This window comes from Nerophis ophidion, linkage group LG08 (genome assembly GCF_033978795.1).
Source record: "Nerophis ophidion isolate RoL-2023_Sa linkage group LG08, RoL_Noph_v1.0, whole genome shotgun sequence".
NCBI classification, from domain to species: domain Eukaryota; kingdom Metazoa; phylum Chordata; class Actinopteri; order Syngnathiformes; family Syngnathidae; genus Nerophis; species Nerophis ophidion.
This window is the reverse complement of record NC_084618.1, coordinates 58,631,607-58,775,785: the sequence shown is the minus strand read 5'-3', so window position 1 is coordinate 58,775,785 and position 144,179 is coordinate 58,631,607. Positions and strand designations below refer to the sequence as shown.

Below are 144,179 nucleotides of genomic sequence, written 5' to 3'. Positions count from 1 at the left end.
GAGGCTTCACTTGAAAATAAACCCTAATACGACTTTAGATATTACTCTTCAAACTTTTGAAACTTTTATTAGTAGATTGCACAGTTCAGTACATATTCCGTACAATTGACCACTAAATGGTAACACCCAAATACGTTTTTCAACTTGTTTAAGTCGGGGTCCACGTAATTCAATTCATGGTAACCAAGTTTTGCGCAAATGACTGACATAAAATGTTTCAAAAAGTTAGTTTATGACATTCAGACAGTAAAATTGCATTCGTGTCAACTAAGGTTGTACGGTACAGCGGTACTAGTATAGTATCGCGGTGACAATCAAAAACGGTACTATACTCTGTTTGAAAAGTACCGGTTCCCCATCAATTTTTTTTTACGGGCATGACGGTGCGTCGTCACGTTATGATGTTGCTGGTTTTACGAGCAGAGAAGCATGTTCGGCAGCGCACAATCACAGCGCACTTACAAGCAGACAGTGTGGAGACAGAAAAGGGAGAACGGACGCATTTTGGCCTAAAATCTAACGATAAAGGTGAAGCTAAAACACTGAAACGCCTTCAGGAAGAGATGCTTTAAGACATGGCGAGCTAGCAAGCAGCTAGCATCCACTAGCAGTCGGCAGATTTTTAACTACTTCTAAATCCCTAATCCTTGCCTCCATGGGTAAAAAAAAGTAAGTTTCTTACAAGCATCATCCCTGCAGGATGAAGAATAGCTAAACATGCTTCACTGCACACCGTAGCTCAGTGGTTCTCAACCTTTTTTCATTGATGTACCCCATGTGAACATTGTTTTAATTCAAGTACCCCCTAATCAGAGCAAAGCATTTTTGGTTGAAAAAAAGAGATAAAGAAGTAAAATACAGCACTATGTCATCAGTTTCTGATTTAATAAATTGTATAACAGTGCAAAATATTGCTGATTTGTAGTGGTCTTTCTTGAACTATTTCGAAAAAAAGATATAAAAGTAACTAAAAACTTGTTGAAAAATAAACAAGTGATTCAATTATAAATAAAGATTTCTACACATAGAAGTAATCATCAACTTAAAGTGTTTTGGAGCAACATATGTTGTGATCCAAGCCACGTTATCGTGGATGCCCCTGCTTATTTCAGCAAGACAATACCAAGCCACGTGTTACAACAGCGTGGCTTCGTAGTAAAAGAGTGCGGGTACTTTCCTGGCCCGCCTGCAGTCCAGACCAATCTCCCATTGAAAATGTGTGGCGCATTATGAAGCATAAAATACGACAGCGGAGACCCCGACTATTGAACGACTGAAGGTCTACATAAAACAAGAATGGGAAAGAATTGTACTTTTAAAGCTTCAACAATTAGTTTCCTTAGTTCCCAAAAATGTATTGAGTGTTGTTAAAATAAAAGGTGATGTAACACAGTGGTGAACATGCCTTTTCCCAACTACTTTGGCACATGTTGCAGCCATGAAATTCCAAGTTAATTATTATTTGCAAAATAAAAATAAAGTTTATGAGTTTGAACATCAAATATCTTGTCTTTGTAGTGCATTCAACTGAATATGGGTTGAAAAGAATTTGCAAATCATTGTATTCCGTTTATATTTACATCTAACACAATTTCCCAACTCATATGGAAATGGGGTTTGTAATTCTAAAGATTTATTTACAAAAAAATAAATCTTTAACATGAATATTTATGGAACATCTCCACAAAAAATGTAGCTGTCAACACTGAATATTGCATTGTTGCATTTCTTTTCACAGTTTACGAACTTACATTTATATCTTGTTAAAGTATTATTCAATAAATGTATTTAGAAAGGATTTTTAATTGTTGCTATTTTTAGAACATTTTTTAAAAATCTCACGTACCCCATGGCATACCTTCAAGTACCCCCAGGGGTACGCGTACCCCCATTTGAGAACCACTGCTGTAGCTCACCGGTGTCACCGCTAATGATGCCGTTCCTGTATGTAAACAAATGCCATGGGTGGATGTACACCTGACATCCACTGTAATGATACCAAGTCCAGGAGCATATGTAGTCGATACTACTATGATTATATTAATCTTTTTAACGTCACAAAATATTTTTTCAAAATGTATATTATGTTTATAAAATCAGGAAAAATGTCCTTGGACACATGAGGACTTTGAATATGACCAATGTATGATCCCGTAACTACTTGGTATCGGATCGATACCTAAAATTGTGGTATCATTTAAAACTAATGTAAAGTATCAAACAACAGAAGAATAAGTGATTATTACATTTTAAGTGTAGCTAAAACATGTTGAAATGGAAAATAACCAGATATAAACAGTAAATGAACAAGTAGATTATTAATCAATTTTTACAGCTTGGTATAGCTATAGAACTTGAGGGTTCCAGGTTCGATCTTCGCTTCCGCCATCCTAGTCACTGCCGTTGTGTCCTTGGGCAAGACACTTTACCCACCTGCTCCCAGTGCCACCCACACTGGTTTAATTGTATTTTAGATATTGGGTTTCACTATGTAAAGCGCTTTGAGTCACTAGAGAAAAAGCGCTATATAAATATAATTCACTTCACTTCACTAATTTTGACAAAATAATAGAATGGAAAATGACACAATATGTTACTGCATATGTCCGCAGACAAATTAGACGCCTTTGTTTGTTTACTTACTTCTAAAAGACAAGTTGTTTTGTATGTTCACTATTTTATTTAAGGACAAAATTGTTCTTCGATTGCAATAAAAAACATACAGTATGAGTGAAATGTACCGTAAGATTTTTTGTTAAAATAAAACCAAGAATGCCATATTTTGTGGTACACTTTATTTAAGGAACTTGGGACTTCCGACTTCCCAGTACAAATGGAGCGCACCATAAAGCACAGCAACAGGGTTTTTGATTGATTGATTGAGACTTTTATTAGTAGATTGCACAGTACAGTACATATTCCGTACAAATGACCACTAAATGGTAACACCCAAATAGGTTTTTCAACTTGTTTAAGTCGGGGTCCACGTTGATCAATTCATGGTAAGCTAATGTTTGCGTTTGTGTTTGTTTTCTTACAAAGTTGTAGCATTAAGTGACAATATAGTATCAGCAGTGTAAAGGTACCTTGTGGTACCTAGCAGTGGAAACGGGGCATAAGGGTAAAAGAGGTAGCTGGGTTCCACGAAAAAACACATTTCTTTATAACAGTTTAATTCAAGCTGTTTTTACTATAATTGATGAATGAATATGATAATATGTGGACTCATTTGCGCCTCATTAGCCTCAGCATTCTACTCACGCGGGATGACCCCATAGGACGACTGACACTCACGGGAAAGTCATCAACCAATCAAAGGGTGACATTTGTCGCTAAGGGTGCTGGGGTGGGGGGTGGGGGGATATAATGATAAGTGTAATCCCGGGAATCACCCGGATAGCTCCTTTATTTCATTTAAAAGCCAAATTACGGCACTCGAATGCAGCGGACGCCGCGTGATTGAGTTGACGTGTCGCTGTGTTATTAAGCCAGGACTCTGCGTGCAATTAATGCAGCATCACAGCGCTGATCTCACTCACACACGCGCACGCACGTGGACACACACACAAACACACACACACACAAACACACACACACAGAATGAATGGCATAGACACAACAGAGAACTGCTCATTACTCCTCAGCAGGTCTGGTCTCCATGGTCGAGGAGGTGCGATGGGGGCTAAGGGAGCAGCTTTTCTCACACACACACATACACACACACACACACACACACACACGCACACACACACACGCGCACGCGCACACACATTCTTGTATTTCTTACCTTCTTGAGACCCCTGAAAAATGCCTAGCTCTTTAGGACCATCCTTTTTAGATATATAAAGATTTGTATTTACAACATTTACAATGTATACATACTATGCAAATATAAAAAAGTTTGTTGTGAAAAATGAGTTGGAATTTCACAAGAAAAAAGGTCGCAATTTCACAAGAAAAAGGCTCGATTTTAGCAGTATTATGAAAAAAATCGTAATTTTACTCAAGGCAAGTCAAAATTTTACAAGAAAAACGGAACATTTGTGCAATATTATGGTAAAAGTTGGAATTCTACTCAATAACAGTCGCCCTTTTACAAGAAAAACTTAAAATTTTGGCAATTTTACGAAAAGAGTCGTAATTCTACTCAACAAAAGTAAACGTCGCCGTTTTATAAGTAAACTTAAACATTTTAGCATTATTATAATAATAATCTAAATTTTTAGTTGGCAAAATGATGACAAAAGTCATAATTTTACTCAAAAATGTCGCTATTTCACAAGTACAAAAAAAAATTGGCAATATTGTGATAAGTCCGAATTTTATAAGACAAATGTCACCATTTTGCATTAAAAAGTAAAAATTCTACATAAAAAAGTAATAATTTTTACAAGAAAATATTGCAATATTATATAAGAAAGAAGTCGACACATTGTGAGAAAAACACAGCTTTTAGTTAATTTATTGTTTGTAATTGTTTTTTAATCTTCATTATTTACTTCAAGTTATCAAAATATGTATTTAAATATATATGTATTTATTTCTTTAAACACATTTTGGCCAAAGGAGGCGCATTTCAATTCCTTACACACACCTGTTATTTCATATGTTGGCCAGAGGGGGAGCACTTTTAAAACCGACACACAGTCGATCTGAACCAAAATTGATCCCCAGTAACTCTTCAAAGCATCAAACAGGTTGATATGTGGTTATAGTGTGTATATATATTTTCTCATTCCGTTTTAGGCACCAGCACCCACCGCGACCCCAAAGAGAATAAGCGGTAGGAAATGGATGGATGGATGGATGTTTCGCACACTCTTGGGAGTCAGCATGTGCACAGTCATGTACATAGTGTCATGTACATAATGTATATACCCCTCCCTCCACACATTTTTTTAATATATTGTTTTTCAAATCACCTGACATGTATACTGTGTATATGTACATAATATATCCATTTTTTTAACGTAATGTATCAAATGTGATGACTATTTAATGGACCACAATGGAAACAAGCCTTTTGGCTTTTTGTGCCATCCATTTGCCTTTTTAAAGCATTACAAGGAGTCAATTCTTTAAGATGTCAATACACTTCTCAATTAATCAATCAAATTCAATTTGAAAAATCTCTCCTTTTTGGGACCACCCTCATTTTGATAGATTTCACCACCAGGGGTACAAATGAGACATTCTCTATTAGATGCAATGGTTGTCCGTATTGGGACCATGATTTCGGTCCTAACTTGTTCACTAGGGATGATGTTCGTTAAGAAATTATCGATGTCGATGCCATTATCGAATCCTCTTATCGAACAGATTCCTTATCGAATCTCTTATGGAATCCAGATAGGTTGTAGTGTGTGCACCTTGTGTGTGCACTGAGTTCCAAAAGCCATAGATTTTATGTGACTGGGCCGGCATGCTGTTTATATGGAGAAAAAAGCGGAAGTGACTGAGGACAGCATGCAGACGTTAAAGGGTGAAGGTTTCAGGTGAGAGAGGACGCGAAAGGCACGCACCCGGTGAGCATATAGTGCTGCGTTGTAAATAGAAAAATTGCCGACAAACACATCACCAACATGGACGAGGTGCCACTCACTTTCCACATCCTGGTGAAGCACACTGGAGAAGAAAGAGACCAGCGCGGAAGCGTATCGTTACGCACAACGGGGCAAGAGAAGTCGGCTTTTACTGTTATGCTTGCTTGCTATGGTTTGATTGATTGATTGATTGATTGAAACTTTTATTATTAGATTGCACAGTACAGTACATATTCCGTACAATTGACCACTAAATGGTAACACCCCAATAAGCTTTTCAACTTGTTTAAGTCGGGGTCCACGTTAACCAATTCTTAGTAATGGACAACAAGACTGACTTTGAAAATGAGAAGAGGGAATCTGGCGTGTTTGATGGAAAACTTGCCAAGCTGTTTATTTTGGACACAGAAGAAGAGGACTTTGATGGACTTGTGGATGAGGATTGATCCAAAAATAATGTGAGTACATTGAAAAATACTTCAATAAAGTACAACCGACCTCAACTTTGCTCCTGCTGTCTTTTTAAAACAGCGTCATTGCATTCTAGCGTATGTTTGAAGCTAGCGTATGCTTAACCATGCCTGCGCCCAAAAATACGCTGCAACCTTATTCATGTATTAAATACAGAAATAGCACCCGTAAATGACACGGCGCCTTTTAATACGGTGCGCAAGGGCTTGGCGATATATCGATATATGCGATACATCACGGGTTTGTCTTTGTGCGATATAGAAAATGACTATATCGTGATATTCGAGTAGACGTTCTCACGCAGGTGCTTTTAGCTGCGGGCATTACACTACAGGCTTTTCCCACTCCTTCTTGTGTCTCCTTCTCACAGACAGTAAGCGCACAAACTTACACACGTCACATACTGTCACGTCATACGTCACATACGTATACGCCCTCGCGGAGCAGAGAAGTAGCAGTATAGGTAACATTAGCTGTGATGCTAGCGAAGCCGTGCGAGTGGTAAAACGAGAGAAAGAAGGTGCGAATGAAGGAAAAATTCCCAAGAAAAACAGCAGGGGGTCCATCGTCTGGGTGTGGTTCGGCTTTAAGCAGGAATAAGTCGAATAGACAACTTTAATTTGTCAGTTGTGGGGCACAAGCATCGCTACCAAAAGTAGCATTACTGCTAATATGTAGCATCATTTAAAAAGTCACCTGCTAATAATTGTTTAATAAATACAGTTTTGGTCAATTGACTTAGTTGTGATTTCCTTCTCTGCATGAAAGTTTAAAATGAGCATATATTAATGCAGTATGAACAAGAATGTTTTAATGTAGACACAAAGAATCATCATACTGCTGTGATTATATGTATCAAGTGTTCATTCAAGGCTAAGGCAAAATATCGAGATATATATTGTGTATCGCGATATGGCCTGAAAATATCGAGATATTAAAAAAAGTTCATATCGCCCAGCCCTAAATCATGATTTATCAAATACCTTATTTTCTGGACCATAGGGCACACCCGATTAGAATAGAATAGAACAGAATAGACTTTACTGTCATTATAGTTGCATATAACGAGATTAAAGACTCCAACTTAAGGTGCAGTTGTGAGAACAAATATGGGGTAAAATAAATAACACAAGAGGTAATACAGGAAAAACTAACAATTGAAATAAACAGACTACTATTCAATAAAAATAATAAGCAGTCCTGTACAATATACAAAACACTGTAGTAATACAAAATACTGTACAATATACAGAACAAGACAAAAGTACTGAAGTAATAAGATTATAAGGCGCCCTTCCGATTAATGGTCTATTTTATATATTTTTTCATATATTAGGTACACCGGACTGCGATGAGGTGGCGACTTGTCCAGGGTGTACCCCGCCTTCCGCCCGATTGTAGCTGAGATAGGCACCAGCGCCCCCCGCGACCCCAAAAAAGGGAATAAGCGGTAGAAAATGGATGGATGGATAGGTACACCGGAATACAGGGCGCATTAAAGGAGTCTTTTTTTTTTTTTTTTTCTAAATGGAAAACACTTCCTTGTGCTCTACATGAAATGTAATGGTGGTTCTCTGGTCAAAATGTATGGTTGCGAAACTACGGTATGGTGGCTTCGATAACGGGAACCGGTTCTCAAAAAGAATCGGTTCTTTTCTTACCGAAGCATCGGGAGAACCGGTTTTCGAACATCATCCGTATTGTCCTCATATGGACGGTACTTTTCCTTGTTGATGTCTCAAGAAGGGTGGAATTACAAGAGCACGCACGCACGCACGCACACGCACAGCACACACACACACACACACACACACACACACACACACACTGCTTCGACCACTATAAGGAAGCCTGATGAAAGACACCTCTGATTCACTGCCTTTTATCTCCTGCACAGACATACACATACACACAAGCTTGGGAATATCTTGATTAGGCGGCTTAGGTGGTCCTGGGGAAATACACTCATCTCTCCCCCACACCTACTCCTCCTCTCTCTGGCATGTGGCTATCTCCAGGGTCCAAATGGTTGGAGATATCTTCTCTCTCCCTCTCACACACACACACACACACACACACACACACACCTGATGGCAAACAACCTCAGTTGTCTCCCGTGCATGTCCTTTTCTTCTAACAGGCTGCTGCAGCCTTGACCAGACCCTGGTCCTGTTTACAAAGAGTCCTCCCCCTGACATGCTGTTCAGTCAAACGGCGAGATGCCCTTACTCGCCTTCAAATCGTTTTTCTGGAAAATTGGATTTCTCTCCATTTGTGTAAGCACATTTGCATTTTTTGTAAAGATAATGAATATTTCCCCCCTGACTTTTCTTTCTTCCTTTTCTGGTGGATGTTATATTTATGCACGGCGCCTGCGTGGGGATAAATAAATTAATTTATTTCAGCTCAATCAAAGACATCACTTAGAAACCGCACAAGACCGTCCTGCTGAGAAAAAAGTGACAAGCGGCTGAGTGATGACATACAGCGTGTTTGTCTAATGGCCCGGTGATATATGAGGTTTTTACAAGTCTGCAAACGGTAGAGGTGATTTAAAATCTTACACATCACAACCTATGACGAGCTGCTCTTTGTTTGAAGCCATCCTTTCTCCTCAGGTGTGGGGGGAGGAGACCACCACAATAGATTTTCATCAGTGAACAAAGGGCCTCCTATAGCCCGTATCTTTAATCAATTGAGGTTAAGAGATACAGCTCACATAGATGTTGCTGTAAAAGCAGAATAAAGCTTCAAATAAACAACACAAGTATAGCACAAAGTTAAATACTTGCATGAGGATCCAGGATGTGTCAAAGTACATCCAATGTTTAAATGACTTCTACTCTAATTGTGTGTTTCAGGAAAAAAAAACCTCATGAAGGAGAACTGCACTTATTTGGAATTGTGCCTGTAATTCACAATGCTTATGAGAGACAAGAACACATACGTCTTTTTTTTTAATGCAATGGGTGACAATGGGAGCCGTGACAACATTGCGTTTATTCCCACCATAAAACCCAATGACCATCCAAAAGCCAGCTCAGTGGGCTTGTGATTAGAGTGTCTGCCCTGAGATCGGTAGGTCGTGAGTTCAAACCCCGGCCGAGTCATACCGAAGACTATAAAAATGGGACCCATTACCTCCCTGCTCGGCACTCAGCATCAAGGGTTGGAATTGGGGGTTAATTGATTCCTGAGCACAGCCACCGCTGCTGCTCACTGCTCCCCTCACCTCCAGGGTGGTGGAACAAGGGGATGGGTCAAATGCAGAGGGTAATTTCACCACACCTATTGTGTGTGTGACTACCAGTGGTACTTTAAGTTAACTTTAAAAGCACCGAAAATACTCCATTTACATTTTGTGGACTGTGTTTAGTTAAAAAGTTAAAGTACCTATGATTGTCACACGCACACTAGGTGTGGCCAAATTCCATCCATCATCCATCCATCATCTTCCGCTTATCCGAGGCCGGGTCGCGGGGGCAACAGCCTAAGCAGGGAAACCCAGACTTCCCTCTCCCCAGCCACTTCGTCTAGCTCTTCCCAGGGGATCCCGAGGCGTTCCCAGGCCAGCCGGGAGACATAGTCTTCCCAACGTGTCCTGGGTCTTCCCCGTGGCCTCCTACCGGTTGGACGTGCCCTAAACACCTCCCTAGGGAGGCGTTCGGGTGGCATCCTGACCAGATGCCCGAACCACCTCATCTGGCTCCTCTCGATGTGGAGGAGCAGCGGCTTTACTTTGAGTCCCTCCCGGATGGCAGAGCTTCTCACCCTATCTCTAAGGGAGAGCCCCGCCACACGGCGGAGGAAACTCATTTCGGCCGCTTGTACCCGTGATCTTATCCTTTCGGTCATGACCCAAAGCTCATGACCATAGGTGAGGATGGGAACATAGATCGACCGGTAAATTGAGAGCTTTGCCTTCCGGCTCAGCTCCTTCTTCACTACAACGGATCGGTACAACGTCCGCATTACTGAAGACGCCGCACCGATCCGCCTGTCGATCTCACGATCCACTCTTCCCTCACTCGTGAACAAGACTCCTAGGTACTTGAACTCCTCCACTTGGGGCAGGGTCTCCTCCCCAACCCGGAGATGGCACTCCACCCTTTTCCGGGCGAGAACCATGGACTCGGACTTGGAGGTGCTGATTCTCATTCCGGCCGCTTCACACTCGGCTGCGAACCGATCCAGCGAGAGCTGAAGATCCCGGTCAGATGAAGCCATCAGGACCACATCATCTGCAAAAAGCAGAGACCTAATCCTGCGGTTACCAAACCGGAACCCCTCAACGCCTTGACTGCGCCTAGAAATTCTGTCCATAAAAGTTATGAACAGAATCGGTGACAAAGGACAGCCTTGGCGGAGTCCAGCCCTCACTGGAAATGTGTTCGACTTACTGCCGGCAATGCGAACCAAGCTCTGGCACTGATCGTACAGGGAACGGACCGCCACAATAAGACAGTCCGATACCCCATACTCTCTGAGCACTCCCCACAGGACTTCCCGAGGGACACGGTCGAATGCCTTCTCCAAGTCCACAAAGCACATGTAGACTGGTTGGGCAAACTCCCATGCACCCTCAAGAACCCTGCCGAGAGTATAGAGCTGGTCCACCGTTCCACGACCAGGACGAAAACCACACTGTTCCTCCTGAATCCGAGGTTCGACTATCCGACGTAGCCTCCTCTCCAGTACACCTGAATAAACCTTACCGGGAAGGCTGAGGAGTGTGATCCCACGATAGTTGGAACACACCCTCCGGTCCCCCTTCTTAAAGAGAGGAACCACCACCCTGGTCTGCCAATCCAGAGGTACCGCCCCCGATGTCCACGCGATGCTGCAAAGTCTTGTCAACCAAGACAGCCCCACAGCATCCAGAGCCTTAAGGAACTCCGGGCGGATCTCGTCCACCCCTGGGTCCTTGCCACCAAGGAGCTTTTTAACTACCTCAGCGACCTCAGCCCCAGAAATAGGAGAGTCCACCACAGATTCCCCAGGCACTGCTTCCTCATAGGAAGACGTGTTGGTGGGATTGAGGAGGTCTTCGAAGTATTCCTTCCACCTATCCACAACATCCGCAGTTGAGGTCAGCAGAACACCATCCGCACCATACACGGTGTTGATAGTGCACTGCTTCCCCTTCCTGAGGCGGCGGACGGTGGTTCAGAATCACTTCGAAGCCGTCCGGAAGTCGTTTTCCATGGCTTCCCCGAACTCTTCCCATGTCCGAGTTTTTGCCTCCGCGACCGCTGAAGCTGCACACCGCTTGGCCTGTCGGTACCTGTCCACTGCCTCCGGAGTCCTATGAGCCAAAAGGACCCGATAGGACTCCTTCTTCAGCTTGACGGCATCCCTCACCGCTGGTGTCCACCAAGGGGTTTTAGGATTGCCGCCCCGACAGGCACCAACTACCTTGCGGCCACAGCTCCGATCTGCCGCCTCGACAATAGAGGTGTGGAACATGGTCCACTCGGACTCAATGTCCAGCACCTCCCTAGTGACATGTTCAAAGTTCTTCGGGAGGTGGGAATTGAAACTTTGTCTGACAGGAGACTCTGCCAGACGTTCCCAGCAGACCCTCACAATGCGTTTGGGCCTCCCAGGTCTGTCCGGCATCCTCCCCCACCATCGCAGCCAACTCACCACCAGGTGGTGATCGGTAGAAAGCTCCGCCCCTCTCTTCACCCGAGTGTCCAAAACATGAGGCCGCAAATCCGATGACACAACTACAAAGTCGATCATGGAACTGCGGCCTAGGGTGTCCTGGTGCCAAGTGCACATATGGACACCCTTATGTTTGAACATGGTGCTTGTTATCGACAAACTGTGACGAGCACAAAAGTCCAATAACAAAACACCACTCGGGTTCAGATCCGGGCGGCCATTCTTCCCAATCACGCCTCTCCAGGTTTCACTGTCGTTGCCAACGTGAGCGTTGAAGTCTCCCAGTAGGACAAGGGAATCACCCGGGGGAGCACTTTCCAGTACTCCCTCGAGTGTTCCCAAAAAGGGTGGGTACTCTGAACTGCTGTTTGGTGCATAAGCACAAACAACAGTCAGGACCCGTCCCCCCACCCGACGGCGGAGGGAGGCTACCCTTTCGTCCACCGGGTTGAACTCCAACGTACAGGCTTTGAGCCGGGGGGAAACAAGAATTGCCACCCCAGCCCGTCGCCTCTCACTGCCGGCAACGCCAGAGTGGAAGAGGGTCCAATCCCTCTCGAGAGAAGTGGTTCCAGAGCCCTTTCTGTGCGTCGAAGTGAGTCCGACTATATCCAGCCGGAATTTCTCGACTTCGCGCACTAGCTCAGGCTCTTTCCCCCCAGTGACGTGACGTTCCACGTCCCAAGAGCTAGCTTCTGTAGCCGAGGATCGGACCGCCAAGTGCCCTGCCTTCGGCTGTCGCCCAGCTCACAATGCACCCGACCTCTATGGCCCCTGCTATGGGTGGTGAGCCCATTGGAGGGGTGACCCACGTTGCCTCTTCGGGCTGTGCCCGGCCGGGCCCCATGGGAACAGGCCCGGCCACCAGGCGCTCGCCATCGTGCCCCACCTCCGGGCCTGGCTCCAGAGGGGGGCCCCGGTGACCCGCGTCCGGGCGAGGGAAATCTGGGTCCGTGGTTTTTCATCTTCATAAAGGTCTTCGAGCTGCTCTTTGTCTGATCCCTCACCTAGAACCTGTTTGCCTTGGGAGACCCTACCAGGGGGCTTTAAGCCCCCGGACAACATAGCTCCTAGGATCATTGGGACACGCAAACTCCTCTACCACGATAAGGTTGCAGCTCAGAGAGGAGGTGTGGGCAAATTATTCTCTGCATTTGACTCATATCCCTTGATGACCTCCTGGGAGGTGAGGGGAGCAGTGAGCAGCAGCAGTGGCCACGCCCAGGAATAATTTTTGGTGATTTAACCCCCAATTCCAACCCTTAAAGGCCTAGTGAAACCCACTACTACCCACCACGCAGTCTAAAAGTTTATATATCAATGATGAAATATTAACATTGCAACACATGCCAATACGGCCTTTTTAGTTTACTAAATTGCAATTTTAAATTTCCCTGGAGTTTCGTCCTGGAAACGTCGTGTAATGATGACGTGTACGCAAGACGTCATGGGTTTTTAGGAAGTATTAGCGTTGCGCTCAAACACAGCTAAATGTCGTCTGCTTTAACGGCATAATTACACAGTATTTTGGAGATCATTGTTGCTGAATCTTTTGCAATTTGTTCAATTAATATTGGAGAAGTCACAGTAGAAAGATGGAGCTGGGAAGCTTTAGCCTTTAGCCACACAAACACACGGTGATTCCTTGTTTGAAATTCCTGGAGGTGAAACGTTACTATGGATCAGAGCGCGGTCAAGCGAGCATGAATCACGACGGAATGTCAACCAGCAGGTTTCGGTGAAAAAATTCTGGTTAAAAAGTTGTTTCTTACTGGAGAAAAGCTCAGCTTGTGCCGTCCATAGCTGCCATCGACTTCCCTGAGACATTGTGTGTCAAGACACCCATGGAGACACCCTTACGACTATCAGGTACTATTTAACTCACCAAAACACTAGCAACACAGTAGAAAGATAAGGGATTCCTCAGAATTATCCAATAAATGTGTCTAAAAACATCTGATACCGTCCCAATCGCGTTTTTTTTTTTTTTACTTTTTTTTTTCTAGTCCGTCGCTATCAATATCCTCAAACACGAATCTTTCATCCCCGCTCAAATTAATGGGGAAATTGTCGTTTTCTCGGTCCGAATAGCACTTTTTGTTGGAGGCTCCCATTGAAAACAATGTGAATATGTGAGGAGCCATCAAACATGTGACGTCATCGTCTGCGACTTCCAGTAGAGGCAGGGCTTTTGTCTTAGCACCGAAAGTTGTGAACTTTGTCGTGGATGTTCTCTACTAAATCCTTTCAGCAAAAATATGGCAATATCGCGAAATGATCAAGTATGACACATAGAATGGACCTGCTATCCCCGTTTAAATATGAAAATCTCATTTCAGTAGGCCTTTAATGGTGAGTGTCAAGCAGGGGGGTAATGTTTTTATAGTCTTTGGTATGCACTGTAAACACTGTATTGATTGACCAAGTATTAGCGATGTTGTTATTATAAGCGCTAACGTTAATGACCTGCATTTAGCGACGTATTGATCATAGAAAAGTAACTTCCCTATGCTGTATTGACATCATGAGTTGGTGAGCTGCTTTCTCGCTTCAGTGCTCGTGAAAGTTAATTCTAGATGATAAATCATGCCTCACACCTGGATAGTAAGATGATGAGGACATAAACTGGGATGTTGGTACACTTGGACAGTCACCTGAGACCCCGAGATGGTTAGAAAGACACTGGTTCGCACCCACACTATTTTTTTTAACCGTTTGCAAAGATTGTCAGTCATTCGTAATCTAAACACGAATACATCAAAATCCTAACATGTCGGCATGCCGGTGAGGGCAGACATTGTACAGTGCGTGATGTTTCATTATGTTTTTGTCTCACATGAAGTCTGCATGAGTTTTAGTCAGTATTGTTGTGATGTATCTATGAAATTAATGCGCCGCTGTATGCTCAAAATGATCGAAATACATAAATATGTTACCATAGTTTTGCCTGTTAGTACATTACATACTAACAAGGTCTATATAAAACTTTGATGGAAGTGTTTGGATGTTTTTTAGAGCGGTTTTTCAGGCAAAATAGAACAACCCTTAAACTCTATTGTGAGCTGACTTTTGGTCGCATTTATTTATTAGTTAGAATGCAATTCTTGCAGTAGAAACAAGATGATTGACATGAGTGTGCACAGGCACGTACACACTCTGATTTGGTTGAGTGGGCCCTGTTCAGCACATAATGACTGCACTATGTGCTTTTTATTTTTCTTAGTACCCTAATGTTGACTCATGCTCAGCTGCCTTGTGCGTGCGTGTGTGTGTGTGTGTGTGTGTGTGTGTGTGTGTGTGTGTGTGTGTGTGTGTGTGTGTGTGTGTGTGTGTGTGTGTGTGTGTGCGTGCGCATGTGTCGACACGCTAACAAAGTTATTTTTCTTATATTCACAATAACTGATGATGAGGTGCGATCAGTGACTGTAACCAAAAACTATTGCAGACATGTTTAAAAATGAGCCCGTGAAGAGGATGTTCAATTTTTCAACTGACTGGCCGTTGACAGCCTGAGCTGCTTGTGCAAATACACAATTGGCGTGTCTCTCGCTCACACGCACACACAAAGAGAGCCCTGCGGTGAAGGGAGTTACTGATTAAAATGTAGCGTAAAGACACGCTACCTCATCCTCAATCTGTGTTTAGCTAAACAAAGTAATTTTGTCAGTTTCATTTTAATGTACAAAAGCAGTGAGAGTGACTAGACACACACACGCACACACACACACACACACACACATACTCACATGCACGGTGGGTCAGCTGCATCCTATGGATTTGAGGCTTGTATGGTGCCAAGGCATTTCATAATTGAAAAACGGGCTTTCGTAATGTGCAAAAACGACAGGCCCGAAAGATGATGTGAAGTCAAACATTAACACAATTAAGTGTGCGAGCACTGGAGGATGTCGCAGCGTTACACGCCGTCTTAATAGTCCCTCAGCACAAAATCTGGGGGTCTCCGAGCATGACGCCGAGCATGACAAGCTGTATCACCAACGGCCAGAAGCAAAGCTATCTGAAGCACCAAAAGATTGCAAAACCAAAAGAATGCGGTTTTATTATTTGAGCTTACAACATCAGACGTTGACTGTCTGGGTTTTGTAGCCGTGATGCGGCCGTTTAAAGACTTTAAATTAAATGGTCCACTTGGGTCCTGGTGACTCCACGCCTTAGTAACCGCCTCCAGGTTGACAGATTGCAGCCATTTCTAACTGTTTTGATTACTGTACCATGAGATGACAGGGTGATCTCACGTTCATACCCACACACACACACACACACACACACACACACACACTTGGAGACGCTAATTTCATCTGCAGACAGGAAAACACGGAAAATAACAAGCGTTATGTTCTGCCGGCTAATTGGTAACTAGAGGGGGTAGAGAACATAACCAAGTGTGTTTTCACACCTTCAAGCTGACTCAATATACAGTGTAACCTCAATTTAAGATTACTAATTGTAAAAAATAAATACATAAAAAAAAAACGTTAAGAAAAGGAACCTTTTCCATTATGTACCACAAGCCAAATAAAAATATACTTTTATGTACAAACCTTAGTTTGCGAAGGTTGCGTCCAGTCATTGTGTGCCTTGCAGCGCAGTCATTGTTTGTCAGCTGAGCAGTTCTACTTTGTGGGCTTTTAAGGCGTTTTTTTTTCAACATTTATACAATACGTGTTTAGTTTTGCTCAATATGAGTCAAAAGGAATCAATGGACAAGTGATGTGTGCATGGTTTGAAGCATTCAGAAAGAATTCACAGCATTGTCGACACTTCCTCTTCACTACCTACCCCTCCCTTACGCTGGACCCCAAAAAGATTAATCTACAAGATGAAGTGGATTTGTTTTTTTATTTTGAATCATTGTCGCAACCTGGCTGTTAAACTTTAGGAGTTTTGTGATTTGAGTGCACAACACGGCTAGTGACAGTGTGTGCGTGTCAGCAGAGTGGCTGAACGAGGACAGTTCAGCTTGTTGTTGTTTTGATTTTGTTATTTAATACAGTGTTTCTTAACCTTTTTTTAGTGATGTACCCCCTGTGAACATTTTTTTAATTCAGGTACCCCCTAATCAGAGCAAAGCATTTTTGGTTGGAAAAAAAGAGATATTAAGGAGATATTATATTGCATAACAGTGCAAAATATTGCTCATTTGTAGTGGTCTTTCTTGAACTATATGGAGAAGAAAAACAACAACTAAAAACGTATTGAAACAAACCAGTAATTCCATTATAAATATATATCTACACATAGAAGTAATCATCAACTTAAAGTGCCCTCTTTGGGGATTGTAATAGAGATCCATCTGGATTCATCAACTTCATTTCAAACATTTCTTTACAAAAAAAGAAATCTTTAATATCAATATTTATGGAACATGTCCACAAAAAAATCTAGCTGTCAGCACTAAATATTGCATTGTTGCATTTATTTTCAAAGTTTATAAACTTACATTCATATTTTGTTGAAGTATTATTCAATAAATATATTTATAAAGTACCCCTTGGCATTCCTTCAAGTACTCCTAGGCGTACACGTACCCCCATTTGAGAACCACTGATTTAATAGACAATCAATTAATCTTTATAGTACTTTTCATGCACAGGGAAGTTGTAACACAAAGTGTTTTACACCGATTAAAAAAAACGTATACAAGCACGCATGCACATAAATCTAAAAAATACCGTTGTCATAAATAATAATCTGAAAATAAAAGAAAATATATTTTTAAATATAATTAAAAAGAAAAAGTAAATAAATCAATAAAAAACATAACATAGTGAGAAAAGAAATTAAAAGGAGAATAATATAAACTAAGAACCTAAAAATATTTGAAATTGATCAATAAAAAGCCTGAATAAATGGTTTGCCTTTACATTTTTTTTTTTTTTAGATGTGTCATTGGTCTCTGCAATCCTGAGGCTCCCTGGCAGGCTGTTCCACAGGGGGGGGCCATGGAGTTTACATGCTGCTTCACAGTAGGTCTTTGTTCTGGTATTTGGTAAAGATAAAACAGCAGGTGCCAGGGGACTTCAGGATGTGCAAGACTTGATATGGTAACAGTTATTTAGGTTGATATATAGTGGGTCCATCAACCCCTTGTTATGTTTCTTTGATATTTTTTAACTTAGATTTATATCGTGCTTTTCTAAACAGTCAAAGCGCTCACAGAGAAGTGGGACTCAACATTCATTCACACCTGGTGGTGGTAAGCCACATCAGTAGCCACAGCTGCCCTGGGATAGACTGACGGATATACAGTACTGTACAGTATAGCGCTTTATATTGTGTTCAAAGTGTACAAACGTTGATTAAAATATAGACTTTTGTCGAGGCTGGTACCTACTACAGTATTTGTTTTTATTGTTTCTTCAGGAGAAATTTGCTTCGATATACAAACTTTTCTGTTTACAAACCAACCCTGTTCAAGAACCAATTAAGTTTGTAAATCGGGGTTCCACTGTATAAGATTTTTTTTTTAAAGGTAAAGGACACAGCATTAATTTGTCCAGCACGAGCCTGTAAGCCCAAGTCCGTTCCACCCAAACAAAGGTGACATCTCAGCTTCTATTAGCATCAAACTGGAGGTGACATTCAATAATTCCTTCCGCGATCCCCGCCACCCCTCTCACCTGATTCCCCATTTGAATTAAAGAGAAAACTTCTCCCATACACAAAAGAAATAAGAGGTTGGTGATGAATGAGCAGTATTCATGCAAAAACAAAATATTCTCAGGATTCCTGGCCCCAGCTTTTGTTTATTTACTCGCTCCCTGCAACCTCCATTGCACAGCATCAGCAGCTCAGTTGATGCTGGATGAATGGCCAGAAATGCAGGGGGAGAATAAATAAGATTGCTCCAATACTAACGAGAACAGAGGAGGGTTTACAGTAAGGAAGAAGAGCAGAAGGGAGAAAAGGATGAGGCAAGCCGCAATGAAATATATTTCTTGAAAAATTATCATTATTTATTTATGTAAAAAATACAAATATATTTGAGTCATTACTTAAAGTAATAACGTAAAAAACCCAATTGTACAAATAAACGCCACGCCTAGTAAATTGCCCTCAAAGTAGATGCTTCTAACGCTCTGCAGTTGAGTCAATAAACAACTTTCACCTAAGGCCAAAGAAAAACTGCATTTAGGGGGAAATTTAGCCCATTATCTACAATCCTAATGCGAGACAAGAACACACATCTTTATATCTTTTCTCCTCATTCTAAAAAGTAAAAAACTGCTAGTAGGTGGCGGATAACAATGCACGCAATGAGAATACAATACTTTTTATATACAGTACATGGTGTGGCTCGGTTGTTAGAGCTGCCATGCATGCAGCTTGAGGGTTCCGGGTTCGATCCCCGCTTTCTGCCATTCTTGTCACAGCCGTTGTGTCCTTGGGCAAGACACTTGACCCGCCTGCTCCCAGTGGCTTAAAGGGTAACTTAGATATTGGGTTTCACCATGTAAAGTGCTTTAAATCACTAGAGAAAAGCGCTATATAAATATAATTCACTTCACATGTGGTAAGAATTTATGGAATGTAGTAACAGGCACATTTATGACAACATGTAATATTTACTGTATTTTGCTCATTTGAAGTATAACTGCAACTTATTTCGTGGCCGCATTGTTTTCACAGAACACATTGCAGCAAACGCAACCTCTGTCAACAAAAAAAGTGAAGTGAGTACTTTTTGTTTGCTATACCACATCGCAGACTTTGTGGGAGCCTTGGAGCGTTATCATGTAGCGTGATTCAAAAATACAGCAAAACGATAAGAATTATTTCGAATCATTGTAGCAACCTGGTGATGTGTCACGATGCTAGAAAAGTAGTTCCTCTGTGTTAGCTTTTACAATAACAAAGTCCCTATAGCTTGGAGATGAAGGTCAAAGCATTGCATAGTACATTGTTGGCGTTGTTTTAGAGTGATTTAAAGGCGCAACAGATGAATTCCATTACCTACATTGTACCGCCCTGTACTAGCAGTTTTTTACTGTTTAAAACGCACAGAAAATGGAAAGGGTTCTGTGGAGAGGCGGGGCCCACGGCGGGGCAGGGCTCGCTGCAGCCCTGTCCAAGATGGCGGCAAGGAGGCGGAGGATGTGGCGGAGCGGAGAGGCGGCGTGAGTCGGGTGCGACGTCGCCACAATCTAAATCAGGTGCGTGGCTCACGCACTGGCACACAATAAACTTATCTCCTCACGCTGTATAAAAGGGGAAAGGAGGAGAGGTCGCGGAAGGAGTTGGAGAGACTGCAGCAGAGATCAAGGAGTGGAAGCAAAAGAGCGCACGACGACGACGCGGCCGACTGAAGGAGAGCGAGGAGTGAGCAGGGGGGAAGGAGCTGAAAAGCGACCAGACCGAAAGATAAGCTTTATTTGAGAAATAAAAGAGTCAAACCTGCTCAAGAGAGATGTCCTTTGTGGGTCGTCCATGCAACCCACACGACGACGGCTTAACTCTGTCACATTTGCCGTCGTCGTGTGGGTTGCATGGACCACCCAGGAAGGACATCTCTCTTGAGCAGGTTTGACTCTTTTATTCCTCAAATAAAGCTTGTCTTTCGGTCTGGTCGCTTTTCAGCTCCTTCCCTCTTGCTCGCTCCTTGCTCTCCTTCAGTCGGCCGCGTCGTCGTCGTGCCCTCTTTTGTTACACTGCTCGATCTCTGCTGCAGTCTCTCCAACTCCTTCCGCGACCTCTCCTCCTTCTCCCCATTTATACAGCGTGAGGAGATTAGTTAATTGTGTGCCGGTGTGTGAGCCACGCACCTGATTTAGATTGCGGCGACGTCGCTCCCGACACTCCTCGCCTCTCTGCTCCGTCGCATCCTCCGCCTCCTTGCCGCCATCTTGGGCAGGGCTGCAGCGTGCCCTGCCCCGCCGTCGGCCCGTTGGCTCCGCCTCTCCACAGGTTCTTATCTAAGGATTGTAGATGATGGGCAAAATTCCCCAAAAATGCAATTTTCCTTCAAATATGCTCACGCAAATGCATTGGTGGCTTATGTTACATGTACATCATGGATGTGAGTGAGTCTCATGAACTCCGTTTAGCAACAAGTGACTGTGCTTATGTTGATCCACTCTTTGTTCCTATCAAACAAACAAAAACAATACAAAAAGTGCCCCTCCTTGCTGTTTCAGACTGTTTCTCAAACTGTTTTAGATGTATGTATCTTGTTTCTTTTTTCTTCATTAGTCTCCTGTTGTTTTTCTTTGAGTACTAAAAACACGCTGTATAAGTTTGATGTATTATTATTATCATCATGAATTACAAATATTAATGCATCTTTTTTTTAAAACATTTTCAATTTAATGCCTTTGTGCCCTGCTAAAGCAAGATTGTTTGTTCAAGCGATCTTGTGACAACTTTTATTATCTTAGTATTTATGTACAATTTTGAAAAAGTCAAAGCACATCCGGATGGTCAGACTTTTCTCAGCCCCAGTGGTGCTTTGTCCTTGTCTGCATGCTGATATTTATTTTTAACTTTATTACCTCTTTTTTGCATTAACAAGCCTGAAGTGGCATTTTGACATTTTCCATCCTGGAGACAGAAATGTTACAAGAAGCTGTGCGTTTAATAGATGAAGAGCACAGCTGTTTGCCTCCACAGTTTAAAGACGTGCACCATATCCACTCCGCTATTAATTTAATGTGTTGGCATGGTAACATCAATTGGGACTCAAACAAAGACTGACAAATATAAGTGTTGAAAGTCATAAAACCACATATTTGTAATTAAAATGACAAGATACAAAGAATTTTCTCAATTGAATGTGAATACATTTTCTAGCATTTCTAAAATATTGCTCACGTGCGTACTTCTTTATCATTATTGCTCCAAAGATAAACTTAAAAATTGTTTTTTATCTCTATGGTTACATTTGTAACATGTCGAAAAAGAAGCAGGAAGAAGCAGACCTTACTCCACTATTCTCCCTAACCTTAGCAATTACTGAAACCTTCTTCACTTCTTCATAAACTCAACTTGTCGTGTTTGGAGGAAAAAGAACACTGAGTTGCATCCCAAGAACACCATACCTACTGTGAAGCATGGGGTGGAAACATCATGCTTTGGGGCTGTTTTTCTGCTAAGGGGACAGGACGATTGATCCGTGTTAAGGAAAGAATGAATGGGGCCATGTATCGTGAGATTTTGAGCCAAAACCACCTCCAATCAGTGAAAGCTTTGAATGGTTGACCAAATACTTATTTTCCACCATAATTTACAAATAAATTCTTTAAAATCCCTACAGTGTGAATTCGTGGATTTTTTTTCACATTTTGTCTCCCACAGTTGAAGTGTACCTATGATGAAAATTACAGACCTCTGTCATTATTTTAAGTGGGAGAACTTGCACAATCGGTTGCTGACTAAATACTTTTTTGCCCCACTGTATATATCAGTGGTCCCCAACCTTTTTGTATCCGCGGACCGGTCAACGCTTGATAATTTGTCCCGTAAATAATATTTGTGTCACGAATAAGGGACGTTTTTGTCATGAAAAAGGGACGTTTTTGTGGTTGGTGCACTAATTGTACGTGTATATTGTGTTTTTTATGTTGATTTAATAAAAAATATATATATTTTTTTTAAATAAAAATGAATAAAAAATTCTTCTGCGGCCCGGTACCAATCGGGCCACGGCCAACCACTGGTCATATATACCAGTGGTTGGGGACCACTGGTATATATGACTCATTTAATGCGCCCTAAATTTTTATTTTTTATTTAGCCTTTATTTAACCCACATTTATTTAATCCCATTGAGATCAAAGATCTCTTTTCCAAGGGAGACCTGGCCAAGAGGGCAGCAGCAAGGTTACATTAAAAACAGTAAACAACACATAAACAATCCAATTTACAACATTAAAACTTGCTCACATGACACATGTGCATACAGACTAGGTAGACTGCAATCATTTTACAGAAGCTTTAAACTCATTCAATGTAACTAGGGTTTCAAGTTGAAGATTCGATTGGAGGTTTTTCCAAGCCGTCGGTGCTGAAAACCTAACTCCTTTCTTACCTATATTCCGGTGTGCCTAATACATGAAAAAAGATCAAAAATAGACCATCAATCGGGAGGGCGCCTTATAATCGGGTGCGCCCTATGGTCCAGAAAATAAGGTATTTGATAAATCATGATTTAGAGCTGGCCGATATGGCCTTTTTTTAATATGTTGATATTTTTAGGCCATATAGCGATACACAATATATATCTCTGTATTTTGCCTAGCCTTAAATTAACATTTGATGCATATAATCACAGCAGTATGATGATTCTATGTGTCTACATTAAAACAGACTTGTTCATACTGGATTAATATATGCTACTTTTAAACTTTCATGCAGAGAGGGAAATCACAACTAAGTCAATTGACCAAAATTGTATTTATTTAACAGTTATTAAGCAGAGGCACACACATTCATGTCATTTCCAAAACAGAAAGTGCAAGATTGTCAGAGACATTTTGAAACAAGCTATTAGTGTTGATCTGGAAATGTTTGCCTCGGTGTTGCACCGAATGGAGATGGTGACATGTGGAGTAATCGCTCTTCATTATTTAGCAGGTGACGTTTCAAATGATATAATGGTAAATGGGTTGTACTTGTATAGCGCTTTTCTACCTTCAAGGTACTCAAAGCCCTTTGTTACTACTTCCACATTCACACACACACATTCACACACTGATGGAGGGAGCTGCCATGCAAGGCGCTACCCAGCCCCCATCAGGAGCAAGGGTGAAGTGTCTTGCTCAGGACACAACGGACGTGACGAGGTTTGTACTAGGTGGGGATTGAACCAGGGACCCTCGGGTTGCCACTCCACCACTGTACCACGCCGTCCCCAAATGATGCTACATATTAGCAGTAATGCTACTTCTTGTAGCAACACTTTTGCTCCACACTTGACAAATTACGGTTGTCTCTTCGACATATTCCCACTTGAAACCAAACCACCGCCAGACGATGGACCCCCTGCTGTTTTTCTTGGGAATTAATTCTTCCTTCATTTGTTACCAGATTCACACCTGCTTTCTCTCATATTACCACTCGCACAGCTCCGCTAGCATCACAGCTAACGTTACCCATGCTGCTACCTCTCTGCTCCGTGAGGGCGTATACGTATGTGACGTTGCACACGTGACAGTATGTGACTTATGTAGTAGGTGCGCTTGCTGTCTGTGAGAAGGAGACACAAGAAGGAGTGATAATGGCATGTAGTCTAATGCCCGTAGCTAAAAGCAACTGCGTGAGAACGTATAATCGAATATCACGATATAGTCATTTTCTATATCGCACAGAGACAGACCCGCGATATATCGCGTATATTGATATATTGCCCAGCCCTATCATGACTGGATATGTCTTTTTAGTAGCACACTTTTCCTTACAGCAAAAGCAGTGAATTATACAGCAACTAAAATTTTCGACTTTAGAATAGGCCTATAAAAAAACGACTTATTGGATTCTTTTAAAAGCACACAACATCAATTGGAATATTGGAGGCATTTTGTTGGCGTGTCTTGAGATCACATGAGACATCAGGCATAGTGGACTCTCTTTTTTTCCAACTTTGGGAGAAACGTGATGTCATTCTTCTACTATTGGGTTTGACACAGGAGGAAGTTGGACTTCGTGAGTATAAAAATGCGAATGGCTACCTTGAAAAGTAAGTTTGTTTGTGTGTTGAGTGACACGGGGTCACTGTAGATCTGAAAGCTTGATTAAATTCCTGGTTCATGTTAAACTCTCCATTTGTGTTTAGTAGCAATGCTGAGCTTTGACATTCTCTTATGAAGGCAATGACTTGCTTTTGACCCCCCCCCCTCCCCCACCACACACACACACACACACACACACACACAAAAACCCCATTTAGTTTTCACTTGAATATTGTGTTTAGCCCGCTTTGGATTGGAATAGGACTCAGGTTATACAACCTTTTAGTAATGAATCGCAGAAAAATAATCTCTAATTCAGATGTGAATTGAACATTAATTGCATACAGGTTGCGCGAAATACGATATAAATCAGCGGTGTCCAAACTTTTCCCCTAAAGGTTTGCATATTAAAAAGTATTTAAAAATGCTAACAACAGATGTATATATTTAAATACAAAACTTTGTTTCAACTCTGTGTTACAGGTGACTAAGGATATTATCAATTATCAGTTAGAACATTTACCGTAATTTTCGGATTATAAATCACAGTTTTTTTCATTGTTTGGCCAGGGGTGCGACATATTCTCCGGACCGACTTATGTGTGAAATTATTAACAAATTACCGTAAAATATCAAATAAAATTATATATCTCATTCGCGGAAGAGACAAAGAAAATGTCAGCAATCGTTACACACACGTCAGGAATCGTCACACACACATCAGCCAATAAGAATTTGACAGGGGAAAGTCATGGCAGAAGTGCATTGTGGATCAAGGAATGTTAACTGCTACAGTATATGCTTTATGCTACTGCCGTAGCTATTAAAATGGATCATTTCATTATTGGGGGTAACTTATAAAAACTGAAAAGGGCTGAACAAAAATGGCATCGAAAAGAAAATCATGTACTGCAGATTACAAGCTGGACGTAGTGAAATATGCAGCAGAAAAGGACAAGAGGAAGCGGTGCATACCTTTGGAGTTGTCAGAGTTGCTTAGAAGCGACATCGAGGAAGAAGATTTCATCGGATTTATCAATTAAGAGTGACAGACTGTTTGGTAAAATATAGCATGTTCTATATGTTATAGTTATTTGAATAACTCTCACCATAATATGTTACGTTAACATACCAGGCACGTTCTCCGTAGGTTATTTATGCGTCATATAACGTACACTTATTCAGCCTGTTGTTCACTATTCTTTATTCATTTTAAATTGCTTATATTCTTGGTGTTGGATTTTATCAAATAAATTTTCCCCAAAAATGCGACTTATACTCCAGTGCGACGTACTGTATATATGTTTTTCCTTCTTTATCATGCATTTTCGGCCGGTGCGATTTATAATCTGAAAAATACGGTAAACTTTTTCTCATTACATTTCGATTTCTTAGCTTTTATTCCGTAAGTTTTTACTGTTGTTTTCCCCCTGTAAGAATATAATAACAATAATAACAAAAATAGTAATAATACGATGTAACTGCATAAACAAGTGTGTTAAAAATGCTCCCTTTTATGAACATTTTACACATTTAACAGTGTTCATTATTGTTGTTGATATATATACATATATAGGGTATACATATATACAGTATAATATATATATATATATATATACACATATATATATAAACATATATACACATATATATACACATAAATATACACACACACATATATATATATACACACATATATATATACACACACACATATATATATACACGCACACTCACACATACATATATATCTATATATATATATATACACACACACACACACACACACACACACTCCATATGAGTTGGGAAATTGTGTTAGATGTAAATATAAACGGAATACAATGATTTGCAAATCCTTTTCAACCCATATTCAGTTGAATGCACTACAAAGACAAGATATTTGATGTTCAAACTCATAAACTTTATTTTTTTTTGCAAATAATAATTAACTTTGAATTTCATGGTTGCAACATGTGCCAAAGTAGTTGGGAAAGGGAATGTTCACCACTGTGTTACATCACCTTTTCTTTTAACAACACTCAAACATTTGGGAACTGAGGAAACTAATTGTCGAAGGTTTGAAAGTGGATATTTTCCCCCATTTTTGTTTCATGTAGAGCTTCAGTTGTTCAACAGTCCAGGGTCTCCGCTGTCGTATTTTACATTTCATAATGTGCCACACATTTTCGATGGGAGACAAGTCTGGACTGCAGGCGGTCCAGGAAAGTACCCGCACTCTTTTTTTACGAAGCCATGCTATTGTAACACGTGCTGAATGTGGCTTGGCATTGTCTTGCTGAAATAAGCAGCGGCTTCCATGAAAAAGACGGCGCTTAGATGGCAGCATATGTTGTTCCAAAACCTGTATGTACCTTTCACCATTAACGGTGCCTTCACAGATGTGTAAGTTACCCATGCCTTGGGCACTAATGCACCCCCATACCCTCACAGATGCTGGCTTTTGAACTTTGCATCGATAACAGTCTGGATGGTTCGCTTCCCCTTTGGTCCGGATGACACGATGTCAAATATTTCCAAAAACAATTTGAAATGTGGACTCGTCAGACCACAGAACACTTTTCCACTTTGCATCAGTCCATCTTTTATGATCTCGGGCCCAGAGAAGCCGGCAGCGTTTCTGGATGTTGTTGATAAATGGCTTTCGCGTTGCATAGTAGAGCTTTAACTTGTACTTACAGATGTAGCGATGAACTGTATTTAGTGACAGTGGTTTTCTGAAGTGTTCCTGAGCCCATGTTGTGATATCCTTTCGATATTGATGTCGGTTTTTGATACAGTGCCGTCTGAGGGATCACTCAAAGTTGGTTTCCGGCCATGCCGCTTACGTGGAGTGATTTCTCCAGATTCTCTGAACCTTTTGATGATATTATGGACCATAGATGTTGAAATCTCTAAATTTCTTGCAATTGCACTTTGAGAAACGTTGTTCTTAAACTGTTTGACTATTTGCTCACACAGTTGTGAACAAAGGGGTGTACCTCGCCCCATCCTTTGTTGTGAAAGACTGAGCATTTTTTGGGAAGCTGTTTTTATACCCAATCATGGCACCCACCTGTTACCAGTTAGCCTGCACACCTGTGGGATGTTCCAAATAAGTGTTTGATGAGCATTCCTCAACTTTATCAGTATTTATTGCCACCTTTCCCAAATTCTTTGTCATGTGTTGCTGGCAAATACTAAAGTTAATTATTATTAGCAAAAGAAAAATGTTTATCAGTTTGAACATCAAATATGTTGTCTTTGTAGCATATTCAACTGAATATGGGTTGAAAATGATTTGCACATCATTGTATTCCGTTTATATTTACATCCAACACAATATTTATATTTACATCCAACGCACACTCCTTTGTCCCACACGCCATTAGACTGTACAACTCCTCTCTGGGGAGGGGGGGCGAGGGGTACAAGGATGACAGGGGATGCAAAACAATAACAGTGCAATTCATTTTCATAACATGGTCACTACTGCCTACTTTCTCTTGTTAAATTCTTATTTTACTGTTATATTTTAATTCCCATTCTTGCTTTTTATTTTTTATTCTTATTGTAATATTTCTCTATTCTGTTTCCATTTAAACCCCCATTATTTACTTTTTACTTTTTTTAAATTGAACTCAACCCTGTACACTGCTGCTGGAATTTAAATTTTCCTGAAGGAAATCTCCTGAAAGAATCAATAAAGTACTATCTATCTATCTATCTATTTCCCAACTCATATGGAAACGGGGTTTGTATATACATATGTATGTATATATACATACATATATATACACACATATGTACATAAATACAAAAATGTATATATACACACACACATATATACATATATGTATATATACATATAGTGTATATAAACACACATATACATGTGTGTGTGTGTATATATATATATATATATATATATATATATATATATATATATATATATAAGGGGTATGGGAAAAAATGGATTCGAATACATTGTGCGATTCAAATTTTTTTTTACATCGATTTTTTTATTTATTTTTTTATCAATCCAACAAACCACTACACAGCAATACCATAACAATGCAATCCAATTCCAAAACCAAACCTGACCCAGCAACACTCATATCGTTTTTGAATCGAGAATCGCGTTGAATCGAAAAAAATCGATATATTATCGAATCACGACCCCAAGAATCGTTATTGAATCTAACCGTGGGACACCCAAAGATTCACAGCCCTAATATATATATATATACATATATATATATATATATATATATATATATATATATATATATATATATATATATATATATATATACATTTTTTTTTTATGCTAAAAACAGATATTACATATTTTCAAAGACACAACTTTGTCTTAAATGTGAGGTGACCAAGTATATTATTGATTATCAGTTTGAATATTTCAACTATTTCTCATTACATTCCGATTATGTTGTCTTTTTTTATTCAATTTTTACAGTAGTTTTTTTTTCTGATAACATGCTGCTGGCCAACAAAATTCGAACTGCGGGCTGCAAATGGCCCCTGGGCCGTACTTTGGACACCACTAAACTAAATTGATCAAAGTTATTAAGAAATTAAACACCATGAAATGTTTTTGTCTGTGTGTAGTGATGACTTATTTGGGTCACAGTTTGTCTCCAAGGGGGTGATGTGGGTGGTGAGAACCACTGTTTTAAAACACACTCAGCAGATTTTAAGCACTTGAATGAACAAACTGTCCTTTCAAGAGTAACAATAAGCCAACCTAACAAATGAAGAGTAAGAGCAGTTAGAAATGGTAATGTGAACAAAAATAACTATTTATTTTTTGTTAAAAAGTAAGTTTTGACCCTCGGCACCATACAGTATGTAGGTTCCACATTCACTTGTATATAAACACACACGTGCGCACACATACACGCACACATTTGAGGTCTTATGGAGCCTGGGGCCTTGAGGGAGTAATGGTTAGCATCCTGAAAAATGTCCTCATCACAAAAGACCTCTGACAGTAATAAATGAAATAGCGCAGGCAAAGACATTAATCTATGCTGATGCTTCTTTGCGTGTGTGTGTGTGTGAGAGAGAGAGAGCTTTACGGGTGTGTGTGTGTGTGTGTGTGTGCGTGTGTGCCCATATATCCAGTATATACTGAATATGTTTCTGTGTGTGGATTACAGAGCAGTGTGATACAACATGTACAGTATAATATAGTATATTCATAAACATTTTCACAGTGAAATTCAAGCATTCTTATTATATACTTAAGATCATGTTAAGCTTTTCTAAGCTCCTGAACTACATAAGTATGATTACAAAACAATTTATAAATACGATTGTGTTAAAATAAACAGACAATGATCATTGGCACAATTATTGTGTTGGTGTATTGGTGCAAATCAGTGAACATGGGGAAATAAATAGTAAGAACTTCAATTCAATAAAATATAAGAAGCAACTACCAATATATTAAATATCATAAAAAAAAATCTAATATAAGGAATATTAAAATGATTAGTGTGAACTTTAAAAAATGAATAAAAAAATGTGATATTCAAAAACTACAATTGGGCACACTGTTACACATTTATTTGGGACTTTCTCAGATCCGCAGGGGGTTACATTTGTGTATGCAGGATTTAACAGTGGTACCTCTGTTTCTGTATACCCTACTTTTTGTACACTGCAAATTATATGCCACTTGCCAAGATTTAAAATTAGATTTCTCGAAACGTCCCTAGGTTTAAGAGGTATTTACTTATTTTTAATGGGGCTGTCACGGTTAACGTGATAAGGCATGTGATTAATAAAAATAAATTATCAGGTTATCATAAATGGATGAACATTGATCACACTGTTTATGATCGCGCGTAAACCCGGAAGTCTGCACACGGCCAGAGAGAAGATGAGTGATGAGTGTCTGAGCGGTGTGCCCGGGGAACAATTTCGCTTTAAAACACACTCCAACAAAACTTTAGATAAAACTAAGGTAATATCTTGGTATTGCAACGGCACACGAGTCTAAAATAGCATTTTAAAGCAAATACTTATTAAAGGATGGTACAATTAGCATAAATTCCATGTTTCTGCAAAATTGCGAGCCAGCACATGTCCGACCACCTGACATCAGTGAAGACAAAGTGCTGCGAGAAGGTGTCACAACAGCTGATCTGCCGTACAAACTGGAGGAGCAGTAGTCCAACATGGATACACCGACTGTACTACACAAACAAGAGCAACATGTCCAACTTCTGGCCGATACTAAATTTATTTTGCTTACTGCAGACCATTGGACATCTGGAAGTCGTTACAACTACCTGGGGTCGCGTTGTATCAAAAAAAGGGATGAGTACTTTCATATAAAAAAAGTAAATACGATTGATTGTGTAAACAACTGGTTAAAGGAGGTTGAAATGGTGCACAATGTTAAGTTGTTTATGTGTGTGTTCACTCTCTGTACCCTCCATCCATCCATTTCTACCGCTTGTCCCGTTCAGGGTAGCAGGGGGTCGCTGGAGCCTATCTCAGCTGCATTCTGGACAACTCACCACCTGTCTGTACTTTGATTGCTATATTATTCCAAACACTTTCAAGATGTGCACTTAAATCTCACTATACTGTCACCAAATTTTGAGCAAGTGGCCCCGTTTACACTGCACACCAAATCTGATTTTTTTCCCAGTCTAAACGGTCCAAAGTGCTTCAAAACTGATCTTCTGGCATCAGATTAAGGCCACATCAGGAGCGATTCCTGAATCCGATTGAAATCTGGTCCTTTAAAATGTGACTGCAGCCTAAACACAATGTGACTTGAATGTGATTTTATTTCATCAGCTTTGGGCAAGCTATGTCACTCCTGTGAAAGATGCAGTCACCAGCGGAAATGGATATTTCATCACAACATCCGGTTTAGGTTTATATTTAAGATGACCAAATTTTCGGTGCGTCACTTGTCAATAGTGCGCCAATAAAAGGTTTTATGTGATATGAATATACATTTTGATTCCGAAGAAATAGCGATTGTGGAAAGACAGGAATTGACTCTGTGGCGCATTTGCTTACATGTGAGTTGAAAAAAAAAAAGCTCCCGTAGATTCACGCTGATGTCTGTGATTCCTCTATTTAAAAGCCATAAAAAGATTACAACTTTCCCAAACATATTACACTTTATAGATCTATTCGTACATTATATTATTATCATTCACTTTCACTTAGAAAAACACACATTTTTAAGGTGTTGCGGCTTATTTTATTTTGTATTAGTAGCAACTTCCTCCCAGTTAATTTCCTTTGATGTCATTTTATTGAAGTGCGCATGCAAGAGATGTCGAGGCCACATTGGGGCTTGTGCCAGTTTACACTGGAGTCTGATAAAAATAACATTTTACTTGCAGTGTAAACAGTCAGGGGGAAAAAATCAGATCGCAAAAAAATATGATTTGGGCCACTTTGGCCTGCAGTGTAAACGTAGTCAATGACTTTCAGTAAGTAAAACATTTAAGAACGTTCCTGGAGGACACTCTGACAATACAATTGCACTTGTGTCCGAATATTGTGGTATTTTCTTAGGCAAATTTGAACTTTGTAAATAAGTAATAACCTTTAATTAATCATGGATATTCACAATTCAAGAGTGTGATTAATCCGATTAAGCCCTAAGTTTTAGTCGTTGACTAATCCGAATTCTAACATTAACAACAATTTTTTCTACTAAATTTTAAAATTTTGAAATAACTATTCCAAGAAGATATTTTGGTTTACCCCAACATAGAAAATCTCGTTTAAAGATTCTGCAACATCTCGAGGATTCTTAATTTAAGAATTACAAATTGAATATTGCTTGTTTTCAGAATAAAATACTCATTTGTATCTTAAAAATCCTGCTAATTTCTAGATATACACATCCTAATTTAGGATGTCTTATCAAGTAAAATGATTTGTCCATGCAGCAAGTTAGTAATTTTTGATAAAATCAAGTCTTTTTATTTTATATTCTGCCAGTACTTTTTTGCTGCGTAGGATTCTGTTTTCATATACTGTCTTATTGCGCTGAGCAAGGTAGTACCCTTGCCCTTGTTAACATGTCGCAAGTATGAGCACCCAAACAAAGAATCACCTGCGTTGGAGACTGAGTCTTTTTTTATTAAGTGCGACTACAAAATAAGCCACCAAGGGGCCACAAAAAGTGCAATTACTTTTGGTAAAAAACACTATTGAATTCAATAAAAAACTTGTAGCAAAATATGAAGGTGGCGTCCGTGTGGCTCTCCCTTTCCCTACCCCCTTTCAGCCTGTCGCCGTCTTTGCCAAAAAGAGTCTTCAATAATAATTTATGCATTATCATTATTTGTAAAATAATAATTATTCTCGGAAGAAAGAGAAAGAGAAAAAAATATTTTATTTGTGGCATGATTAGGCACAAACATCCAGTCACTGGTTTACTGGCAAACTAGTCATTACAATGAGGTTGGTTTAGTTTACATAAAAATAAAAAAATCCTCCTTTGGTCCAATTATTAATCCTTTGCTGAGCTCAAGTTTGATATTCCGGAAGAGAACAAGACAGGCTTGAATGTGAAAGTTTAAGCAATGAAGAATGTGTTAATGGAACATCACACAGGCCCCAACAAGGCAAATTGTTTTTATTGCGGCAGGGATTTTTTTGTATGGAATATTCCTGTAACTGCTCTTTCTTCTTATATCTCTTCTGCATTTTCTATATATTTGGGTCCGTCCAATGAAAGTTAGGTCATTATTAATTGGCTTGTAGCTTCTGGCAGGATTTCTACTGTGTGTGTATTTACTGTACCAGCAGAATGTTTTGCAAGTGCTCTGCATAAAGACAGCAAGCAGCGTCTAGGTGTGTGAGCGTTTTTGTGTCCGCAAAGTGCATTTGGCCGTGATGGATCATGAGGGACCTCCATTCTTAATGCACACTCACATAAGACCCCCATGAGAAATGAAGTATTGGGATGGGGGGGGGGGGGGGGGGGGGGTAAGCAGGGAGAGTCCGTGTTCCTCCTGAACTCATTAACCGTTATCCTCATCGCCCTCCCTCCTGCACTCTGACAATACCAAGAAGCGCCGTGCATCAATAACGCCGGTGACAGCAGCACGAGGGGGACGGGTCAAGACAAGCGGCCACCGATCTCCCTGGAAACCAATGCTATGGCCGCCATCGCCACGACAACAATCGCCCAGGACACGTAGGAGGGCATCCATCCCTTTTCCACCAACCTGCAAAAAGTCACAGCGCGGAACACCATGCCTGCTGACGCCGGATCAGACAGTGACCAAATCCGCAGCACAGACCTGGCGGGGGATGAGGCGAGAAACGGATGACTGATGTCGTCCTGAAGACAAATGACTGGACATTGCAGCTCTATTGAAGCATTAAGGAAACAAACAATCAGCTATCTTATATTCACCTATTTTTAGTAGGATATTGTGAAGGTTGTAGAACGTTTTTTTTTTTTTAACATGGCAAGTCCATTAATTATGAAAACTATCAAACCTAAGTACAGGCAATAATAATGTAGAATGATTAACATGAACAGATAGAATTGGAGTCAGAGTCTAGCCTGCTTGTCGTCAACCAGTCAGAGAAGGCGTTCCTCCAAGCCGCATCTGAGTAATCAACTCTGCAGTAAGAGCTTTCGATCATATATCAAGCGACATTTACCTCGCTGCAAGTTTTGAGGCCAGGTTGTAACAAAGTTGACTGATGAAGCTACTGTAGTGCTTCCAAAGTCACGTCATTAGAGTTGCATCTTTCATACTCCTTTCTGCAGAGCTAGTCGTTAAAAAAGAAGAAAAACAGCAGATGGTTGATGACCACTAAGAAAGAATAAGACAGCGTCGGTGCAGTGTCAGTACAGCCAGTGGGTGTGCCACACACACGCCATTTACCCATCAATACATGTTGTTGTTGGGTGATACTTGTGTAGCGCTTTTCTACCTTCAAGGTACTCAAAGCGCTTTGACACTATTACCACATTTCCATTCACACACACATTCACACACTGATAGCGGGAGCTGCCATGCAAGGCGCAAACCAAGACCCATCAGGAGCAAAGGTGATGTGTCTTGCGCATTGAACGTGACCCAAGTTGTGGCACAGTGGGTGTGACATGCATATATCTCTCTCTGACAAATTAAATCAATGTGATGCGTGCGCGGCGGGAAAGTAAAAGGAACTCAAGGTAACTTAATGTAGTCTGCAGCAACAATAACAGTCTCCAATAACCAAAGCCAATTACAGGGTCACGCCGTTATTTGTGAGTCATTATTTATTATTTGCATTGCCTCACACGATGAACACTACATATACAGTAATTATGTTTATTTCAAATGTTTGTTTTTGTTTCCATGACTAGGTTTATAACAACAACAGCACAATGTCATTTCTGTTTCTTTTTCCAGTAACAGAACGGCGGATAACATTCTGGGAGCAGTCGCCTTTTTGCACTCGATATCCCGGCACTTTGAACCGTCTATAAATGGCACCGTGGTGGTTGGTTGGTCGGTGTCAGTTTATTTGGACCATGCATACAATTACAATGTAATACATCACTTATTTCCAGTTCATGTCATTATGAAAAACATGAACATCGAGCGCAAAAACAAAGGTGACTGTTACCACGCTATTATCCACTGACCGCTAGGCTGCCGGAAATGGCTTGCATTGCAAAAATGACATGTTCCATGCATTTAGACGTTCTCCATGTGATCAGTGCGATTGGCTTGCGACCAGTCTGTACCCCCTCCTCTTGTCCTAAGTCAGCTGGGATAGGATCAAGCTTACCAGAAACCCTGATGAGGGTAAGGGGTTTACAAAAATGGATGGTTGGACATGCGATCGGTATCAGCCGATGTCAGTCAAGGATTATCGGAATCGGTATCATAACACCATGATTAGAACACAGCGAATACAAAAACGTCTCTAAAATATTTTTTTTTTTTTTCAAGTAACCCAAATTTTTCTTACTTTATCTACATAAATCTACTAAATGCTGGAGAGAACAGTCATGGGTCAAAGGTCGGGTCTCAATAGCTTTATTTATTGCTATTCATGAATGTTGCTGAGTCGGGTTTGGTTTTGGAATTGGATTGCATTATTATGGTATTGTTGTGTATTGTTTTGTTGCATTGATTAACAAAAAAAAAATAAAACAAATAAAAAAGGTCAAGTCTGTAGTTCCATAGAGGACAATCTCAATAGATTATTAAAACATTTAGTTAAAAAGACTATTCTTCGGTCACACATCATGTATTGATTGCACAAAGTGTACATACAGTAACTATAACGCTGTCATCGGCAAGTATACAGTAGTGGGGTTAAAATGATGAATAAGATAATTTAAAAAATTCTTTAAGGGTAACACACACAAATTTAAATAATCCAATGGATGTATGAATGAATGACTGGGTTTACTGTATAAATGAATGGCGTGAATGCGTGGGTTCCCTCCGGGTACTCCGGCTTCCTCCCACTTCCAAAGACATGCACCTGGGGATAGGTTGATTGGCAACACTAAATTGGCCCTAGTGTGTGAATGTGAGTGTGAATGTTGTCTGTCTATCTGTGTTGGCCCTGCGATGAGGTGGCGACTTGTCCAGGGTGTACCCTGCCTTCCGCCCGATTGTAGCTGAGATAGGCGCCAGCGACCCCGAAAGGGAATAAGCGGTAGAAAATGGATGGATGGATGGATGAATGGCTATTTGAATGAAAATGATGTGTGGATGGATGTGGAGATAAAGAACCCAAATAATGAAAATATACACCGGTATATACAATTAAATAATTTAATGAATGACTGAGTGAATGGACACATTGTTATTTGAATGAAAGTGTGAGTGGGTAGATGTCAAATGATTGAATGAAAGTAATAAATTAATTAATGTATAAATATAAGTTTTATAATTGAACTGACGAATAGCCAAAATGGTCAAATAACTGAATTGACGGATTAATGGATATAAAGTTTATTATCAGGATTGCTAAGTGAATTAATCGATAAGAGATGGACGTTTAGTTGAAAGTATTAACGATTGTATACTTGAATAATTGAATGGAATAATGTATAAATATATGATTAACAGGCTGGCTGAACAAATCCATCCATCCATTTCCTACCGATTGTCCTTTTCGGGGTTGCGGGGGGCACTGGAACTATAACGAATAAATGAATAAGTCCATTAATACATAGATAAATACATGAATCAATGACTTGATCTAATAATTGAGTGGAAGGATGGATTAATATAGATGATGACCAACAGAAAGGATGGATTGACGAATGAATCAACAAATGATCTAAAATGGTATGAACATATAATGCATGTATTATCAAACAATGGAGAAACGGACGGATTTAAAGTTACAGTATATGTATTAATGAACGGATGAAAGTGTGGATGATGTGTTTCGGGATGGTGGTGTAATTGATGATTGTGTTGTTACATGAATACATTAATCATTATGTATCGTTAAATGGAGGGACAGATGGCTAAACCATCCATCGGTGGGGCTGGCGAGTTAGTGAATGAATGAGTGAGTGGATTAAAGGGCGAGATGGATATAGCTGAAAGCATGACGGACAATGCATGATGGATGGAGGCGTGGTTATATGGGGTAATGGGTGAAAAGTTGATGCATGAATGTAGTAGCTATAAAGTCCAATTGGGTTACGTTAATCTTCCCTAATATAATTAGCTCATTAAAGGTTGGCTCTGCCACTGTGTGTATGCCATTCTGTCACATGGTCATTCAAATATTTCATAGTGCATAGGAAGAACAATATTATATTGGTTAAGGCTGGTGGTTTAAAGTAAGGTTATGAATAGAGCGAGGAGGACATGAATGGAAAAATAGTGTGTGAGAAAGAGAACCGACCGATACAACGAAACATTGGCGTCGTCGACGAAGAAAGAGGAATAGCCAAACCAGCTCCGGTACTCGAACACGTCGTCTTCGTGTTAAATATCAAGCAGTATTGTTGTTTTTCGTACTTTGTCGACGTAAAGAGTCTCGCTGTGACATGCTGGACATGTTTCCTGATAAATGTGCAGCCACCACGGCGGAGGAGACGAGTGAGCCCGAGAGGGATCGTTCCCTTCCTTGAGGATCGAAAACAAGGTGGGGAGGGGCTGTGTGTGGAAAGAGAGCCAATCAGATGGCGAACTAGGTTTCGAGTTTGTGTTCGTAGCCAATGAAAGCTCCGACTTTGGGTCTGACCCCACGTGGGTTCTGATTTTCCAAAGAACAATATAAAGCTTGGGACCAATCGCAGCCTAGCGAGGTGTTAATCTTAGCGCTGATTGGCTGGCCGTTGGTCTCACTCATCACGTTTAGCCCGTTGATATTAACTCTTTCCTGCCACCTAAGACAGAACTGACGATAAAACACAAGCTTGCGCTGTAACAGCCAAATGTGAATTAATGAATGATCCAACCAGAGGCAATTTGTTTTGTTAAAAAACTAGGCTGGTTTTGGAAATATTTAAAATAAGAAGAGCATGCAGTTTAAACACAAACCGTCCTGGTGATCAAATTAGTATGCATGAGAAGCAGTGAGATTAAAAGCATATGAGAAATGCAAGTTAAGCAGTGAGGGAAAACTCACATCCACGTATATGTATACGTGGGTTAGACAAACATGTAAACCACGGCAGACTTGTTTTTAATTGTACGGATTAAGATTTGATCATTTTTTTGCAGCTAAAAATTAAGCATTAAACATGTTATTTCCGCCAGCAACAGTAAGGAAACAAACATTAATCGTATTTCCCCTTTTGTGTTGTTGTAGAATAACGCACATCACTGCTTTAATAGAATGCTGACATCGCCACTTCGTGGTGGCTCTGAAAATTACATGTGCCATTTTTGTTTTGTTTTCAATGTTTATCAATCAATGTTTACTTATATAGCCCTAAATCACTAGTGTCTCAAAGGGCTGCACAAACCACCACGACATCCTCGGTAGGCCCACATAAGGGCAAGGAAAACTCACACCCAGTGGGACATCGGTGACAATAATGACCCAGATGCATAGACCTATTTTGTTTTGGTCCTGATTATTAATCAATTATATTTTATATGCTTCCAATTCAAAGGAGATCATTGACTTTGTCCTATAGTTTAGGGTGTCTAAACCTTTTTCCACTGAGGGTCTTCTAAAAAAATGCAGAAGTGATTCTGATAGTTTACATTTTGTAAGCAAACTAATGTAGATATGCTAATAACTTACACAAATTTAAAGAAAACTCTGCCTGCATTTTGCTGTGTGTTAGTTGACAATGAGTGAAACTAAAAAAAAATGTATATCACGCCAAGTTTTTTTTATTTCAGCAATTAGATGTAAAAAGTGAAACTAATATGACATAGGCTCATAACATTCAACTCATTATATTTCAAGCCTTCTTTTGATATAATTTTGATGATTATGGCTTACAGTTTAAGAAAACCTTCACTTGAAAACCTTGGAAAATTTGGGCTTTTCAAAAACCGTAAGCCATGAGCATCAAAATGGTATAAAAAAAATAAAATAAAATAAAAATAAATGCTTGACATATCTCACTTTGAATTAAATGAGTTAATATAACCAATTAGTTTTACATTTAAAGTTGAATTGCTGACATGAATGGACTTCTACATGATATTTTTTTTTTTCAGTTTTACCTGTAAATGCTATGTATTACTATTGTATTATTAGATGAGTTTGGTATGGAATTCCTTCATTAACCACCTTTGGATTGAACCACAACTGAGAATCTCTCTCTTGGATCCAACAACAGTGACCTCTGTCCTCACAAAAAAGAAGAAAGCACACGTCTGTCATTCAGTCCGCAATTTTTCCTTTCAAACTGAAGGCAAGAGCAAAGAATAGAGAGAGCCATTGGGTGCGTGGGTGTATGGGTGTGGGTGTGTGTAAGAAGTGCCTGTAGCATAACAGGACACTGTGGGGTGCAAGCCAGCGTCCCGCAGTCCCAAGTAATGGCAGAATAGAAGTTAATAGGGGAGAAAAAAGCTTTAGGCTGTTAACTCTGAAACGGTCATTTTGAATCCCCCCACATCTTTCATCCCTTCTTCCTGTGCAATTTCATGCCATCATTCCACAGTTCACCTTTCCTCCCTTCTCATCACTTCTTTCTGCCTATTCCTGCTCCTCTCTTTCCTGCTCTCCTCCTTCTCCCGGCTCGGTGTCTCCTTGGAGGTGTAATGATAGCTATTTGAGTGTCATCAGAGGGCCGACATAATGGCCTCTAAAGCACCATCACACGGTTGCCACGGCGAACCTGGCACAGCCGCCCCGCACAATAAAAGGCAGTGGAGAGAGAAAGAAAAAACAAAAAAAACAACATCTGGCTGGCTATCGACAGGCGTCGGTGTGCTGACAGCAGTGGGCTCGCTGGCACATCAGCAGACGATGACGCGGCCCCTAGTGGGCCACAGGGCCTGAACTAATGGTGCGTGAGATAGAACACATATGAGGAAGAATTACACTGCAAGTGATATAGTGATAGTAATGACAATAACGCTCCTGATGACAATAACATTACATGGCTTGTTTTGATTTGTGAGCAGTGTTGTTGCACAATCACACACACGCTTTGGCTTTTTTTAATGTGCATTTGTGAAAGTGCACATTTCAAGAATCAAATGCGTGCAAAAGTGTTTCTTCATCATTGCTGTTGCCATGCAAATGACGTTAGTACAGAGCAGCACATTTGACATCTTGAAAACAAGCCAGTCTTGATGAACTTCGCTGTAACCCATAAAATTATAGTAAATTGTACACAATAACACTTTATTTGCCGAAAAATAATTGATCTGACCTCACCTACTCAGTGGCCTAGTGGTTAGAGCGTCCGCCCTGAGATCGGTAGGTTGTGAGTTCCGGCCGGGTCATACCAAAGACTATAAAAATGGGACCCTTTGCCTCCCTGCTTGGCACTCAGCATCAAGGGTTGGAATTGGGGGTTAAATCACCATAAATGATTCCCGGGCGCGGCACCGCTGCTGCCCACTGCTCCCCTCACTTCCCAGGGGGTGATCAAGGGGATGGGTCAAATGCAGAGGACACATTTCACCACACCTAGAGTGTGTGTGACCATCATTGGCACTTTAACTTAACTTAATGGTTTGCTATAAGGTGATGTTTGCGTTTGATTTGAAGACGCTATGCCTTATATATATATATATATATATATATATATATATATATATATATATATATATATATAATATACATATATCCGCACACACATACATACATATACATATATACATACACCCATACACATACAAACCCCGTTTCCATATGAGTTGGGAAATAGTGTTAGATGTAAATGTAAACGGAATACAATGATTTGCAAATCCTTTTCAACCCATATTCAGTTGAATGCACTACAAAGACAAGATATTTGATGTTCAAACTCATAAACTTTATATTATTTTGCAAATAATAATTAACTTAGAATTTCATGGCTGCAACACGTGCCAAAGTAGTTGGGAAAGGGCATGTTCACCACTGTGTTACATCACATTTTCTTTTAACAACACTCAATAAACGTTGAGGAAACTGATTGCTGAAGCTTTGAAAGTGGAATTCTTTACCATTCTTGCTTTTATGTACAGCTTAAGTTGTTTACCAGTCCGGGTTATTGTTGTCGTATTTTACGCTTCATAATGCGCCACACATTTTCGATGGGAGACATGTCAGGACTGCAGGCGGGCCAGGAAAGTACCCGCACTATTTTACTACGAAGCCACTTTGTTGTAACACGTGGCTTGGCATTGTTTTGCTGAAATAAGCAGGGGAGTCCGTGATAACGTTGCTTGGATGACAACATATGTTGCTCCAAAACCTGTATGGACCATTCAGCATCAATGGTGCCTTCACAGATGTGTAAGTCACCCATGCCTTGGGCAATAATACACCCCCATACCATCACAGATGCTGGCTTTTGAACTTTGCGCCTATAACAATCCGGATGGTTATTTTCCTCTTTGTTCCGGAGGACACCACGTCCACATTTAAAATCTAATTTGAAATGTGGACTCGTCAGACCACAGAACACTTTTCCACCTTGCATCAGTCCATCTTAGATGAGTTCGGGCCCAGCGAAGCCAGCGGCGTTCCTTTGTGTTGTTGATAAATGGCCTTCGCTTTGCATAGTAGAGTTTTAACTTGCACTTACAGATGTAGCGACCAACTGTAGTTACTGACAGTGGTTTATGAAGTGTTCCTGAGCCCATGTAGTGATATCCTTTACACACTGATGTCGGTTTTTGATGCACTACCGCCTGAGGGATCAAAGGTCCGTAATATCATCGCTTACGTGCAGTGATTTCTCCAGATCCTCTGAACCTTTTGAAGATTTTACGGACCCTAGATGGTAAAACCCCTAAATTCCTTGCAATAGCTCGTTGAGAAAGGTTGTTCTAAAACTGTTCGACAATTTGCTTACAATTTGGTGACCGTCACCCCATCCTTGTTTGTGAATGACTTAACATTTCATGGAAGCTGTTTTTATAGCCAATCATGGCACCCACCTGTTCCCAAATAGCCTGCACACCTGTGGGATGTTCCAAATAAGTGTTTTATAAGTATTCCTCAACTTTATCAGTATTTATTGCCACCTTTCCCAACTTCTTTGTCACGTGTTGCTGGCATCAAATTCTATAGTTAATGATTATTTGCAAAAAAAAAATATGTGTATCAGTTTTAACATCAAATATGTTGTCTTTGTAGCATATTCAATTGAATATGGGCTGAAAATGATTTGCAAATCATTGTATTCCGTTTATATTTACATCTAACACTATTTCCCTACTCATAGGGAAACAGGGTTTGTATATACACATATACTGTATATACATATACATACATATATACACACACACACTGTACATACAGTATATACACACATATACACCAGGGGTCCCCAAACCACGGCCCGCGGGCCAAATCCGGACCGCCAGCGTTCGAGATCTGGCTCGCGGGAAGTCCCAAGTTAAAAAATTAATTAATTATTATAATTTTTATTTTTTTTAAATCTGTCCTTTCTAATCCATTTTCTACCGCTTGTTGCTTGTTACTCTCATAGTCTCCTAGCCACTCAGGGAAATATATATATGTATAAACACATACATATATATATATATATATATATATATATATATATATATATATATATATATATATATATATATATATATATATATATATACATATATATATATATATATATATATATATATATATATATATATATATATATATATATATATATAGGGCTTCACGGTGGCAGAGGAGTTAGTGTGTCTGCCTCACAATACGAAGTTCCTGCAGTCCTGGGTTCAAATCCAGGCTCGGGATCTTTCTGTGTGGAGTTTGCATGTTCTCCCCGTGAATGCGTGGGTTCCCTCCGGGTACTCCGGCTTCCTCCCACTTCCAAAGACATGCACCTGGGGATAGGTTGATCGGCAACACTAAATTGGCCCTAGTGTGTGAATGTGAGTGTGAATGTTGTCTGTCTATCTGTGTTGGCCCTGCGATGAGGTGGCGACTTGTCCAGGGTGTACCCTGCCTTCCGCCCGATTGTAGCTGAGATAGGCGCCAGCGCCCCCCGCGACCCCGAAAGGGAATAAGCGGTAGAAAATGGATGGGATGGATGGATATATATATATAATACATATATATAGATATACTGTATATACATATATATACACACATATATATATATATATATATATATATATATATATATATATATATATATATATATATATATATATATATATATATATCTCTCCTTTGAGTCACACATTAAAAGCGTTCCTAAAACGGCCTTCTTTCATCGCCGTAATATCGCTAAAATTCGCTCCATTCTGTCCACCAATGACGCTGAGATCATTATCCATGCGTTTGTTACGTCTCGCCTCGACTACTGTAACGTATTATTTTCGGGTCTCCCCATGTCTAGCATTAAAAGATTACAGTTGGTACAAAATGCGGCTGCTAGATTTTTGACAAGAACAAGAAAGTTTGATCACATTACGCCTGTACTGGCTCACCTGCACTGGCTTCCTGTGCACTTAAGATGTGACTTTAAGGTTTTACTACTTACGTATAAAATACTACACGGTCTAGCTCTATCCTATCTGGCCGATTGTATTGTACCATATGTCCCGGCAAGAAATCTGCGTTCAAAGGACTTCGGCTTATTAGTGATTCCCAAAGCCCAAAAAAAGTCTGCGGGCTATAGAGCGTTTTCATTTCGGCCTCCAGTATTCTGGAATGCAGTTCGAGATGCCACCTCAGTAGAAGCATTTAAGTCTCACCTTAAAACTCATTTGTATACTCTAGCCTTTAAATAGACTCCCTTTTTAGACCAGTTGATCTGCTTCTTTTCTTTTTCTCCTATGTCCCACTCTCCCTTGTGGAGGGGGTCCGGTCCGATCCGGTGGCCATGTACTGCTTGCCTGTGTATCGGCTGGGGACATCTCTGCGCTGCTGATCCGCCTCCGCTTGGGATGTTTTCCTGCTGGCTCCGCTGTGAACGGGACTCTCGCTGCTGTGTTGGATCCGCTTTGGACTGGACTCTCGCGACTGTGTTGTATCCATTATGGATTGAACTTTCACAGTATCATGTTAGACCCGCTCGACATCCATTGCTTTCGTCCTCTCCAAGGTTCTCATAGTCATCATTGTCACCGCCGTCCCACTGGGTGTGAGTTTTCCTTGCCCTTAGGTGGGCCTACCGAGGATGTCGTAGTGGTTTGTGTTGTGGTTTGTGCAGCCCTTTGAGACACTAGTGATTTAGGGCTATATAAGTAAACATTGATTGATTGATTGATAGTATATATATACATATAGATATACATATATACATATACACATATATACATACATATATATATATACATATACATATATACATATACATATATATATACATATACATATATATACACATATATATATATATACACATATATATATACATATATATATATATATACATATATATATACATACATATATATACACATATATATATGCATATATAAATATATATATATATATATATAAATATATATATATATATATATATATATATATATATATATACAAACAGCCCAGCCCCCGGCCAAATTATTTTAACCCAATGCGGCCCCCGGGTCAAAAAGTTAGGGGACCCCTGATATACACACACACACACACATAGATATATATATATATATACAAAACCCCAAACCAGTGAAGTTGGCACATTGTGTAAATCGTAAATAAAAAACAGAATAAATTGATTTGCAAATGCTTTTCAACTTATATTCAATTGAATAGACTGCAAAAACAAGATATTTATTGTTTATACTGAGAAAATTATTATTTATTTTTTTTACAAATAATCATTAACATAACTAATACAATTCAAAGGCAGCAACACATTGCAAAAAAGTTGGCACAGGGGAAGTTTTACCACTGTGTTAAATGACCTTTCCTTTTAACAACACTCATTAAACATTTGGGAACTGAGGAGACCAATTGTTGAAGCTTTTCAGGTGGATTTTTTTTCCCATTCTTGCTTGCTGTGCACCTTAAGTTGTTCAACAGTCCTGGGTTTCTGTTGTGGTATTTTAGGCTTCATATTGTGCCACACATTTTCAATGAGAGACAGGTCTTGACTACAGTCAGGCCAGTCTAGTACCCGCACTCTTTTACTATGAAGCCGGGCTGTTGTAACGCATGGCTTGGCATTGTCTTGCTGAAATAAGCAGGGGCGTCCATAATAACTTTGCTTGGATGGCAACATATGTTGCTCTCAAACCTGTATGTACCTTTCAGCATTAATGGTGCCTTCACAGATGTGTAAGTTACCCATGACTTGGGCACTAATATACCCCCATACCATCACAGATGCTGGCTTTTGAACTTTGCGCCTATAACAATCCAGATGGATCTTTTCCATTTTGTTCGGAGGACACAAGGTCCACAGTTTCCAAAAACAATTTGAAATGTGGATTCCTCAGACCACAGAACACTTTTCCACTTTGCATCAGGCCATCTTAGATGATTTAGTGCTAGCGGGGTGTATAATATAGCCAAGAGTCATGGATGCATGGCATTGTGGGTAATACTTATGTTGCGTTTATAATGTGGTACAGAGCCGATGTTCTCCCGAAATGTGTTTGGTGTGGGTTCACAGAGTGTGGCCATATTAGTAATTGTGTTAAAGTTGTTTTATATCACAACCATCAGAGTGATCTGTATGGCTGTGGAACAAGACCCCTGGTTTACACATAGTAAAAGCAAAAAAAACCTCCTCCGCCATTATATTTACATCTAACACAATTTCCCAACTCCCATAGAAACGGGGTTTGCATAAATGCTAATTAAAATGTATTTTTTCACATATTTATTTCTATAAATTACATATACTACTGATACGGGTCCCGATAAATGCCGTTATCAATAAGGAATAGTGATAAGAGTATCGCATCAATAAATCCTAACGATATACATCCCTTATTCATGGCTGGCAAGCAACTGACTACTTTGGAGTTCCATCCATCCATCCATCCATCATCTTCCGCTTATCCGAGGTCGGGTCGCGGGGGCAGCAGCCTAAGCAGGGAAGCCCAGACTTCCCTATCTCCAGCCACTTCGTCTAGCTCTTCCCGGGGGATCCCGAGGCGTTCCCAGGCCAGCCGGGAGACATAGTCTTTCCAACGTGTCCTGGGTCTTCCCCGTGGCCTCCTACCAGCTGGACGTGCCCTAAACACACTTTGGAGTTGTTGTTTTTTAACTTTACACTTATGTCTAATCAATGCTAATAACGGTTGATAAATATGAGAACAAAAGACAAAAATAAGATAATTCACTTTCAGTAAAAATTATTTAAGTTAAAGTTAAAGTAAAAGTACAAATGATTGTCACACACACACTAGGTGTGGTGAAATTTGTCCTCTGCATTTGACCCATTGCCTTGTTCATCAACTGGGACATGAGGGGAGCAGTGGGCAGCAGCGGTGTGACGCCCGGGAATAATTTTTGGTGATTTAACCCCCTATTCTAAACCTTGACGCTGAGTGCCAAGCAGCGAGATAATGGATCCCATTTTTATAGTCTTTAGTATGACTCAGCCGGGGTTTGAACTCACAACCTACCGATCTCAGGGCGGACATAATAGTTATTTTAGTATTATTTAAAAATATTTTTGATCAAATTAAATAATTATGGGTGCCTGATAATTATCAGGCCAATATTAGGAAATATGACATCACATCAATAATCCTATAAATTTGAAAAATAACTTTGAAAACAATTTTTTTTAACACTGCAATCAGGTGAGATTATCCATATTGTGCTGTACATGGGTTACGGTTAACAAATCAAGCGCTCCTACTTCTAAATTGCCCCTAAATTCACTTGAGCTCACAGTATAAAAAAACATGGCGTCGGTTGAGAAGGACTGCTTTGTTCCACAGTCCGCGAGGAAGGAAAAAAAACATCGCCTTCATCACATCAAAACTCACCAGCCACCTCGAAACGTAGCCAGCATTCATGCCTTGAAAGCCCATTTAGACACCTGCACCAGCAAAGAAGCTGCCCAAAGCCAGTCGCAAAGAAAATCCGTTGGCCATTCTTACCCCTGCTGCGTCCGGGACTTTTAAAAAGGCCGCTAGAGACGGCCCTAAGGCCAGAAAAATCTACCATTTCCTCATACTGGACGAAGCTAGCCTTGGTGTCAGTGTAGCAACTCGCCCGCTCAAAGGGAGCACAGAGGTGGAGACACGCAGCCAGTGCATCATTCTAGTTTCACAGCCAACATGCTGTGTGTATGTCCAAACAGCCTATGCTGTCAATCATGGACGGCACGTGACATAAATCACCCGTAAAAACTGCATTCATTCATCCAGCAGCAACACGCTACTGCATGCAGCCAAGAGATAAGACAATACAGCCGAATCAGTGATACACTTGACCACTGTAATATCTGAAATGCAGAAGTCCCCACACCCCGCCATCACTGATGACACTGGACCCCATCCGCCAGCAGACCCCTTAGAGCTACGGATTGTACTTCTGAACCGCCGCTATCTTTCAAATGCATGTTTGCTAGCAAAACATGACATGATTGTCTCACCTTCCCTTTATTTCAAAAATCCTCGAAAAAATTGTTGCGGAGCAGTTAAATGAACACTTAGCGTCTAACAATCTATGTGAAACCTTTCAATCCGGTTTCAGGGCAAATCACTCCACGGAGACAGCCCTCGCAAAAATGACTAATGATCTATTGCTAACAATGGATTCTGATGCGTCATCTATGTTGCTGCTCCTCGATCTTAGCGCTGCTTTCGATACCGTCGATCATAATATTTTATTAGAACGTATCAAAACACGAATTGGTATGTCAGACTTAGCCCTGTATTGGTTTAACTCTTATCTTACTGATAGGATGCAGTGTGTCTCCCATGACAATGTGACCTCGGACTACGTTAAGGTAACGTGTGGACTTCCCCAGGGTTCGGTCCTTCGCCCTGCACTCTTCAGCATCTACATGCTGCCGCTAGGTGACATCATACGCAAATACGGTATTAGCTTTCACTGTTATGCTGATGACACCCAACTCTACATGCCCCTAAAGCTGACCAACACGCCGGATTGTAGTCAGCTGGAGGCGTGTCTTAATGAAATTAAACAATGGATGTCCGCTAACTTTTTGCAACTCAACGCCAAAAAAACGGAAATGCTGATTATCGGTCCTGCTAGACACCGAACTCTATTTAATAATACAACTCTAACATTTGACAACCAAACAATTAAACAAGGCGACACGGTAAAGAATCTGGGTATTATCTTTGACCCAACTCTCTCCTTTGAAGCACACATTAAAAGCGTTACTAAAACGGCCTTCTTTCATCTCCGTAATATCGCTAAAATTCGCTCCATTCTGTCCACTAAAGACGCTGAGATCATTATCCATGCGTTTGTTACGTCTCGCCTCGGCTACTGTAACGTATTATTTTCGGGTCTCCCCATGTCTAGCATTAAAAGATTACAGTTGGTACAAAATGCGGCTGCTAGACTTTTGACAAGAACAAGAAAGTTTGATCACATTACGCCTGTACTGGCTCACCTGCACTGGCTTCCTGTGCACTTAAGATGTGACTTTAAGGTTTTACTACTTACGTATAAAATACTACACGGTCTAGCTCCATCCTATCTTGCCGATTGTATTGTACCATTTGTCCCGGCAAGAAATCTGCGTTCAAAGGACTCCGGCTTGTTAGTGATTCCCAAAGCCCAAAAAAAGTCTGCGGGCTATAGAGCGTTTTCCGTTCAGGCTCCAGTACTCTGGAATGCCCTCCCGGTAACAGTTCGAGATGCCACCTCAGTAGAAGCATTTAAGTCTCACCTTAAAACTCATTTGTATACTCTAGCCTTTAAATAGACTCCCTTTTTAGACCAGTTGATCTGCCGTTTCTTTTCTTTTTCTTCTATGTCCCACTCTCCCTTGTGGAGGGGGTCCGGTCCGATCCGGTGGCCATGTACTGCTTGCCTGTGTATCGGCTGGGGACATCTCTGCGATGCTGATCCGCCTCCGCTTGGGATGGTTTCCTGCTGGCTCCGCTGTGAACGGGACTCTCGCTGCTGTGTGGGATCCGCTTTGGACTGGACTCTCGCGACTGTGTTGGATCCATTGTGGATTGAACTTTCACAGTATCATGTTAGACCCGCTCGACATCCATTGCTTTCCTCCTCTCTAAGGTTCTCATAGTCATCATTCTCACCGACGTCCCACTGGGTCATTATTGTCACCGATGTCCCACTGGGTGTGAGTTTTCCTTGCCCTTATGTGGGCCTACCGAGGATGTCGTGGTGGTTTGTGCAGCCCTTTGAGACACTAGTGATTTAGGGCTATATAAGTAAACATTGATTGATTGATTGATGATTGCCACATTGCACACACTTATACAGTAGATGGACTTAAGATTCATTACTAATTTATGGGTGTGAGGTTAGCTCTCGCATAGTAGGGATGTCAAATCTACAGGTACAGTTTGTCAAATCCACCTTTGAGTCAAAGTCAATCAATCAATCAAAGTTTACTTATATAGCCCTTAATCACAAATGTCTCAAAAGGCTGCACAAGCCATAACGACATCCTCGGCTCAGATCCCACATCAGGGCAAGAAAAGAACTCAACCCAATGGGAACAACGAGAAACCTTGGAAAGTACGGCAGATGTGGGGATGGCTGCCTGGGCGACCGGTGCAATGGATGCCGAGAGGATACAGTTAATAATGGGAGAGTCCAGTCCATAGTGAGGCCAGCAGGAGATCCTCTTGCATGTAGACACGACAGACTCTTTCTTAGCTCGCGGAATGCACAAACTACAGTCAGATCTACAAAAAAAAAAAAAAACTTATTGGCTGTTTGTTTTGAGAAACATTGGTATAGGCTTGGGGAAAAAAAAATTGTGCATCCCTACAAAAAACATTTGTGGTTTTACCTTTGCAGTTTAGGTACATTGGGCAATTATTGTAAACGTTTACCTTTTGTTGAGTTTAGGTATATTATCTTCCATCTAGGTGGTCTGATTTATTCATTTAGTCAATCAACAGGGCCTAAAAATAGAGAAACCACTATATTGCACTTGACTTGTCGCTCACTTTAGCAGACACATTTGATCCTGGCGCTATTTTTTTGTATTTCAATGAGTCTTTATAAAAAAAAAAAAACTAAAAAAACGCTGGCACTGTCCTTTACCTTGCCATAGAAGGACGGCAGCGACAACCATGTGCCAGCTCACTAATGCCCCTGAATGGTGAACCAGAGTAATGGCACCGTGCTGTAAGATATTTCTCTGCATTTCATTGTCTAATTAGACAACATAGTGATGTCACACTTGCAATAAATACATAACACAGGCTGTAGAAAGTCATTGTGGAATGTTTCTACAAATATATTGGCGACATGCAGACAAACAGAAGCAGGCACGCAGGATCACAAATGTGTACCGTTTACATTTGAATCAATACGCTCCTAATAGTAAATAGGAATCAATACCAGTCCTCAACGGTACCAATTTTTGGTACTTTCGTGTGTGTTCATGTGTTAATGTTTTTTTTTATTTCACTGTAAGGGGATAATAACTGGGATGTCCAGTTGTTTTATTACAATTTCTTACAATTCTGAACCTCATTTGCAAGTATTATATAGTGAACTTTGAATGCAGTTACAATTCCAAGACATTAGATGACAGTAGTATATAGGCTACAGTGTGTTGCCTGGTCTTTGCCATTAAGTTGAATCTAGTCTTTTCTTGCACCCTAAAAATGTTTCTACTGCAGGTATTGTACTTATTACACACCAGCTGTTTGATTGTAATTTGCATCTTAGTTGTAGTTTTCATTACCTAATTTGGAGGTGATTAAATCTCTTAGTAAAATCGCTAATGTTGGCGTGTGTATGGCAAATCTGAAGTAAATTAACACTGAGCTAGAGCATTTTAAAAAAGTGGAGACTTGCTTAACATTCAAACGTTTTCTATCCGACATGCTGTACCTGCTCTGATGGTACTGAAAATAACATTACTAAAAGGCAGTCCACTCTGAGTGCTGCTTGAGTGCTTGTTTGCCTGCCAAGTGTTTGAGTCTGCACCCGGACGTGACGTCCTATGCGACAAAGGTATTGAAATATAGCACTGTTTGATTTTATGTGAATCGATACCTGGTGGTACCGACAGAATTCAGTCGGAGCCAGTAAAAGTGCAGAATTTGGTACTGATCGATCCAACTTCATGAAGTACTGCCGAGAGTATACACTTGGCTGCGCACTAGACGAGAGCATACTTGCCAACCTTGAGACCTCCGATTACGGGAGGTGGGGTGTGGGCGGGGTGAGGGGCATAGTCGGGGGTGAGGCGTGGGGCGTGGGTGGGGCGTATATTTCCCCCTAGATTCACCAAGTCAAGTATTTCATATATATATATATATATATATATATATATATATATATATATATATATATATATATATATATATATATATATATATATATATATATATATATATATCCATCCATTTTTTACCGCTTATTCCCTTTGGGGTCACGGGGGGCTCTGGTGCCTATCTCAGCTACAATCGGGCGGAAGGCGGGGTACACCCTGGACAAGTCGCCACCTCATCGCAGGGCCAACACGGATAGACAGACAACATTCACACTCACATTCACACACTAGGGCCAATTTAGTGTTGCCAATGAACCTATCCCCAAGTGCACGTCTTTGGAAGTGGGAGGAAGCCGGAGTACCCGGAGGGAACCCACGCAGTCACGGGGAAGATATGCAAACTCCACACAGAAAGATCCCGAGCTCGGGATTGAAGCTCCTGTCTACTCAGGAGCTTCGTATTGTGAGGCAGACGCACTAACCCCTCTGCCACCGTGAAGCCCTACATATATATATATATATATATATATATATATATATTTATATACATAAGAAATACTTGACTTTCAGTGAATTCTAGTTATATAAATATATATATATATATATATATATATATATATATATATATATATATATATATATTTATATATATATAAAAAGAAATACTTGAATTTCAGTGTTCATTTATTTATACATTTACACACACATACAACACTCATCTACTTATTGTTGAGTTAAGGGTTGAATTGTCCATCTTTGTTTTTCTAACCGTATGCATGTACAGTAGATGGCAGTATTGTCCTGTTTAAGAGTGTCACAAAATTGCTGTTTAGGCAGACAAACTTCTTTATGGTAGACGAAAACGGACTGTTGTTGTTTAGTGTTGTTTTACCGCGCTGGGAAGACGTTAATTAAACTGCCTAACAATAAACCCACATAAGAAACCAAGAACTCGCCCTCGATCATTCTACAGTTATAACGTCATTGGGCAGCCACACGCTCTTTATACACGTCACTCAGGTCCGCATGGAGCTGGAGGGGGCGTGGCCTCCAGCTCCGCCTGAATTTCGGGAGAAAATTTGTCCCGGGAGGTTTTCGGGAGAGGCGCTGAATTTCAGGAGTCTCCCGGGAGGGTTGGCAAGTATGGATGAGAGGCAGTCACAGCAGCCTTATTTCAGATTTTTTCCCACCCTTTGATCAACAAATTTGTAAATTCGGGGAACATCTGCAGCTGCACAGTAATACTATAGTAATAATAACGATGATAAATGTTCTCTGCTTCAGTGTTTTTAAAACACCTTGGCACCATTTATCATGTCCGCGTGTGCAGGTTCCTGCATAAAACATATTTATTTAATTTTGGATTAATGTACAGTGTGTGTAGCTGTAAAGATGAGCAGGGCACTATGCTAGATTAGCCAGGTTGAAATGATTGGGTTAAGGATTAGACCAATTTAGGAACAGACACGTCTGTTAACCCTGTAAAGACGTCTTATAATCGGCTGATTGGCAAGGCTGATTACCCGCACACACGCACTCCTACACACACAAAAGTCTGCCTCTCTCGGTCCTTTTAGAGTAAGCCCAGAGAGCGTGCAATCAGAGAAGGTGTGTAACCAAACCCTCAGTGTTGGCAGGTAAGAGGAGCTCAACTATCCCGTAGGCACAGGGGGTGCTCTTGTTACTCTCAGCCTCTGTATATATGTGTGTGTGTGTGTGTGTGTGTGTGTGTGTGTGTGTGTGTGTGTGTGTGTGTGTGTGTGTGTACTGTATTGTATTGTTTCAAAGAGCAGAGTTCAGAAAAAAAGCCCATAGAAAGGCAAGATCACACACATGCCAGCATGGAGAAAGGTAGAAAAGGTGAAAGGGAGACTTAAGATAACAAAAGGCAAGCATCCTTTTGTTGCCATAGGTTGCAATTGTTGCCTTATATTCAGGGGAAGGAGTGAGGATGTTCTTCTTCACTGATCAAACCTCAGGACTTCAAGGAGGCACAAGGTGTTAAGGCTATAAGAAACCTCAAGGCCAGAAAAGGAGCAGAATGAGAGGCCTATGCTGGGAAGTCGTTTCTTGGGATACCTACAACGATTGAGCCCTCAACAGGAGATCGAGGCTGGGCGTTCAACAGGCGGCAGAGGGAGGGCAGCCTAAAGAAAAAACATACTCAAAGATAGACGGACAGCAAGCTTAAGACTGAGGAGAGATCTAGGTTGCTGTTCCTAACCTGATTAGACAAGGCTGGGAGGGAAGAGCAGCCGAACGGAGAAAAGAAGGCAGGAATTACAACAGGTCACTTGGTGGAAGAAGCCTCTTAAATCTGGGGGAGCTGCAGAAACTGCTAGAGAGGAAGCCACAAAACCACAGTAAGTAAATTAGGACGGCGTAGCTGGAAAACTGTATAATGAAGCAATGGGTGGGGGAAATAATTTTTCGGTCTCTGGAGTGCTTTATGCGCTGTACCTTAATGAATTGATTTCCTGTCTTGGAGACGTTTGCATTTCATCACTCGCCATGACATCACCTCCACTCTTTTTGGTGCTCCTGTTGATTTAGCAAAGTGCTCCAAAGAAAGGAATAAATCTAAATTAACTGCTAATTCTGCCGCAACAGCGTGAATCATTGGTAATTTTGTCAAATCTAGAGAACCTTCCTTGTCAGCGCTGCAATTAACTGCACCAAATGTACCACTAATACATAAAAGGGCTACATTATTTCTTTCTCCACCATGGACTGAATTATTTTGCGGCAAATGTGTTAATTGGAATAAGCAACATTCAAGGCTGACTGTGGTTTTTCTTGGGTCGAAAAGCTGAACTTGAATGTAGAAAAAATCTACACAAAAGGTAATGTAAAAGATAATCCTCAATGTCAATAATCGACAATCGTACGTCACCGAAATTATGGAAAATTCTTTGCGGCAATTTTTTATGTGAACCGTTTTGAAGGGGAATGTCCTTTAATGTGGTCTTTGAGTGCCAGACCCTCTTGACCAACATCAGAGGCATTGGACCTCACCAATCCCATCATCTCTCACCACATGGCACTTTAAATATTGCGGCTTCATCAAATCGAGTCATTTGTTTTTTTTTTGTTTTTGTTTTCATTGTATTTCTTGAAAAATATTCTAAAACATTTTTGCTCTACATTAAGAATTGTGAAGCACAGTAATTGCTAAATGAACTAAGAATATAAATACCACACTCTGATTGGTCACTCCAGAAGCCAAACCATGCTGTTCAGTATCATGGCCACTGATTAGGTCAGCTTCAGGCAGCATTACTATATTGGATTAAAATATATGCCCCCTTAAACAGAAATCTACCTTTTAATTTGTGTTTATCTATGCACGAGTTGCTGGTACTAGCATTCTGCATACAATCAACTGATTATCAAAGTGATGAATAAAATGAGCTGAGATAACAAAAGCAATTTAAAACATTGTGAAGTTAAGTTTAACTCAATTTATGATATTTAAAAACAGGGATGGCCTTAATTAGTTTGAGCACTTCTGCCACCGAGTTTCAGGCTCACAGCCTCGCAAATAAATCGATTTGGTGAACAAATGGTGGTTTATGCTCTAGTCAAACAGCACTACATCTGTTGGGACAGAAATGACAGTAAGTAAGTGCAGAGCAACTGAAAATGCACAGACATAGACACGTGTTCTCACCAGTTACAGTTTGCTACAATCTGTCTGTTTGGGAACATGGCAGCGGAAAGGCGGCTCACTTCTCCTGACTTGAATGAGTCGTATGAATTCAGGCATTTTAGTGCCCTCTGTAGCTCGGCTTTGAGGACTTTGTGTTTGGCAGAAACGTCCAAAATTGTCTGCGTTGTTGCTGTGGAAACTGTAGTAATGTTGCTGACTGTTCTCATAAACTTGCTTATGGGTATTGCACTGCTAGCAACTGTGACTACAGTTTTTTTTTCCCCCCCTTCGAGTGGCTAGTGAGCGCTGCCTCGCCCATATTCAAAATGTCAAATGTTTAACAGCACTACCCCTAAGAAAACATGTTAGAGAAGCTGCAGTTTGCTGACATTTTTTCAGCATTGTCACTTCGCTAGCAGAATTAACTACAGTAGCTGGTAGACGTGACTGCCGTCAGTTGGTCTTTCGATGCTGCATGCCTAGACATACGATACTAAATAAATGTTTCACACCAGCAAAATATCATGGCAAGTCCATAGCCAGGTTACATTTCATTACGACACATCATTTTTGTTTTATATTCATGAAACTTTAGGTATATTTCCATGACCTTCCCAATATTTAAGAAAAAATATTTTCCATAACATTTTCATCCATCCATCCCAACCATTTTCTACCGCTCGTCCCTTTCGGGGACGCGGGGGGTGCTGGAGCCTATCTCAGCTGCATTTGGGCTGAAGGCGGTGTACACCCTGGACAAGTCGCCACCTCATCACAGGGCCAACACAGATGGATAGACAACATTCACACTCAAACTCACACTAGGGCCAATTTAGTGTTGCCAATTAACCTATCCCCAGATGCATGTCTTTGGAGGTGAGAGGAAGCTGTAGTACCCGGAGGGAACCCACGCAGTCACGTGGAGAACATGCAAACTCAACACAGAAAGATCCCGAGCCCAGGATCGAACCCAGGACCTCTGTATTCTGAGGCACACTCACTAACTCCTGTACCACCGTACATTTTCAGGGCCTAGAAATTTGCATTCTAAAATTCCATGACTTGTCCTGGTTTTTAATTACTGTACAAACCTTAATATGATTGACTGGACTCTAGTCTGTGGGCTTGTATTCCATCTTTTCGCATTTTTTCTCCCTAGATAAAGATGCCTTCCAATGGGAATAGGCCTTTAAAGCTTCAGTTTGGTCTGATCAACCATGATGGACGATACCTCACTGCTGAGACTTTTGGCTTCAAGGTACGACATGCAAACAACACGTTCACAATTATGAGCATGTATAGGACTACACAACTTCTTTGTTGTCTTTCAGGTCAACGCATCAGCTCTCAGCATGAAGAAGAAGCAGATCTGGACTCTAGAGCAGGACTCCCAGGACATGCAGGTGGTCTACCTGCGCAGCCACCTAAGACGCTATCTTGCCTCTGACAAGGACGGCAAAGTCACCTGCGAAGCAGACGGTCGTAACTCAGATTGCCGCTTCCTTATCGTGGCGCAGTCGGACGGCCGCTGGGCACTGCAATCCGAGCAGCACCTCCGTTTCTTTGGCGGCTCCCGGGACTTCCTGTCCTGTTTTGCACAGGTCATCACTGAAAACGAGCTATGGGCGGTGCACCTTGCTCTACACCCACAGGCCAACCTGCTGTCTGTGGCCCGCAAGCGCTACGCTCATCTTTCGGTGGAAGATGGCGAGATCGCAGTGGATAGGAATATTCCCTGGGGGGTCACAGCACTCCTGACCCTTGTCTTCCTGAATGGGAAGTACTGCCTTAAGACCTGCGACAGCCGCTTCCTCAGCAATGATGGGAAGCTCGTAGAGCAGAGCAGCCGATCCACGGCGTACACACTGGAGCTCAAGTGTGGGAAGTTGGCTTTTAAAGACTGTGAAGGCAAGTACTTGTCTCCCATGGGCCCTTCAGGAACCTTGAGGTCAGGACGATGCTCCAAGCCGGGCAAGGACGAATTGTTCGACCTAGAGGAAAGCCACCCACAGGTGGTTCTGTTGGCAGCCAATGGGAAGTATGTTTCCATGAGGCAAGGTAGGAAAATACAGCTTAAGATGGATTGATTATTGATTGATTCCCCGTGCAATAGTGGTCACATGATGCACCGGCCCACTTTATACAGAACACTAAGCTGTCACAATAATAATAAAGTAAATCCCCCACATTTCAGCAACCATGAAACAAAGATTTACAGCTTGTATATTAGTATACATTAAAGACTCAGCACACAGCCATTATTGTTGAAATATCTGGCAACACAAGTGAGAACCAAGACCTTTGTGGATTGCCTACAGTAAAGCACGGTCTTGGGCTGCATGAGTTCTGCCGTCACAGGGGATCTGTGGTCTATTGTGGGAACATTTACTGTGACATTCTAAAGCAGAGCATGACCCCATAAAAGAGTTGGATAGAAAATCCCCCTTTACATAATACATTTTTGCACATATGGTTTTGCATAAAAACTTCGCACTATAAACCAGGTGTGTGCAATCTACAGCCTCTGTATCATATAAGCCTCACAAGGGCCTATACAGCGTAACCTTGATTTACGAACCCCTCATTGTATAAATTTTAGATTTACAAACCACAGACATATTTTAATTCAAACGTATCATCCACCGGTTGGTTGTGTGTTCCGCACTGCAGCCATTTTGTGCCCGTTAGCACAGTAATTCTGGGCGGGCTGATCGACCTCTTCTTCTCATTCCATAAAAAGAACACAGTGCTGCTCTTAGCTACAAGGCTACTACTTTGTGTTCCTTTGTTGTTTGTTTCTTATGGAGTAAGTTGCATTAATATACAAATGTTTCTATGTACAAGCCCTGTTCAAGAAGATTCTACTGTAATGTGACCCAGCATGTAATTCTAAAAACATCCATCCATCCATTTCTACCGTGTGTCCCTTTCGGGGTGGCGGGGGGTGCCGGAGCCTATCTCAGCTGCATTCTGGCGGAAGGCATTGTACACCCTGGACAAGTCGCCACCTCATCGCAGGGCCAACACAGATAGACTCACATTCATACACTAGGGCCAATTTAGTGTTGCCAATAAACCTATCTCCAGGTGCATGTCTATGGAGATAGGAGGAAGCCGGAGTACCCAGAGGGAGTCCACGCAGTCACGGGGAGAACACGAAAACTCCCCACAGAGAGACCCCGGGTCCATTGTTTTGGCCCATCAGAGGACTTAACACAGAAGTACCTGACTTTCTGTATGAACCACTTTTTGTAGAATACGGTTTTCGACACAGATCTTTACTGAGGGTTTGCCCCGATTTTCTATACCTGTTTTGGTTATCGTACGACCAAACATTGCAGAATGTATAATTCCGTGGATTTAATTGCCCAAACAAAGAATCCCACGTCTTTGTGACTAAGACTGTTTTTTTCAAATTGAGTAGAACCACAAAATACAAAAGTACAAAACTAGCATGCGTCTGGCTAATGCCGTCATCACTAACAAACATCTTTACTAAAAGGTATGAGTGATGTTAAATTTTAATGTATCCGTTTTTTTCGTCATGTGTTTGTATGTTTGTATACAAAAAGTGAGGTATTATTTCACATTTCCCTTAATTGAAATCTCTGTATTAATGAAAGTCAGCTAGTTTTACAGAACTGTAAAGAGTACTATCAAAGGCCAACTTTGTTTTCTTAGCCTTTTACCACATAATCAATCATAAATGTCGTTTTCTCTCGCTGTCCTTGCTTTGCTGGCTAATGCTGTTAACACTCTTTGCTTTCCCCCTGTCGGGCTTACCGAAACAGCTGCTTGTAACATATATTGCGTGCAGCAGAATTGTGTTGATATTGCATTATGTATTTATGCTATGGTCTTTGGACGCTGGGCAGTAGAAGTGGGTTATTTGATCAGCACGCGGACATGGCACAGCAGAGAAATGCTGATGGATTACAGCTGCTCCACATGGGCTTCAAAGTTCACCCTTGTCCAAAAAAAAGCCCCACAATTCTTTGATCCGAGCAAAAAGAAGAAAAAAAACAATACAGAAGTTTGCAATTGTGAGGTTCGTTTTACAATGACCGAAAAGTGCGCTACAAGTGGTTTCTAAGTGTTCCGTCGCTGATGGTTGAAAGGCGTGTGCTTGTCTGATTGGTGATGGATTAGCATATTGTCAGCATGCATAGCCAGTGGCTACAGATTCTTGTCTGCAGGGTCGTGTTACACCGTCCAGGCTTGCTGAAACACAATCTGGCTCTGCTCATTGTTCCTGGTTAGCAGTGGGAGCTGCACGTAGGAACCAAATGACTGGGAGCGTATTAAATTGATTGGTTGAAGGGAAGGACTGAAATCCCCCAGAGAGCATGAAGCAGCTCTCTGCACATTAATTGTGCATTTCCATACTTGCATCACAGCTATGCTACATTTTCCTCTTGGCTTTCTTCTGCTTGTTTTTTCTTTCAGCATCACAATCGTCGCCCCCACACACACACTAACATAGCATCCCGCTGTGGTGAGCGGGGAGGTGAAGTGTGCTGAATTATTGATAGAGTCATTCCCCTGTTCCTGGAAGGTAAAGAGAGAGTGTGCTTTTAGAAACATAAGCTTCCCCTCGCCAAAAAAGCTTCTTCCCCTCTTGAGTCACCTAATCTAACCTAACCTACTGACCGCTGCCTCCATTGCTACGCTGCAGAAAATCAAGCAAGTTGGTAGACAATTGTAGGAAAATAATTCAATAGTGTATGTTATTGGATAGAAATTTATGCCAGCACGCAGCACCTCAAAAAATATAAGGCTCTCAAGTATATTCCCATAGGAAACAATGGGATTTGACATACAGTAAATTATCGAATTCAATTAAATTACCCTTCGGGTTCTATATAGTCGCTAAAGCACACAAACACCGGTGTCTAGGGCCAGCTGTGGCTGTAGGCAACCTCCTAATGTGGTATTACAGGTACCTCCAAGATGGCAGTTGCACTTTAAAATAATGGTTGTACTACTCAGCTATCAGTGTGAAACCCATGTGTATCAAACATCCCGTAATATTGTCTTTACTCATCAGCAGCAGCATTGAAGTGTAAGGGTTAGTGAAAATGTTGTGCCGAAGCCCCTGGAACAGGAAGGCCTGAGCTTTTGTAAAAAAAAACATTTTTTTGCCATTTACAGTATATGTCCTAAACTTTAATGTAAAATTGATATAGCTGTGAAAGTTCCATAATAAGATTGATCGAATCCAATTAAGAAGGTCTAAAACAAGGGACTCAAACATGCAGCCCGCGGGCCAATTGCGGCTCGCGAGACGTTATTATGCGGCCCACACTTTGATATGAGAATTTAATGTCATATCAAATGGTGTGGCCCGCGACTTTGAAATGAACGCCGCTTAACAGTGTCATACTTGCCCAAGTCCCCAATTTTCCCGGGAGACCCCTACATTTCAGGGCACCAATTCTCTCGAAGCCCCTGTCGATTTATACCGTATCAACAATATTCAGGGAGTGCCATAATGGCACTTTAGCGCCCCCTGCATCCTGAACTGGCAGCGTGCAAGCCCAGTTTAATGTTGCATCTGGCCATGCAAGACACACGTGTGTTATTGCAAGATATATTTGATCAACAGCTACACAGGTCACACTGAGGGTGGTCGTTAGAAAAACTTTAACACTGTTACAAATATGTGCCAGACTGTGAACCCACACCAAACAAGAATGACAAACACATTTCGGGAGAACATCCGCATCGTAACACAACATAAACACAACATAACAAATACCCAGAATCCCATGCAGCCCTGACTCTTCCGGGCTACAGTATACACACTACCGCTACCATTAACCCTCCACCCCCCACCCTCTCTACTTGCGTCGGTTGAGGTGTTGTATATTGTAGCCAGGGAGAGTCAGGGCTGCAAGGTGTTCTAGGTATTTGTTCTCTTGTGTTTAAGTTGTGTTAGGATGCGGAAATTCTCCCAAAAAGGGTTTGTCATTCTTGTTTGGTGTCGTTTCACAGTGTGCCGCATATTTGTAACAGTGTTAAAGTTGTTTATACGGCCTCAGTGTGACCCGTATGGCTGTTGAGTAAGTACGTCTTGCAGCCCCTGACGTAGTTCTACACAAGTCTCATACAACATGTTACAGAACCGGCACATTGGTTGTGTGATGTAGAAGCGTGCACGATGACATGTAGTAGAGCAGTAGTCCTCTTCTAGGGGATGCGCGAACCCCTGGAGGTATTTGAAGGTATGCGGAGGGGAAAGTGAGATTCATTATAAAATTATTATACAAAATAGCAGCAATTCATAAATCCTTTATAAATATATTATTGAATGATACTCCAATGAAATATGAATGTAAGTTCATAAACTGTGAAAAAATAATACAACAATCCAACATTCAGTGTTGACAGCTAGACTTTTTATGGACATGTTCCATAAATAATGATGTTAAAGATGTATTTTTTTGTGAAGAAATCTTTAGAATGAAGTTTATGAATCCAGATGGATCTCTATTACAATCAACAAAGAGGGCACTTTAAGTTGATGATTACTTCTATGTGTAGAAATCTTAATTTATAATTGAACCACTTGTTTATTTTTCAACAAGTTTTTAGTTATTTTTATATCTTTTTTTCCAAATAATTCAAGAAAGACAACTACAAATGAGGAATATTTTGCACTGTTATACAACTTAATAAATTAGAAACTGATGACATAGTGCTGTATTTTATTTCTTTATCTCTTTTTTTCCAACCAAAATGCTTTGCTCGGATTAGGGGGTACTTGAATGAAAAAAATGTTCACAGAGGGTACATCACTGAGAACCACTGTTGTAGAGGACTTTAAAGGCAGTGCAGTCACGGCAGACCTTAAGAATGTCGGCCGGGTGAAAATTGGGACGAATTGGGGAAAATGGTTGCAACGGTAGATTGTCGGGAGGTGCAATGAAATTCAGGAGTCTCCCGGGAAAATTGTGAGGGTTGGCAAGTATGTTACTAGGGCGGGAAAGCCATCAATAGAAGGTGAATTCATTGAAAAGTGCATGTTAGATTTTTTAAGAACTCTTTTCTTGCGGCCCAGCCTCACCCAGTTTCTGTATCCAGTGGCCCCCAGGTAAATTGAGTTTGAGACCCCTGGTCTAAGACTATACCTAAAGTACACCATCCCTCAAAATTATATGAATAGGTTCGTTCAAACCTGGATAGCAGCAAACCTAGCTTCAAACATTTCACTCAAGACAGATGTCAAAACACCATCAAAGCTCACCGTTAAGCATTCACACACAGCACCAGCATTTTGGAACAAGGAGAGATGATAAGATGATAAAAGAAAACACATATATATATATATATATATATATACAGTGGGGCAATAAAGTATTTAGTCAGCCACCAATTGTGCAAGTTCTCCCACTTAAAATGATGAGAGAGGTCTGTAAGTTTCACTATAGTTACACTTCAACTGTGAGAAACACAAAAAAAAAAATTCAGGAATTCACATCGTAGGAATTTTGAAGAATTTATTTGTAAATTATGATGGAAAATAAATATTTGGTCAACCATTCAAAGCTCTCACTGATGGAAGGAGGTTTTGGCTCAAAAACTCACGATACACAGCCCCATTTATTCTTTCCTTAACACGGATCAATCGTCCTGTCCCCTTAACAGAAAAACAGCCCCAAAGCATGATGTTTCCACCCCCATGCTTCACAGTAGTTATGGTGTTCTTGGGATGCAACGCAGTATTCTTCTTCCTCCAAACACGACAAGTTGAGTTTATACCAAAAAGTTATATTTTGATTTCATCTGACCACATGACATTCTCCCAATCCTCTGCTGTATCATCCATGTATCCATTTTGGTATATTATACATATATATATATATATATATATATATATATATATATATATATATATATATATATATATATATATATATATATATATATATATATATATATATATATACATACATATATATATATTAGGGCTGTGGATCCTTGGGTGTCCCACAATTCGATTCAATATCGATTCTTGGGGTCACTAGTCGATAATATATCGATTTTTTCGATTCGATTCGATTCTCGATTCAAAACGATTCTGTATTCATTCAATACATAGGATTTCAGCAGGATCTACCCCCGTCTAATGACATGCAAGCAGAGTAGTAGATTTTAAAAAAAAAAGCTTTTATAAATGTAAAGGACAAAGTTTTATCAACTGATTGCAATAATGTAAAATTGTTTTAACTATTAAACGAACCAAAAATGTGACTTATTTTATCTTTGCGAAAATATTGGACACAGTGTGTTGTCACGCTTATTAGATGTGATGCAAGTGTAAGCCACCGTGACACTATTGTTCTTTTTTTTATTTTTATAAGTGTCTAATGATAATGTCAATGAGGAATTTTTAATCACTGCTATGCTGAAATTATAACTAATATTGATACTGTTGTTGATAATATTCATTTTTGTTTCACTACTTGTGGTTTGTTCAGTGTCGTGTTTGTGTCTCCTCAATTGCTCTGTTTATTGTAGTTCTGAGTGTTGCTGTGTCAGGTTTGGTTTTGGAATTGGATTAGATTGTTATGGTATTGCTGAGTAGTGTTTGTTGGATTGATTAAAAAAATAAATAAATAAAAATGATTTTTTAAAAATGAGAATCGGTTCTGAATCCCACAACGTATTTGAATCGATTTTCCCCCACACCCCTATGTATATATATATAAATATATATATATTAGGGGTGTGGGGAAAAATCGATTTTCATTTTTAAAATATCGATTTTTTTTTGTGATTTTTTTAATCAATCCAACAAACCACTACACAGCAATACCATAACAATGCAATCCAATTCCAAAACCAAACCTGACACAGCAACACTCAGAACTGCAATAAACAGAGCAATTGAGAAGAGACACAAACACGACACAGACCAAACCAAAAGTAATGAAACAAAAATTAATATTATCAACAACAGTATCAATATGAATTATAATTTCAGCATAGCACTGATTAAAAATCCCTCACTGACATTATCATTAGACATTTATAAAAATAATAAAAAAGAACAATAGTGTCACAGTGGCTTACACTTGCATCGCATCTCATAAGCTTGACAACACACTGTGTTCAATGTTTTCACAAAGATAAAATAGGTCATATTTTTGGTTCGTTTAATAGTTAAAACAAATTTACATTATTGCAATCAGTTGATAAAATAATAAAAGCTTTTTTTTTTTAAATCTACTACTCTGCTAGCATGTCAGCAGACTGGGGTAGATCCTGCTGAAATCCTATGTATTGAATGAATACAGAATCGTTTTAAATCAGAAAAATGTCGTTTTTGAATCGAGAATCGAATCGAATAAATCGATATATTATCTAATCGTGACCCCAAGAATCGATATTGAATCGAATCGTGGGACACCCAAAGATTCACAGCCCTAATATATATATATATATATATATATATATATATATATATATATATATACACAAGAAAATAAGTATTTGAACAAGTTCTCTCACTTAGAAATCATGGAGGGGTCTGAAATTTTCACGGTAGGTGCATGTCCACTGTATGAGAGATAACCTAAAAGTAAAAATCCAGAAATCACGATCTATAATTTTTTAACAATTTATTTGTGTGATACAGTTGAAAATAAGTATTTAAACACCTGTCTATCAGCTAGAATTCTGACCCTCAAAGACCTGTTAGTCAGTCTTTAAAAGTCCTCCTCCACTCCACTGTATTATCCTGAATCAGATGCACCTGTGTGAGGTCGTTAGCTGCATAAAGACACCTGTCCACCCCATAAAATCAGTAAGACCCAAACATTCAGCACGGCTAAGAGCAAAGAGCTGTCCAAAGACACAAGAGACAAAATTGTACAACTCCACAAGGATGGAAAGGGCTCTGGAAAAATTGCCAAGCAGCTTGGTGAAAAAAGGTCCACTGTTGGAACAATTATTAGAAAATGGAAGAAGCTAAACATGACGGTCAATCTCAATCGGAGTGGAGCCCCTTGCAAGATATCACCTCGTGGGGTCTCAATGATGCTAAGAAAGGTGAGGAATCAGCCCAGGACTTGGTCAATGACCGGAAAAGAGCTGGGACAACTGTTTCCATGGTCACTGTTGGTTATACACTAAGACATCATGGTTTGAAATCATGCATGGCACGGAAGGCTCCCCTGCTTAAACCAGCACATGTCAAGGCCCGTCTTAAGTTTGCCAATGACCATTTGGATGATCCAGAAAAGTCATGGGAAAAAGTTTTGTGGACAGATGAGACCAAAATTTACCATTTTGGTCATAATTCCACTATGTGTGTTTTGAGGAAGAAGAATGATGCGTACCATCCCAAGAACACCATCCCTACTGTGAAGCATGGGGGTGGTAGCATCATGCTTTGGGGGTGTTTTTCTGCTCATGGGACAGGACGACTGTACTGTATTAAGGAGAGGATTACTGCAGCCATGTATTGTGAGATTTTGGCCAAAAACCTCCTTCCCTCAGTCAGATCATTGAAGATGAGTCGTGGCTGGATCTTCCAACATGACAAAGACCCAAAGCACACAGCCAGGAAAACCAAGAAGTGGTTTCGTAAGAACCATATCAAAGTCCGGAGTGGCCTAGCCAGTCTCCAGACCTATATCCAATTGAAAATCTTTGTAGGGATCTGAAATTCTGTGTTACTCAGCGACAGCCCGGAAACCTGACTGATCTAGAAAAGATCTGTGTGGAGGAGTGGGCCAAAATCCCTCCTGCAGTCTGTGCAAACCTTGTGAAGAACTACAGGAAACGTTTGACCTCTGTAATTGCAAACAAAGGCTACTCTACCAAATATTAATGTTGGTGTTCAAATACTTATTTTCAGCTGTATCACACAAATAAATTTAAAAAAAAATCATATATTTAGATTTCTGTATTTTTCTTTTTAGGTTATCTCTCATACCGTGGACATGCACCTACCGTGAAAATTTCAGACCCCTCCATGATTTTTAAGTGGGAGAACTTGCAAAATAGCAATGTGCTCAAATACTTATTTTCTTCACTGTGTGTATATATATATATATACAAACCCCATTTCAATATGAGTTGGGAAATTGTGTCAGATGTAAATATAAACGGAATACAATGATTTGCAAATCATTTTCAAACCATATTCAGTTGAATATGCTACAAAGACAACATATTTGATGTTCAAACTGATAAACATTTTTTTTGTGCAAATCATTAACTTTAGAATTTGATGCCAGCAACACGTGACAAAGAAGTTGGGAAAGGTGGTAATAAATACTGATAGGGCTGAGGAATGCTCATCAAACACTTATTTGGAACATCCCAAAGGTGTGCAGGCTAATTGGGAACAGGTGGGTGCCATGATTGGGTATAAAAACAGCTTCCCAAAAAATGCTCAGTCTTTCACAAGAAAGGATGGAGCGAGGTACACCCCTTTGTCCACAACTGCATGAGCAAATAGTCAAACAGTTCAACAACAACATTTCTCAAAGTGCAATTGCAAGAAATTTAGGGATTTCAACATCTACGGTCCATAATATCATCAATAGGTTCAGAGAATCTGGAGAAATCACTCCACGTAAGCGGCATGGCCGGAAACCAACATTGAATGACCGTGACCTTCTATCCCTCAGACGGAACTTTATCAAAAACCGACATCAATCCCTAAAGGTGTCACCACATGGAACACTTCAGAAAACCACTCTCACTGAATACAGTTTGTCGCTACATCTTTAAGTGCAAGATAAAGCTCTGCTATGCAAAGCAAAAGCCATTTATCAACAACATCCAGAAACGCCGCTGGCTTCTCTGGGCCCGAAATCCTCTACGATGGACTGATGCAAAGTGGAAAAGTGTTCTGTGGTCTGACGACTCCACATTTCAAATTGTTTTTGGAAATATTCTACATTGTGTCATCCGGACCAAAGGGGAAGCGAACCATCCAGACTGTTATGGACGCAAAGTTCAAAAGCCAGCATCTGTGATGGTATGGCGGTGCGATAGTGCCCAAGGCATGGGTAATTTACACATCTGTGAAGGCACCATTAAAGCTGAAAGGTACATGCAGGTTTTGGAACAACATATGATGCCATCTAAGCGCAGTCTTTTTCATGGACGCCCCTGCTTATCTCAGCAAGACAATGCCAAGACACATTAAGCACGTTTTACAACAGCGTGGCTTCGTAAAAAAAGAGTGCGGGTACTTTACTGGCCCGCCTGCAGTCCAGACCTGTCGCCCATCGAAAATGTGTGGCGCATTATGAAGGGTAAAATACGACAGCGGAGACCCCGGACTGTTGAACAGCTGAAGCTCTACATAAAACAAAAATGGGAAAGAATTCCGCTTTCAAAGCTTCAACAATTAGTTTCCTCAGTTCCCAAACGTTTATTGAGTGTTGTTTAAAGAAAAGGTGATGTAACGGTGGTAAACATGCCCTTTCCCAACTACTTTGGCCCGTGTTTCAGCCTTGAAAGTCCATCCATCCATCCATTTTCTACCGCTTATTCCCTTTCAGGGTCGCGGGGGGCGCTGGCGCCTATCTCAGCTACAATCGGGCGGAAGGCGGGGTACACCCTGGTCAAGTCGCCACATCATCGCAGGGCCAACACAGATAGACAGACAACATTCACACTCACATTCACACACTAGGGCCAATTTAGTGTTGCCAATCAACCTATCCCCAGGTGCATGTCTTTGGAAGTGGGAGGAAGCCGGAGTACCCGGAGGGAACCCACGCATTCACGGGGAGAACATGCAAACTCCACACAGAAAGATCCTCAGCCTGGAATTGAACCCAGGACTGCAGGACCTTCGTATTGTGAGGCAGACGCGCTAACCCCTCTCCCACCGTGAAATATCTTGTCTTTGTAGTGCATTCAATTGAATATGGGTTGAAAAGGATTTGCAAATCATTGTATTCTGTTTTTATTTACCTCTAACACAATTTCCCAACTCAAATGTAAACGGGGTTTGTATATATATATATATATATATTAAGGCTGCAAATTTTTGGGTGTCCCTCGATTCTTGGGGTCGCAATTAGAAAATATATCGATTTTTTCGATTCAACACGATTCTCGATTCAAAAACGATATTTTTACGATTCAAAATGATCCTGTATTCATTCAATACATAGGATTTCAGACGGATTTACCCCAGTCTGCTGACATGCTAGCAGAGTAGAATATTTTTTTTTAAAAGCTTTTATAATTATAAAGGACAATGTTTTATCAACATATTGCAATAATATAAATTTGTTTTAACTGTTAAACGAACCAAAAATATGACTCATTTTATCTTTGTGAAAGTATTGGACACAGTGTGTTGTCAAGCTTATAAGATGTGATGCAAGTGTAAGCCACTTTGACACTCTTGTTCTTTTTTTTTTTTTTTATAAATGTCTAATGATAATGTAAATGAGGGATTTTTAATCACTGCTATGCTGAAATTATAACTAATATTGATACTGTTGTTGATAAAATTAATTTTTGTTTCACTACTTTTGGTTTGTTCTGTGTCGTGTTTGTGTCTCCTCTCAATTGCTCTGTTTATTGCAGTTCTGAGTGTTGCTGGGTCAGGTTTGGTTTTGGAATTTGATTGCATTGTTATGGTATTGCTGTGTAGTGGTTTGTTGGATTGATAAAAAAAATAAATAAATACATTTAAAATATAGATTTTTTTTAAAATGAGAATCGATTCTGAAGCACACAACGGATTCGATTCGTATTCAAATCGATTTTTCCCACACCCCTAATATATATATGTGTGTGTATATATATACATATATATATATATATATATATATATATATATATATATACATATATATATATATATATATATATATATATATATATATATATATATATATAATAAATCTATCTGTGGCAGCACAGGAGAAAGTTATGTACAAGTTTCACTTTTGTATCATAACTATGGCATGTTTTAAGACCGCCTTTATTACAAACGTGTACTTCACGATACAAATCATTGCAGCACAAACTGTGTAGTGGTTTGTTGGATTGATAAAAAAATAAAAATAAATTAATTAATTTAAAATATCGATTTAAAAAAAAATGAGAATAGATTCTGAATCACACAACGGGTTCGATCCGTATTCAAATCGATTTTTTCCCACACCCCTAATATATATATATATATATATATATATATATACACACAGTATATAAATATATATAAATATATATATATATATATATATATATATATATAATACATCTATATGTGGCAGCACAGTAGAAAGTCATGTACAAGTTTCACATTTGTATCATAACTATGGCACATTTTAAGACCGCCTTTATTACAAACATGTGTATTTCAGGATACAAATCATTGCAACACAAACTTCCCTCCCTGCCTGCTTCACTGACTCGCTTGCTGCTCACATGGCTACTCAAACCAGTAACATCATTTTATTACATCACTATATCCGGTAAATTGCAAATGCAATGAATCGCTCAGCTCTATAATAAACTACTCTGTTTGAATCAGATGCCCAGACAAATAATCACACAAGTTAGTGACTCAGTCACAATGCTTTTTTGCTACAAAATAAGCCACCATGGGGTCAAAAAAAGTTGTGAGTGGCAGCACTCAGATAAAGGTGAAAAACTACTGAATTTTAGACAGAACATCCCCTCGATAAAGTGATGTTAAATGTTAATCCATTTCACTTGTCATTTATATGTATTTATCATTATTGTCTGCATGTAAAGCCACAATTATTCCATATGAATATTTTTGGTGTTAGTATTTTTGGGTGTTTGGAGCAGATTAATTGGAATTACGTATGATTTTCATGGAACAATTTTTTTTTTTAGTAAAACAACAACATATTGTTGTTTTTTTATCAGATTGTACTGGTTCACTTAACATTGTAGCAAGTATATATATTGTTCACAGTTAAATCGTTTTCTAGCATTCACAATATTAATAAGTACAGCATGCAGTAAATAGGCAGAATTGAAACTTATTTGTTTCCTTTTCCGCACAATTAACTGCCGAGTTAGCCGGGGGTGCGGCAACCCAGTGTACCGTCCTGCCATTTATCTCTGGGCTTGACATGACGATGAAAGGAGCTGGAGGTGAAATTGAAAGTGGAGAAGGGAGTAGACATGTGTAGTTGGAAGGGGGTGGGGGTGGAGGGGTCCTCAGAGGACTTTAAAACCCACAGTCACCTGAGCTCACTTAGTGATCCCTTACTCATTGTGGCTAATGGACTAAACTGGTGCGGTAATCAAAGCAGTAGATCTTGTTGTTAATTTTCTTATGGCGGATTTTTTCTGAAGAAATATCATCTCATGAGAATAAATGTGCCAATGAGCCAATCAGGTTATTTAGTATATGTGGATTGCTATGGTGTATTGTGATGTATTCTCCTAGGCAACATCATCAATGAGCTTGAATGCAATTACTGATGACGTCCAAGTTTAATGTCCATTCTGGTGCATCCCAGCGGTTTCTCTACTATGGTGTCCTTAAAGTGACAGAGAGGAAAGTTTCTTCTAATACACAAATTGTACAAAATGCATGCAGGCCTCAAAATAAAAATAAATAAAAAATTAAAGGAGTGACATAAAAAAGTAGAGAAAAAGCAGCCAGATTGGGAAAATAAAAAAGGGGGGCAGGGAAATAGTGGCATCAGCTAGCCATTAATAATGGATGCCAGAGCCATCCATGGCTGATGGATTAGTTGGGCCTGCTCCACTTTCAGACTGCAGGAAGGACAACACCAGAAAGTGGAGCTGGGTCTGCGGTAACATCATGCAAAGATCTTTCCTGAGTGTGTGCGTGCATGCGTGTGCATGTGTGTAAGAATGATGGGTACTGTACTTACATGCTTTAACCAGGATTGTGGCTGTGATGACAGGGCCTTCTTCTGCATGCTTGGCTGGGCCTTGTGATGGTCATCCCGGCAGTATTGATATCCTCAGATTGGTTCCTTAGATTTCACCGTATCCAATCTCTTTCTCTGTTCTTCTCCATTTCCTCCTCCCGTCCCATCTTGCGCGATAGCGACTGTGATGTCCAGCTGAGCCCTGACGGAGGATCATTTCTGGGTTGAATTAGTGTGAAATGGACACGTGGAATAGGTAGAGAAAGCATGACATTGACTCAAGATGGAAAAGACTGTACATATGAGGAGTACCTCTGGCCACGGCTGAGCAGTAAAAGGGCCGCCATGTCTGTTTCAAACACACTTATTAAAATCAACGATGAGTTACGCTTGTGTGAGACTCCCTGATGCCTGCTTTATCACGAGTTAATAAGATGTGCATTTCGGTGTCCGGGTAGCTCAGTGACCATGACATCTTTGTCACGTGGCACCATGCTTTCTCTTTTCCATTGAAAAATCAACAAATATAATCTGCTGAAGTAACAAAGCAGGCGAAGAGGTAGTATAATTATGTTCATTGGATTATTATAAACGTGCACACATCATTGCATACCTAAACTGGACAGTGAGTGTTATATATTACATTATTTTTTAACCCTTGTGCACCCCTGGGGCCCAAAAAAGCATTACATTTTGAAGGTTTAGCGGTCTGAAAATTTTGCCAGGGAGTTTTTCACGTTTGCTTAAATAAAATAATATTGTGTTTTTTATTGCAGTACTGTTAGAATAGGATGTATACAAAGTACACACATTTTCTCTCAAGAACTCTTATGGTCCAATTGACTCCCATTATAACTACTATTTTTAACAGACTGCCATCCTTGTATATTACTTTGCTTTTTCTATGAAAACCAAATATACTTCATTCTTGCCAACTAAAAAACAAAAAAATATTCTCTAGGTTTAAGTGTGCCTCTTAAATACTAAATGGCGCCAGAAAAGTATGAACACCATTCTCAGACCTTTGAAGAGCGTAAAAATGTGTTAAACTGCCATTAAAAACACTGAAATGCAATGAAAATTATCTTATATATAACAAGGCAGATATACAGTACATAAAAGACATGCGTAAACTCAATAAACTCAACAAAGTCTTGACTGCTTTCGCTTATGCTGGCTAAGTAGGTGCTTTAAAAATGTTTTGTCTACTGTATCTGTATCAAATTCATCATGATTTATTGACCTATTTAAGGCTGTAATTACCCAACCTCAAATATTGCACTGTGCAACTTATTTTTAGAAGTTATCCCGCAATTTTTTTTTTACAAAAAAGGCCATATAACATTTATTAAAGTATGATAAAAACTTTGTATCAATAGATAGAGCTAAAGTTTTGAAGATTTCAAGTGCTGAAAGTGAAAAAACCCAAATCCAGGGAAGTTGACATGTGTAATTTGTAAATAAAAACAGAATACAATGATTTGCAAATCATTTTCAACTTATATTCAATTAAATACACTGCAAAGACAAAATATTTAATGTTCGAACTAAGAAACATCTTTTTTTGTGTGCAAATAATGATAAATGCGCCACACATTTTCAATGGGAGACAGGTCTGGACTACAGGCAGGCCAGTTTAGTGTCTGTACTCTTACTATGAAGCCCTGTTGTTGTAACACATGGCTTGACATTGTCTTGCTGAATTAAGACTTGTACTTTGACTTCCTTTTTTTGTAATTCAAATTTGAACTTTACAGTACAGATAAGAACAACATTTTTGATGTTTTTACTCTATGATAGAAAAACAAGTATCCAAAATTTCAATTGTGCATTTATTAAAGATATAATGACAGCCCTCTTCTCCAGTGCCGTTACCTGACATGCAGCCCCATATAATAAATGACTGTGGACATTTGCAAGTTTTCTTCAGGCAGTCGTCTTTATAAATGTCACTGGGACAGCATCGAACAAAAGTTCCAGAGTCCTCACCTTGCCCAATGCAGATTCACGATTCATCACTAAATGTGACTTTCGTCCTGTCATTCACAGTCCAAAATTGCTTTCCTTTAGCCCAGGGGTGTCCAAACTTTTACCACAGAGAACCGCACACGGAAAAATTTAAGCATGCGGGGGCCATTTTGATATTTTTCATATTCAAACCATAACAAAATATATGGATTTGTTTTTTAATCCTTAGGGCTCCTGGGGAGCATAGAGTGTCTCAGTCACTAAAATGGAAAAAATAAGTCAAATTATTTTTATTTTTTATTTAATGCTTACAGTAAATCTCTATATCAACTTGAGGTTGATGTAAAGTAAAAAAATAAGTTTTTATGCCTTTTCTGTCAAAAACAACTTTGTTTTTTATAGTAAAACTGAAATATGCAGTATTTAGATGGATGGATGGATGGATAGATAGATGGATAGATAGATAGATAGATAGATAGATAGATAGATAGATAGATAGATAGATAGATAGATAGATAGATAGATAGATAGATAGATAGATAGATAGATAGATAGATAGATAGTACTTTATTGATTCCTTCAGGAGAGTTCCTTTATTCAGCAATTAAAGCCCTCAAATGTCAATAATGCAGGACACCATGGATTTTAATTATTTAATATTTTTGAGTAATCACAGTGAAAAGTTAAATAAAATCCTACTAAATATATTTGAGTTCTGAAAGGTTCCCCATTCATAAAGTTATGCATCTTTATTATTATTATTTTTTTTACTTTTAACACTTAAATTTCAAGATTAACTTCAGATATAACTGTCAATTTTAAGTTTGAACTATTATTTTATTTGTTTTATGCTCCTTTGTCAAAACGTTGATGTTTTTATATGGCAAGCACACAACATAAGCAATATTTTTTCCAAATAAAACATTTTAAAGTGAATATTTTTTTAGTAATAATTCATTATAACAGATATTTTTTGTCCTTTTTTTTTTGGAACAATCAATCAATAGATCAATCAATGTTTATTTATATAGCCCTAAATCACAAATGTCTCAAAGGACTGTACAAACCATTACGACTACGACATCCTCGGAAGAACCCACAAATGGAAAAAAAAGAAAATAAAGACAAAAGGAAAAACAAAACTGCCTGCATGGCCGCTTTGTGTCAACATAGCCACTTTCTCTCATTAGATTTCACCTCATTTTTTAAATGTTTTATTTTTTATTTTTTGCAATACCATCAATTTTGCAATTTTTGCAGAATGTGTGGCGGGCCGGTAAACGATTAGTTGTGGGCCGCAAATGGCCCCTTGGCCGCACTTTGGACACCCCTGCTTTAGCCCATTGAAACCTTTTTTATGTTTAGTTGTTAATGAAGACTTTCGTTTCGATTTTCTCTTTTAAATTCCCGTTTCTTTTAGGCGGTTTGTTACGGGCCAGTCATAGACGACGAGTCCTGTTTTTGCCAATTTGTTTTCCTGTCCATTTTCTATTTTCAAGCCATATTGCTCAAAGTTTTCTGTCTTAACGCTTTTGATGGTTTCTTTGGTCTTGTTGTGCTTGCCTTTTACAACCTTCCCATGTTGTTTGTACTTGGTCCAAATTTTAGACACAGTTCAGCTGGCAGAGAATAATCAACATATTTTGCAACATTGCTTGATGATTTACCTTCTTCAAGAGATTTGATGATCTCCTTTGTTTCAATTGACATCTCTCGTGTTGTAGCCATATCAATCCAATGGTGTCAACACTCCTTTTTAACTGCTAACTGATGAGCTGGTGTAAATTTACACGGTGATTCGAAAATGTTCTCTGAATTGAGTGATTCCATGATTTTTCTCTCTGCTTGATCTTTTAATTTTCCTGAAGGAACTCTCCTGAAGGAATCAATAAAGTACTATCTATCTATCTATCTATCTATCTATCTATCTATCTATCTAAAAATTAAACTGTTACTAACACAATTTATTTCCTTGATTTATTTTAGTAAATGGGTTACTATTTCCACATTCACCCATTCATACACACATTCACACACTGATTTTTTTGATTGATTGATTGATTGAAACTTTTATTAGTAGATTGCACAGTTCAGTACAAATTCCGTACAATTGACCACTAAATGGTAACACCTGAATAAGTTTTTCAACTTGTTTAAGTCGGGGTCCACGTTAATCAATTCATGCAAGGCCCTAACCACGACCCATTAGGAGCAAGTGTGAAGTGTCTTGCTCAAGGACACAATGGACATGACGAGGTTGGTAGTAGGTAGGGATTGAACCAGGAACCCTCAGGTTGCTGGCACGGCCACTCTCCCAACCACGCCACGCCGTCCCCAAGTGTTTTTTTAAGCCAGAAAGTTGACAGTTGAATCAACAAATACTTTGTGTTATGTCTTATCTGCTTATTTTCTATAAAATTAAACAACTAAATGAACATCCTTCAAGTCTAGTGATTCCGTAATTCTTTGCAGGGGTTATACTGTAATTCATCCACAGTAATATTGCCAAATTGGTGTCAAGTCCATTTTTGGAGTTACTTTTTGCATGAGTGTCTTAAATCATTCACACACTGGAACCCGTAAGAACATTATTCTCATTATTCCAGTCTTTACCTGTACTGTTGGCAAAACATATTGTTTATCCTGCTTTAAAATCGTACAAAAAATTACTTCCAAATCTTCTGCATGTTTGGATTTTAAAACAAACTACATGCACATTTTAAACTGTACTAATCCAGGGCATTATGCACAATATGTGTAGTTTTTATGTTCCTATTAATCAAAAACTATCCTGAATACATGCAATGAATCTATAATTAATTTCACATTTCAGGCTGCAGAAAAAAGCACTCTACTTACTGTTCTACATATTATTGCAAATGCACTTTCATTTTTGCAGTCTACATTTGATCATTGCCAGCTCTAGGCTTGAGTGGCGTTGGCAATTATCTGTACATCCTGCTAAGTGTGGACCCATAAATCCTGCCGTCTTCCTGTTTTTTTTGGGTTTTTTTGGCTTTATTCTTTTATTGAGTGGGTTGAAGGGTCGTACTCGAAAGCTGATTATATCCCAACCCAGCTGTGAAAGAGGGCAGACAGGCAGGCTCTGGAGGTGGGAGGGGGGAGGTTGTAGGTGGGGGGTCAAGGGTGAAGAGGAGGAGATTATTAGAGAAGGATGACTAGAAAGATGAGAGATAAGAAGGCCGTTGTTAAGGGATTAAGAAAATTCATTGGAGATATTCTGTACTGCATCTAATAGAGGGTTTGTAGGCAATCTGTCTGCTGGTCATGTGACAAGTCCCTTCGACAATTACAATATCACCATTCCCTACACATTCAGATATGGCATTGAAGTAAAAAAAACATGTTCATTTTCAATTTGTATTAAAAGTAGATGTGTCACAATAAACACTTTTATGCAGATTCATTAATTTCAGTCATTTATTAGAGTTATGTTTTTTTTTATCGTCTTAATGTCATTTTTAATCTTTAATGCAGTGATTCTCAAACTCTGACACGAGTACCACCAAAGGTACGCAAAATCCATCTAGTTGCATGCCAAAAGAATCACTTGAGTTGTGTTTTATTGTTCTATATTCAAACAGTGTTACTGTTCAAACTGTGTGTAATGTTACAGTGGCCAAAAATATTAAATATACCTGTTGAATAAACCTCTGCCTTGTTTTTAATGAATACTTCGGCCTACTACGCTACTGTATTTTAATGTCGGTCATTATGGTGGTACTCGGAGATACAAGTTTTTATGAGGTGGTACTTGGTAAAAAAAAATTGAGAACCACTGCTCTAATTTTACTGTCTCTGCATGCCTCTCTCTGTCAGGAAACTGATTAGCAGCTTTAAATAGTGGGGATAGGATGAATTATTTCCAACAAAAAGTGTAAACTATTCATAATAATCCTAAAGATGTATCAGAATCGTGTTTAAGGTTTGTATAAATTTGAATGTTGTCTTGTTTGTAGCGTAACTTTTTTTCTTTTGCGTATTAAGCTATGGAAAAATGGCCTCACTTCCAGGTGTGTTTTGTCCCACCTAACTATATTATTATAACATGTGCGCATCGATGTAGTGATATAATACATGTACTGTACTATGTAAATTATAATTAAAATCAGAGCACACTTACATGGAAGAGAGAGTTGTATTAGTAGCACGATTGCATGTGTGCCAGTGTACAAAACGAAACCAAAGTGTGTCAATAAATAAGTTATTTTAAATAAGGTTTAAAAAAATGAATACATTTGCACTATCATGTACGAGACATGTGTGATTAAGAGTCAGGAAAACCAATCAAAGCCAATATTTCCCCCATGATTTGTTTTTCCAAAGGTTAACATTTAATTTTGACAAATATAGATAATGGGTAAATATCTTCTCTCAAACCATTATTAGTAACATGCTAGCACAGTGATTGAAGGGTCTGTTTATTTATTTTTTATTATCTGAAGAGGAGGAAAAGCAACAAGTCAACATTTAATACTTATTGCTCAGAAAATGGTTCATACTTTTTTGATGGATCATGACTTCAGCACTTTACAGTATATAGACCTGATGTGTTATTGTACTAAGTAAAACAAGACTATCTGTTAAAAACAAATTACTTTATAAAGCCAATTTTTAGGCACAGTGACACGGTGGTTAGGGCTCGTGCCTCACAGCTTGAAGGTCATGGGTTCAATTCCAAGGCTCTGGGTCTTTCTGTGCAGAGCTTGCATGTTCTACCCGTTGACTGTGTGGGTTCCCTGCGGATACTCGGACTCCCTCCCTACCTCTAAAGACATGCACCTGTGGATAGGCTGATTGGCAACACTAAGTTGACCCTAGTGTGTGAATGTGAGTGGGAATGTTGTCTGTCTATCTGTGTTGGCCCTGTTAAGAGGTAGAGACTTGTCTAAGGTGTACAAGCGTTAAAAAATGGATAGATGGATGAAGCCACTTTGTTTCTTTAAAATAATGTAATGCATTTAAATGAAAACACCTCAAGTTGAGGGGTTTTCTCTGCATTTTTACATGAGATGCGAAAAAGAGATAAGTTACAGATCATAATTACTTAATCACTATTTTTTTTATCCGCTTGAAATCACCATTTGGATTTAAAATGATAACCCATCTGCAGGGCAAATTTACTCAAAATCCCTTAAGTTTTTGGCAACGCATTTCGGGCAGTTTATCTAAGTGGTGTCAGCCTCGCGCATGCACAAAAGAGCAGTTGATCCAGTAGTGACAGGCTGCAGATGCAAACTAGCAAACATGGATGACCATAAACAGCATGTTAGACCTCTCCTTAGGAAGTTCAAGCCAACGAAGTATTATGCAGGAAGGAGTTAAATTTTTACAATAGCAATTCCACCTTAACATACAAAAATAACAAAAAAGGAGTAAAAGGTCCACTATATTGTGGATGTTTGTTTTGAAAAACAGACAGATTTTAGGTAAAATGAATACGTTAAAGGTGTTTAACAAACATGTTAAGTGCATATATATTCCCTTCCCTAGAGCCTCTTACTCTCTTTACTTGTACAAAAAGAAACATGATTAATGCAGAATAGAAATGAATAATTGTGAGATACAAAATAAAATATTTATCAATCATGTGACTATGTATCCATCCATTAATTAAAAACTGTAAATTCCACAGCACTAACTATAATATAATTCACATGTGTCAAATTCAATGCCCGGGGTCCTGATCTTAGATATTGGATATTAGACAAACTTTATAGATCCACAAGGGAAATTGTTCCACACAGTAGCTCAGTTACAAAGGATGGAAAGGATAATGCACACAAGGGCACAATTGTACTATAGTAGCAATAAAAAATATAACACACATGTAATATTTACATATTATATATACAGTATATAATATATACTGATATATTATATTATATTCTATGTAATATATACAAAATCTAAAAAATCCCAATTACCATGTACAATATTACAGTATTTTTAACAACTGCAGCAAAAACAGGGCAGCATTTAAAAACATAATTTAATGTGGCCCACAAAAGCATTAAAATAGAATGCATCAATAAAGTACTTTATCTTTTCTTACTGAATTTATTATTTCCATTTTAACAGAATAACATACAAGTATTGCATGCAATTGCATATCTTTTCAAATTTAATAATAATGCAATAAATACGATACTATCATACATTTCAAACTTTTCAAAATTGAAATAAATATCTGTCTGAATTATGATTTCAAAGCAAGTTATCCATCAAATTGTACACTGTAGAAATTGCAATACATTTTACAGTAAAAAAAATATATAAATTTACAGTGATATGGCTGTGAAAACCACCGTAATTTTTAAGATACAATTGTGGCAATTAGGCTGCCAATTTTCTACAGCAAAATCTAAAGATTTCGTTTGACAGTGTATTTATAACTATATATATATCTCATGCATAGTCAACTATATAGTATGAGGTGAATCTCTATACATTTATATTAATACATTATCCAATGTTACAAGTGGCCCTCTGGAAGCAGCCATAACTGCAATGTGGCCCCTTAGTGAGTCGACTTTGACACCCCAAAACTTGATCATTAATGTGATTAGTTTTCTTACATTAGTGTATGTAATAAAGAACTATTTTATACATCACACATCTCATAAGTTACAATGTAAATTCTACCTTTTGCAGAGAAAATAATGCTAAGAATGCGTTTATTATTGTGGTTGCAGTTTACTTATATGAAAGTGTTTCAAATATTTTGCCCACCCTATTTAACATGCATGAGTGTCACGTTTTTGTATGGACTGCTGTAGCATTACCTCAGGATGCGGCGACATGGCAGCAATCACAGTCTATAGTGCTTTATTTAAGTCAGGGAAGGTTGGCACTGGCTTTTTAGTGCAGCAGTCGGACTCATTAAAGTACAAGTCACAAAGTCCAAAACAGGCTGGTCAACGGACAGAACCCTCCTGAAGGCAATCACAGACAAGTGAGCCTCCTGCGTGACAATCAGGAACAGGTGCGTAACAAGCGCTCAAAGACAAGGGTCAAGTGGCGCGCGGCCTACAGGAAGTTGGACTAACAAATTAAGAGCACTGAAAAAGAAAACAAGGAAACATATGTCTACTTTTCATAAGGAACATGACATATGAGAGGTACAAAACATAAAACAAACCTGATGCCGTGGAGTTCTTCTAAACCACATTTATGCAACTTTCCTGACAACAACCCCACTGTTAAAGGACAATTGGATCATCATTTAAATCACATTGATAACTACTTCCTGAATATATCTAAAGTTCAATTCATGCATTATTCATTGGTAAATTAAAGAAGGTTTCCAAAATATCCTGCAGCATTTACAAAAATTAAGTGGTTCTTCCTTGACCATTGCTCCCACTCTTCACAAGGTTGCAATGGAATGGATAATTATAAGTACTGAAAACATAACCTCTTAGCAGATGGTAATCAAAACGAGCGGCTTTGTCAAGGCAGAACTGTTGAGTTGGATCTCATTATGTAGCAGCTTGTATCAAAAAGTGTCAATGAGGATGGACTCTTCCTGTCTTAGGAGTGAGCCTCTCTGCCAACCAGGAAAATGAGACAGACATGGAGATGTTTCAAATGGAAATGGACAAGGAAAGCAGGGGGTGCATATTTCGCACCAGCCAGGGGAATTACTGGAGCCTAGTGGCCCACGGAGGCATCCAGACTACGGCTACAGAAGTGTGAGTGATCATTGTCTCATTCCTCCTGGTCCAGGGTGGTCATTATCTTAAATGTCAACCTCACATGTCTTCATTCAGTCGTGTCTTTCTATGTTGAGGCATTATTCTGTTCTGGTTATATTTTACAAGATTATTCGTAACATCTTGTCTTTTACATTTTATGTCCAAATGCAGTTCAGCAAACACAATGTTTGCAATGGAGTGGCTTGGTCACAAGATGGCGATAAAGGCCAACAATGGAAAATACATTTGCACCAAAAAGAATGGACAGTTATTAGCTGTCAGTGACTCCATAGGTGAGATGCTTTGTCACTTTGCTTCCCTTGCATCAAATGTATTTGTCTTTATAAAAGATGCTGTCATCTTTTGTCAGGTGAGGATGAACAGCTCAGTGTGAAACTGATCAACCGGCCCATGTTGATCCTGAGAGGAGAGAATGGTTTCATCTGCCACCACAAGAACTCCAACACTTTGGATGCAAACAGATCTGTTTATGACATTTTCAGCTTGCAATTCAGCAATGGTGCCTACCATATTAAAGGTCAGCACACCACACACCCTCTTAAAAAGGATGGATACTGTTTAATGCTTCCTTTTTAAGGACACAAATAAATCAAGCTCCAAAAAATATGCAATCTGCTTTCACCGCTCTTCCGAACTAGTAAAAACGGTGTAAAAGTAAACAATTATTGCTAAAAGTGTATGTTATGCAAATGCTTGTGTTTACGTTGTGCAAATTACAGCATCACATTTCACAGTGTTTCTACAGGTATAAGCAAATCTAATTTAATGCTTCTTTTTAATGCCACTTAAAAAGAATGTAATGTCATGTCCTAATGCAGATAGTTAATACATATTTTATATAGTCAAATACTTACAACTGTCTGTATTGACAAAATTTTAAGCATTTGACAATTATAACATTGAATAGTTTAACTGTTACTATCTTGTGCAGGGGTGTCAAACTAATTTTAGAACGGGGGCCACATGGGGAAAAATCTACTCCCAATTGGGCCGAACGGGTAAAATCCCGGCACAATAACTTAAAAATGAAGACAACTTCAGATTGTTTTCTTTGTTTAAAAATAGAACAAGCACATTCTGAAAATTTACAAATCACAATGTCGTTGGGTTTTTTTACACTTACATGCTGCGGTTTATAGTATTCAATCTTTAATTGTCGTTATTCATATTTTCTCAATAAGTGATGTGATTATGTTCAGTCAACTCATTAGTGTTAATCTTCATTCTATCAAGATAAAAAACTTATATTAAAATCAAATTACAGTATGCTATTTATGTAATTTGACCATTTTCCTCGACTGATGTACTATGACCGTGTGGTTTATTTTGTACATGTGTAGCATCATCTAAAAATAATTGCTATTGCAACATCCAGTGGACACATTTACAACTGCTGTTTCTTTCATTAAAAAATTTCAGGTTCATTTTTATACTTAGCAAACTCATCCCGTGGGCCGGTTGAAACAGGTTTGCGGGCCTGGTCCGGCGCTCGGGCTGTACGTTTGGCACCCCTGATCTAGTAAATTACAATTGGCTTACAAGACTGTTTCGTCTGAGAATTTATTTGTATTAAATACTTTTTTGCACTAGCAGCAGCTGACAGTTATGGCGCTGACAGCAGACTTTGCTTTGTTGGTTACGCCAAAATAAATTTGACATTGTTAACTGCTGCCTGCCTTAAATGAGAGACTTTTGATTAGCTAACAGCATGGGTGATTTCACCGCATTGATGCCCATTGAGCAAAGTTTGGATTCTTTTTGCAAACGCTGCGGAACGTCTCTTTGGGTTCACCATCGACTAGCTTCACCCAGGTTTTGAAGTTAGCCAGCCAGCCACTTTTGCTGAAAAAAAGTGCCCGTCTTATATTCATGTACAAACCCCGTTTCCATATGAGTTGGGAAATTGTGTTAGATGTAAATATAAACGGAATACAATGATTTGCAAATCATTTTCAACCCATATTCAGTTGAATAGATTAGAATACCGGTAGATTAGATAGTACTTTATTTATTCCTTCAGGAAAGTTCCTTCAGGAAAATTTAAATTATATGCTACAAAGACAACATATTTTTTGTTCAAAATGATAAACATTTTTTTTGTGCAAATAATCATTAACTTTAGAGTTTGATGCCAGCAACACGTGACAAAGAAGTTGGGAAAGGTGGCAATAAATACTGATAAAGTTGAGGAATGCTCATCAAACACTTATTTGGAACATCCCTCAGGTGTGCAGGCTAATTGGGAACAGGTGGGTGCCATGATACGGTATAAAAACAGCTTCCCAAAAAAATGCTCATCTTTCACAAAAAAGGATGTGGCGAGGTACACCCCTTTTTTCACAACTGCGTGAGCAAATAGTCAAACAGTTTAAGAACAACGTTTCTCAAAGTGCAATTTCAAGAAATGTATGGCTTTCAACATCTACGGTCCATAATATCATCAAAAGGTTCAGATAATCTGGAGAAATCACTCCACGTAAGCGGCATGGCCGGAAACCAACATTGAATGACCATTACCTTTGATCCCTCAGACGGCCCTGTATCAAAAACCAACATCAATCTCTAAAGGATATCACCACATGGGTTCGGGAACACTTCAGAAAACCACTGTCACTGAATACAGTTTGTCGCTACATCTGTAAGTGCAAGTTAAAGTTCTATGCAAAGCGAAAGCCATTTATCAACAACATCCAGAAACGCCGCCGACTTCTCTGGGCCCGAGATCATCCAGGATGGACTGATGCAAAGTGGAAAAGTGTTCTGTGGTCTGACGAGTCCACATTTCAAATTGTTTTTTTAAATATTCGACTTTGTGTCATCCAGACCAAAGGGGAAGCGAACAATCCAGATTGTAATCAATGCAAAATTCAAAAGCCAGCATCTGTGATGGTATGGGGTGCATTAGTGCCCAAGGCATGGGTAATTTACACATCTGTGAAGGCACTATTAATGCTGAAAGGTACATACAGGTTTTGGAACAGCATATGCTGCCATCTAAGCGCCGTCTTTTTCATGGACGCCCCTGCTTATTTCAGCAAGACAATGCCAAGCCACATTCAGCATGTGTTACAACAGCGTGGCTTCGTAAAAAAAAGAGTGCGGGTACTTTCCTGGCCCGCCTGCAGTCCAGACCTGTCTCCCATCGAAAATGTGTCGGATTATGAAGCGTAAAATACGACAGCGGAGGCCCCGGACTGTTGAACGACTGAAGCTCTACAAAAAACAAGAATGGGAAAGAATTCCACTTTCAAAGCTTAAACAATTACTTTCCTCAGATCCCAAATGTTTATTGAGTGTTGTTAAAAGAAAGGGTGATGTAACACAGTGGTGAACATGCCCTTTCCCAACTACTTTGGCATGTGTTGCAGCCATTAAAATTCTAAGTTCATTATGTTTTACAAAAAAAATAAAGTTTATGAGTTTGAACATGAAATATATTGTCTTTGTAGTGCATTCAATTGAATATGGGTTCAAAAGGATTTGCAAATCATTGTATTCCGTTTTTATTTACCTCTAACACAATTTCCCAACTCATATGGAAACAGGGTTTGTATGTATTCATTTTCAGTACTTTCACAGGAAGCAGTAAAAAATATAAATGGTATGTTTTGGGGGAATTATGCCTATCATTCACAATGTAAGACAAGAACAGTAGCAAAATCCCAACTATCCTACTGTAGTTCTAACAATGTCGTCAATAGGAGGGCCTCTATTCCACCAACAAAGCCCACCAAATAAGAATTATAATATCCCCAGAAGTTATTTTTTAAATATTTTCTCTTTGAAACATGCTGGAAAAATGCATATCCTCTGAAAATATGCCTTACAATAGCCACAAACTACAGGATACAGTTTTTAATCAGGATACAATGTATACATTTGTTAAAGGCTTCAAGGAATAAAATAAAAAAATAAACATCATACTAAGAATGCAAATGATGCATGTGTTCAGAAATGGATAACGAATTTAAACATTTTAGAAAAATACACATCATAGAATATTTGCATCCTTTAAATGCAGTAAAAATAGATGAGTCAATTAAATATCTTGAAGAGATTGTATTTTATCATCTATCAGTTGCTTAAAATGGGTACAGTAAATAACATTTTAAGTATATAGTGTCAGGCAGTGGAGGAAACTAATTAATTTACTGTGGGAATGTTAGAAAATAAAGAGGTATAGTCTTGTGAGAACTGCTTCATTGGCCACCGTAAGTCATGTGAGGTGCCTGCGTCACAATAGCTGCTAATGTTAGCCAAGTTAGCTCATCTGTGTTGAAGTAAAGACTGAAATAAAGTAGTCGTGTATGAAAGTTCAGGGCCCCAAGAACCCTTCCTTTTTTTTTTGCCCAATGGAGGCTTTTACGTTCTCCAACCGCTCTTACAAGACCTTTTGTATCCAGTTTGAAAGTCGCAGCCAGACAAAAAACACACAGACAAACGTGGCAATGTATCAGTAACGGTGAAGTTAATGACTTCATTTTCATTTACCATTCGAATGATTGACTTACTGACTACTGGCACAGTCCTACAATTGTATAAATATGTTTGAATGCCTCTGGACATTGTATTTAATGCGTTTTAATGCCATTTAAGGCGTTGATTTTGGTAAATCCACGTTATGACTTTAAATGCTTGTATATGCCCCACGGAAATTCTGTTTCAGTACCCTGTATTTAGGTACCTAAATGGTGGAGCTAGACGAACTGTAGCCTGTTGACTGGTCAACCGCCGGGATGGCCATACTAATACTAATGTCAATTTATGTATTTATGTCAGTGCGCAGCCATTTTCAGATCTCTCCAGAGATGTTCAATCAGATTCAAGTCTGGGGTCTGGCTAGGCATTCAAGGACATTTACAAAGTCCTAAAACCATTCCTCGTGGTAGGAGTGTTTTTTATCCAAGACGTCTCTGTATGTTGCTGCATTCGTCTCTCTCTTTATCATGAATAGTCTCCCCGTTGCTAAAAAAATATCCCCACAGCATGATGCAGCCACACCAGGTTTCTCTGTAGAGATGCCTGGAATTCATGCCAACAAGTTCAATCTTTGTCTCATCAGACAAGAGAATGTTTTTTTCTCATGGTCTGACAGTCTTTCAGGTGTATTTTGGAAAACTTTTACAATGGAATGGCTTCCATTTACCCACTTTAACATACAGGCCTGATTGGTGGATTGCTGCAGAGATAAAATAAATAAATAATAAATGGGTGGTACTTGTATAGCGCTTTTCTACCTTCAAGGTACTCAAAGCGCTTTGACACTACTTCCACATTCACCCATTCACACACACATTCACACACTGATGGAGGGAGCTGCCATGCAAGGCGCTAACCAGCACCCATCAGGAGAAAGGGTGAAGTGTCTTGCTCAAGGACACAACGGACGTGACGAGGTTGGTACTAGGTGCGGATTGAACCAGGGACCCTCAGGTTGCGCAGAGCCACTCTCCCACCGCGCCAAGCCGTCCTTGGTTGTCCTTCTGGAATGGTTCTCCTCTCTCCATGGAGGAATGCTATAGCTCTGACAGAGTGACTATCGGGTTCTTGGTCACCTCCCTGACGAGGGCCTTCTTCCCCGATTGCTCAGTTTAGACGGCCGCTCTAGGAAGATTCCTGGTGCTTCCAAACGATGGAGACCACTGTGCTCATTGGGACCTTCAAGGAAGCAGATATTTTTTTGTACCCTTCCCCAGATTTGCGCCTCGAGACAATCCTGTTTCAGAGGTCCACAGACAATTCTTTTGACTTCACCATTAGTTTGTGCTCTGGCATGCACTGTTAAGTGTGGGACCTTACATATAAAAAAGTAGAGTAGTGTGTGCCTTTCCACATCATATCCAACTAAGTGAATTTATCACAGGTGGACTTCAACTGAATGAAAGAACATCTCAAGGATGATCAGTTGAAACAGGATGCCCCTGAGCTCACTTTTGAGCTTATTGGCAATTGGTGTGAATACTTGTATATGTGATTTCTTAGTTTTTAATATAAAAAAAAAAAAAGTGTTTACACTATGTTATTATGGGGTATTGTTTGTAAAATTTTGAGGACTTAAATGAATAATTCCATTTTGGAATAAGGCTGTAACATAACAAAATGCAGGAAAAACATAAGCGCTGTGAATACTTTCCGGATGCACAGTATTTGATGTAATTTTTATAAAAAAATGTATTATATATTAATCCATCCATCCATTTGCTACCGCTTGTCCCTTTTGAGGTCGCTGGAGCCTATCTTAGCTGCATTTGGGCGATAGGGGGGTACACCCTGGACAAGTCGCCAACTCATCGCAGGGCCAACACGGATAGACAGACATCATTAACACACTAATATTTTTTTTTTAAAATAAATTGACCATTTTCTTTTTCCAATAGTTCTGAGGCCAAGGGATCATTTTGGCATGTTAACACATTCTTCAGATACACAATTACGTACAAATAAATGTAAAGAGTTGATGCTAACAAAACAAAAATGACATGAAGGCTTTCTTTTTCTTTAAATATAAATAACTTTTTAGCATATTGGAGTGGTCTAAAACATTTTTAAACTAAATTCTAAATATTGAAATGGCGCTTCACACAAAAATGTTTGAGCACCCCTGACATAACTGATCAAATTTAGTAAAATGCTAAGACAATCATTTTAATTTAATGTCATGTTTGTCCTCCAAAGATAACGGAGCAATGATTTTTCTCAATAAAAGCTACTCTATTTCTAGTCTTGGTTGAATGGATTGTGTCGCGCTATGCCGATGTCAGACTATGCTGACGTGGCTGTTTCTATGCCGCAAACACACCCGGCAGGGGAAACACGAGTCAGAACTATGTTTATTCTTCCACTTTGCTGCTTTTTTGTGGAAAAGTGGTTATAGTTCAGTAAAGGCAAAAATAATGTTTCATTTTCCATGCTATTCTATGTTTATAACTTTGTGGGAACAGCAACAGAAAATGCCCCTCCTCCTTCCACGGCTGGTTGGAGTGGAATAAGTTGCATGCATGGCCAACTACCTGCATACTACTACGTACGCACAAAATAAAAGATCCAATAAAATTATTTTGCATCTGCATTTACATGCAAACATTCTATAATATCATAACTGTCCAGCTAAAATACAAGCATGTACACAATTTGTGTAAGTGAAGTTTAGGGTCATTTGTACAATGTGTCACCGTGTGCATTTACCCCACAGGTGTGACAGGTCGCTTCTGGTACGTCAACAGTACCGGGCTGGTGTGTTCTGATGGTGATGTCCCAGAGGATTTCAGTCTGGAGCTCCTGGAACGAGGTCGTCTCGCCATCCGTGGCAAGAACGGACAATATCTGCGTGGAGACCAGGGAGGCACGCTTAAAGCGGACGGAATTAACCTGAGCAGCTCAGCTTTGTGGGAGTATTAATGCAACAACAACAAATATACCTGGGTCCTTGCTGCTGTCATGGAGGTGCTCTCTATCCCTATTGCAAACTTGGAGATGGAAGATCAGCAATGAAGGAAGCTTTAACTGCAATTAATTTGATTGTTATTCAAATGCTTGTCCTATTTAAGGCAGAGATCATTTATTTCTCCTTACCTTTCTTCTTGTAGTGAACAAAGTGGTGCTTTAGTAAATTACCTGCCATTGAAGGCAAGTAGTAGTGTCATTTGAGAAAGAAATTGTCACCTTTTAGACGTGGTCGCTCATTAGTGTAGTACAGGGAGTTTATTGGCTGATGAGATCATGTTTCTACCGACTGCATAGAAACACTAATAGACCGGAATATGTCCATTACATGTTCAGAATACAACCATAGCAACTCATTTTGCTTACTCCCATTTATTATTTTCTTCATTTATCATAAGACTGGTTTCAGTTTTGTCTGTTCCAATTGTGCGGACACATTCTGCGGGTAAAGTCCAGTCCACGAGCTGTAGTTTAGCAAGTGTTTTACATAAAAAAAATCTCACGGCACACCACCAAATATAATTGATTTGTTCTGCACATTAATGATGCACATTGTTATCATCAATAGATGAACAAAGACACAATGTTTTTACAATTCATATAAAATAATTTTTGGAGCAATTCAGTTCATTTGGATAATTAGGTGTGCCGCAGCACAGGGTTGGGAATCCCGGTTCGACTACTCTCATCAATATTATGAATTAACAGTGATCTTGCAAGAATTTAATTACAATAATCCTAATTCAAGAGCAAAAATGGTCTGCTTTTCTCTTTTAATGTGTGCAATGTACTTTGTGTAAAATCCTATATTTTCTACCACAATCAACATTAGCTGCATGAGGTCCAGTATTAAGAGTTTACTGCAGATTACAATAAATGTCATGTTTTTTTTACTGTTGTTCTAGTATTCCATCCAAATTCTGTCAAATGAACCATTGGTTGTAAAAGTGAATGTTTTGGATGGGATGAAAAGAGAAAGAAAATTGTTAATAAAAACATACAAAACTGTCCAACATGTTGTTGCTTAATAAATTGTTGATAAGATTTAGAGAAAATAACAGATAATCCCAGTGATGTTGCTGAATTGTCAGGCCAGGGACTTTGACTTTAAAGCAGGGGTGTCCAAAGAGCGGCCCGGGGGCCATTTGCGGCCCACAGCCAATCGTTTACCGGCCCGCCCCACATTCTGCAAAAATTGCAAAATTAATAGTATTGCAAAAATAAAAAAAAAACATTTTAAAAAAGTGGAATGAGGTGAAATCTAACGAGAAAAAGTGGCAATGTTGACACAAAGCTGCAATGCAAGCTTTTTTTTCCATTGCTAAAAAAAAAAGGACAAAAAAATCTATGTTATGATGAATTATTACTTAAAAACTATCACTTTAAAATGTTTTATGTGGAAAAAATATTGCATATGTTGTGTGGTTGCCATATAAAAACATCAAAGTTTTGACAAAAGAGCATAAAACAAACAAAATAATAGTTCAAACTTAAAATCGACAGATATATCGGAGGTTGATCTTGAAATTTATGTGTTAAAAGTAAAAAAAATAAATAAATAAAAATGTATCACTTTTTGAGTGGGGAACCTTTCAGATCTCAAATATATTTAGTAGGATTTTATTTAACTTTTCACTGTGATTACTCAAAAATATTAAATAGTTAAAATCAATGGTGTCCTGCATTATTGATCTTTGAGGGCTTTAATTGCTAAATAAAGGAACTCTCCTGAAGGAATCAATAAAGTACTATTTATTCATCTATCTATCTATCTATCTATCTATCTATCTAAATACTGCATATTTCAGTTTTACTATAAAAAACAAAGTTGTCTTTGACAGAAAAGGCATAAAACCTTATTTTTTTTACTTTATATCAACCTCAAGTTGATATAGAGATTTACTGTAAGCATTAAATAAATAATAATAATAATTTGACTTATTTTTAACATTCTAGTGACTGAGACCCTCTATGCTCCACAGGAGCCCTAAGGATAAAAAAAAAAATCCATATATTAAAAATATCAAAATGGCCCCCGCATGCTTAAATGTTTCCGTGTGCGTCCATCTGTGGAAAAAGTTTGGACACCCCTGCTTTAAAGTAATCCGCTGCCCTCTATTGGACAAACACACACAAAAAAAAAATCTGACTAAAAATACTTGTGCAGGTTCTTTGCTTACTTAACAGCTTTTACATGAATGAAATGGTTGTACTTGTATAGCGCTTTTCTACCCCTTTTTAAGGAGCCTAATGCGCTTTGACAGCATTTCCACATTCACCCATTCACACACTAATGGCGGGAGCTGCCATGCAAGGCGCTAACCAGGGCCCATCAGGAGCAAGGGTGAAGTGTCTTGCCCAAGGACACAACAGACGTGACTAGGATGGTAGAAGGTAGGGATTGAACCAGTGACCCTCAGATTGCTGGCACGGCCACTCTCCCAACTTCGCCACGCCGTCCCCACAAACAACAAATAATATGTATTACGTGCTTTTAAATTATAGTGAAATATAGTGTAGTTTTGTTAAAAAAATTTTACAAGAATCACAGGGTTGCTGCAGATTCATTTTGATTATTATTAATTTTTAATATACATAATTGTGTTAAAAATGTTATTTGTATACTAATGCATAATTAATCTACATCAACACAGTGATTTTGACAGTTGTAGTATAAATATAACTTGGTTTATATTTTTTCTTAATTCTAATAAAAATAGTCTCACTAATAATATTCTGTATACATACTTTGTGTACAAAGTCAACATAAAATGAAAAATAATAGGTGACATAATGAAGAAAAAGAAGTGTTATTTTCACGTCGCACGAAAAGTCATGCCTCACATTCTTGTACATGTAAAAGTTAGCTGTGCTTGCATGGATATCAAATAATAAATAGAGGATTGTCTCTGAGTTCTTGATAAACACTGAGAAGAGATGATGTCACCTGGGCTGTGGACACGCCCCCACTGAAGCTGCTCGAGATTCGACTTTGCTGGACCTGCTGCAACAGTGTCTGACATAAACAAAACAATAAATTACATTTAGAAAGCAACAACTGCTTCTTGTTAAATCATTTTTAGTGGATCATAAATATGAACTGCCACACAAGATGAACACTGACTGCTCTCAAGTCTATCCAAGTTTCATATCTATAACATTATTCCTTGAGAAGATATACTGTAAAAAAATAATGGTTGAGAGCAGTGCATTCACTAATGTGAGATATTGTATCAGTGCAAGTCTTACCTCCGCCCGCAGTAGTGCTTGTCTCACGCACAAACTCTGCATCTGGACAGTGGAAGACTTTTCAGGGGCTCTCTGCAACAAACTCTGCGTCAAAGCGCAAGCAGTGTTTAATTCCAGAAATATTTGCTAAGAAATATGTTTATTAATGTAGTTGTAGTATGCAGTGGAAGTAGATGGTGTTTGTAATATTTTTGGTTTTCTCATCGACTTCTATGAAAATATTACTATTAACTAACTTTAAATTATAATCAACAGTCAGCATGATTTGTCTAATTAGGCTGCTGCCCCGTGACCTGACCTCAGATAAGCGGAAGAAAATGGATGGATGGATGGATGGATGCTTGCGTTACATCATGTGAATTCTCCCCGGAAGTGAAAAACAGTGGTGGTCAACCGGCTGTTGTACAAGACTATCTTAGTATGCAAGGGGCCTAGTTCTTCCTACAAAAAACAGATAAGAGCAAAAAAATCTAACTATGAAATGGAAAAGATCTATTCTTAAATAAAAAAAAGATTTTTCGAGGTACATCAAGGATAATTCATCGGTGGCGTCCCAGACATATCAAACTATCTTGTGCTCTTAACGTCATTTTTCCCGACATAACAGATGAAAAACTAGAAAACCATGGAGGCCTACAACTTCTTTGTGTGTGGCTGGGTCAAGGAAATTTGAATCAAGACTCCCCCAGATAAATATGCATTGTTTTTGTTCGGGAAAGGTTGCATTTCATGATTCAACTTTGCATCTACAGTTGTTTGTTGCATGCGCTGTTTATGAGTACACATGTTTCCCCCGTCTTTATCAAAATATAACTCCAGATCTCAACGTTGTGTATGTGCTGAAAGCTTCATTTATGATTGGTGCCTTCAGTAAAAACTTAACTCTTTTGGATTTTTCTCACATTAGCTTTCTTTTATTTAGACTTGCAGATTGGTGCTTTACGAAAAACTTAAATGGGAAATACTGTCAAAAGTATAACAAACAAACCTTTAACAAAGGGATCACTGCAAACTTGTGCGTTCTTCGACAGTGTTCCCTTGGACTGGACTGCGTGCCACTTTTCTCGTTGTCTTTTTTAAAATCTTGCACTCTTTTGCCCTTCTTGATTACCTCAGGAAGAAAGTCTGAAGAATGGCTCGTACAGCCAACAAAAAACGCAAGCCTACGGCATTTTTGTTCGAGAAAGGCTAAATGGCGTCTAGTACCCATTGAGAACAGACGCTAGCTTGACCACCACCATGCATATTTAATGAGCCGTAGGGGTGACACCATGTAAATTCAAGCTAGTGTGGTTGTACAGTAGTAGGGCTGGGCGAAAGGACCAAAAAATATATCGCAATAAATAATCAGCCTCCTGCGATAACGATATACAGTATATCATGATATACAGTATTATTCAGTATGTAAATGATAATAGATCTATTTCAAAAAGGGTTACAAACTCCTGGGTTGGCTGCCAACTCATGCAGTAATTTATTGCTTCATTTACGGTTGTATTATTTTCTCAAAACTATTATGAATCAACTTACTAATTTTTTTGTCAAAAGCTGGTTACTCTGTGCTGTAACATGTTTGTGGGGGGTGAGATTAAAAGGTGCCTTAGTTTAAACGTGTGTGCAACGTGAACTCCAAAAACTTCCACAAGACTCTGATGCAAAGAAAATTAAACGTATTTTACGGAACTGTTTCTTCGAAACATAGGTAATCTAAATAAGTTTTTGTGCAAAGCAAAACACTACAGCATGGTTCCCAACTAACTAGTCAACAAGAGTAGCTGCACCTGAGGTGCTCAAGAGAAGCAGCCTCTTAAAGAAACAGCCTGTCATTAAATCTCATGTTCTAGCAACATAAACATAAAAAAAAATCATAACTTTTTTCCAATTATAACATTAATTACACTACTTAATTATTCTATCCACTTTTTTGCTTTTATAATCAATCAAACATAAATCTATACTTCTGTTAAAATGTAATGAGTACTTATTCTTCTTTTGATTGGATACTTTACACTGCTTTTGGGTAATACTACAAATATGGGTATTGATCTAGTACTAAGCAGATACGGGGGTTTTATCGGCCAAACTAAATGCTGATACTGTGACTTAAATTTTTTATTAACATTAAATGATTACATTTAATCAGACACAATCCCAGCAAGGCAGTGTAACAATATAAATTAAATATTTAAAATATTTGTTAGTATTGACTTTGATTTAAAGGTGTATTAATTTAATGTCAAGTCATCATTAAATGGCCCTGATATGTCAAAAGGCATTAATAAGTAATATTATTTTTCAATACCTTTAAAATTGATAACGGTAGTTCAGATGGAATATGCTCATTTCAAAATTAGATTTACAGCCCCGAAATGTTGTTATTGCTTTCATTTCGATGACCCACTCTCCACCATTTGACCAATTACAAAGTCAGTGAGTGTATCACATCCAGGTTGCCAGTTACGCACCACCCCCTTGGTCTAGCTACTGCCACTGGTAAAGTTACTAAATATATCAGACCTCAGTAAATCTAAAAGTCATCGTTACGATTTTCAAGTTATTCATGATAAAGCCAGGAACCAAACGAGGTTTTGTATCGGGGATGTCTTTATTGTTTAATAAAAATTTTTTGGAACTCTTGCAGATCTTAAATACAAAAAACTAGGTACCAATAGGTAAAAAAAAGTTTGTTTTGCATAATAGGTCCCCTTTAAAGTCCTTCTGTGTCCAGGGACTTATTTGTAAACAATACCAAAAATGACCAAAAATACTTTGTGATAATATAAAATATCAATCTAATCAGTGTAGTATTGATCATGTACTGATACTAGAGTATACTTGATATCGTTACTGTCAATATTTGTATTATTCATCCACCCTCATTTACATTCAAGAGCTTGAGTTCAGCGGTTGAATATTATTTTCTTTATCCTCCTAAAATACGTGGTGTAGCATGTTTAGCTATTCCTTCTTCTCTCGTCCTCAAGTGATAATATTACTTGTGAGAAACAGTTTTTTTGCCACCACGGATGCAAAGATTAGTGATTCACTGGATGGACATTAGCTGCTAGTTTGCCAGCGAGGAGGCTACAGTCCAGTGGGTTCAACACCTTTGTTCGCTTGTTGCTGTCAAATTTGCAAAACACCACTAGAATGTGTCATCAACATACAATATAATGATAGTATTAAAAGCTCTATTGTAGGCCAAATGAATATTATTTACTTCTTATGTCGTCTATGTCATGCAACCCTAATGCGCAGTACCTCAAAAAAAGGTTCTTTGGTCCATATTAAATAAGTTAGTTTTCGTTTGTCTACTGACCAAAACATAAGACAATGTGTGAGTGACAGGAAGAAAAGCTCAGACTGGGTAGAAGTCTTTTATCGCTCCCTTCTGGCTGAGTTTTAAAAAAAATCTCTCAACCTCCAACATAAGACAACCAGTCTTTATTAGGTATTTTTCTCTGAAAAATATATTTGAATATAAATGGTGTACATACTTACCTTACATGTTATGATAGTATTTAAAAACAAAAAAAGTGTCTAAAACGTATTTCCATACCTTTACAGTAATAAAAAGAAGCCACATAGGCATGTTTGGAAATGCGTTATTAGCATACAACAAAAGCGGGTTTGTACCTGTATTCTGTGCAGGACGGCATGATGCATTCCACACAAAGCTGCCATTGAGGAGCTCTCAACTCGAATCTCCACAATTGCCAGAGACTCCTCCTCTGTCCCCGCGCTCTCCTGTGTAAGAGAGCCATTACAGACACTGTCCCTTTGATAACAAAATAATAGCATTTACCTCTTTTGCTGTCAGTTTTATGATATGTCCATTTGGGGCTCGAGCACAGACCACAGAGTTGTTGAGGACCACCTTGTCTCCATGCACCTTTACCCCTTTGTGTCGTTCCCACAGGATCCATTGCAGCAGGGACAAACCCACATTTGAGGGTGGTCTCAGCATCAACGTGTCCCTTAGTAACTCTGATGACACCTTGATGCTTGCTGAGTGCTGCACGTTGCCCGCATCTCCTCCTCCTTCTTCACTTAGGCGTGATTTCAGAAAAGCTTGAATGGTGTCAATGTTGCAATGTTGAGACACAGTGTCTGCAGGACTCTTCACCTGCAAGGCGTGCAACCAATCCACAGTCAACGTGTTCAATGGTAAACTGATAAGACCGCCATCAGGCAGGCCTGACACTGCTTCTTCTCTGAGGAGAACCGAGAAGGGGAAGGTGAGCAAGCAAAAAAGGGTAATGGGGTAAGAGGACTCTCCTGCAGAAGCTAACGGCAGGGAAAAGTCCACTTTCCCCCTCGGTGGGAGAGTATGAAATGGGAATGAAAAGTGTGAGGAGCAGCCTTCGCCTCCTTGGGAACGACACAAAGGCGACACAGTGATGTTTAGAGTCCATCCTTGCTCAAGATCATAACAACTTCCATTTTCCAGGATGCACTTCAAGTTCAGGGAGTCTTTCTGAAGCATCGTACTCCAACTTGTGGTGGCGTGACAACGAATGGGTTTCTCCTGGCAATCTGCTCCGCCGTTCAATAAGAAGCTGATGTTGAGCACCTGATTCAGTTGCAGCATGGTTTGGTTCTTAGATTTGATTGCAGCTTTTAGCACTGATGATCTAAAAGTAAAAGAGTGATGGTCTGTTATTATTTAGTCAATGACACCATTTGTACAGGTTTGCTTTTAAATATGATGGTTTTCAAATTAAACAATTACGAAGTGGCTAAGGAGAGGGAAGCCTGGGCTTCCCTGCTTCGGCTGCTGCCCCCGCGAAACGACCTCGGATAAGCGGAAGAAGATGGATGGATGGATGGAATATTTTCTAATCAAATATAATCAGGGTTTAAATTGAAAACAGTGCCTCTGCTGGTGGCAGACAAGTAGTACACTCAATTGCTTCCAAACCTCATTTAACAACAATCCCTTCACGCAACATTTAATTTCCAATGATTGATTACGACTCGGGGTGTTTAAATATAATTTTTTCACTTCAGATACAATACTGATATTGGAACTTTTGAGTATCAGCATGAATCATGGTACATAGTTATATTATTTTGTAGTGTGGAATGTTAGAAAATATTTGATCAAATGAAATTACTAAGAGAACAATTGTAGGTATTAAAACACTAACCTTATGACAGACATTTTTTAAGTAAAGTGTTCATTTGTTTTTAGCAACATCCAGTGGCCACAATAATTCATTAAATTAAGCTAATGACAAAGTAATGATGCAGACACGATTGTTACTGAATACTTTCTAATAGGATTCTGCCTTGGAGACTTTGTATCTGTTATTAATTAGCAACTATAATTATTTGATACTTGTTTATATTCACAAATGTGGTGTTTTTAGACTGCAATATTGTTCAATTAAGGACACTTATTATGTATGTCTAGCTTGTTTGCTATGGTGTGCTTAATTGTTGTGTAGCTGCTGGCCCCTAGTAGCCTATAGCATACCATGTTTACCTTTTGTAAATGACTTTACTAAAATAAAAGAAAATACCAACCTTATGTGCCAATCGGAACACTGTTAGATGTTAACTGGCTGTCCAGATGTGCACAGGTGAAGACACTGCAGGACTTCTTGTATCTGCACAGTATATCGGAGATTTTAGATGCAAGTTAATATTATTTGATACTATTTGCTGATATCGGACCGATATTAATATTGGATCGGGTCACCCCTAAATAAGACCGAGCAGTCCAAACTTTTTCCCCCTAAAGGTTGCATACATAGATCAAAGGATATGTATTCTTTATTTTAATATTTCATTTTTTTCTCTAAACATTGTGCCCTTTTTCTTTATTTTTTTGTTTATTCTTATTTCTACAATAGGCCAAAAAAAGACGAGCCCGGAGGTGCACTTTGGACCACCCATAATTTCAGTGACTCATATGTACATTTCTACTTATTACTAGTAAACTTTAAAACAATGTATTTAATATAACTGTAAAAAGGTAAAGCACCTTGCAAGTTACTATATTGTCCACCATAACAATAACAGTGCAATACGTTTTCATAACATGGTCACTACTGCCTACTTTCTCTTGTTATATTCTTATTTTACTGTTATATTTTTATTCCCATTGTTGCTTTTTATTTTTTATTCTTATTGTAATATTTTTCTATTTTGTTTCCATTTGAACCCCCAGTATTTACTTTTTACTTTTTTTTAAATTGATCTCAACTCTGTACACTCCTGCTGGAATTTTAATTTTCCTGAAGGAACTCTCCTGAAGGAATCAATAAAGTACTATCTATCCATCCATCTATCTATCTATCTATCCATCTATCTATAATTGGTAACACACTTGGTGCTGTTGGAGGATAATACTGTACAGTATTTAGCAGTCAACTTTTATTAATGGCTTTAGTATGTGGTATGGGTGAATATGGCTTGCTTTTAACTGAGTTTTTACCTCATTGGTCGTGAACTTTGACCTTGTTATCCGGGTACACCTTTCCTGCTCAGATGTAAAACAGCACAGCAGAGCAGAAATACCTTTCATAAATGTCTCCTATAGCCGCCAGGACATCTCTGATGCTGCGGCCAACATGTAGTGAAGGAAGATTGGACGATGCTGCGCCCTGTGCCCTCACAGGTAAACTAATCCTCTGGAGCTGTCCCCTAAACGACAGCCCCAGCAGCTGAGCTTTGTCTAGCAGGTGAAGAACAGGATCCTCAGTTAAGACACATACACAAACCTATACATACTTAAAATAGATATTCAACATTGCCTTACACATAATTACTACTAGTTATAAACAAATAGTAATATAGATGGAGTTATTTTACCTGCATTGTCGCTTTCATGTTGCACCAAGGTGCTGACCCGACACACATTTAAACTGGTGGGGTTCTGAAGGGAACCAACTTGATTATTACTGGATCTCGCCTCCCCTTTGAATGGCTTTGATCCTTCAGTGGATCCCAGTGGTAAATCCAGCACCAGCATGTCTGACCCAGTGCTGTAGTAAAGGGACTGTCCATCCAAGCAGGCACACACCACAGGCCCAGGGACACACACTTGAGTAAAAGCAGCTCTAAAGCCTCCTTCTTCTGGTCGTCCTTGCTGGGATGTGATCAGCACCACTCTGCCTTGCTCCCCCACAGCCACCAGACATTCTGCAGACACCCCGACAAACACAACCGGCTGCTCCAGGCTGTGCAGGACTCTGAGCTGACATCCAGGGACTCGCTGAGGTATGAAACACAGACGGCCATCTGGCAGACCACAAAAGATAACCGGAGACTTAGTGAGGGCTGCGTCGATCCCAAATAGGAGTTTAAAGAGGACCACTTCAAGGTAGACGTGACCGCTCGATAGACCACTTGATGGTGCAGCGGTGTTAGCAGAGTGGACACAAAGCAAAAATGGGCGTCTGCACTCTTCTGTGCTGTGATGTACCGTATTAAATACCACAGGAACTTTGAATGATGCAAACATCTCATAGCTGCTGAATATTGACTCCTCTGATATTTTGTACAGTGTCAACTGCCAGGATGGGTCTTTCCGGGTAACGTTCAAGAGCGCAGAGTTGACCAAAAGTAGGGCTGATACTCCTTCCTCTCTGATAACGAAATGCTCACCAGATACTTTAACATGAGATGGACATGAGGATGCTTCAGAGCTTTGAACCCTAAGGGAGGGAAGGATATGTCATTATCAACTTAAAAAATTAGACGTTAACAAAGCACAAAATTAAAAAGGTATAGATATTTGTAAATGAATGTAAAACATATGGATTTATATTTGTATGCAAAAGGTTTCTTCAGTTTTAAATTTTGGGGCTGGGAGTTCACCTAATATACAGTCCATCTGGAAACCATTCACAGTGTTTAACATTTTACACATTTTGTTATGTTGATCAAATATGGAAATATTAGATTTTTGTCATCAAAATTCAACACACAATACCCCATAATGATATTGTAAAAAACTTTATTTTTAAATTTTTGAAAGTGTACATAAGTATTCACAGCCTTTGCCATTAAGCTCAAAAGTAAGCTCAGGTTGGTGCATACTTTTTCAACTGATCATCCTTGAGATGTTGCTACACCTTAATTGGAGTCCAACTGTGGTAAAATCAGTTGGTTGGACATGTTTTGGAAAGGTACACACCTGTCTGTATGTAAAGTCCCACACTTAACAGCACGGCAGAGCACAAACTAAGAATGAAAGCGAATGAATTGTCTATAGACCTCTGAGACAGGATTGTCTTGAGGCATTAATCCAAGGAAGGGTGCAGAAAAAAATCTGCTGCCTTTAAGGTCCCAATAAGCACAGTGGCCTCAAATCATCCATAAATGGAAGAAGTTTAGAACCACCAGGACTCTTCCTACTGCTGGCCGGCCCTCTAAACTGAGCGATCAGGGGAGAAGGGCCTCAGGGAGGTGACCAAGAACCCGATGGTCATTCTGTAAAAGCTACAGTATTCCAATTTGGAGAGACAACAACTTTCTAGAAGGACAACCATCTCTGTAGCAATCCAGCAAACAGGCCTTTATGTCGCAGTGGCCAGACGGAAGCCATTTCTTCGTTAAAAGTTTTTCAAACTGCATCTGAAAGACTTTCAGACCATGAGAAACAACATTCTGTGGTCTGATGAGACAAAGATTGAACTTTTTGGCGTGAATGCCAGGCATCATGTTTGGAGGAAACCAGGCACCAATCATCACCAGGCCAATACCATCTCTACAATGAAGCATTGCGTTGGCAGCATCATGCTGTGGGATGTTTTTCAGGGGCAGGACCTGGGAGACTAGTCAGGATAGAGATAAAGATGCATGCAGCAATGTACAGAGACATCCTGGATGAAAACCTGCACCTGAGTGCTCTTGAAATCTTGAAATCATCTTTCACCCTAACCACAGGGCTAAGATCTCAAAAGAATGGCTTCAGGACAACTCTGTAAATATCCTTCAGTGGCCCAGCCAAAGCCAAGACTTGAACCTGATTGAACATATTTGGAGATATCTGAAAATAGCTGCTCAACAACACTTCCCATCCAACCTGATGGAGCTTGAGAGGTAAAGCAGAGAGGAATTGGCAAATAGAAATAGGTAAAACTGCCTAATTTTAGGTATGCCAAGCTTGTAACATTTTATTCAAAAAGACTTAGGGCTGTAATAGCTGCCAAAGTTGCATCAAAAAAGTATTAAGCAAAGGCTGTGAATACTTACGTACATGCGATTTCTTAGTCTTTATTTTTGATACATTTCAAAAGGCGCTTAAAAATGTATTAATTTGTCATTATGGGTGTACTGTGGGTAAAATTTTGAGGACAAAAATGAATTTATTTACTAATGATTTCCAATAATGCAAAAATGTGTAGAATATAAATTTAAATACAACATTTCTGTAAACAATGATTTGCCTCAGCCTTTGATAGTATGCTAATATAACTAATATAGACACATCATGTGTTGTCTTAATTATAAAACTTAATGTTTAACATATTTTTTGGTCCATATGGCTCTTTTAACATTTTGGGTTGCCGACCACTGCTGAGGATGAAGAGGAAATGCCTCCAGTCAATTCAACAATTGTGTATTATCTAATGCAGTGGTTCTCAAATGGGGGTACGCGTAACCCTGGGGGTACTTGAAGGTATGCCAAGGGGTACGTGGGATTTTTTTTTTTATATTCTAAAACTAGCAACAATTCAAAATTTGTTTATAAATATATTTATTGAATACCACTTCAACAAAATATGAATGTAAGTTCATAAACTGTGAAAAGAAATGCAACAATGCAATATTCAATGTTGACAGTTACATTTTTTGTGGACATGTTCCATAAATATTGATGTTAAAGATTTATTTTTTTGTGAATAAATGTTTAGAATTAAGTTCATGAATCCAGATGGATCTCTATAACAATCCCCAAAGAGGGCACTTTAAGTTGATGATTACTTTTATGTGGAGAAATCTTAATTTATAATTGAATCACTTGTTTATTTTTTAACAAGTTTTTAGTTATTTTTATATCTTTCTTTCCAAATAGTTCAAGAAAGACCACTACAAATGAGCAATATTTTGCACTGTTATACAATTTAATACAACAGAAACTGATGACATAATGCTGTATTGTACTTCTTTATCTCTTTTTTTCAACCAAAAATGCTTTGCTCTGATTAGGGGTACTTGAATTAAAAAAATGTTCACAGGGGGTACACCACTGAAAAAAGGTTGAGAACCACTGATCTAATGTTATGATCTATTTTGAGATAAGCTGTAACATGAATGGTATATAATTTATGAAAAAGTTGTAACCTGCACAGCAAAGGTGATAAACAGACACCATACACTCCCTTCCAGCAGGCCACATAGAGGATCTGCTTGTCATCATCCACAGTCAAGTCACTTACAGGAGCCGGAAAGTGGACGATTGCCTGTAGAATGCAAAAATAAATCAATCAATTCGAGACAGTTATTCACAAAAACTATGGGAGAGTTCCACCTTTTACCCTTTTTTGAATGGATATTCAATGCATAATAACTAACAATTTAACAAATCATCTAATACTCGCCTTGAGATTTCTGTCCTGGGAGTTAAAGACATACACTTCGTCGTGTCCGGTACTGAGAAACACATTATTCCGTAATAAGGACCCTGCTTTCAGAATACACGACTGTGATAAATAACCAAACTCTGCCAGCGTCTCCACCTCACACCTTCCTTCCATGTTTATTTACACCGGAAGAGAGACGACCACTGTTTCCCGCGCCTCAAATTCTGACCAATAGCAGTTTACACTTAGCGGAAGTTGCGTCAAGTTCCGCCTATCGAGTCTTTATTTTGTCCCTTAGTGTGGTGTTGTCTGTTATGCCTTTATTTTGATATTGCATGTCCGCGACCGGATGTTATGTTATCACGCTTGTTGTTGCAACACATTGAATCCTATGCTACACTGAGAGCTGGTCGGATTAAACACTTTGCCGTCTGATCATTACAACCCATTCTGCGACACTTAGTAGATTAAAGAAAGTGCGTATTATGGAATTTTAGTTTGAGTTATTTTTTTTAAAATACTTCACTGTTAAACTATTGTATTGTTGTTACTTCAATGATTACACGAATCAAACACTTGATGGCGTATGCTGCACAAGCGCTTGTGTTGCCAGACTACTAAACGGGAGTAGCGTTCATTAGGAGTTCCCATCATACAATTATTAATATTGTCTCTCAGTATGTAAAAGAAACTGAATGTCGACGAATTGTAGTTTGATTTATTGCATCAAATGTTAGTTATGAGTATATAGTATTTGGATTTATTTTTCTTCAACAGTTGGGCAAGACAACCACAAGATGGCGTAGGCTGCACAAGCACTTGTGCGGCTCAACCACGAAGAAGAAAACTATCCAATCAAAACATTTTCAGGAAAACTGTCGGCTATTTGAAATCGCTTTGCTTGTGTGTTGTTGTTTTTTTGCCATTTTTACAACTTTTATCCGCAAATGGAGCTTTTTAACGAAAGTGATACATTTAAGATGTACTTTTGCGAGAATAGGTTAAAAACTTTTGAAGGGTGGCCATTTGACGAAGACTGCGCCTGCACACCGGAAAACGTGAGTTTTGAGTCCAAATTGAAAATGAGGCAGTTTTAATTGTAAACACTGGACATAAAATTACACGACACATGTAGCAGCTTTTTCTTTATAGCATTCCTTTGTTGCAAAGTAGTGTTGTTGAAGCAAGTGTTTAACTCGAGATGTGTGAATGTGAGTGTGAATGTTGTCTATCTGCCCTGCGATTAGGTGGCGACATGTCCAGGGTGTACCCTGCCTTCCGCCCGATTGTAGCTGACTTATGCACCCCGCAACCTCTAAGGGGAATAAGCGGTAAAAAAGGATGGATGGATGGAGTTTACTACAACAAAGCAGATATTTTTAGCGTTTTAAAATTGAAACAGGTCTGTACAAAGTGTGGCACAGGGGCCTCTTTTGACCTGCAGCTAAATGTTTTAGGCCCCTCAATATGTTCTAAAAATGTAAATGAGTAATTATCAATGACGCATATAACAGGGCTCGAATTTAACCGCGGCGATTGCCGTGACCGCAATGCCCTAAAAAATTGACCGTTTGCGGCAAGGTGACCGCCCTGAAATTTTTACTTGTCAATGGACAAGGAATTTATTGGTCAACTCCATCCATCCATCCATTTTCTACCGCTTATTCCCTTTTGGGGTCGCAGGGGCGCTGGCGCATATCTCAGCTACAATCGCACGGAAGGCGGTGTACACCCTGGACAAGTCGCCACCTCATCGCAGGGCCAACACAGATAGACAGACAACATTCACACACTAGGGCCAATTTAGTGTTGCCAATCAACCTATCCCCAGGTGCATGTCTTTGGAGGTGGGAGGAAGCCGGAGTATCCGGAGGGAACCCACACATTCACGGGGAGAACATGCAAACTCCACACAGAAAGATCCCGAGCCTGGGATTGAACCCAGGACTGCAGGACCTTCGTATTGTGAGGCAGACGCACTAACCCCTCTGCCACCATGAAGCCCTATTGGTCAACTGCATAATGATGATTAGCGGGTATACCATCTCTTTTATAAAATACAGAAAATCCAAAATTTATTGATGTATTTTCGGCAACACAAAGTCAGACACATACACGCTATTGTTGTTTGTGTTAATCATGGTGTTCTAACAACAGTGGTATCCCCTCGGAGTATATTTAATCAACAGACATACATGTCACACTGACAGTGGCTGTGTAAACAATGCCAACACTGTCATAAACCTGTGCCATATAGTGAGACCATACTAAATAACAATGACAAACACATTTCGAGAGAATATTCGCACCGCATCACAACATAACACATTCCCAGAATTCCTTGCAGCACTAACTCTTCCAGGACTCTACAGTCATTTTCCCTCGCTTCCCGCCATGTGTTAAAGAGCGCACTGCTGTGTTCAGATGGTGACAAGTGTGGACAATATTGGAGCCATTTGTCGCCACACTAAAAGTATACAGTGAAGGAGATAAACTGTATGATGTTGCTTTCATTTTGACAATACAGCATCCATCAGCTGCTGTGACAAGAGTTAATGAGGTGTGAGGAAACATGCTGTCACTCCTGGTTTTTGTTGTTGTTGGCCAAACTGTTGTACTAAACCACAAGGGGGCGTTAGAGAAGAACACATCTTCATTAGCCAAACTGCTGTTTTATTTTGATATCAAAAACTAAACACCATGTTTTTTTTTCATGTCACAAAAGTATTACATTAAAAACCATTTGACACATCATTTTGTTAATGTTTTATTGTGTGTAGTCAATTCCTATACGACATATTTCTGCTCAAACTTTAAATGGATCCGTCCCGATACAGCATCTACATGTACAAAACTTAAAAAATAAATAATAATAATAAAAATACTTCCCTCTATCAAAAGGTAAAAATATAGATAAGGGCATCATTAAATGGCAAAACGCTGACAAGTTTATATTAATAATTAATTAAAATACTTTATGTGTGTGTATGCATGCATGCTTTGGAGCTGCTGCCTGGAAAAAAATAATGTTTGCCTTGGTGCCCTAAAATATGAGCCCTCCTTTAAGGCAACACTTGCCTTGACCTAAAACAGTTAAATTTTGAGGCCTCATATTAGATATAACACTATTTGCTTTGTCACTTATGAAACAAAAGCTGTGTTTTTTAAATAGCTTAGCATATATACAAATGTATATTGAATTGGTTTTAGCATCTTTAATGAACAAAATATATCAAGATGGCCCCCGCTCAAAGATCATTTAAGTGCCTTGACTTTGGTTTTGTGAAAACAACATTCCATTTATTGAGTGTATTATTTTCTGCCGGATCTACTCTCTCTATTTTATGCTGCCCTTTTGTTGCTGCCGATGTTACATAGACTGTAATATTGTACATGGTAATTGGGATTTGTTGTATATTGTATATATGATATACAAATATAATTAATACATCAGTGTATATATAATATGTAAATATTACACGTTATATTTTATATTGCTACTATGGTACATTTTTAGTCTACTTTATACCTATAGTCTACTTTCCATCCTTTGTAACTTAGCTACTGTGTGGAACAATTTCCCTTGTGGATCAAAAAAGTTTGTCTAAGTTTGTGGAAAAAAAGAGCTCAAAATACTGTTAATTGTTAATGTTTTTCAGATGGCAAAGGCTGGCTTCCTTTACACGCCTGTCGACAACAGCCCAGATGCTGCCACGTGTTTCTTCTGCCTCAAGGAGTTGGAGGGCTGGGAGCCGGACGATGACCCACAGTAAGATCAATATTTCACAACTTTGAATTATGATAATGCTTTGTTTCATAGTATATTGTATTATTCCACACAAAATCTGTCCGGCTGCAGTTTACAGCTGTTTTAAGACGTAAATGTGTTGCATTCAGTCCACTCTGTGTTTAAAATCAAAAGTATATACCACATTTTAATACTTTTCCTCCAATACAATGCACGGATGTGCACTTGCTAATGGTTTTCCCCATTTGGTTGACAGGAAAGAGCACAAATCGCATTCACCCTCGTGTCACTTCTTGGCCCTGAAGAAGAAAGTAGAGGAGCTGCCTTTGAACGAGTTCTTGAAGCTCCACCAGGCGAGGCACAAGCGCCTCATCGTATGTTGTTTTGCTCCATCCTTTCCCATAGCAGCAATAATTACATGACACGTGATGGCATCTGATGCACTCATTTCCTCCAAATGCAGAGCAAAAACTGTAACGAGGCCGTCGACAAGTTTGAGGTGGCTGCAAGATTGGTGAAATCGGAAATTCTCAAGATGGAAATGGGCAAATAAGACATTGGGTGTGTATGTAAATATGTACAGCATTTGTTTTGTGTTAGCTATACTTTGCCGTTTTTATTCGTAAATTGTGGACGGTATTTTTTATTTTACTTATACATTGTACCTTTCAGTTTAAGGTTTACTTAGTGCGGTCTCAGTGCATGTTTTTTTTACCATATTTGATTACCCATATAAGTTTTCATGTAGGGACGGCGTGGCGCAGTGGAAGAGTGGCCGTGCACAACCCGAGGGTCCCTGGTTCAATTCCCACCTAGTACCAACTTCGTCACGTCCGTTGTGTCCTGAGCAAGACACTTCACCCTTGCTCCTGATGGGTCCTGGTTGGCGCCTTGCATGGCAGCTCCCTCCATCAGTGTGTGAATGTGTGTGTGAATGGGTATGTGGAAGTAGTGTCAAAGCGCTTTGAGTACCTTGAAGGTAGAAAAGCGCTATACAAGTACAACCCATTTATCATTTATTTATTTAAAAAAAACAAATGTGTAGGTTTTAGATTGAAGTGTTTTAAGAGCATATGAAATAAGAGCATTTGTATGCTGCATAGATGGTTTAAAATACTTTAAATGCATGATGTTAATCAAAACAGCCAACCTACTAAAAATCACCTACCACAGGAGTGTCTGCAACATCGATTTTATTGTTTATAGTTAAAAATGTTGAATATATCAAGGTGAATAAACACTGTAAAGATCTGTTGACTTTGCCATAATTCATGGAACATTTTCCCATACTAATCATATTCTGCAGTTATAGCCAAGTGATTTAATGCATTATTTTATGAATGCACATTTTTCAATAAATAAATCTAGCACATAATAGTATTTGTCCAGATGTGCACCAAAATGTATGGTTTCATTCCGCAGCTAATTTTTATTGCCCTCTGAATGCTTTCATATTACTGCAATTATCAGTAATATGTTTGAAATTACACACACTTGCTTTATCACTTATAACGCAAAGCTACATTGTGGATGTTTTGTTCAGATAATTAAGCAAGTAACATGGTTTTAGCATCTTTGGCTCTCATAATAAACTGTGAATGAGTTTTGTCATTCTTGTACTAACCTTTTAATTTGGTGGACATTTTAAAGATTTTCCAGCCATAACTTCATTGATCATAACCTTAACTATATTTTATGTAAACACTGTTATATATGAATAACTTTAGATGTAGCTCTTGAGATAAGCTTTGTTGTAAATTAATGCTGAAAGAATAGAACAAAGGTGTCGGTGGCGCCATTAACCGTGCCATTTTGTGGTGTGTTTGTCAGTAAAAAATAACAGCTGTACAGGAAGCAGTTGGGGGTACATTCATCCAACCATTTACTACCACTTGTCCCTTTTGATGTTGTGGCAATTTGTGTGTAGTGACAGTTGGCTTACACTGGGGGTGCTGTTTATATTGGCCTGCGGCACATAGAAATCAAATTAAACAAAAATAATGTAGCTAAAAGCATTGTCCATTTATCTTCTTCCGCTTATCAGAGGTCTGGTCGCGGGGGCAGCAGCCTAAGCAGTGAAGCCCAGACTTCCCTTTCCCCAGCCACTTCGTCCAGCTCTTCCCGGGGGATCCCGAGGTGTTCCCAGGCCAGCCGGGAGACATAGTCTACCCAACGTGTCTTGGGTCTTCCCAGTGGCCTGCTACCGGTCGGATGTGCCCGTGGCGTTCGGGTGGCATCCTGACCAGATGCCCGAACCACCTCATCTGGCTCCTCTCGATGTGAAGGAGTAGCAACTTTACTTTGAGCTCCCCCCGGATGGCAGAGCCTCTCACCCTATCTCTAAGGGAGAGCCCGCCACCCGGCAGAGGAAACTCATATAGGCCGCTTGTACCCGTGATTTTGTCCTTTCGGTCATAAAAGCATTGTAAAGAAGAAATTAAATATTGATATCAATAAACTTTTCCTTGAAACATGTCAAAAGACATCATACATAGCAGTATTAGTTTTTAGCCTTTTTGCAAAATTGTATAATGTATATATAAAAGGGCTATGAATCTTTGCACCACACGATTCGATTTGGTTCTTGGGGGAAATGATTCCTTTCAGAATTGATCTGGAGTCAAAATCAATACTTTTTAATAACACTAGATGCCAGGTTGGCTTCACGGTGGAAGAGGGGTTAGTGCGTCTGCCTCACAATACGAAGTTCCTGCAGTCCTGGGTTCAAATCCAGGCTCGGGATCTTTCTGTGTGGAGTTTGCATGTTCTCCCCGTGAATGCGTGGGTTCCCTCCGGGTACTCCGGCTTCCTCCCACTTCCAAAGACATGCACCTGGGGATAGGTTGATTGGCAACACTAAATTGGCCCCAGTGTTTGAATGTGAGTGTGAATGTTGTCTGTCTATCTGTATTGGCCCTGCGATGAGGTAGCGACTTGTCCAGGGTGTACCCCGCCTTCCGCCCGATTGTAGCTGAGATAGGCGCCAGCGCCCCCCCGCGACCCCAAAAGGGAATAAGCGGTAGAAAATGGATGGATGGATAGATGCCAGGTCTTTGATTACTAAATTCCTCCATAAAATAGATAAAAGCTCTGATCAATCTGACTTAAAAGAAAACTGGTTGTTAAAAAAAAAAAACATGCTTACAAAACGTTTAATAAAGTCAAATACAAATAAGGCATATAGAGAAGTATCAAAATTCTCTTTTCTAAAGTAAATCTTACAGCAAATAAGTCTACATCAACAAAATGATGTTTACTGAGTGGTTGGTCAGGACAGATTGAGAAAAAAATATATATATAATTTAAAATTGATTATTTTTTTAAAATTGATTAAGAATCACAATTAATTTGAAAATCGATTTTTTTTTACACTCCTAATATATATGCCTGCCTGTATTATTAGGATTTTCTTTGTGGACCAACAAACCACGTACACGTGTTGAGAAGAAACATGTAGTGTACTTTGCTCTTGTGCATCTTAATTCCACATTGCAACAGCAGACTTGTCTTTTGCCTCACTTTGTATGTTGTCATAATCGGTGTAACAAATGCAAACAAAGCAGGGACACGTCCTTCCTTTCACGTCTGCACAAACAAAGCACAGGAAAGCAAATAAATGAGCAGATGAAGATAAATCCTGCCTCCACGTGTACTCGCTTCAGTCCAGAATATTATATCCAATTTTCTAGCGCTGAGGTCCACTTAGAGGAAAAATGAAGGATGTGGAAGCAACTTTTATATTCACTATTTTTTAACCTGTTAGAACCAATGCAATGCAGGTAAAAATATGCTAAGGGTGTCCAATCGTTTTCAACAAGGGACATCATAGTACAGTAAAAAAAAATAATTAAGAATTAGGAGGCCATTTTGTTTAGAAAGGTTTTTTTTTTAAAAAAACTAAAGCTACCTCATGTCAATATGCTAAGACATTGTATATCTTTTAGGGGGAAAAGTGCAGGGGTGTCCAAACTTTTTCCACTAAGGACCACAGTGAAAAATCAATGCATGCAAGGGCTAGTTTGATATTTTTGATTTTCAAAACCATTACAATATATACATTTTTTTAACATTTAGGGCTCCCCTTAAGTTTGGTCCCGGGGACCCGGAAAGGTCTCAGTCATAAAATGTTCAAATTAACTTGTATATAATTAAAAAAGGAAAAAATTGTATTCAATACTTAAATATCTCTAGACCAACCCCAAGTCTGTCCATATAAAGTTTTTTTTAAGCCCTTTTTGTCAAAACTCAGATTTTTATGGCAAAACCATAAAATATGCAATATATACTTTTATTCCACTTAAATTTTTTTAAAATAGTATTTTCAGAATGTGCCGCAGGCCAATAAAAAAATCTGCAGGCCGCCAATGGCCCTCTGGGCCAGATTTTGGACACCCTGCACTAGTGCTTCAGCTTTGCATGTACAGTCGTCCCTCGCCACATCGAGTTTCGAATATTGCGGCATCACAACATAGATTTTTTAAAGAATATTCTACAACATATTTGGCCGAAATTACAACTTTTAAAGCATAAAAATGTCAAAAAATAAATAAATCTCAAAACTACATAGTATTGGCCAATAATGGAGACTAAACTACTCAGAGCACGCTGTTCAGTACAATGGTCACTAATTGGCTCAGACAGCGATACTGTATTGGATTAAACAAACGTAAAAGGTGTCTGGAGGGCTCTCATAATGTTGAAAATTTGTTTTAGAAGGTCACATATTTTTTCTTATGCTCTAACTATGGAAATGTTTGATTTATATATACTGATTTCTATTTCGCAGAAATTAATTTATCGGTGTCATATCCGCAACCAATTAACAACAATAACCAAGGGATGACTCTATAATATTGGTGTTAATTGTAATAATTTTTCAACTTTTCTCCTTTTTGTTAGGCCTTTTTACATTTTTTATGTATTTTGTTTTGACGGGACGGTGCATGTGAAGTTGGATTAGCAACAATCAGGAATTGTAAACATATAAGCTTCAAACCAAAGGCTCTGTAAAGAGATACAATACATTAAAGGCCTACTGAAACCCACTACTACAGACCATGCAGTCTGATAGTTTATATATATATAAATGATGAAATATTAACATTGCAACACATGCCGATACGGCCGGTTTAGTTTACTAAATTGCAATTTTAAATTTCCCGCAGTTTCTTGTTGAAAACGTCTCAGAATGATTACGCGTGCGCGTGACGTCACGGACTGTCTGGAAATATTAGCGCAGCACCATTTACAGCTAAATGTCGTCTTTTTTCATCGCGCAATTAAACAGTATTCTGGACATCTGTGTTGCTGAATCTTTTGCAATGTGTTCAATAAATAATGGAGAAGTCAAAGTAGAAAGATGGAAATGGGAAGCTTTAGCCTTTAGCCACACAAACACACGGTGATTCCTTGTTTAAAATTCCCAGAGGTGAAGCTTTACTATGGATCAGAGCGGTCAGGCGAACATGGTTCCCGACCACTTGTCAACCGGCAGGTTTCGGTGAGAAAATTGTGGTAAATAGTCACCTCTTACCGGAGATCAGCTGAGCTTGCGCCGTCCATGCAGCTGACGTCGACTTCCCTCAATGACTGGCCTCAAGACACCGGTAGACACACCCCTCCGACTATCAGATACTATTTAATCTCACTAAAACACTAGCAACACAATAGAAAGATAAGGGATTTCCCAGAATTATCCTAGCAAATGTGTCTAAAAACATCTGAATCCATCCCAATGCAATCGCCTTTTTTTTTTAACTTTATTTATTTATTTTTTCTAGTCATTCGCTATCAATATCATCATCCTCAAATGTTTTCATCCTTGCTCAAATTAATGGGGAAATTGTCCTTTTCTCTGTCCGAATAGCTCTTGCTGCTGGAGGCTCCCGTTATAAACAATGTGAGGACGTGAGGAGCCCTCACCCTTGTGACGTCATCGTCTGCGACTTCCGGTAAAGGCAAGGCTTTTTTATCAGCACCAAAAGTTGCGAACTTTATCGTCGATGTTCTCTACTAAATCCTTTCAGCAAAAATATGGCAATATCAGAATCAGAATCATTTTTATTTGTCCGTTCCAAAATGTACGACACATCAGAACTGAAATTATATTTTCGGCTCAGTCCCGCTGACGAGACCGCCGACGGATCAGCCGGTTACAGCGCTCGCGAAACGATCAAGTATGACACATAGACTGGACCTGCTATCCCCGTTTAAATAAGTAAATCTCATTTCAGTAGGCCTTTAAAATGAATATGCATTGTACATTTATGTACAACAATACCTAAAACAGAATAGAACAATCATCATAAAAAATAAATTAGCTTTCTTGTTTATTTGTAGTTGTCGAAATGTGTTGTGGGCCATAAAAAAAAACAAGTTGAGACCACAAATGGCCTAATAGCCTAATGAATGTATTTCACGGGGGTTTAAGGAGCAATGCTTGGCATGAACCTTCTGCCACAGGATCTTTCGCTTGGAAATCATATTAATATCACATTTCGATGACGTTACCATGGCAACCCTAAAGGGGTTGCAGATACGACCAACACATACACACAGCAGTTGTTTTTGAATGTAAGATAACTGCAGGATTAAAGCATCAGGGTTCAATCAATAACATAGTGCGTATTAAAATGAGAAACTAAAGTCCATAAATTTTAGGCTGGACAGTTGAGACATTTGAAATATATTAGACCCTTTTCATTACAAAATGCGAATAAATATGAAAACAAAGTGACATTTCTTTGAAGGACTATGTTACAGATTGTATTGTTGGTCAGGCCGTGACCTCCATCGTCCATCTGGGCTTTGCAATTAGTTTGAGTTAAGAGGGGGAGAAAGGTTATCGTCATTCCTCCTTAAGATAACTAAGAATGCACCACGGCTCCGCTGAAAGTCTTGGCTTCCATGTATTTCCATCACTTTCTTTAAAATCCCAGTTTGTGTGCGTGCACTAACCAAACACATGGACGGATGGGACTCCTGCTCCCCTCTTTTGCCTCGTCTTCCGGCTTCCGGATGACAAAAGAGTTCCAGCGAGGAGAGCAGATGTCAGCCAGGTAAGCACACTTTTCCGGCGAAGAGCAGGCCCACGATGGTGAAAAAGATGGACAGCACAAAGAGCACATAGGAGGAGCCCACGCCGGTATTGTTGGGCAGCTTGTACGGCTGTCCTCCCACCTCACTGACGTAGAAGCCGATCGGGAAAATGAGAGCGGCCATACAGAAGAGGACCACTAGAGCAGGGTGATATTGGAAAAATGAAGACATTACCACACTGTACTGAACTAATAGATGTCAAGCATGGTGGTGGTAGCAGCTTAATCTGAGGCTGCATGAGTGCTCCCAACACTAAGGAGCTGCGGTTCTGATTTATTGGAGCTTTTTGTGTGTTATTTTGCAGTCTGGCTATGTTGTGACATCAGAGCGTACTTATTTAGACATAAGCCAAGCCCTCAGCCAGACATCTTAAAGAGCAACAGCACTTTTTTGGGAGTTGTGCCTATAGTTCGCACTCATTAATGCATTCCAACTTGTAAATAAAAATGGAAGCCTCTTTATTTCGCCCAGAACCAAAGTCTTTAACCATGGCCGTGCAAAGAATTGGTACAGTTTTGATGGCTCATGTCTACTGTACGGTTACAGTCAAAATAAACACACAAAAACAACGGAGAGGCATTCAGGTGTATAACGTACAGTCCTAAGTTCTATTGAGTGTCCTTATGGACATGTTTTTGTTTGTGAACCTTATAGACTTGGCTGGCAGTGATCTGTAGCACCTACCAGAGGGTTTAAGCGTGAACAGCAGATGTAGCGGACGTGTGGGGTCAGAGGTGATATTATGGGGCTCTTTGAGTGATGCTGTGATTATACAGTGTGTATGGAAGGGAAGAGTTGACCTGAGATACCACTGGAATTATCCATGATGCGCCGTAGATTTTAGCGTGAATGTTTAATCCAAATAACCGAACCAAATAATTATTGTGAAGGTGAGTATGATTTGGATAATAGAGGTGTAGAACTGTCGGGGGAGGTTAGATTTGACTTTGAATGTTTTGAGCTAGAGAATAAAAAATAGCCTTTGATTTTTTTTTTAGATGTGATCTAAAAGGAGTTTTCATTTAAGGGATCAAAAAACGCCAACAATACTCCATTTACATTACGTGACTTGAATATTAACCAAGTAATAGTGATATTATTATAAGCGCTAACGTAGACAAACTATTTATATGTGATAACTGTGATAACTTCCGTGTGTCCCTATGTTTACATCGTTTAGTGCAGTGTTTTTCAACCTTCTTTGACCCAAGGCGCATTTTTTTCATTGAAAACATAAACACGCAGAAAACATCAAAAAATGCAGCCGATTTTGACAGTAAAAAGTCGTTCTCGCAATTGTTGGATATGAATTGAAACCATAACCAACCATGCCCATGCATCACTATAGCTCTTGTCTCCAAGTCCTGTTTTGGGGGTTTTCATGTGTATAGTGATTTAGTTCTTGTCTTGTGCTCCTATTTTGGTGGCATTTCCTTTTTGTTGGTATTTTCCTGTAGCAGTTTCATGTCTTCCTTTGAGCGCTATTCCCCACACCTGCTTTATTTTAGCAAAAAAGTTGTGCGGACGCTATCCTTCTTTGTGGGGATATTGTTGATTGTAATTGTCATGTTCAGATGTACTTCGTAGATGCCGTCTGCGCTCCACACACTGTAAGTCTTTGCTGTCCAGCATTTTGTTTTTGTTTACTTTGCAGCCAGATCAGTTTTAGTTTCGTTTTGCACAGGCTTCCCTGAGCTTCAATGCCTTTTTTAGCGGCTATCGCCTTGGGTTTATTTGTGGTTTAAGCTATTGTCTGCATATTGTGATCACGACAAACCATGTTCCTGACAAAGAATATATCATGGTGACTCTACTGAGCTCCAAACAACACCGACACTCAACAACTGTACATTATTTAACTACTGATTTGCACAAAATATTTTTAGCCCAAATGGGTGAAATTACATAATTTCCCACAGCACACCGGACAATATCTCACGGAAAACAGTGTGCAGCGGCACAATGGTTGAAAAAAAAATACTGGTCTATTGGTCTGCTGCTTCCTCACTCCCTGTAAGTTTATTCTAGATCATAACTCATGCATCACACTTAGAATAAGTCTGAGTAGGTAGTCCAACAAGCTGCTACACCTTGACAGCCATTTAGGACCCAAAATTGGCCAGGATGTTTGATGGTTTTTATTGGGTTTTATGGGCGGAATAAAGGACCTTCGTTGGCTTATTTAAGAGTTGGAATGCGATAAAAAAAATATATACGTTTTTCATCATGCCTTTCATAATAATTATAAACAATAGACAAAATTGGGGAAAAAGTGCAGTTCCCCTTTAAAAATGTTTGTTTATTCTTGCGCTCTAACTGTGGGAAAAAAAATTGGTGGAAAATTGAAAAGGTGTCCAAACAAACCCAGACGTATTTACAAAAATAAACAGTACTTAATTTACTGTGTAATGTTGAATGTCTATTACCTTCCTTGTAGTAGTGTACAAAATGCCAAACAGATTCTCTCCAGCTCCCAACAACCACTCTCTCCAACCCAACACTCCCTGAATGCCGGCAAAGGCCTCTTTTATATTCTAGGCTCCTCCCCGTGGCATTTAAACACACAATTATGGAATTTATGAAAACAAATATATAGCAAAACTAAATGTATAATGAACATTGACAAAACGTCATCCTGTAAAATAGTATTCTAAAGAAAAAAAAAGTTTCCAGTAAGTGACTCCATCACAATATCCAATGCATATATTCCAACCACAAGGAAGTGTTTTAAATGTATATTATAATCCTCATAGGTCCCCTTTAGACATAATGGAAATTACCTTAGCAGGTCTGAAAAATATGTTTTTCTTTATTTTACTCACACTGCCTACCTCACACTTGTACTGATAACACCCTTAAAAGAATATCTCATCAGTATAAAAAATCTAGACTGATTTCTACATTCGTGATGAGGGCCAGCCTAAATTGGGACCCTAAGCAGAATCTTGCCCACAATACAAAAAATGTTCAGACTTTTTATTTATGTCAAACGTTTTTTATACATATGTTATGCAAGTTTTGTACTTAAACAAATTAATAACAAAAAAAGTTCAATAGTTTATGGTTTTAGTGCAAAAAATTACCCAATTTACGTATTAAAAGCATAAAGTTACACATGTTTCTGGCATAACCCCAAACAGGATTTAATCTTTGTTGGTCAAGCTACCAGCTCAGCACTAACTGTGCGCCACAAGAGACAATAAGACTGTATGAAGAAAAGTGTGTGAATGTTGTCTGTCTATCTGTGTTGGTCCTGTGAGGAGGTGGCGACTTGTCCAGGGTGTACACCACCTTACACCTGATTGTTGCTGAGATAGGCTCCAGCGCACCCGAAGGGAATAAGCGGTAGGAAATGGATGGTTGGACGGATGGATGGAAGAAATGTGTCATCATATTTTTATCAGCGACAGAGCAGGAAGGGGTTGGGAATACATTTGTGGTAAATTTTCATAGGACGCATCCTGTCATTCAATACATGACATTTTACATGTGTTTATTCTTGCAAATAGGGCCCCTATGGATCGTGGGGCCCTATGCACAGCAAATGTTTTACTTATAAGAAGGGGCAGCCCTGTTCATGATATATTCGTCCTAGATATGTATTGAAAGAGCAAGGAAGACACTTACATCCGGTAAAAGCGATCCAGCGGGCGTATCGGATCACATCGCGGCGCCAGTGGGACATGACCAGCAGACAGCAGGTGACCGTCAGCGAGAGGACACCCAGGATGATGAAGAAGAGAGTAGTGACCCACTCTGGGGGCATGTGAGGGGGGATGCAGGTCCGATCTCGGCCATGAATGGTCTGGCACTGTCGGACCAGACCTACAGTCAGGGAGCCTGGACAGAGAAGAAGTGTCGTCTTGAATAGACAAATAAGGACGTGACCAAACACCTCCACGCATGTGACTTTTTATAAAAGAGGAGTAAAGAGGTGCTGCTGGTATAGGGGTATCAGATAAGATTCACATACTTTTGACTTGGGATTGATTATTGACCTATTTCTTTTTTTTAAAGGATTCAGCTGAGATGGGCTCCAGCGACCCCAAAAGGGACAAGTTGTAGAAAATGGATGGATGACTAATTGTTCTGCCCTCACTGAATGTGTTGAGGTTATAAAGCTTGGCAGACAGCTAACAACCAATCCAGGACATTCTAATAAAGTTCCAAAGCAGATGAATCCATTTCAGCTCTTTATTGTTGTTGATCTTGCTTTGTCTTGCACTGGATTTGTATTATTATTATTATTCTTGTAAAACTGAAATACACACAATGACAATGTATAAGCTGTATGATTCAATTAACAAACTGAAATGTAATACACAATATGTAAACATTAGCTTTACACAAATATACAGCATTATTACCAAACAAATACTGCTGAGTGTTGAAACTATTTCGATGGCGGAAATATGGGAACGGCAGCCATTTTGAATCCTCAAACATTCATTAAAATAGTGCACAAAAATCGTTTTTCAATACACATCTTACTATCAAATTTAGCCACTTTCCACCTTAGTATTGAGTTACATAAACAAGTTAAACAGTTTACTTAAGGACTTATCTTTTCCAAGGCTTGTAAGAGTTAACACAACTCGTCTACTTCTCTTTTTTTTTTTTAACTGAACTAACATTGTAAACCGGAAGTGTCCAAACTAAACCGGAAGGGCCAAACTATTGACGTGCAGCATTTCCCATCGCCACAAGGTGTCAGTAATAGTCCACAATCAAACGGGCATAACACTGCCCGCTTGGTATAATGTTTTATACCACTATACAGTCTCTTTACGAAGGAGGAACACGACCTCTGAAACAGGTCTAGTGTAGATTCTTGGAGTACCTTGTCGGATGATCTTGACGTGTACTTTTCTTACTTTGTTGTCATGGCTGTTGATAGACTTGACGATGAGTCCAGTGGGCCATTCATTTCTTCTCACCTGGCCGTCTGTCAGTGGTACTAGGTCTCCAACTTGCAGGTTAGGCCTTTCTGCATACCATTTTCTCCTAGGTTGTATGGTTGACAGGTGTTCTTGTTTCCATCGCTTCCAGAATCTATCAGAGAGAAGTTGGACTTTCCGCCATTGTTTTGAGTGGATGTATTTCACGTTGAAGTCTCCTGGCAGTGCAGATATGATGTCTCTCTTCTGTGTGTGATAAAAGGATGAAAAACGCTTTGATGCTTGCTCCCGTTTGTTTGAGAGGTGGCGACGAGGTGATCGAAAAGGTAACGGGGCAACCCAAGTGTTTGACTCATCTTTGCATACTTCTCTGTTCATAATGTCAAGGAACGTTTGATCATCAGGAGACAAACCTGGTTTATTAGCTTTTTGAAAAACCTGGCTGCCGAGGTTGTGCGTCTCCTCCAGATGTTTGGGGGTTTGCAGACCATGGCACGGATTAGGCCTGCTGAACTTTTCAGTGACACGGATGGTGTTAGAACATGGACTTAGAAATGTTTCTCGTCCATTGTGTAGCAGATTAGTCCTGAAGACGTTAATGTTTGCTGGCTTATGAGCTCCTCCAAGACAAACTTCCCTGACTATGACCCACCCTAGGTCAAGACGTTGTGCATAAGGTGCCTCGTCAGGTCCATTGTACTGCTCCCTTACTTTATGCACTTGGAGGATATCTCTTCCGAGTAAAATCGAAATCTCTGCATTGGGGTCAACTGCTGGTATCTTTCCTTCCAGTGGAGCTAGATGAGAATGATGCTGAATGATCTCTGGTGATGGGATCTCCGATCTGTCATATCATGTCGCATTCTATAAGTGTGGGGAGGGGTACTGTGGTTTGCATGTCCAATGACTCTATAATGAAGTTGCATGCATGTCTTCCTGCTTTCTCCATTACTCCAGAACATGTCCTCAGTGTGTATGGTGCTGAATGTGATTTGATGCCGAAGAGATTGAAGAAATCTGTTTTAGCAAGGGATCGGTTACTTTGCTCATCCAGGACTGCATACATTTTGACAGCTTTCTCTCTTTGGCCAGCAGGGTATGCTCTGACTAAACACATTTTGGAACAGGATCTTGAAGTCACTGAATTGTCACAGATCTCAGTAAACGTTGACGTCACTGATGGGATGAGATCTTCAATGTTCTCCCCGCTTTGATCTTCCTTCACTGGGGAGTTTTCTGTTATTGGTGGTGGACCAGGGTGAAGCGCTGTGATGTGCTTAGTGCTGTCACACTCTTTACATTGCACGGCTTTTTTACAATCCTTTGCCATGTGTCTCGTAGATGCGCAACATCGATAACAGATGCGTTGCTCTTTCAGATAAACCTTTCTTTCTTCGAGTGTTTTGTTTCGGAAGCCATGGCATTTACTTAGAGGGTGAGGCTTATTGTGGATGGGACATATTTTATCTGGGTCTTCAGATTTATTTTCTTGGAAGTTGTACTTAGCTTCAGGTACTGTCACCACTTCTGTTTTCTTTACAGACACTTGTGTCCTGTAATTTGGTTGAAGTCGTTCTTGTCTAGCATTAGATACGTTACCACTGGTGACACATGTAAAGCTGGGGTCATTGCGGATCCTAGCTTCTTCCATAATGAAGTTCACAAAGAAGTGAAATGGTGGATAAGCCACCTTTTTGTCCCTTTTGTATGCTGAGCCTGCACTAACCCATTTTTCTTGGAGACGATATGGTAGCTTGATCAGGATGGGACTAATGCCATGAGCTGTGTCCAGATAAAGAAGACCGGGTAAGAGTTCATTTGACTTTGCTGCCTCCAACTCAAGAAGAAGGTCCCCGAACTCTCTGTCTTTGGTTGTCTGTGTTTGAGATATTTGGGAAGTTCTCAAGTTTCTTAAGTAAAGCATGCTCCACTACTTCAGGTGCTCCGTAAGACTCCTCTAGCCATACCATTTCTACCCCAGCTTCTGCATTATGTATGTACACGGCTCTTAATCTCTTAGCTTGTTCTGCTGATTGAGGTCCAAGCCATTTAGCCAGCATGTCCAATTCCTCGCGTGCACTGAGATATAGGTCTCTTGTGGAACCAATGAATGATGCTTTCCAGGCCCAGTAATTTTGTGGTTGGTCGTCAAACTTGAGAAGACCAGAGGTAACCATCTCTTTACGCATTAGGTATTTAGCCAGGTCTGATGCACCACTATTGTCGAAGGAAGTTGCTCTTTGTGCGGAAAAGTGATGAGGCTGGGTATGATGGAATGATCTTTGATATGAAGAATCTATCCTTTGAGTTGCACCTTTCCTTGTGAAGGTGTATTTTGATGGACTTGCAGTAACACGAAGCGGTGGAGTCCCCACGTCTCCCGGATGTGGTTGTTTGTGGTGCTTGACAGGTAGGTAATTGAGCACATGGTACTTTACATCATCCATGTCTTGTTTATTAGCCGTTGTGTTGACCTTAACATCTTCATAATTGTCCATTGTCTGCTGGCGCGCTGAGGAAGAGGTCAGTATTGGCTGATTTAAAGAATGGAGTGAGTGTTGGCCATGAGGTGCCTCTGACAGTTGCTCCACAAACTCTTTATTGCGTTCTACTGGGCTTAGTACTGGCATAATAAAATCAAATTGGCTTCTTTGGATATCAATTTCTTCTTGAGCTGATATGTCTAAAACATGTGCTTCAGCAGCTTTTGCTGATTTTAGCAGGAGCAGATTAGCTTGTAATTCTGCTTGCTGTTTTAACATTTCTGCTTCTTTTTGTGCAAAGGAAAGTTTAACACGTGCACTTTCTGCTTTAGCACGTGCTTTTGCAGCAGCAACGCTCACTGACGTCATCCGACTTGAGTGAGATGAATGTGACGATGTTGAACTTCTTTCATGTTCGCTTACGTCTTCTTTTGAAAGCTCCATGGTGTGTTGTTTACCACTGGATGTTGAAGAGAATGCTGCGTTATGTCTCTGTGAAGCCCGCTTTGCTTTCAGTCTTTTTACTGTTCTGCCCTCACTGAATGTGTTGAGGTTATAAAGCTTGGCAGACAGCTAACAACCAATCCAGGACATTCTAATAAAATTCCAAAGCAGATGAATCCATTTAGGCTCTTTATTGTTGTTGATCTTGCTTTGTCTTGCACTGGATTATTAGTTTTTATTATTATTATTCTTGTAAAACTGAAATACACACAATGACAATGTATAAGCTGTATGATTCAATTAACAAACTGAAATGTAATACACAATATGTAAAAATTAGCTTTACACAAATATACAGCATTATTACCAAACAAATACTGCTGAGTGTTGAAACTATTTCGATGGCGGAAATATGGGAACGGCAGCCATTTTGAATCCTCAAACATTCATTAAAATAGTGCACAAAAATCGTTTTTCAATACACATCTTACTATCAAATTTAGCCACTTTCCATCTTAGTATTGAGTTACATAAACAAGTTAAACAGTTTACTTACAGACTTATCTTTTCCAAGGCTTGTAAGAATTAACACAACTCGTCTACTTCTCATTTTTTTATGAACTGAACTAACATCGTAAACCGGAAGTGTCCAAACTAAAACGGAAGTGCCACAACGTGTCAGTAATAGTCCACAATCAAACGGGCATAACACTAATTTTAAAAAGATGTCCCGCCCAATGAATGCACGTGGTGGTCAAGGTAACTGGCCCTGCGAGGAGGTGGCAACTTGTCCAGGGTGTACCCCCCGCCTACCGCCCTTAATGCAGCTGAGATAGGCTCCAGCGACCCCAAAAGGGACAAGCGGTAGAAAATGGATGGTCAAGGTAGCTTTGTTTTCAGTGAGTACTAGGTGCCATTTAGCCTCTCTTAACGAAACAATGCCCTATGATTGTGTCGTTTTCGGCTGTATGAATCGTTCAAATTGCAAAAAGGATAAACGTTTCCTCAGAGTTCCTCGAGAGGTAATTAAAAAGGGTAGAAGAGTACATGATTTTTACGAAACGACGAGAACAGGATGTAGCACACACTCGAGTCTGAGGGAGCAGAGTCGAAGAATGCATGAGTTTGCAGTGATCACTTTCGGGAAGATTTCACGTGTTGGAAAACCAGCTATTAGCACAAGATTCTCACTACGATGATGGTCCATTTTCACTGACAAGTACACTTTTTTATTTTTTAAATATACAAAATAAAATGTGTATATTGATTAAATATAGTTTTATTTAATATTATTTACAAACAATACAAATACAAAAACTTAAAATAATATTTTGAAATTGTGCGCATGATTATCAAATAAATTAACTAGAAAAATATTAACAAAAAAAAAGATGAATAAGTATATTTTAAAAATATTTTGTAACACTACAACCATGTCTTACGAGATGATACACGATATTGGCTTCACAAGATGATATTTTTCACAGTTACCAAACAAATATATGACTGGACAAGGAGTGTGTTTCGGCAACAATCGTTGCCGGAACCGTCAGGTATATGGATGTAAACACACAGGTCTGGCTATATGAATAACAAATTGCATAATTTTTTGAAGACCTACAGAACCTTTTTGAATTAACACAGGTATACTTTAAAGTGTCATGATGTCACATGACTCTTACTCTTTTTTGTATTGTTTCCTGTCCAACACTTACTTTTGTTTCCACTTCCTGTTTGCCTCTACTTCTTATGTCTGAGCGCCGGCTCGCTCGTATGTCCCTGATTGCCAATCAGGGTGCGTCTTATGCCAGCCCTGTTTTCCTGTGCCTGTGTTGCCTTTTGTGCACCATTTTTGTTTTGTCTTCCCTAATAAAAGTCATTTTTACTTGCATCGTAGGATACGGACCGACGTGAAACGAAACATCAAGTCTTTCATAACTTTGCATGCATGAGCTTTTAACTGTTGAACTTGTTTCCACAAATGCAAAACTCAAAAGAAATATCCATCCATCCATCCATCCATTTTCTGCCGCTTATTCCCGTTCGGGGTCGCGGGGGGGCGCTGGCGCCTATCTCAGCTACAATCGGGCGGAAGGCGGGGTACACCCTGGACAAGTCGCCACCTCATCGCAGGGCCAACACAGATATACAGACAACATTCACACTCACGTTCACACACTAGGGCCAATTTAGTGTTGCCAATCAACCTATCCCCAGGTGCATGTCTTTGGAAGTGGGAGGAAGCCGGAGTACCCGGAGGGAACCCACGCATTCACGGGGAGAACATGCAAACTCCACACAGAAAGATCCCGAGCCTGGATTTGAACCCAGGACTGCAGGACCTTCGTATTGTGGGGCAGACGCACTAACCCCTCTGCCACCGTGAAGAAATATAAAGTTCAAAATAAAGTAAATATAATTAAATATGTATTTGAGGAGATTAGCAGGGTATTCCTAATGTGGAAACAATTGTGGAATCACCTGACTTGGACGATGTTTATTCATTGTTTTTGGGGTTTTTTTGTTTTGTAGAGAAAAAGCAGATATCAGACGTGACACAAAACTATGATTATTTCAAATAGAAACTTTCTGGCTTTAAGAAACAATAAGATCATATTTTATAACTAGTTTAACTCTTCTGAAGGAATCAATAACGTAGTATCTAAGATAAATCAAGAAAATATTTATAGTAGTCGGTAAAAGTTTAATTATTAGATAAAGCAGAGTGAAAAAAATTATGGAATCAGGAAAAAAAAAAAAAAACATCACTGGTACTTTGTTGGCTTTTATAACATCTTACAGTGTCTTAGGCATGGACTTAAAATGTGACAAACAGTACTTTTCATCAATCTCGATCTAACTTTCTCTGATTGCTCTTGTCGGATCAGCTTTGTAAGTTGGAGTCTTGTCATGGAACATTTTTGCCACAGATTTTCAATTGGATTGAGTTTCTTACTATTTGCAGGACATGCCATTCAATCAATCGATCAAAGTTTATTAATATAACTCTTAATAACAAGTGCCTCAAATGGCTGCACAAACCCCTGACATCCCCTGATTTGTAACCATTGATTGACATTTTGTATTATTCTTCAAGTAAAGATTTTTACAGTTTTTGCTATATGGCACAATGCATTACCATTTTGAAATATATGTCATCATCCCCAAACATCTTTTCCATTGATAGAAAAAAAAGTGCCCAAAATGTCAATGTAAACTTATTAAACATGTAATGAGCCCTAGTGTGTGAATGTCTATAAATCTGTGTTGGCCCTGCGATGAGGTGGCAACTTGTCCGGGGTGTACACCGCCTTCCGCCTAAGGGCAGCTGGGATAGGCTCCAGCCACCCCTGCAACTTTGAGAGGGACAAGTGGTAGAAATGGATGGATGGTAATGACAGCCCTCTCCTCATTGCCATTACCTGACATGCAGACCAAATATGACTGTACATTTACATGTTTTCTTCAGACAGTCGTCTTTATAAATGTCATTGGAACAGCACGAAACAAAAGTTGCAGCATCATCAGCAGACTGCAGATCACATAACATCCTGTCCCATATACCGCCATCTTAATGAGGATTGTGGTCTGGCAGCTGTGGACGAGAGCTTGGTCAGTTGGCTGTTAAACACTTGCCCAGCTGTATAGTGGTTACACCTCTAATTAACATCTTTATCCAAAGTAAGAAGAAGATCACCTTGCCCAATGCAGATTCACGATTCATCACTGAGTCCAGTCATCCACAGTCCACGATTGCTTTTCCTTAAAACATTAGCACCGTATTTGTTTCTGTTTAGATTTTACTGATGGTTTTTGTTTAGCGTTTCTGTATTAAAATCCTGTTCTAAAGATCTGTCACAGAAGGTCCTGTTTCCGCCTCTTTGTTTTGCTGTGAATTTTCTGGGGTTTTTTTTAGCTTTCATTGCTTGAAGTTTTCTGTCTCGCTTGCCTTTTACAACCTTCCCATATTTGTAGTCAGTCCAGATTTTAGAGACAGCTGACTGTGAACAATCAACATCTTTTGCAACATTTCTTGAGGATTTACCTTACTGAAGGAGATTACCCTTTGTGTGAATTGTCATCTCTTGCCTCGGAGCTATGATTGTCGATCCACCTGGTGCAACAGCTCTCTAAGGTACGAACACTCGTTTTAACTGCAGACTAATAAACAGATATAATGTCGTGCAGATGTTAGTTTTGGAGATTAAAATTAACAAGATGATTACCTATTTTTTCCTCAGAATTGAGTGATTCCAAAATTTGGTCACTCTGCTTGATCTAAAAATGAAACTATAACTGACTACCACAATTCATTTTCATGATTTATAGACTTAAGACTTTCCTTTATTGTCAGTCCAATTTGAACTTTACAGTACAGGATAAGAACGCAATTTTGTTGCACTTGCTCGTTGTAGTGCAGGATAAAAGAGCAATAAGGTGCAGTGTGTTTGCATTTACAAAGTAAGGTGCAGATATAGACTACTGTACAGATAAATATATTTACACTTTTGCTTTTGCATCCACATTTATGGATGTATATTATATTGTCTTTACAGTCCAGCGAGTTAATTAGTTTTTTGGGTGAATTGAGGGGATTATTATGATGCATTCAATATTCTCAAAGCAGAAATTGCCATTTGAAATAATGATAGTTTTATGTCGTGTCTGTTTCCTGCTTTCGCTCTACAAAATTAAACAACTGAATGAACATCCTATAAATCATATGATTGCTTCATATTTTTCAGGGTTTGTTTAGCAATTCAGTGTGTCTGGGCTGCTTTTATTGTTCCTTATTGGTGTCCATGATTGACTTTTAAACCTGCTCGGACACACACACACACACACACACACACACACACAACACATTGGTTGTGAAACTCACATAAAAGGAGAGTGGCCACGCGTCTCCCACGCCATGCCCGCTAGTTTGCCAACTCACGGTTTGTAGTGCACGCAGAGCACTTAATGTGCAGTTTAAACCTCATGTGTGGCCAGATATGCCTCTGCCTATTCAAGAAAAACGACCACCCTCCCAACAGGCGTGGCACGGTTGGGAGAGTGGCCGTGCCCGCAATCTGAGGGGTTCCTGGTTCAATCCCCACCTTCTACCAACGTAGTCATGTCCGTTGTGTCCTTGAGCAAGACATTTCACCCTTGCTCCTGATGGGCCGTGGTTAGGGCCTTGCATGGCAGCTCCCGCCATCAGTGTGTCAATGTGTATGTGAAGGGGTGAATGTGGAAATAGTGTCAAAGCGCTTTGGAGTACCTTGAAGGTTTACCATTATTTGGGCTGGGAGACAGCTTTTCTCTAAAACAAGAAATATTGTTTTAATATGTAGAATAAAATACAGTATAATACTACACATCACATTAATGATTAACTTTGCAATACATTTTTATTCACGCAGTAAATCCAACAAGAGATTTGTATAGTGTGCATACACACACACACACACAAATATCTATGAATTGTTTTAATCTACATTTATTTCAATGGTGTGTTATTGTGAAATATTTTTTTCAAGCTCACTGAATATCTGCGTCACAATTGTATTGTTCCGTAAAAGGTACTACTGGATGTACATGAAGCACTGGTGGCCAACGTAAATGACATCATTGACAATCACAAGGGGCTTAATCCTCCAGGTGAAAGGCCTCCTCCTCCCAGGAGGCCCCATTAAAAGTCCTCAGCCACAAACAATACTTCCTGCCCCCGCGTAATTACATCCAGCTAATTAAACAGGGACAAAGGGGTTTTTTAAGAGGCACTTATTTCACACTACTGTTTATTATATGGCGCACATAATGACTGTGCCCGCAAACTGATCAAATGGTTCTGCGGTTAAGTGATGCCACAAATACAACATGTCACACGATTATGTGTGCTATGCATAAATTACACATTAAAAGATATCCCACTTGATTACTACTGAGCTACAAGAAAGCACTATAAATATTTCATTTAACCTCAGCAGCTCCCCTGGGTCATCTCTTTTGAATGTGCTTTAAATTGAGTTTGTTTGCCAACCATTATCTCGAGTTTATCGGAGCGCTGTTGCACGTTTTTCTCATCAGCATCTTTCTTAACCTGAGAGTAGAGACCAAGAACAAATGAATGGAAGTTCTGCATGGGGAAAACAAGCCTGTGTGTTGACTACAAGTGAGGTGAATATGGAGTGCAGTACTTGGCTCCATCCAGCAGAAGTGATGTTGATCAACTACTGTAAATTCCGGCCTATAAGCCGCTACTTTTTTTCCTACATTTTGAACCCTGCGACTTATACAACGGAGCAGTTGAATTATTGATTTGTCGTGCTTACCGGCCATGATGTTTTGAATTCAACAAATAGTTGCAGGTAATGTGGGGCGAACATCTACAGTATTACCTTCTGTTTAGTGCTTTAAACCGGAGGTACAAGTGCTGTTCCATCTTCAAGTATTCCATAGTGTTTTTTACTCATATGGATTCTTCATTCATCATTACAAGCAACGTTTGTAAGTTTTTAACTAAAACTTTTCATACTTACTAAATCGGCCTATGTTTGATGTCTGTAGGAGTGCTTTCATGCATTGTTGTACGTGCTATCAAAATGTAGTCAAGCTTGTGCCATTAGCACTAGCTAATATGCGAGCACATTTATGAGTGTCTGTGTTAGTATTACTAACTTGCAATCGCATTCTTTGTATTTCTCCAGTTTCTTAAATTTACCAAAGCATCACCAGGGACTTTAGTTTGTTTAGCTGATTTGTTTAATTAGCCGTTTCACCGCTGTGTGACAAGCACCGTTTGGGAAACAATTAATATACGTACATAAACATTGACAAAATATGTGTAAATAACTAATTTCACAACATAGATTACTGCGGTTTATAGTCCGGTGCGACTAATATATGGGAAGTTTTTTCTTCTTCTCAAATTTAGTAGGTGCGGCTTATATACCGGTGTACTTAATAGTCCGGAAAATACGGTAGTTTAAGCTCCAAAAAGAACAGAAGAAGAAAAAATGTAGGAGCAGTGTTGCCAATTGCTGGTCTGCATATGACGTCATATCCGCTTTATCCATGATTTAAAATCTAGAATTAGGTCTCAACAAGGGCTTCACGGTGGAAGAGGGGTTAGTGCGTCTGCCTCACAATACGAAGGTCCTGCAGTCCTGGGTTCAAATCCAGGCTCGGGATCTTTCTGTGTGGAGTTTGCATGTTCTCCCCGTGAATGCGTGGGTTCCCTCCGGGTACTCCGGCTTCCTCCCACTTCCAAAGACATGCACCTGGGGATAGGTTGATTGGCAACACTAAATTGGCCCTAGTGTCTGAATGTGAGTGTGAATGTTGTCTGTCTATGTTGGCCCTGCGATGAGGTGGCGACTTGTCCAGGGTGTACCCTGCCTTCCGCCCGATTGTAGCCCCCCGCGACCCCGAAAGGGAATAAGCGGTAGAAAATGGATGGATGGATGGATGGAATTCCGAAGATATGCAGCAGCTCACCGGCTCAGTATGTCAAAATGAATCAGTTATCACAGTGCGGCTAAAAATAGTTTAGCGTTTATAATAACGATATTGCTAATAGTTGGTTAATATTGAAGTTATGAGTAAAATTAAGTATTGTTGGCGGTTGTTAGATGATTTTAGAGGGCTTTATGGGTAGAGTACTGTACTCCATTTAGCTGCATTGTTAGCCACCTTGTACTTGCCATATTTTACAACTTAGAATACATAAATATAAACGTGTTATTTTCTTACATACGGATTGTGAATGATTGGCAAAATTCCAAAACAAGTGTAGTTCTCCTGTAAGTTAATAAGTTGATTACCTAATAATACTGTTAAATGAACATTTAACACCAGTTATACTATTTAAGACTATTTTGACAAAGACAGTGATAGGCGTGGATGGGAGCGGCACATGGACACCACCTTGCTACAAGTTCTTCCTTAAAATTAGTGTTTCTCACCTTCTTTATCAAAGTGTTGGCTCTAGTAAAAGAAAATAAAAATAAAATAAGAAGTGGGGCGTGCAAATATCCCACTCTTTATTATAGATTCATGAAGCAACCAATAATGTCCCTGAGTGAATTACAAATAAATATTTTAAATAGTCTTCATAAGAAAACGACACTAACAAATAATCAATAAAGACTGTATGTACCCTTAGAAAAATGGCCTCTGAGCTATGCCTAGGTGTCAGAAAGATGTCCAAAAAGTACTAAAATTTGAACGGTTAAGCAATTCAAAAGTTTAAATTAAGTACACCTGTAGACGATGACGTGCATTGTAGGCATTTTATCGCTTTAAAATGTATTGAAAGGTGTACCTAATGCCGTGGTTCGTGTGTAGCGTTTAACAAAATTGCTTCGGCCAAGTCAGTTAAATCGTTCAGTAAAAACATACTAAAACGTGAAAAATATGAACTTCATGCACTTGTTTGGTTCGAAAGAAGACTTTTAAGCAGTGTAAACTTATGCAGCAAGAAGACTTACCGGCGGACTCTCCGGTGCTGATCCAGTCTGGGTTCGCGATGCTGGCGATGGCGAAGACTTGTGCAGCGAGGAAAAGACATCCTGATATGACGGTCAGTTTATCCATGGCAGTGGACATACACCGTGCTGAGGACTTCTCCAGGAGACATTTAAAAGTCCCAATGTGGTTTCTGAATCGCAGCGTGTTCGATCCAAAATCGGGCCGAGGAGGACGGGATTACCGCCCTGGTGTAAAAGACCGCCATGCCGGTCATTTATATGACGCTGGTTAGGGACAAAGTGGACCTACTAGCCGATATGACAACGGATTCATGCAGTCGACTTGACGTGTAGGAAAACAGTCTATCCTCCAGACACACGAAAAACGACAACAAAAACTGCACAATCACACCAACTTCCTATCTCGTGTCTGTTTCAAATGCGGCCGAGCGACGAGAATGTATCTTTTTCGGCAAAAAGACGAAGTCATGTCTTGGCGAAAACAAACTCAAATCTAGCAAGCTTGCTTTCTTACCGTCCGCCAAGTCTCGCGAGAGCACATGGCAACGCCGCCCCTGCCATTTCAGGTATCTCGCGATCTTGTTGGACAGTGACCGGAAGTTGCCCTGAACCCACGTTAGTACCTCGTTAGAATAGTAAGAGTACTTGAAATAATACACAAGGTAATCAAATAACGTGTTACACTATAACGAAGCAGTTAGACCAGGCAGATAGAATTTATTCATTATTTTACATCAGCTATACATTAAAATGTGTGACAAAGAGTGCATGGATACAATATCTCTCATACACACAGCAGATAAATTGTGACTTTTTGTTACAGTGGAGAAAACAAATTATGGTATGCTGTCAAGAGGGAGGCTTTAAATCTCGTCAATAAAAGGAGTTTTGATGAGGTTGCCGCTGGACGCCATGGTCTTCTTTCCGGACACAAATTTCTTGGCAGCCTGGAAAGAAAAGTCTGAATAACTCATCCATTAACACCATTATTAAAAAGGTTATCTTAAATGTTCAACAACCGGACATTTCATTAGTTGCACGTGCAAAGTTTAATGGGACCCACTCCATCCTGCATCATACAAAGTACTTCAAATATCAGCTGTACATCACTACATTCTATTACTGTCGTAATCAATACTAAAAGTGCTAAGGTGTGCTTGTAAATGACCACAACATGCACCAGTGGGGTACCAAGTTTTGGCTTACAGATATTTTGTATCTTAGTCCTTGCCATATTCTAGAATCTAATTAATCCATTACTACTATATATTAATTAATTACTGCTCTGCTAGAACGCAGCCACGCCACCTAGTGGAGCAGTTGAAAAATGTATTTACTTTGCCAAAGGTGTTAACCACTCTATTAAAGGCCTACTGAAATGAGATGTTCTTATTTAAACGGGAATAGCAGGTGTCATACTTGATCATTTCGCGATATTGCCATATTTTTGCTGAAAGGATTTAGTAGAGAACATCGACGATAAAGCCCTGCCTGTACCGGAAGTATGTGCGCGTGACGTCACTGGTTGCAGGGCTCCTCCACACATTCCCATTGTTTTTAATGGGAGCCACCAGCAGTTAAGAGCAATTCGGACCGAGAAAGCAAACAATTTTCCCATTAATTTGAGCGAGGATGAAAGATTTGTGAATTAGAATATTGATAGAAGGAATAGAAGAAAAAGCTACGGCAGTGTGAGCGTTTCAGATGTAATTAGACACATTTAGGCCTACTGAAACCCACTACTACCGACCACACAGTCTGATAGTTTATATATCAATGATGAAATCTTAACATTGCAACACATGCCAATACGGCCGGTTTAGTTTACTAAATTACAATTTTAAATTTTCCGCGGAGTTTCCTGTTGAAAACGTCGAGGAATGATGACGCATGTTTGTGACGTTATTGGTTGGAGGGGACATATTAGCCCAGCACCACTTACGGCTAAAAGTCGTCTCTTTTCATCACGCAATTACACAGTATTTTGGACATCGGTGTTGCTGAATCTTTTGCAATTTGTTCAATTAATAATGGAGACGTCAAATAAGAATGCGGTTGGTGGAAAGCGGTGGAATGCAGCTGCCTTTAGCACCGAAACACAGCCGCTATTTCTTTGTTTGTTGTGAAGCTTTAACACAGAGCGGTCAAGCGAACATGTTTCTTTACGTCAACCAGCAAGTTTTTGGATGGGAAAATTGTGATATAAAGTCGGCTCTTACCGGAGACTTGAATGGATTACGCGACCTCATCCTGCAGCTCAAAAAGACAGCTGTGATCTTGGTTCCTCGGCTTCAATCAGAGACACTGGTGTTCACCGCAGCCACCCGACTTTCAGGTATGACTTTATAATCTCACTAAAATACTATTAACACAATAAGCAGATAAGGGATTTTCCAGAATTATCCTAGTAAATGTGTCTAATTACACCTGAAACGCTCCCACTGCTGCCGCCTGGAGCCGTCCCCCTTTTTTTTTTTTTGTGCTTTACTCTAACTTTCCTCATCCACAAATCTTTCATCCTCGCTCAAATTAATGGGGAAATTGTTGCTTTCTCGGTCCGAATTGCTCTTATTGCTGGAGGCTCACAAAAATTAATGTGCGGATGTGAGGAGCACTCACACCGGTGACGTCACGCGCACACCCTCTGCTACTTCCGGTACAGGCAAGGCTTTTTTATTAGCGACCAAAAGTTGCAAACTTTATCGTTTATGTTCTCTACTAAATCCTTTCAGCTAAAATATGGCAATATTGCTAAATGATCAAGTATGACACATAGAACGGACCTGCTATCCCCGTTTAAATAAGAACATCTCATTTCAGTAGGCCTTTAAGCTGCAAATTAAGTTCCTAATAAAACTTTCAATCTATATAAATGTTTCAAACGTATACTGTATAACATAGGTATATAATCAAAACTGACAATTATCAAGATTAATTTATATTATATAATGTATTGGATCTAATTAGACCCAGAGATGGACAAGAGGTAGAAAATTGATGAATAGATAGTGTAAGGCTAATCAAGGTTTTGATAAATCAGATGTGTACATAAATGTTTGTTTGATCATCAAAAGATTTTCCTGCATTCTGATTAAATCAAATATGCCTAGAGAACCACTACATGTCAAAACACGGATCTTACGTTGGCCACGTCAGTCAGGGAAACATTGTCAATGTTTTTGGAGAATTCTTCAGGCGAGTGGTACGAGCCGCTTGCCAGAGCCTGAGTGCCCATAGCCTCCAGCAGACCTTCGGTAGTCTCCAGGGACATCAATAAGTCAGCCTTCAGTGATGTTCTGCACCAGGAAAATCACATTAGGGGAAAATGTAGCTTGTTTAACTTTGGGATGTTTTAAAATATTAATGTTATGTTAACATACTAAATGTTATGGTATGACTAAAGAGTGCATAATCAGAGAATGTTATTATTGCAGCTGCTCAGCATGGATATAAATGTAATGATATTGTAAATGTTGTCGGTGGCTGTAAATGAGGAGATACTTACTTGGCCTGAGTGAGGTCAGCAGCTGTAACTCCACCATCAGCGACCGCATTCACCTCGGCAAGAGCAGCCTTGATGGCCTATAGACCCGCAAAAAGTCTTAGAATCTTTAGCAGCTCTCACATCCAATAACAATCACCTGGATGTACATTGAAACAGAACTGTATTGCAGCAATGATATGTACTTACATCGCCGGCCGCTCCTGCTTGGGCAATGGTGTAAACTCCAAACAGGGCAGAGTCAGAGTAGTTAACATTGAAAGTACTCACCTGTAAAGAAAAAAGCTTAATTGGTTTTGTTGAATTCTGAATTACACATGTAAAGTGAGCAAAGTACTTTCTTTTCCACCTATTTGTGTTACAGGACTACTCACATCAAAGGGTTCGGCAGTTGCCTTGGCAACGCCCTGCGCCAGTTTGCCAGTGGTATTGGAGCCCCTCTTTACATGGGGACCTGCTCCCAGCAGGTGCTGCAGGACACCAAAGGCCACCGCCTCACTGGTGCCTGACGCAGCCGCCTGACTCACCACCGCCGAGTGGACTAAATTACTAGAGCTCTGCACACGGACCTCACCTGGTCAAGCAGTCATGAACATGCTTTAAATCCCTTTTGTGAGTTGTTATGAATACAATTTATGGTGGAATTTTAGCATCCTGCTTACCTCCACGATACTGGGCTATGGCTCCTGACGTTCCGGCGCCGCTTCGGATATTAAGGAATTGCTCTCCCACTTGCTTAAGAACAGTGTGATCCACACCTTGAGGACGAGAGAGAGAGAGAGAGAGAGCGAGAGAAAATTTACAGCTTTACGTTTGTCTCAATCAAAGGGAACTGGCTAGGAACAAGACTACCATCCTTACCGAGACCTACAAGAGCCATTCTTGCGCTTGTAAAATTATTCTGGACAAACTGGTGCAGCTAAAAAATAAAAAAAAATGTTGGAATAGGTTTGGCTCAATCACTTGTTTAAAAATACAATTTTCAAAACGCACATGATCCGACTTGATGTTGCCAACCATGTAGTCAGGACAGTACAGGGAGTTGCACAGAGCGTTCTTGTATGCGGCATCATGAAGACTTTCAATCACACCTGGGGAACAATGATCGACAGTCAGTTCAATGCATGAATCAAACAGATCTAATTCAAAATAAACAAAGATAACGCTACGTTTTGATGAACATAATCACTATGTTAATGACTGCCTTTGTGTAGAAACTTTAGAAAGAATCTGGACACCCCTCCAACCTAATAATAATAATAATAATAATAATAATAACGTATTAGATTTATATCGTGCTTTTCTATTGTTAGATACTCAAAGCGCTCACAGAGAAGTGGGAACCCATCATTCATTCACACCTGGTGGTGATAAGCTACATATGTAGCCACAGCTGCCCTGGGGTAGACTGACGGAAGTGAGGCTGCCAGTTTGCGCCTACCTATCTGAGTACTATTTCCTGCCAGAGCCTTGTCCGTTTTCACTCTGGACGTGAGATCGGACACCTCCCAAGGTCGGAACTCCGGGGCCGTTGTCACGTTGATCAAATACTCCATTACTGTGTCGCTGATGAACAAAGATATGAACAAATGTCAGTCTTATATGTTTTTTATATAGAAACAAATACATACAAGTATGTACTAAGCACATAGGTGGTAGAAACTTACATGTCATCTCTCAGACAGTCAACAGTGTAGACCATATTCTCTCTGGATGACACCACACTGCAGAGGCACAAATATCTAAAGTAAGAATACTGAGAAAGCGAATGACAATAATGCTTTGTTAGTCATTTCTGGGAATCACCGACCTCAGGTTTCCTCCAACTGCTTCAATGCCGCGGCATATCTTGAAAGCTGAAGCTCCTTTGGTAGTCTGGAAATTTAATTGACATCAGTTTTTGTGAGGACATTACAAAATGTAAAAACTAAACTAGTAGTAGTAGTGAAATCATCTGCAATTGTGCCATGACCTGTTAGTCTTAGCTCTTGTATTCTGCTGTATTACTGCACATTTTCTTACTTAAAAGGACTATTTTCAGTCTAATGTAGAGTCATTGTGTTTATCTATTTCGTGCAAGGTTGCGTTTTTTATTCTCGCAGGAGGAAACAATTAATTAAAATGACATCCTTATTACGCACATAAAAAAAAGATGCGGGTGAGCTAGCATGCTGTAAGTTTTACATTTGGATCATGAAGGGGTTTTGTATTTGATTTATATAATGAATTGCGTCTGTCATCATTAGGAATCAAAGAGGATCAATCACATTACTATCATTGTATGGCGCTGCTATGTTACGTGGAGTTACAAATGTAATTTTGTGACATGCAAGTTGAACAAAATAGTCATTTATACGTATACTCCAACAAACACACACACAGACACGTAAAATTAGAACAAAGTAAAAATTTCACCAATATGAAATAAAGTATGGCATAACTCAGTGCACTCAAACTAGATAGACATACCAGACTTTAAGTATGTTTGTCTAGTGTGAATACTAGTGAATAATAGTGGTTAGAGTGTCCGCCCTGAGATCGGTAGGTCGGGAGTTCAAATCCCGGCTGAGTCATACCAAAGACTATAAAAATGGGACCCATTTCAAGGGGTTGGAAATGGGGGTTAAATCACCATAAATGATTCTTGGGCGCGGCACCGCTACTGCCCACTGCTCCCCTCACCTCCCAGGGGGTGATCAAGGGTGATGGGTCAAATGCAGAGAATAATTTCGCCACATCTTGTATGTGTGTGACAACCATTGATACTTTAACTTTAATACATTATTAAGAAGGGGGACCGGAGGGTGTGTTCCAACTATCGTGGGATCACACTCCTCAGCCTTCCCGGTAAGGTTTATTCAGGTGTACTGGAGAGGAGGCTACGTCGGATAGTCGAACCTCGGATTCAGGAGGAACAGTGTGGTTTTCGTCCTGGTCGTGGAACTGTGGACCAGCTCTATACTCTCGGCAGGGTTCTTGAGGGTGCATGGGAGTTTGCCCAACCAGTCTACATGTGCTTTGTGGACTTGGAGAAGGCATTCGACCGTGTCCCTCGGGAAGTCCTGTGGGGAGTGCTCAGAGAGTATGGGGTATCGGACTGTCTTATTGTGGCGGTCCGTTCCCTGTACGATCAGTGCCAGAGCTTGGTCCGCATTGCCGGCAGTAAGTCGAACACATTTCCAGTGAGGGTTGGACTCCGCCAAAGCTGTCCTTTGTCACCGATTCTGTTCATAACTTTTATGGACAGAATTTCTAGGCGCAGTCAAGGCGTTGAGGGGTTCCGGTTTGGTAACCGCAGGATTAGGTCTCTGCTTTTTGCAGATGATGTGGTCCTGATGGCTTCATCTGACCGGGATCTTCAGCTCTCGCTGGATCGGTTCGCAGCCGAGTGTGAAGCGACCGGAATGAGAATCAGCACCTCCAAGTCCGAGTCCATGGTTCTCGCCCGGAAAAGGGTGGAGTGCCATCTCCGGGTTGGGGAGGAGACCCTGCCCCAAGTGGAGGAGTTCAAGTACCTAGGAGTCTTGTTCACGAGTGAGGGAAGAGTGGATCGTGATATCAACAGGCGGATCGGTGCGGCGTCTTCAGTAATGCGGACGTTGTACCGGTCCGTTGTGGTGAAGAAGGAGCTGAGCCGGAAGGCAAAGCTCTCAATTTACCGGTCGATCTACGTTCCCATCCTCACCTATGGTCAAGAGCTTTGGGTCATGACCGAAAGGATAAGATCACGGGTACAAGCGGCCGAAATGAGTTTCCTCCGCCGTGTGGCGGGTCTCTCCCTTAGAGATAGGGTGAGAAGCTCTGCCATCCGGGAGGAACTCAAAGTAAAGCCGCTGCTCCTTCACATCGAGAGGAGCCAGATGAGGTGGTTCGGGCATCTGGTCAGGATGCCACCCGAACGCCTCCCTAGGGAGGTGTTTAGGGCACGTCCAACCGGTAGGAGGCCACGGGGAAGACCCAGGACACGTTGGGAAGACTATGTCTCCCGGCTGGCCTGGGAACGCCTCGGGATCCCCCGGGAAGAGCTAGACGAAGTGGCTGGGGAGAGGGAAGTCTGGGTTTCCCTGCTTAGGCTGTTGCCCCCGCGACCCGACCTCGGATAAGCGGAAGATGATGGATGGATGGATGGACATTATTAATGTGCAAATAATTCTTTAAAAAGCCATAGACATTTGATTAAGTGAGGCATCATACCAGGTTGGACGCCAGTCGAAGGACGTGGGTGACTCCTTGGTTTTCAGGAGTCTCATAACGACAGCCAGCCTTCACAAACACGCCAATCTTGGAAGCGGGTGAGTAATTTTCCAGGGAAGCGATCACCAGTCCACTTGGCAGCCTCGTCACCTGGATTGGAACAAAAATGGAAACTTTATCATCAGTTAACATACAAAACGCAAATAATGCACTCAACATAAGATGATTATAGCTGTAAAAAAATCAGCAACGTAATGATTAAAGGTAAAACTATCCAATGTGGACCCAGCCAGGTTCACATGATTAGGCAGCATTCCTCATCGATTCCCAACATACATGAACATCCTGGAAAAAGTTGGCAGACTCTGGACAGAGCTTGAGGCCAGCTAGGGGCTCTGCAAGAGATTGGCCTGTTCTGGCAGCTCCATAGAAGCGCCTCTGTGGAGAAGAAACACAGCGTCAACTACCCACTGACCTGCACATCTTGTGGCTGAAACTTTACGTGTTCGGCAGCCCTGGTGGTCTCCACCTTACGGGCAGCCTGAGCCGCGTAAAGTCTCGTCTGGAAAAATGGAAGATGGAATAATACAACTTGGATATAAGATACTCATAAAGCAATACAAATACTAGCAAGTAGCCCAACAACACAATCACATTGCTATTAGACACCACTGATCTCAAAATGACACACTTTACTACTTCAGTGTCATCCCACTAAATTTATATTTCTGCTGTTGAGATATTTAAAATATGCTAATTTATGCCAATTTAGTGTTAAATGGTACTGTAAATGGGTTGTACTTGTATAGCACTTTTCTACCTTCAAAGTACTCAGAGCGCTTTGACACTATTTCCACATTTATCCATTCACACACACATTCACACACTGATGGAGGGAGCTGGCATGCAAGGCGCTAACCAGCACCCATCAGGAGCAAGGGTGAAGTGTCTTGCTCAGGACACAACGGACATGATGAGGTTGGTACTAGGTGGGAATTGAATCAGGGACCCTCGGGTTGCGCACGGTCACTCTCACAACTGTGCCAAGCCGTCCTTAGTGTTGCCAATCAACTTATCCCCAGGTGCATGTCTGAATGCAGCTGAGATAGGCTCCAGCGACCCCCCCAGGACCCCAAAAGGGACAAGCGGTAAAAAAATGGATGGATGTTGTTGTAAGCATTTCACCAATCTCACGCACTTTGCAAATTTGGACACGATCTATCAGCAAAACAGTCTCCCAAAACTGCGTAGATGGCATCAAGGCCTATTTATCCAAGCGTGAGGGTTGGGAAACGAAGGTGTTTGGCGAGGGAAGTGTGGATTCAGGCCAGGTGGCCTATTTCAAGTTCCAGATAACCCTACATTATTATATTTTATAAATAGTAAACCAAGTTGTGGTAGAAGTTTAGTCAGTAGTTTAGTCGTGGATGTACACTGTATAGCATTCCTGCAGTCTTGGGTTCAATCCCAGGCTCGGGATCTTTCTGTGTGGAGTTTGCATGTTCTCCCTGTGAATGCGTGGGTTCCCTCCGGGTACTCCGGCTTCCCCCCACCTCCAAAAGACATGCACCTGGGGATAGGTTGATTGGCAACACTAAATTGGCTCTAGTGTGTGAATGTGAGTGGTGTCTATCTGTGTTGGCCCTGCGATGAGGTGGCGACTTGTCCAGGGTGTACACCGTCTTCCGCCCGATTGTAGCTGAGATAGGCTCTGGCGCCCCCCGCAACCCCAATAGGGAATAAGCGGTTGGAAATGGATGGATGTACACTGTATAGTGATGAATCCAATAAACATTTGATTTGATTTGACTTTGATTTGACATTAAATTTGCAAAATGCGCAACATAGCCCATTGGTATTGTGCTTACAACAATGGCATTTATCATGCTCAGTGAAGACACAAACAGGAAGTGAGCTAAGATTATGTAACGTCACTTTATGATACCTGGGCTGAATTTGGTTTGGCAGAAAAACATAAATTATACGGACTTAAGTGAGCATTAATACATAGAGTACCGTAACACCCAAATAACAAGGAGGCACATTCCTGGAACAGTTCATGTGTCAGCCCCTTACCCAGAGTGCAGGGGACATTTATTCAACATTTCTCAAGAACGTAGACGACGTGAAATAGACGGCGACAAAGTAAATAACTGCAGCGACTATATTTCGAGGTTAAATGGTTATGTCCTTACCGATAATTGACTGAGTCCCCGAATCCCCTTCATCTCCTCACTCTCCTTCAGCCAGGACGCTAAAACAATATGGCGGCGCAAAAGTGCCCTACCCAGCATGCAAAGCGCGCCTTCTTGAAATAAAGCTTCCATTTGGAGCATGCGCACTCTATTGCCAAGAAAGGTAATGTTTTTACACATTTTTTCAGGTATATTTAAACGCATGTATAAAATGTTGTAATGAAGTGAATACAAATGTCGACCTTAAAAAAATAGTGTAATAAAAAGCTAATGGAAAGAGAGGTCGATCCATTTCCGGTTCACATATGATAGCAAGTGCGCTTGCGCCGCTTTTCCCACGCGACGCAAACGTTGAAGTGAGCACGTTGTAAACGATTGCGGAGTCCTGAACACTACTTTAACAATTGTTTAGGGTTTTTTGCTCCTTTACACCTACGAGAAGGGAAATAGTCCTCCGTGAAGCATTTCGCCGAGAGGGACAGAATACTAAAACGACTTTTGCCATCCACAATGGTGAGTGTTTTAGGTCAGATGAGCTAAACTGGCTAGCCGATCGGCTAACTGTTAGCTAACAATGTTCGAGCAGGACTCGAATGTTCAATTTTAATTTCAGAGTTGTATTACTATTATGCAGAATAGTGTTAGATTCGTAGTTTTTGATTAGTAATGTCTTTGGTTTGCAGTCTGAAGCTCCAGTAAACCCAAAGGCCTATCCGCTGGCCGACGCCACGCTGACCAAAACCATCCTCGACTTGGTGCAGCAAGCCTCCAACTACAAGCAGCTGAGAAAAGGGGCTAACGAAGGTGAGCAAAATACAGTGTTATTACAAATGTACATTAATCAATCAGTTTTATAATCATGCTCGTATGGGACGCTCTAAATTTAAAAAAATACCTCTCCAAAATACCATTATTAATGTCACCACATGACCATTGCTGGAGAAATATCATTCAAGACGGGTTATTCTCTGGCCCATTTAAAAGTCAATAAACCCGCATCAACGATTGAAACATCATATGTGGTACTGTCAAAATAAAAATTGCAAAAAACATTAAATATGTTAAAACAAAGAAATCAAAGGTATGAACTCACATTTAATTCCCGGTAGCTTCCGTGGTTGGCCGACATGGTCTCACAAAATGTGGTTTCTCTTTAAATATCCTTCTTGAAAATGGCCGTGCAAATATGTGTTGTCTTGTCTAATCATAAAATATGCAGACGAGGCGTGTTGGCTGGGATCCTAAAGGCCTACTGAAACCCACTACTACCGACCTCGCAGTCTGATAGTTTATACATAAATGATCAAATCTTAACACTGCAACACATGCCAATATGGCCGGTTTAGTTTACTAAATTACAATTTTAAATTTCCTGCGAAGTTTATTGTTGAAAACTTCGCGGAATGATGACGCGTGCCTGTGACGTTATTGGTTGGAGGGGACATATTAGACCAGCACCAGTTACGGCTGAAAGTTGTCTCTTTGCATCGCATAATTACACAGTAATTTGGACATCTGTGTTGCTGAATCTTTTGCAATTTGTTCAATTAATAATGGAGACTATAAATAAGAATGCTGTTGGTGGAAAGCGGTGGATTGCAGCCCTTTGAGACACTAGTGATTTAGGGCTATATAAGTAAACATTGATTGATTGATTGATTGATGGATTGCAGCTGTCTTTAGCAACCGAAACACAGCCGGTGTTTCTTTGTTTGTTGTGAAGCTTTAACACAGAGCAGTCAAGCGAACATGTTTCTCTACGTCAACCAGCATGTTTTTGGATGGGAAAATTGTGATATTAAGTCGGCTCTTACTGGAGACATCAGTGTATTACTGGACCTCCTCCTGCAGCAGCTGTCAAAAAAGGCAGCTGTGAGCTTAGATCCTCCATGGGTTCCATCAAAGACACTGGCGTTCACCGCAGCCATCCGATTTTGAGGTATGACTTTACAATCTCACTAAAACACTATTAACACAATAAGCAGACAAGGGGTCTTCCAGAATTATCCTAGTAAATGTGTCTAATTACATCTGAAACGCTCACACTGCTGCCGCCCGGAGCCGTCACTTTTTCTTTTCTTTTTTTTGTGCTTCTCTCTAATTTTCCTTATCCACAAATATTTCATCCTCTCTCAAATTAATGGAGAAATTGCCGCTTTCTCGGTCCGAATAGCTCTTGCTGCTTGAGGCTGTGATTATAAACAATGTGAGGAGCCCTCACACCGGTGACGTCACATCTGCTAATTCCTGTAAAGGCAAGGCTTTTCTATTGGCGACCAAAAGTTGCGAACTTTTTCGATGTTCTCTACTAAATCCTTTCAGCAAAAATATGGCAAGATCGCGATATTATCAAGTATGACACATAGAATGGACCTGCTATCCCCGTTGAATAAGAAAATCTCATTTCAGTAGGCCTTTAGAGAGATAGGTTGTACTTTGTCGATCCTTCAGGAGGGTTCGCTCAGCAAAATCAAAATTCCAGCAGCAGTGTACAGAATTGAGATAGAATTTAAAAAGTTAATAATGGGGGTATGAAATGAAATGGAAAAATATTACGATAAGAATAAAAATAAAAAGCAACAATAAGAATGGAAATATAACAGTAAAAATAAGAATATAACAAGAGAAACTAGGCAGTAGTGACCATGATATGAAAAAGTATTGCACTGTTATTATTTTGCATCCCCTGGCCTCCTTGTACCCCTCCCCCCAGAGAGGAGTTGAGTCTGATGGCGTGTGGGACAAAGGAGTTTTTTTAGTCTATTAGTCCTAGACTTAAAGTTTACTCAACAGCGTGCTCATCAATAACATCCCGCTGCATGTCTACATTCAACAACCTAAACGGGGCTACTGAGCATGCTCTCCAATACTGTGGCATGGTGGGTAATGGAGTTCTTATGATACGTAGCTCATAACATCACTATATATCTGCCGTAGGCCATCTATAAGGCCTTAGTGACAACAACTCGTGATCTGATTGGCTTTTGCAACTGTCTGTCAAATGTTTGTGTCCATTATTGTTTCTGAAGGCCACTGCATACTTTGAACATCATGGCAACATAAGCGAGCTTAATTCTGATTGGATAAGAACTCTAACCTAAAAACACAGCTGGAAGGAGCATAATATGACATGAGAATATCAATACTTGTAGATAGTAAATAAAAAAATTACTGTACTTTTATCTTTAATTATGATCATGATTTCTGGTTATGTTAGGCCAGCAGAGAAGGCCTTGTTGGCCCTGATGGCACACCACTGGTAGTTATTAGTAGTTGATACTATGGTAACTGTAAACAATGAAATATACAAGTCATTGGTTTTGTTATCAAATATTCAACAGCCAATCATTTTTAAATGATTCCAAAATGGCCCTTTCAGCAGAATTTGATGTTCATGCAAAGTATACACACACACTCCATATTAATGGTATTCTGCTTCCCTCCCCAGCTACCAAGACCCTGAACAGAGGCATAGCAGAATTTATTGTCATGGCCGCTGATGCCGAACCACTGGAGATCATCCTTCACCTCCCGTTGCTCTGCGAGGACAAGAATGTCCCATATGTATTTGTCCGCTCCAAGCAGGCACTGGGACGCGCTTGTGGGGTGTCCCGTCCCGTCATCGCTACCTCAGTCACCATAAAAGAGGGGTCCCAGCTCAGACCCCAGATCCAGACAGTCCAAATGTCCATTGAGAGACTACTGGTGTGATTGTCGATGCAGTGGTTGAGCAGACGACAAATTCCATTATCCAATTTGTGTGCTCATGTTAATGAAGCGTGTATGACAAAATATATTTTTTTGTTCTTATGTTGGACTACTTACTTGAGGTGTTTGTCATGCTATAGCCTCATTCATAATAAAACATTTTATTCTTAAAAATGTTTTTTTTTTTTTAATCCATTTTCCACTGCTTGTAGTACATATATTAAAACATTTTTATAGATCTAATTACTTTATATGTATTTCTGGTGAATGCAATGAGCAATGGAGTTTATAATTTGATGTTAAATATAGAAATTACAAAATAAGTCGCCTGATATTTTTTGTACCTTTTAAACGTAAAACATTAATTTCTTTCAAATCAACATAAAAATAAGAGCACAACGATTGTGTAAATTAAGATTATTTTATGCACCAAACAGCAGTTCAGAGTACCCACCCTTTTTGGGAACGCTCGAGGGAGTACTGGAAAGTGCTCCCCAGGGTGATTCCCTTGTCCTACTGGGAGACTTCAACGCTCACGTTGTCAACGACAGTGAAACCTGGAGAGGCGTGATTGGGAAGAATGGCCGCCCGGATCTGAACCCGAGTGGTGTTTTGTTATTGGACTTTTGTGCTCGTCACAGTTTGTCCATAACAAACACTATGTTCAAACATAAGGGTGTCCATATGTGCACTTGGCACCAGGACACCCTAGGCCGCAGTTCCATGATCGACTTTGTAGTTGTGTCATCGGATTTGCGGCCTCATGTTATGGACACTCTGGTGAAGAGAGGGGCGGAGCTTTCTACCGATCACCACCTGGTGGTGAGTTGGCTGCGATGGTGGGGGAGGATGCCGGACAGACCTGGGAGGCCCAAACGCATTGTGAGGGTCTGCTGGGAACGTCTGGCAGAGTCTCCTGTCAGACAAAGTTTCAATTCCCACCTCCGGAAGAACTTTGAACATGTCACCAGGGAGGTGCTGGACATTGAGTCAGAGTGGACCATGTTCCGCACCTCTATTGTCGAGGCGGCAGATCGGAGCTGTGGCCGCAAGGTAGTTGGTGCCTGTCGTGGCGGAAATCCTAAAACCCCTTGGTGGACACCAGCGGTGAGGGATGCCGTCAAGCTGAAGAAGGAGTCCTATCGGGTCCTTTTGGCTCATAGGACTCCGGAGGCAGTGGACAGGTACCGACAGGCCAAGCGGTGTGCAGCTTCAGCGGTCGCGGAGGCAAAAACTCGGACATGGGAAGAGTTCGGGGAAGCCATGGAAAACGACTTCCGGACGGCTTCGAAGCGATTCTGGACCACCGTCCGCCGCCTCAGGAAGGGGAAGCAGTGCACTATCAACACCGTGTATGGTGCGGATGGTGTTCTGCTGACCTCGACTGCGGATGTTGTGGATAGGTGGAAGGAATACTTCGAAGACCTCCTCAATCCCACCAACACGTCTTCCTATGAGGAAGCAGTGCCTGGGGAATCTGTGGTGGTCTCTCCTATTTCTGGGGCTGAGGTCGCTGAGGTAGTTAAAAAGCTCCTCGGTGGCAAGGCCCCAGGGGTGGACGAGATCCGCCCGGAGTTCCTTAAGGCTCTGGATGCTGTGGGGCTGTCTTGGTTGACAAGACTTTGCAGCATCGCGTGGACATCGGGGGCGG

At 39.8% G+C, this 144,179-nt stretch overlaps 6 protein-coding genes and 1 long non-coding RNA gene across 11 annotated transcripts; 3 read left to right on the top strand and 4 right to left on the bottom strand.

Moving 5' to 3' along the window:
- The first annotated feature begins 56,141 nt into the window (after positions 1-56,141).
- On the top strand, positions 56,142-88,966 carry fscn2b (fascin actin-bundling protein 2b, retinal). Its single transcript, XM_061909104.1, has 6 exons — positions 56,142-56,236; positions 56,310-57,036; positions 80,371-80,527; positions 80,702-80,823; positions 80,901-81,068; positions 87,744-88,966. The coding sequence occupies exons 1-6, from the start codon at positions 56,144-56,146 to the stop codon at positions 87,947-87,949; spliced, it is 1,473 nt and encodes a 490-aa protein (XP_061765088.1). The 5' UTR covers positions 56,142-56,143; the 3' UTR covers positions 87,950-88,966.
- Positions 58,009-80,027, bottom strand: LOC133558045 (uncharacterized). Its single transcript, XR_009807887.1, has 3 exons — positions 79,619-80,027; positions 70,845-71,046; positions 58,009-59,526 (listed from the first exon to the last, which is right to left on the bottom strand). It is a non-coding gene; the product is annotated as an uncharacterized LOC133558045 (long non-coding RNA).
- A 1,595-nt stretch (positions 88,967-90,561) lies between the features above and the next one.
- faap100 (FA core complex associated protein 100) lies at positions 90,562-101,974 on the bottom strand. 2 transcript variants are annotated; one of them, XM_061909101.1, is made up of 8 exons: positions 101,800-101,974; positions 101,543-101,661; positions 98,063-98,907; positions 97,769-97,925; positions 95,049-95,877; positions 94,880-94,990; positions 91,244-91,327; positions 90,562-91,010 (listed from the first exon to the last, which is right to left on the bottom strand). In XM_061909101.1, the coding sequence occupies exons 1-8, from the start codon at positions 101,953-101,955 to the stop codon at positions 90,879-90,881; spliced, it is 2,433 nt and encodes an 810-aa protein (XP_061765085.1). In that variant the 5' UTR covers positions 101,956-101,974; the 3' UTR covers positions 90,562-90,878. The 2 variants fall into 2 exon arrangements, with proteins under 2 accessions (XP_061765085.1, XP_061765086.1); XM_061909102.1 differs by having other exon boundaries at positions 101,638-101,661; positions 101,800-101,887.
- Positions 101,975-102,593: 619 nt separating this feature from the next.
- Positions 102,594-108,010, top strand: birc5a (baculoviral IAP repeat containing 5a). Of its 2 annotated transcripts, none has more exons than XM_061909099.1 (5): positions 102,594-102,839; positions 105,441-105,550; positions 105,786-105,903; positions 105,993-106,090; positions 107,574-108,010. In XM_061909099.1, the coding sequence occupies exons 1-4, from the start codon at positions 102,729-102,731 to the stop codon at positions 106,080-106,082; spliced, it is 429 nt and encodes a 142-aa protein (XP_061765083.1). In that variant the 5' UTR covers positions 102,594-102,728; the 3' UTR covers positions 106,083-106,090; positions 107,574-108,010. The 2 variants fall into 2 exon arrangements, with proteins under 2 accessions (XP_061765083.1, XP_061765082.1); XM_061909098.1 differs by lacking the exon at positions 107,574-108,010 and adding an exon at positions 106,278-106,780.
- LOC133558039 (uncharacterized protein C16orf52 homolog B-like) lies at positions 106,706-129,476 on the bottom strand. Of its 2 annotated transcripts, none has more exons than XM_061909097.1 (3): positions 128,930-129,476; positions 116,255-116,467; positions 106,706-109,114 (listed from the first exon to the last, which is right to left on the bottom strand). In XM_061909097.1, exons 1-3 carry the CDS (start codon positions 129,045-129,047, stop codon positions 109,008-109,010), a joined length of 438 nt encoding a protein of 145 aa, XP_061765081.1. In that variant the 5' UTR covers positions 129,048-129,476; the 3' UTR covers positions 106,706-109,007. The 2 variants fall into 2 exon arrangements, with proteins under 2 accessions (XP_061765081.1, XP_061765080.1); XM_061909096.1 differs by lacking the exon at positions 106,706-109,114 and adding an exon at positions 111,837-112,764 and having other exon boundaries at positions 128,930-129,474.
- A 150-nt stretch (positions 129,477-129,626) lies between these two features.
- LOC133558038 (cytochrome b-c1 complex subunit 2, mitochondrial) lies at positions 129,627-138,966 on the bottom strand. Of its 2 annotated transcripts, none has more exons than XM_061909095.1 (14): positions 138,821-138,966; positions 137,101-137,187; positions 136,626-136,775; positions 134,242-134,306; positions 134,099-134,155; positions 133,873-133,997; positions 133,425-133,522; positions 133,293-133,350; positions 133,094-133,189; positions 132,806-133,005; positions 132,621-132,701; positions 132,435-132,511; positions 132,072-132,225; positions 129,627-129,876 (listed from the first exon to the last, which is right to left on the bottom strand). In XM_061909095.1, exons 1-14 carry the CDS (start codon positions 138,959-138,961, stop codon positions 129,793-129,795), a joined length of 1,473 nt encoding a protein of 490 aa, XP_061765079.1. In that variant the 5' UTR covers positions 138,962-138,966; the 3' UTR covers positions 129,627-129,792. The 2 variants fall into 2 exon arrangements, with proteins under 2 accessions (XP_061765079.1, XP_061765077.1); XM_061909093.1 differs by lacking the exon at positions 137,101-137,187 and adding an exon at positions 136,962-137,063 and having other exon boundaries at positions 138,821-138,964.
- A 172-nt stretch (positions 138,967-139,138) lies between these two features.
- Positions 139,139-142,702, top strand: snu13b (SNU13 homolog, small nuclear ribonucleoprotein b (U4/U6.U5)). The gene is made up of 3 exons (XM_061909100.1): positions 139,139-139,333; positions 139,504-139,624; positions 142,269-142,702. Exons 1-3 carry the CDS (start codon positions 139,331-139,333, stop codon positions 142,529-142,531), a joined length of 387 nt encoding a protein of 128 aa, XP_061765084.1. The 5' UTR covers positions 139,139-139,330; the 3' UTR covers positions 142,532-142,702.
- Positions 142,703-144,179: the final 1,477 nt, after the last annotated feature.

Bases quoted from the DNA above. Each gene is read 5' to 3' on its own strand.
- fscn2b (XM_061909104.1), top strand. From the start codon at position 56,144: ATGCCTTCCAATGGGAATAGGCCTTTAAAGCTTCAGTTTGGTCTGATC. The intron at 57,037-80,370 runs GTAGGAAAATAC...TTCCTGTCTTAG, and splicing joins GTATGTTTCCATGAGGCAAG to GAGTGAGCCTCTCTGCCAAC. The intron at 80,824-80,900 runs GTGAGATGCTTT...ATCTTTTGTCAG, and splicing joins AGCTGTCAGTGACTCCATAG to GTGAGGATGAACAGCTCAGT.
- faap100 (XM_061909101.1), bottom strand. From the start codon at position 101,955: ATGGAAGGAAGGTGTGAGGTGGAGACGCTGGCAGAGTTTGGTTATTTA. The intron at 95,878-97,768 runs GTATTTCTGCTC...TTTTACTTTTAG, and splicing joins ATAGGAGACATTTATGAAAG to ATCATCAGTGCTAAAAGCTG. The intron at 91,328-94,879 runs GTACAAACCCGC...GCTTTGACGCAG, and splicing joins CCGTCCTGCACAGAATACAG to AGTTTGTTGCAGAGAGCCCC.
- birc5a (XM_061909099.1), top strand. From the start codon at position 102,729: ATGGAGCTTTTTAACGAAAGTGATACATTTAAGATGTACTTTTGCGAG. The intron at 102,840-105,440 runs GTGAGTTTTGAG...AATGTTTTTCAG, and splicing joins GCGCCTGCACACCGGAAAAC to ATGGCAAAGGCTGGCTTCCT. The intron at 105,551-105,785 runs GTAAGATCAATA...TTTGGTTGACAG, and splicing joins GAGCCGGACGATGACCCACA to GAAAGAGCACAAATCGCATT.
- LOC133558039 (XM_061909096.1), bottom strand. From the start codon at position 129,047: ATGTCCACTGCCATGGATAAACTGACCGTCATATCAGGATGTCTTTTC. The intron at 116,468-128,929 runs GTAAGTCTTCTT...TTCTCTGTCCAG, and splicing joins CAGCACCGGAGAGTCCGCCG to GCTCCCTGACTGTAGGTCTG. The intron at 112,765-116,254 runs GTAAGTGTCTTC...ACCCTGCTCTAG, and splicing joins CTGGATCGCTTTTACCGGAT to TGGTCCTCTTCTGTATGGCC.
- LOC133558038 (XM_061909093.1), bottom strand. From the start codon at position 138,961: ATGCTCCAAATGGAAGCTTTATTTCAAGAAGGCGCGCTTTGCATGCTG. The intron at 136,776-136,961 runs GTATGTTGGGAA...GTTCCAATCCAG, and splicing joins ACTTTTTCCAGGATGTTCAT to GTGACGAGGCTGCCAAGTGG. The intron at 133,351-133,424 runs GTGCGTTTTGAA...TTTATTTTTTAG, and splicing joins GCAACATCAAGTCGGATCAT to CTGCACCAGTTTGTCCAGAA.
- snu13b (XM_061909100.1), top strand. The intron at 139,625-142,268 runs GTGAGCAAAATA...TTCCCTCCCCAG, and splicing joins GAGAAAAGGGGCTAACGAAG to CTACCAAGACCCTGAACAGA.